The 111,334-nt window shown below is 37.6% G+C and overlaps 1 protein-coding gene and 1 pseudogene across 8 annotated transcripts; both read left to right on the top strand.

Moving 5' to 3' along the window:
• The first annotated feature begins 6,302 nt into the window (after nt 1–6,302).
• PPA2 (inorganic pyrophosphatase 2) lies at nt 6,303–91,434 on the top strand. 8 transcript variants are annotated; one of them, XM_033427818.2, is made up of 13 exons: nt 6,378–6,517; nt 7,316–7,506; nt 22,630–22,694; nt 26,628–26,672; nt 30,951–31,004; nt 32,454–32,573; nt 39,972–40,058; nt 47,242–47,368; nt 67,296–67,423; nt 69,035–69,120; nt 76,844–76,913; nt 90,119–90,155; nt 91,223–91,434. In XM_033427818.2, exons 2-13 carry the CDS (start codon nt 7,380–7,382, stop codon nt 91,249–91,251), a joined length of 975 nt encoding a protein of 324 aa, XP_033283709.1. In that variant the 5' UTR covers nt 6,378–6,517; nt 7,316–7,379; the 3' UTR covers nt 91,252–91,434. The 8 variants fall into 8 exon arrangements, with proteins under 8 accessions (XP_012388428.2, XP_033283708.1, XP_049565459.1 ...); XM_012532974.3 differs by lacking the exon at nt 7,316–7,506 and having other exon boundaries at nt 6,303–6,517; XM_033427819.2 differs by lacking the exon at nt 26,628–26,672.
• On the top strand, nt 11,931–16,287 carry LOC101272344 (26S proteasome regulatory subunit 8-like; annotated as a pseudogene).
• Nucleotides 91,435–111,334: the final 19,900 nt, after the last annotated feature.

Raw genomic sequence — 111,334 nt, 5'->3', positions numbered from 1 at the left:
CGGAGCCTGTGCTCCACAACGGGAGAGGCCACAACAGTGAGAGGCCCACGTACCGCAAATAATAATAATAATAATTAAAAAAATAAAAAAATAAAAATAGGATTAAAAGTTTATCATCATCACTCTTGTCCAGTGTCTGAGGAAAGACTCAAGCTTCCTTTCTAAGATGGGGAAATTTGAATTTTACTGGTGATCAGTTTAAAAAAAAAAGCCAATAGGAATTAAGTGAAATAATTGTATTTGCAGGTAAGGACCAGCTGTAGATTTCCAAAAGTTACATAAAAAGCACCTTAGTTCAGTCACCTCTATATTCATCTTCTTAAGGTTAAATTACCTTGCTATTCTTACTTATATGTGTTTTTTTCTTTTTGTAATCTTGGTGATAATGAATGGGAAGTTATTTTTAAGTATTACTTCTGAAGGTTTTTTTTTTTTACTTATAAAAAGCAAATTGTTTCTCAGTCACTAAAGCAAAAATAATTAATAAGAAGGAAAATTATTTCAGCAAATAGGGCTAATCAGTTACCGGCAGTTTTTTTCTTAAAGACATATGGTAGTAGTTGGCTTTCTCTAAGGAAACCTTATTTATCCATGATTAAAGTAGATAGCACTGTGCCATTAAAGTCAGCAAAGAAAAGTCTGAGCAGACTACTTAGGTAATTTTGGTATTATTTTCACTTAGGGTAAAGTTTAAAAAAAATGTTCTGAGAGAGAAAATGTAAAAGAAAAAGATTTTAAAATAAAATTATATATAATAAATATTATTCTATATGTTATATATATTTTATAATAGTATAGATATATTTTATAAGCATACATAATAAAATTAGGTGAAAGCTTTTAAAAGTATATATACTAGGATCATGCACTGGATTAACAGTCTAGCTGATTGCGTACGGTCCTAAAAAGATCACCAAAGAACATTGCATGCTCATTTCTTCTCAAACCTGAAAGGTAGTGAAGAGCTATCAGAGATTTTTTGGTGGCTTATAGTCTTCCTGACTTTATGGGAAAGACCTCCACTTAAGTTCAGTTACCCACTCCCCTTTGCCCTCTTTCAGATGAGGCCAAACTCAGTCCTAAACAGTTCAGACAGCCCACAGGCCATTTTTGACTGAGCCACTGGCTGGTCCAGAAGACAAGGAGGATATTTTTGACATTAGCCTGAAAGAAAGTTATAAGCCCTGATTGGTCTTATTTGAGAAGGGCTGGGGAACACAGGACCCACGAATGGCTCTGATAAATGATGCTGGTTTCCATAGCATGAATAGGATGTATAATTGCTGCTGCCTTGTTCCAGGTCCTTAGAGAGTACAGATGCTAAACTCAAGTAGATCTCTCCTTGAGGGGCTTCTAATGTGAGACACAGATGGGGCTGCAGAGAGTAATTTATTCCACAAAATTTATAACTCTGATTGTCTTTTAATTTAATGAAGCCATTCTTTGTGTTAGAGGTATTAGTATTTATCTTGTTTGCAATGGAAAAGTCCCTTATCTTAAAGAATACAATATTGTCTCTATGAGAAGAAAAATTTTTTGAAGTAGCTTAGAAGGCAAGTCAAGAAAGATACAATAAACTAGCTTCAGAAGTATCTTCCTCAACCACAAAGTCTGTTCAAATGTGCTGCATCACACCAAGCACCACTGAGCAGATGTTACACAACTTTGATATTTTGTAACAAAAGAGATACTTTTTCAATAACAGGAAAATAACTGAAACCTGCTTAAACATAGCAGCAGATATTGGTTTTCCTAATTAAAAGTTAAAGAGATATAACATTTAGTTTTTTAAAAAAGTACACAATCATTTTAATTTTTTATTAATTGGTGCTCAAAGATATAGATCACTACTGTTTTATGGCCTCCAAATTATAGCCCCACTCATTTTCCTAACTTTTTTTCCCATGTTACATTTTGCCTCATTCTTCCTCAGCTGCACAGTTCTTAGTTCCTTTCTTCCCCTCCATGTCCAGTCATCTTTGTCCTTCTTTCTCTCAGACTCTCCTGTCTTTCTGTGTGCTGGATTTGTTCTTTCTCCTCCACTCTGGAAATCTTTTCCTATTTCAGCTTCTCTACCTTTCCTAGAGGAAAAGGACCACAGGAGAGCCTTGTGTTTTCCACCATTTTTGCTGCCATTCCCACTGTTCCCATTGTTTCTTGCTTGGATTCTTCCGTTGGCCTCCTAATCAGACCCCTAGATGCTATACTTGCACCCCTCTAGTTGATTGGCCACACTCCAACCAAGGTGATAGCTATAAAACAAATTGAATCACGGCATCCCCTGCTTAAAACACCTCATTGGGTTCCCACTGTATTTAAGATAAATTCCAAAATCTTTAAAATGACCCGTAAGGCTCTTCATGCCAGGACGATCTGGGTCCTTATCACCTGATATTTGCGTCATTGTCAATATCTAGACACACCTTGTCTTTTACTTCCTTTTCTGGTTCCTCCTGCGTGCTATTCTAAACATTTTCCTAAACCATCAGTTTATAGAATCAATCCTCTATTCAAGAACCTCTGGCGTGTTTTATCAATATAAACTCTGGAAATGTTATTTAATGGTTTCGTGTGTATTTGTCTTTACTCTCCAACTTGTAAACTCCTAGAATTGAGACTTGCTGCCTGACAATAGCAGGGGATGTCAATGATGCAAGCCCATCATTGGGCTAAATTAGAAATAATTAAATATTATGTAATAAATATTACCTTCAGAAGTGCATATTGAAAATCTTTAAAGAACTTTAACCTGGTTTACCTATTATTTCTTCTTATTGCTATAACACACTCTTAATTCTGATTCTTAAATACTTCAGTAAATTGTAGGGAATGAAAGATGAGGATTTAAATGATTAACAATAAGTGAAAACTTATTTAATAAAATTCCTTACTTACTTTTCTGAATGCAAGATAAACTAGGTAACACTCTAAAATGTAATTTACAAAATAACGAGTGTCAATATTTCATTTTGAGTAAACATTTCATATTCTAAAAATGCTTAATACGTTTGCCGGTTTTCTCAAATCAGGATGCACATAACTTGTTGGCAGTTATGAATAAATCTGTTGCCAGAGTTAAGGAAAGCCATTGGCAAGAGGGCCCTTAGAACTATATGCTGGATTCTCCCAATGGGTAACTACAAGTATTAGGAAACTTTATGGTGTTAATTTGAGGAAGAATTCTCTGGGGAAAATTCTTCTCTTCATCATTTTCTAAAGAAAGCCATCGTTTAACACTACTCAGCCATAAAAAAGAATGACATTTTGCCATGTGCAACAACATGGATGGACTTGGAGGGCATTACACTAAGTGAACTAAGTCAGACAGAGAAAGACAAATACTGTATGATATCACTTATACGTGGAGTCTAAAATATACAACAAACTAGTGAATATAGCAAAAAAGAAACTCACAGATCTAGAAAACAAATTTGTCGTTACCAGCGGGAAGGGGGAAGGTGGGAAGGGCATGATAGGGGTAGGGGATTAGGCGATGCAAACTACTATGTATAAAGTAAATAAGCTACAAGGATGTATTGTACAACACAGGGACTATAGCCAATAGTTCATAGTAACTACAAATGGACTATATCCTTTAAAGATTGTGAGTCACTATGTTGTACAACTGAAAATTATATAATATTGTACATCAACTATACCTCAATTTTTTTTTTTTTTAAAGAAGAAAGTCATTGTGTTTAATGTTATGGAGCAATAATATGTCTAAGAATCAGACACCTGGAATGTTTGGTCTCATTCTAGGAATATGTAGATCATTAGAAATTAGCCCACAACTTTATCTTAATAGGATTTTTTCTTGTTGAAACATCTGAATTTCAAAGGTTAAAAGAACAATTAAGCTTTTTTTCTACGTCAGGAAACAATAAAATGATACGACCATCATGGTATATGCACAAAAGAAATTTCCCTCTTTTTTATGGGAGAGTCTGCCTTATAGTTTGTAGCCTAATCAGGTTGACACATTACAAAGCCACGACTGTTGACAAAAACATCTTAGGATCTACGATCTAAGGCGGGAGTCTAACTAACTAGTGATGATATGTCCTAGAGATCTTTTTGGGAACTTGGGTAGACCAGTCTCCTAATTTTAACTGTCATGAAATAATTGGAGATGCTGAAAGAACTCAGGTGCTCAAGAATGTGAACCTTGTTCACAACTGGAGTAGAAATATGTAAACCTTTCACCGACATTTCCAGGGAAGTTGGATATAGGAAAAGAAAATGACATTTATGGCAGACTGCTGGTTATTCTCCAATATTCAGTTTCCATTTTTTCTGTAGTAGTATGGCTCTTAATTTTCATCTGGGCTTATGACCACCCTGAAAAAAGACTGCTAGTTGATAGTTAGTGATGGACAGTCAACTAAGTGCTGCTCAATGGGATGCAAGTATATGTGGTGTATGCAATTTCTGGGATGTGTTGTTAAGAGAAGGATACATCCTTCTTTTATTTCTTCTTTCTTGCTAGGTAGATTGAAGATGCCATGCTTGGAGCTGTAGCAGTCACTTTGAACTGTGAAGGTTACCTCAGCAATGGAGATCGAATACATCAGAGCAACAGGATAGAAATAAGGTGGCTCCCTCATATAGGAAAGCCCTGTATCGCTTACCTCCAGACATTGGTGTTGATCAAAATCCTGACCACTGCCTAGGTAGATGTAAGTACTATCCTCTCTAAATAAAGTTACATGGTGACTATAGAGTCATCTTGGTAAGATTTCTGCTTTCAGATTTTTGTGAGTAAAAGCTTGTTTCCACCAATTGTTAAAAATCTTGTCTATCTTGTTAACATTAATAACCAGAGGATGTTGTTTGTAGCCATGGAACAGAGAGAGGTTAACTAGTTTGAATTGGATCAGATCTTGTAACTGTGACTTAATTACTATAAATTAATTGACATAATTTACATAAAGATGTTTGTCTTCTCTTGCAAGAGCCAGAATTTTAAGTTAGAATTACATTTTTCATGAATTTGTGTATTCATTGTGCTTATTAACATTTCATTTATTAGTTAATTTTTATTACCGTAGTTTATTGTTTTAGAAATGGCTTCTCTTTTAATTAAAACTCTTTCACTTAGTTTTTGCAAAGATCATAAGTGAACTTTTTTGCCACTTCTTGTAAAATTGCTACTCTTCTCTTTTTATTTTTCAATCTATTTTTAATTAAAACATGTATTGAGGTATTGTTTCAGGTGTACAACATAAAATTACTACTCTTCTTGCTTGAACTTTTACAGATGAAACAACTGAAATATTGGATTTTCTTTAAAAGTTTTAATTTCTAATTAAAAAGTGTCTTATTTAATGCTGTCTTCTGGATTCTCTCATTCTGATTTGTTATGAGAATTGACCTTCATATTTGACAAGGAGGTCATTGATAACCCTGTGAAGGTGGAAGAAGCCGTTTGGAGTGAGATGAGGGAAGAATATGAAAAAGTGGAGATAGTGCCTGTAGAAGATGTTTTCGTAAGTGTTTCGGAAAAGCCGATAAGTAGAATTTCATATGCTCATGAGAAAGATCTGGTAGAGAAGGAGTTCCAGGAACAATTTAACTCAACACAAAGGAGCCATTATCTATGCAAGACATGATGGATGTTCCATTCTTCAAAAATGCTAAATCTCAAGCGCTTGGCACGTAGACAATCCAGTGGGCCGGTCAGGGTGAAATGGGGAATAAGATAAGCTCACAAACATATAGGCACGGTACCCAGTGCCATTGTAGGAATGAAAATGTAAGAAAAAGGAAGGATAAATCACCTTTACTTGGGTTAAAAAGAAAAAGGCTTCATGGAGGAGAAGGCATTTGAGGAAGTTACCGTTTTTTGGCTCTATAAGTCACGTCAAGGTCAATTCCTCACAAGGAGGCCTGATCACTATGTCTCAAAGTGATGTTTTTACGTGCGTGCATGCTTTTCTCCTACATTGGACAGGATCTAGAGCAGTGCTTGGGACAGAGTAACCATTCAATATTAAATCACTATAATAAAAACAATATTATGATAGTAAATACTGTCTGGATGAGTAAAGGAGTGAATGCATGTATGCATTAATAAGTGGCAGTGAGCTCCTCAGGGGCGGTGGACCTTGTTTTGATTATCTCTGAACCCCGATCTCGCTGCGTGTACCGTGTGTATTACTGGCAGTTCACCGGGCGCTCTAATTTCAAAGAGCAGTCTGCAGGGCCAGCCTGGCTGGGGCGGGTTCCAAGCCCCGGGCCGGGAGCGACGACTCCGGGCGGTAGGGGGAGCCGGCGTGCGGCTGGGCCGGTCCCCCGGCACCACCCGCGCGAAACCGGACCCGGGTCTACGCCATGCGCGTGCGGCTACCACTGCTGCGCACCAGCTGGGCCTGGCGCTTGGGCGCCCCGGCTGCCGCTGCCGCCGCCCGCCTGCCGCGGGGAGCGAGCGCAGGGCCCGGGCCGCGCCGCGCCATGGCTTTTTACCGCACAGAGGAGCGCGGCCAGCCCCACTCTCCCGGTTACCGCCTCTTTTTCAGTAAGTAGCTCGAGGGGGTCCCACCGCGCGCCGCGCCGGAGGCTCGGGATGGGAGCGCGGCCTCCATCCCTCCCTCTTTCGGGCCCGCCGCGATCGCCGCGCGGTTCTGATCACTTTCCCGCACGCGGGGGCCAGCGCCGAGCCATGGGAGCTGCCAGAGATGGGGGCGGCGGACTAAGTCCCCAAACGCGGAGCGCGGAGACGCAGGGCGGCCGGCTGGGCCGCGCCCGGGTCACCCTGGGCGCGGCCAACCGCCCTCCCCGAGCCGCGGGCGGAGCGCGCGTGGGAGTGCGCCCGGTCACCTAGCCGGGCCGGCAGCCGTTAGCCCAGCCGCGTCACTGTTCTGGGTTCGCGTTAGCTCCCAACGCGAGGAGCAGAGTCCACTGGTTAGCCGACCTTCCTTACCCTCCCCCCTTACCCTCCCCCTTACCCTCCCCTCCCCTCCCCTCCCCTCCCCTCCCCTCCTTTCCCCTCCTTTCCCCTCCCCTCCCCTCCTTTCCCCTCCCCTCCCCTCCTTTCCCCTCCCCTCCCCTCCTTTCCCCTCCCCTCCCCTCCTTTCCCCTCCCCTCCCCTCCCCTCCCCTCCTTTCCCCTCCCCTCCCCTCCCCTCCCCTCCTTTCCCCTCCCCTCCCCTCCCCTCCCCTCCTTTCCCCTCCCCTCCCCTCCCCTCCCCTCCCCTCCTTTCCCCTCCCCTCCCCTCCTTTCCCCTCCCCCTCCCAGTGGATGTAACAAAACTCCTGCTGAGGGCCGCCCATGAGGCGGGACTTCGGAGATGACAGGTCCAGTGGTTCTTTTTCAGGGCAGGGACTCTGATGAAGGGCCTCCCAGCAGCGTGAATTTATACTCACGAGTTTGCACCTTGAATGCGATCCACGATCAAGAGCCTCGCTGGTTGCAAAGTAGCTCATTCAACTCCGCAAATTGAGCAAACCCAGAGGGCGAAGCGACTTGGGGCACTGACCTGGCCGACTAAGATGGGAAAACACCCAGGTCTCCATTATTCTCATTTTTCTTTGCATCCCGATATTTCACTGTGTAGGTTAGCTATGATGTGAAATAGCCAGGTTGGTTGAGTTGCTTTCATGCCTCACTGATTTCAGAGCCCCGAGGGGAGTAGTACCTTTTTTTCTGTAAAGTCGACCTTGCCTTATCACCCACCTATTAGGAACACCAGCTCTAGAGAATTTCAGATCTCAGCTCGAATCCTGGATTCTTTAGCTCTTAGCTCTGGGACCCTGGACGAGTTTCCTAACTTGCTGAGCCTTAGTTCTTCTCATCTGTAAAATAGGGCTGTAAGACTTACATGGCATAGTGTATGCAAATGATTAGTCACCAGGTCTAGAATATAAATTCTATTGTTAATAATACTTGTGATCATTATTGATACCTGTAATTTATAAAATGTTTATACGTATGCTATCTGAGCTTAGGGTCGAGGAGTATTTTATGGAAGAGAAAGCTGAATTTGAATAGTTTTGTGGTTATAATGCAGTTGATACTAAAATTCCCATTTTCTTCAGAATTGACTCCATATTCTTTTCCATCCTAATTTGGTCAAGACTGATCAGGTAGAAGGGGACCATTAACAAGAAGACCCAAATTTCTGAACGGATTGTTCCAAAAGGTTACAAAGCAATGGTTTGAGGAACAACTTTCCATAGAAACAGTGTTACAAAATGGCAGTTAGGTTTTTACGTAGATAAAAGCTGTCTAACTCATAAAATGGTGAAAGTAATACAGTAATAAATGATTGACCAAAAAGTCAATAAATATTTATAAAATGTGCTGGACACTGTTAGATGTGGCACTGAGGAAATTTTAGTTATGGGCCCTGACCTCAAGAGATTGGTAATTAATTAAGGAAAGTATAAAAACACTAAAAAATTCAAATAAAATTATTTGAATGTTGGCTGAGAAAAAATAGTCTTGAGGATCCTAGAGCATATGGTGTAACCCACTGAGCACTGACTTTGGCATGGGGAGTCCTAGGCCTTGGTTCTCGCTCTGCTGTAACTCACTGTGTGCTGATTGGCCAGGTGATGGCTTCATTTCTTACATGTTCAGTTTCTTTAGCTGTAAAATGAAGCAGTTGACCTACCAGTGATCTTAAAGGTCCTTCTTAGTGCTGATAGTCCTTGGAGACATTGGATGAATAATAGATACTCTTAACATTATGTATTGGGGCCGGGCCTCTATGAGGTATTTTTGAGGCTATATTGGCCTCTCGCTGTGGTTTGTTTCTTTAGCTGCAAGTGTATTTCAGACTCACGATTTTCTTTAACTGGAATGCCACAAATAAAATACATATATATTTTTTTCACTCAGTTGGAACAAATGACAGAAAAGAAGAAAAAAGGTTTTACTGAGGTAAATGGGCAAAAATTGGAAGAAAGGAGAATGTGGTTTGGGGGAGGGGCCAGGTGGTGAGATAGTCATTGGAAGGTATTGTTGGGTTGAACAATTCCTGAACTAAACGCCAGATGGCATCCTTGGCCCAAGACTGTTTACTGCCTGCTGGAAGGGGTAGGACAAAGTGAAAGGAAACCCCTTTAGGATTAAGGGGTAAGGGGTAACAATGAACAATTTGCTCTTTATAAAGATGGTCACAAATTGTATATTTTATACTCTGGCAGTATCTATGTGCAGTAGTATGGTGCAGTTCGCTCCCTTCAAAGAAGAACATGAATATAGCACCACTTGGCTGAAAAGTATTATTTAACGTTATTACAGTGGAATCATTTCCCACATTTCCAAATATATCCCAAGCCTCTGAAATATGAGTGCAGTTGGGAGGTAGACTTTTTGGCATTTCATTTCTGTAAATGGTTCTCTTTACCATCATTCAGGAGAATTAGAATAAATGAAGATGCAGTACTTTTCTTTTCCTTTTAATTGGTGTTGAACTTTGTGGGAACAGTATTGAAGTGAGACAGGGTGACAGAGGAGAAAAAACATCCTGGTGGGAATCATGAGGCCTCCTGGCCCTGTAATGAACTTTTTGTGTGGCGTTGCATGAGTAATTGAACCTCTCTGTACCTCATTTTATTAAACCATGGAAAGAGGAGATTGGACTTGATCATTTCCAAACTGCTTAGTTGAGCACAAACATCCCATGGTATGTTACTAGGCTTTCTTTAAAGGAAGAGCTTCATGGTTTAATAAATTAGCAAAACACTTCTCATTTTATCACCTTGGGGAGTCACAATGTGCATATTAAAGTTGTTGGAAATTCTTATGTAAAGTAACTTGTCCCAAACTTTTGAATCCAAGAGCCCCTGTTTCTCAGAACATTTGTTGACATCTAAGTAACTCTAGAGTTTGATGGAATTCTATTTGAGAAGCATTGGGTTCTACACTAATAGTCAAAACACTTAGGTTGTAGCCCTGGCTTGACTATTTTAGGCATCGCTTGACATCCCCTAGCTCTGTTTCTCCATCTGTAAAACGGGGATAGCACTGATGATTTTATAGAATTGCTGTGGCAGTTAAATGAGACCATGTTTGTAAAGACTATCACTGTCTCACACATGGCACATGGTTAATGTTTAATATGAATTATTTCTTTTTCCCTTTTGACTTTAAGACCAAAATTCTTGTTACGTTTTGTGAAGGATGATAACAATGGGATATGGATAGAATTGCATACTTTGAGTAAGTCCTGATTTATTAACTCCAAGTCTTACAGTTTTCATGGGTACCAACTTGCAGTCTTTTGAATTAGTTGTGAAATCATAACGAAGTAAGACTTGTTCATATGGGACCAAAGACACAGCACTGCATGCCAATATTCTTTGGTAGTCTACATGTTTTTGTTTTGTTAATAACTTGAAAATTCATTATTTTAGATTTTTTAACTTTTCCTAAAGGATGAGGAGAAGCTACACTTTTCATAGTTTGGATTTTTTTTTTTTACTATGGGATAGGTGACTGGTTCACTTAGAGAAATAGTGCTGTAGATAATTCAGATTGCTTTTATTTAGTGTGAGAACGAATCATGCAGTTCTTTAACAATGAATTTATCATTTTAGTAAGACTATGCTTATGTTGAAATTACTATATGTTTTGTTTTTTAAGTATGTCATTTGAATAGTGGGAGGAATCTGCCATTGAATGTACCACACATTTGGACTTAATAAAATTTACTGAATTACATGAAACGTGTGTTTGAGTCTTAAATATGAGTTCCTGTAACTTTTTTTTTTTTATTTGGCCCATATCATAAAACTTGAATTGACACAGTAGATGATAATGGTTATTGTGTGGATATAGAAATGTTAGTTATATTTACTTGGTTTTTGTCATTGCTACAGCTTCCAATAAGAATCTCTATAAATGCTTTTAGTAATGATACGTAATAGTATGTTGATACTTAGCATACATGTAACTATTTGATGTGTATAACATATATAATCAGGTATAAGTTTTGCAGTCCATTCAGTTTCCTCACTTGCTAATACAAGTAATAAACTTTCATCCTGATACAACTTGCTGTTATAAGAGAAAAACATATAGATTACTTACAAAATGATAGAATAAAATCTCATTTCAGTCCAGTCGAAGGGAAAGTTTTGACACTGTTTGGCAATGTCTAATGTATATTGATGGGCCTGATAGAATTCATTAGCTTATGCCCAGTAGGTGTGTAGTCTTATTTTTGACAAAGTGAAATACCAAAACAAGATGGTAGGGTGACTACAGTTGTTTGTCTTATCTCCCTCCTCATAAATATCCTATTAAAGTGATAGTAGGTGGATAAAAAAGGATAACCCTGAAACAACAAATAAGAAGGAGCCATCAGAGCTGGTGATTTCAAGATATTTATAAAGGAAGAAAAGCAGATGGAGATGTGGTTATTGATGAAGCGGCACGGAGGCAGTCCCAGCTGAAGTCTGTGTGCTGAGGGGGCTGTAGTTTCGGAAGAAGCTGAACTGCTTTGCAGAACCTTAGAGAGTTTGTGGACATGTTGATGTCAGATTGGAGAGAGAGTAAGAGACATGTGGAGCCTGACACAAGGAGGAGCAGTTTAAGTTTTATCATGGAATAGCACACAGATGTTTACCATGCAGGCCTGGGGCTTAGGCGATGTGCTGGTTCCTTCTGCAGAAATTGAAGAAGGTGTTTGGAGGTCAGTAGCCCAACCTGATGGTGTCGCTGCTCAGCGGAGCTCTGGGCTCTGTGACATTTAGGGAACGCCCCAGTGTCACAGCCAGCTTCTTACCCACACATCTCCGAGGGAAGCTGGCCGTTCAACAAGCCTCGCTGCATGCACATCAGTCTTTTCTAGCCTCTTATTAAACATAAGCCAAATTGTCAGGGATCACTTTCAGCCAGGGTTTCATCCTCTGTCTGCCAAACTGCTTTGCCAAAAGGTGTCCTCGGCCTGGTGCCATGGCGGCTCTGATGCCCGCGGTCTCCGCGGAAGAGGGAAGATGGCGCTTGATGGACCAGAACAGATGGAGCTGGAGAGGGGAAGGCAGGCAGTGGACTCCGCCAATATTATCTGTCCAAGATTGAAGAACTCCAGCTGATTGTGAATGATAAGAGCCAAAATCTCTGGAGGCTGCAGGCACAGAGGAATGAGATTAATGCAAAAGTTCGCCTGTTGCAGGAAGAGCTACAGCTGCTGCAGGAAAAGGGCTCCTATGGGGGGGAGGTAGTCGGGACCATGGATAAGAAGAAAGTGTTGGTTCAGGTACATCCTGAGGGCAAGTTTGTCGTCGACATGGACAAGAACATTGACATCAGTGATGTGACACCCAGTTGCTGGGTGGCTCTCAGAAATGACAGCTACACTCTGCACAAGATCCTACCCAACAAGGTAGACCCACTGGTGTCACTGATGATGGTGGAAAAGGTGCCAGATTCAACTTAAGAGATGATTGGTGGACAAGCAGATCAAGGAGATCAAAGAAGTGATCGAGCTGCCCGTTAAGCATCCTGAACTCTTTGAAATGCCGGGCATCGCGCAGCCCAAGGGAGTGCTGCCGTAGGGACCCGCAGGCACTGGGAAGACACTGTTGGCCCGGGCTGTGACTCATCATACAGACTATACCTTCATTCGTGTCTCTGGCTGTGAATTGGTATGGAAATTCATTGCGGAAGGAGCAAGAATGGTGAGGGAGCTGTTTGTTATGGCCCGAGAACATGCTCCATCTATCACCTTCATGGATGAAATTGACTCCATCGGCTCCTCACGGCTGGAGGGAGGCTCCAGAGAGGACAGTGAAGTCCAGCGCACGAAGCTGGAGCTGCTCAACCAGCTGGATGGCTTCGAGGCCACCAAGAATATCAAGGTCATCATGGCGACTAATAGGATTGATATCCTGGGCTCGGCACTGCAACGCCCAGGGTGCATCTACAGAAAAATTGAATTCCCACCCCCAACGAGGAGGCCCGGCTGGATATTTTGAAGATCCATTCTTGGAAAATGAACCTGACCCGGGGGATCAACCTGAGAAAAATTGCTGAGCTCATGCCAGGAGCGTCAGGGGCTGAAGTGAAGGGTGTGTGCACTGAAGCCAGCTTGTACTCACTACGGGAGTGGTGAGTCCATGTCACCCAGGAGGACTTTGAGATGGCAGTGGCCAAGGTCATGCAGAAGGAGAGTGAGCAAAGCATGTCCATCAAGAAGCTATGGAAGTGAGGCAGATATCCTTTGTGTGGATCCCTCAAAGCTCTGTAGGACAGGAAAAGAAAAAAAAAGGTGACCTCCATGTGGCAAGTTTAATGATCAATTTAAAATTCTCATCTCATGTGAATTCTCAACAGTATTTTCACAATGAAGCCCTCTTTCTTCCTTGAAATGTTTTCTTTTTCCTTCTGGGACGGTGCTTTTATCTTCTTTTGATGGCTTCTCCTTCAGCAGTCTCCCTTGCTGGATCCTCTGATCTGAACTCTAACCTTTGAAACGGCTCAGGACTCAGTTCTTAGCCCACTTATCTATCTGTTCTCTCTCTAGAGCAGGGGTTGGCAAGCCCTTTCTGAAAAGGGCCAGATAGTAAATAGTTTAGGCTTTGCAAAACCTGTGGTTTCTTACAACTACTTATCTCTGCGTTGCAGGGCAAAAGCAACCAGAGAGTAAAAGTATGGGTATGGCTTTTGTTCCAACAAAAGGTTATTTATAAAAATAACAACAGGCCATGTGCTGGCTTTGGCCCATGGTCTGGAGTTTCTGTTGTTGCTTTTGCTGTAGATGATCCCATCCAGTCCTGTAGCTTGAGATAGCATCTATGCCTCCCAGATGTGTAACATTAGCCCTAGTCTCTTCTTGAGCTCAAGATTTACAGATGCAGTAAATGTACTCTGTATTTCCACTGAAACGTCTAAGAAGCATCTAAAGGTTAACGTATACAAAACAGAGCTCCTGGTCCCCTACCCCCACCCAACTATTTCTTTCTGTCTTCTCACCTATAAGCAGTAACTTAGGAATCACTCTTGTGGCCACCACTACTCTTAGCCCATATCTAGTTCATTAGTTTCTCCCTTCAGTCCAGCTTTTTTTTTTTTTTTGCGATATGTGGGCCTCTCACTGTCGTGGCCTCTCCCGTTGCGGAGCACAGGCTCCGGATGCGCAGGCCCAGTGGCCATGGCTCACGGGCCCAGCCGCTGAGCGGCACATGGGATCTTCCCAGACTGGGGCACGAACCCATGTCCCCTGCATCGGCAGGCGGACTCTCAACCACTGCGCCACCAGGGAAGCCCCAGTCCAGCTTTTGAAATGTATGCAGAAGACAATTCTCTCCACTCCCACCCTTGCCACTATATCCATGTCACCATTGTCTTTCACTTGACCAGTTGCAGTAGCCTCCTGATTCTTCACCTTGCCTCCACCATTGTCCCCTGAAGTCTGCTTTCCACCAGAAGTCATCTTGATTCTTTAAGATGTACATCTGATCATGCCAGGTTCTGCTCCTCGTATACAAGTTCCTGTGTGGCCTGATACTGGGCTTCCCCTCTGAATTCATTGCTTACCACTCTTCCTTTTGATCACTGTGCTCCAGCCATCCTGGCCTCCTGGCTGTTTCTCAGACACGCCATGCATATTCTTGCCTCTGAGCTTGCTCTGCATGCAGTGTTCCTGTCTAGATGTCTGCTTGACTCACGTCCTCACTTCATTCAGCTCTGTGCTGGAGTGTTACCTATCAGAGAGATCTTCCCTGGCATTTCCATATTTCTCTTTTTCCCTCCTTTCTTGCCCTGTACCTGCTAGAGTTAAAAACATCTTCATTGCTCCTATGCATCGCCTCCCCCACCAGAGTATAAGTTCCGTAAAAGCAAGGAATTTGTATACCTAGTACCTAAAACAGTGCTTGGGATACTGTATGTGTTCAGTAAATATTTACTGAATGAATGATTTTAAGAAAACCTCATAAGCTAAATGGGAAAAAAAGAAAGTAGAAAGAGAACTTGAATTTTTCAAAGTCGCATGAGTGTCCTCTGAGATTTCAGAAGCGATGGCGTCCATTAAGAAGGAAGAGGAGGCTGTGAAGAAAAGGCAATCAAAGAACAAGAACTCTTGGAAATTAAAATCGTGATTGTTAAGACAAAGAAGTCAGTGGACGGTGTAGTGGGTTGAATGGTGTGCTGTTGTTTTAAGCCACCAGGTGTGTGCTAATTTGGTATAGCAGTCCTAGAAGGCGGATACAGAGAAGTTAGAACATAAGGTAAATAAATCTACCAGAAAGTAAACAAAATGTCTGAGACAGCAAAAAGATGAGGAAGAAAGAAGAGACATAGAGATTTAATCTAGGAAGCCTAACATTTGGCTAATATGAGTTCCAGGAAAAAAAGAACAGACAAAACGAAGAAGAATTTTCCAAGGAATAGTGGAAGAGATCTAAGAATTTAAGTACCCAAGTGTTCTGAGTCCCAGACACTTTCTTGTGAAATCTCTGAAAACTGAAGCTTTTATAAAGAAGACGCTAAAAGTCCCTGGGGTTGGGGTTAGGGATGGGGAGGGAGAACAGGTCACCTGCAGAGGACTGAGAATCAAACTGGTATCTGACTGACCCAGCAGCGCTGAAAGCTCAGCAACTGGAGTAATGCCTTTGAAGTTCTGAGAAAATGATTTTCCTCCTAGAATTTACCCAGGCAACCATTAATCTAGGGTAAAGACTGAATCAAGACGTTTCAGACGTTTAAGGACTTGGGAAATTTACCTCCCATGCATCCTTTCTTACACAACACAAGTTAGGGATATGCTTCTGCAGAACATGTAAGTAAACCAAAAAAGGTGAATGCATGGGATCCAGAAAACAGATCTAAGCTGGAAACCAACAAAGCAGAGTCTAAGGGTGCCAAGAAAGCTTCCAATCCAGATTGCAACAGGAAGAATGAGATTTCCAAAGGGAGACGCTTGGGTAGAGAGAGAATTCCATAGTTTTTATGGAAGCTGTGAGACATTTGAATAATTGATAGATATGATTATGACTGACAATGGAAGGAAGAAAATTAGAAGCACAAGTCATAGAAGCTGAACAAGAAAGGAAATTTATTTATGACATTCTACCTGGCCAAAAATCAACACACAGACAGTGTTTCTTAAACTTGCCTGACTATATGAATTATTTGGGGGTGCTTGCTAATAATACAGATATCCAGATTTCTCTCCTTAAGATTCTGATTAGATATGGGGGTCCAGCGATCTGTTTAACAAGTAATTCAGATTTTTCTTAATCTTAGGAAATATACTAACAGGAAAAGCATAGAAAACTCAGTGTGATTATAGAACATTTTATGAGCCTTGAAAAAATAAAAGTGCAGAAGATAAAATTAGAAGAGAGAAGGATGAAGAAAGAGGTAAAAAGCCAGTTAGCTGAGTCAAGAAATACTGTATATGTTTGGTGGAGCAAGGAGTAAAGCTGTGAAGTATTAAGATTGGCCAATAGAGAATTTAAAGGGAAAGGTTGGGGTCAAATAAACTAAACTTACCTCTCAGAGCTGAAATCAGTAGACAATATTCTAAAATTGTAAATTAAAAACTAACCATATAAATATATTATTTAGGGAGATGAAGATAACATCTAGATCTAAAGTAAGTTAAGGAGGCCTAGGTGGGTTGCTCTAGAGTGGAGCTGGGTTGGAGAGAGGTGGGGACTTTTTTTAACCATGCACATGCATTGCTTTGTTTAAACAACAACAAAATAGATATTTATAAAAGTAAATTGGTAACGACTTGGTTTCAGTTGTAAAGAAGCAACCAGTCTGAGCTATAGATAATGAAGTTCAAACTTAAGATTTATTGCTAGTTTTCTCTGAGGCTCTAAGAAAGGGCTATTTCTAATCTGTTGCTTCAGTTGTATCTTTACAAGGTGATTACCACAGTGCTTGCTGCGTGTACCGTGTCTCTCTGTCTATGCCTCATAGGTATAATATGGATTACCCTGTTCATTTTATAGTTGATCAGGATAGGTAGTACAGGTTTCTCCACTATCCAGAAAGGGAGCAGTCCTGTGAAACCATTCGTAAGCCGAAATGACATAAAGCAAAGAAGCAATACCTTAGGATACATCTTGGTAATGAATACACAAAATAAATGGAGAGAAAGCACAGGCGCTCACAGACACAGTTCAAAGCTATGGCAGCTTGCTGCTGAGATGATGAGTGTATAGTTCCCAGGGAAGGAGCTTGGCTGGCCACTCTCACTGCTCAGGGGTGCTCGCTGCCTCTATAAGAGCTGCTGAAAAACACACCGAATGCTGTTTTCGATTTTTGCCTTTTTTTGTAAAAGTGAAAATCCTCTTAGGATTTCTTTCTGTTAGCAAAAACAGGTACTAATGTAGGTCTTTTGTAAAAGTGAAGTGGCGTAGAGCAAACTTCAAAAAGCAGGGGATACCTGTACGTATCTTTAAATCCACCTTTAGAGAATCTTAATACCCTTTAAGTGGAGCCTAATAGCATACTTATATCACTGACTCTAGAAAACTTTTAATGGGTTCTCAGCCTTCCTTTGTGTGTTAGGTCAATGGTTAGCTCTCTAATTGTGCCAAGAGGACTCCTTTATTTTTTAAATTTACAGGATGATGCTGATCCTGATAACATGTAGTACTCGCCCTGTCTTATCTGTGGGCATTGCTCACATTTTAGCACTTTTGTATCCTGGCATCTAGTATGTTGCCTTTTACATAGTACTAAATCGTATCTTGCTTAATTGAAGAAAATTGAGAAAATTAAGTTTCAGAGAAATCGAGTGACTTAATCAAGCTCAGCAAATAACATGGCAGATTCTTGGCCTCTGTGTTCGTTGCTCCTGTGCAAATTTATTGGCATGTTGCTCATCAAAGCATTATGATTATCAGATATCTAAGGCCCTATTTTATTTTCCCAGAAATTATTCTTTTTTTTCTTTATTATTATGTTTTTATTTAAACTATTTCATGATCCAAATGGCTTCTAGTAGGTTTGGTTATCTGAGTCAGACCATTCACTTACATTTATATATTTTTTACCTTCCAAAATGGCAGTTAGAAAACAATTTTAACGTATATATTGGCATTACCTTAGTGTCTGAATGTATTTAGATCCCAATTTAAAGAAAGAGATATCTAAGCATGCTTCTCACAGATCTTTAGATTTTAGTGATCACAGCCTAGTCTAGTCCTGTTTTTCCTCATACTTGAGTAGCATGTGCTCCTCTTAACATCTTAATAAGTTTGTTGGGGCTTGTCCCCAGTTAACGAGAGCTTTAGGGAAACTTAACACAAAATCAGTGTGCCAAAGGTATCATTTACCCTTAATTACAAAGGCAGCCTAGCTATTCTGTCAAGTTTCCTGTACTTCATTAATTTTAATAACAAACTTTCCTGGTTTGTACAACTTCCTGAATTCTTAGAGCTGAGATTATTGTTAATTTCCGTCACAATGATAGGTTCCAAATGTAACAACTGAAGTCATATGCTAAAGATTACATCTTTCTTCTCTTCAAAATTCTTCCTTATCTTTGTGACTTAAAGTGGAGAAAAGGATCACAGATGGTTGATTGTTATTTGGAATAAGTGTTTCTATTTATATGTTAATATACTATATTTTTCTTAATTGCCATCTTTTTTTAATTTGCTCCATATATACTTATTTTAAAAATTACATAGGATAAAATTCACTCTTCTTTTTGGTGAACAGTTCTGAGTTTTAGTAGAAATATAGATTCGTTTAAATATCATCACAATCATGATACAGAACAGTCTATCACTCCGCAAAATTTCCTGTGGCCCCTCTTTCAAGGCAACTCCAGCCTCTGCCCTCATCCTCTGGCAGCCACTGGTCTGGTCCTTATCCCTATGGTTTTGCCTTTTCCAGATGTCGTCTAAATGGAATTGTTTGAGTCTGGCTTCTTTCACTTAGCACATTACATTTTTTCATTTTCTTGTGTGTATCAATAGTTCACTCCTTTTTATTATGGACTAATATACTATTCTGTAAAGTGCCATTGTGTGGGTGTAACAGTTTGTTTATCCATTTACCAGTTGGACATTGGGGTTACTTCCAGTTTTTGTGGTTATTGAGTAAAGCCACTATAAACATACACTTAGAAGATTTTGTGCAAACATAAGTTTTCATTTTTTCCTGGTTAAGTACTTAATAGTAGGATTTCTGGGTCATATGTTTAACTTTATAAGAAACTGCCAAACTCTTTTCCAAAGTTGCTGTACCATTTTCATTTCCTGCCACTACATTTTATTTTAATAAAAAATATGTAAATGTGACCCACTTAAGTACCCTTGTTATTTATAGAAAAGTAAATAATCAAGCAGCAAACTGATAATTTTGTTCTTTCTGTTCTTGTGTTGCTCATAGAAGACTTTAAAATCAGGCACAGAATTTGAAATTTGATGTGGTATGCAAAAGAGAAGATTTTTTTTTTCGAGATGCATCCTTTTTAACTGATGCAAAAGAGCTTTACAGATCATAGTGAGTTTTATACCCTTTGCCACTTGTGTGCTTTTTCTCATCTTTATCCTACTTTGTGCACCGGGGTCCTTCATGAGTTACCTTGTTGCTAGGGTGGGAAGAGAAAAATTACATTAACAGCTTGTACAGAAAAATGAAATAGTAATAGAGGTATTTGCTCAGCAAATATTTACTGAATGCCTACTAAGTGCTGGAAACTTTTCTGGATGCTGGGGATCCAGTAGAGAGCATAACAGAGCAAACAGCAACAAACAACAACAACAAAAATCTTCAAGTACTTGAGTCTATTGATAAGTGCTAAGGAAAACTCACACAGCATGAGAAGAGGAAATAAAATTTTGGTGGAGTGGAGGCCATTATTAAGTTATATACTTCTGATTTTATTGGACTGAAGCCATGGCTTCTTTTTCGTTTGTTTATTTAAATAAACTTTATTTTGGAATAGCTTTACATCTGGCAAGGTTGCAACAGTAGCACAGAATTCCAGTATATCTCTTACCACGTTTTCCCTAATGTTAACATCTTTCATTACCACTGTACATTTGTCAAAGCTAAGAAACCAACATTGGTACATACTATTAACTCAACTCCACGTTTTATTTGGGTGTCACTGGTTTTTCCACTAATGTCATTTTTCTGTCCCATGATCCAATTCAGGGTACCACATTGCATTTAGTCATTATATTTCCTTAGTCTCCTCTAATCTGACAACTTCTCAGTCGTTCCTTGCTTTTTGTTTTCTAATGACCTTGAAATTTATGAACAGTATTGGTTAGGTATTTTGTAGAATGTCCCTCAGTTTGGGTGTGTCTGATGTCTTTCTCACGATGAGACTGGAGTTCTGGGTTTGGGGGAAGTGTACGACAGAAGTGAAGTACCCTTCTCATCATGGCATATCAGGAGGTACATGCTATGAACATGACTGGTGATATTAACCTTGATCACTTGGTTAAGGGTACTGCTTGTCAAGCGTTCTCCACTGAAATGTTTTTCCCCTTCCATACTCTATTCTTTGGAAGTGAGCCACTAAGTCCAGTCCACAATTGGGGGGACAGGGTAAGCTTTACTTCTTGGAGGGGAGGACATCTACATATATTGTTTAGAATTTTTCTGAAAGTAAGATTTGTCTCTTACCCCTCATTTATTTATCGATACAATCATTTATTTGTATTACTGTGGACTCATGTATATTTATTGTATACTTTGGGTTATGATTCAATACAGGCATACCTTATTTTATTGCACTTTGTTGTACTTCAAAGATATTGTGTTATTTACAGATAGTTTTGTGGCAACACTGTGTTGTACAAGTCTGTTGGTGCCAATTCCCAGCGGCATTTGCTCATTCGGTGTCTCTGTGTCACATTTTCATAGTTCTTGCAATATTTGTTATGGTGATATGTGATCAATGATCTTTGGTTTTACCAGTACGACTCACTGAAGGCTCAGATGATGGTTGGTGTTTTTTTAGCAATAAACTATTTTTTAATTAAGGTATATATATTGTTTTTTAAGATATAATATTGTTGCACACTTAGAAGACTACAGTGTAATGTAAGCATAACTTTTATATGCACTGTGAAATCAAAAATTTGTGTGACTTGCCTCATTGTGATATTCACTTTATTACAGTGGTCTGAAACCAGGCCCACAGTATCTCCAAGGTTTGCCCATACCCATTATTTATTTTGTCACTCAACTTGTTCCAGCTTTGGCCTTTGGGAACTCTTTCAGGTTGGCTCCATTTCCCTTTGACATACCTCCAGCCTTTTGTTTTGAGCACTTGGTTGGTTTCTGGTAGTACAGGATATTCCAGGCTCATCTTGTATATTCTTTGCCCCAGCCTTAGAATCAGCCCATTCTTCAAGAAGCCCTAGTTCTTTTCATTGGAGAATGGTATTTAGAAGCCAAGATTTGGGTGCTAGGTATACTCATTGGTACTGGAGTGTCAGCCAGTCCTCATTTTATTTATTAAGATATTTTTAAAGTCTGAATTTGAAAATTATACCAAAGAAGTAGCAGGCCAGAAGTAGAACATACCCTGACTTAAGAAATTGCAAAGTGAAAATTTTCTATGGCTGTGTTAAGCCCAGCTTTTAGAAACATTCATTCCAGCAAAAGTATGCATTGGATTATTGTATATTGTTTAAATAATATATACTTTTAAAGGTATTTTATATATACATTTCAGTATGCAATGAGGATAAAATAGTTTCTGTTATTGAAATTTTTGTTTTAAGCTTACCTTAATATTAGCATCCTTATCACTTTGAGTGGAACAAATGATTCGTTTCTTTTAATTTGGTAGGACCTTTAATCCTTTGTTCATGTAAATTGTAGGTGGAAATTAGGAATTCTATTGCTAGGTTTCTCTTGGGAAAATTGACATCAGTTTTAGTCCATTTCACTTATTAATCAGTCTCTTTTCGAAAGTAAGATTTATCATATTTGGGGTTTTCGTCTAATTTAGACATATTTTGCTTTGGATGTTTAAGCCACAGGACTAAGTAAATGGTTTCAGCAACTCAAATATGGTTGATTTGGTGTGTACAGCAGTCCCACTTGTCTGTGGTTTTGCTTTTCACAGTTTCAATTACCCTTGGTCATATGTGGTCTGAAAATATTAAATGGAAAATTCCAGAAGTAAATATTTCATTAGTTTTAAATTGTGTGCCACACTATTCTGAGTAGTGTGATGAAATCTGGTGCTGTTCTGTTTTGTCCTGCCTTGTCCCTGTCCTGGGCATGAGTCATACCTTTGTCCAGCCTCAGTAGATATCTCGGTTGTCAGACCCACTGCCCAGGCACCACAGAGCTTGTGTTCAGGTAACCCTTATTTTCCTTAATAATGGCTCCAAAGCGCAAGAGTAGTGATGCTGGCAATTCGGATATTCTCTTACTGTGCCTAATTTATAAATTAAACTTTATCATAGGTGTGTGTGTATAGGAAAAAAAAAAAAACATATGTAGGGTTACTATCCACAGCTTCAGGCATCCATTGGGGTCTTGGAATGTATCCCCCGAAGATAAGGGGGGACTACTGTTTTTCTCTTTCGTCATCATCTTTAAATTGGGAGTTAAAGTTAATTTTGAAAAAAAACATTAAAAACGTGTTTAAAATTTAAAAGTGGGTAAGAGTATAATTGCTCTAAAGAACAAGATAGTCCATTGCTCTAATTCTGTGTTTTTGTTTATTTTCCTTTGCAGAGAATGTAGCTGGTCACTACATTTCCCCCTTTCATGATATTCCTCTGAAGGCGGACTCTGAAGAGGTATTGTTTTAACTTGTTTGGGGCATGAAAATATGTACTTCTCGTATCACCATAAAATGCTTTTTGGAAGCATCTTGAAAGGAAAGAATGTGGTCGGAAGCTGAGAAGGGCAACAGAGTTATCATAACAGGATTATAAGCCTCCTTCGTGAATCAGAATTTGGATAAGAATAGGATTCTTCCAGGAGGGCTTGAGGAGAAAGAGATGTTAGTAGTCGATAAAGCTTAGAATTTGGTCAGAAATAAAGATTTAAGGTATAGAATTTAAGAGGTTAACAAGAGGCTTATTTTAAGTAGTAGTAACAGTAGTAGTAGAAGTAATAACATTTGTGAATTATTTTGTTTGCTAGCCACCATGTGAACATATGACATTTTATTTAATCCTTATGAGTTGCTATTATCATCTCTAAGGACACCGGAGCCGAAGGCATGTTATTGACTTGTCTAAGGTCACGCAGCTGGTAAGTGCCAGAACCAGGTTTTGAACTAGCATTTCTGACCACAGAGTTCATGCTCTTTAACTACTCTATGAGACAGATGCTAGAAAGATAGTTGGGAAGATTGTAGTCTTTGAATAGTTATTCTTTTAGAACCTAAAATTACTTGACAGGTGTGAGGGTGGAAGGGATGTAAGTCAGGTCAGAGGGAGATCTGCTGCTGAAGGTGGAACTAAGAGGGGCTCGGAATATTGGAGCCTTCCAAGGACTCTCCTGACTAGCTGGCGAGATGGCATAATTGGCAGTGGATGTTAGTAGTCACCATGACGTTGGAAGTTCTTTTCTTGAAGTCTGAGTAGTTACAACAATTGGCTGACTTCATCTGTTAAGTAAGTTAACCAGGACTATGTTCCTGGTTGAGATTATATGGGACTAGTTAGTGGGGTGGGGTTTTCTAGAACTGTGGGGAGATGAGTGTGAGGGCAGAGGCCAGTGAAGAAGTGGGAAGCTGCTTCAGATGCAAGGCTGGTTTGACCTTTCTGGTGTTACCTCAGGGGCTGAATTTCAGGTATCATCCAAAGGTTCTGTAACTCTGGAGTAGGACTTATGCTGCCTTGCAGCCCTTCACAGGGCTGGACTGTCCATAACAGTGGCAGCGGGGAGAATAATAGCAAAGATTTATTGAGTGTTGCAAGCACTGTGCCCAGAGCTTGACTTGCATTATTTCAAAATGTGCCGGGCTACTATTATCATCCTTATTTTGTTAATGAGGTTTAAGTACCTTGCTCATGGTCACAAATCTAGTTTGCTGTGGAGGTGAGATTTGAACTTAGGTGCTCTAACTCCACAGACTGTATCTTTTTTTTTTTTTTTAAACATTTCTTCAGGCTTTATTTTAAATGATAGCAGGTTTGAGGTCAAGAAGACAATAGGTGATGGTGACTTGATATAGTAAAAAAAAAAAAAAGCAAAAGGAAAGGTATTTTATTCTAAACTATTATTTACAAACACATTTAAAACTATAGTCATTTCCTATAATGTCTGTAGAATTTTCTATAAATAATTTTCCCAGAAAGAGCGAGGAAAAGGATGCTCGGCAACAGGGGTACCCTTTTCTACAAAGCCTGTATCTTAACTGCTCTTGTGTAATTCTTCTAGCTCATTACTTCCGAGGAGTATTCAGCTACAGGACAAGGAGTCATGTAATCTGGAGAGAGAAAGAAACCAATGAGAGGGCAGAAAGAACTCCACAGTACTGTGTGTGTGTGTGAATGTGTGTATGTGTCTGTGTGTGTGTCCATGTGTTTTGTTTTGTCGTGGCCAGTGAGCTGTCCAACCTAGATATCTCACGTCTCCCAAAAATTCTCTTTGATTTTGGCCAAAAGTGCGTGCATTCATCTATTTATTTATTCATAGACTTATTCATTCAGTAAACAGTTATTGCATGCTTATTAGGAGCCTGACAGTATTCCAAGCACTAGAGTTGCAGTGGTAAATAAGGTGAATATAGTTCCCACTCAGCCGGAGGAGACTAACAACGTGAAAATAAACAAGTCAATCCGATAATGTTATGTGCTCGAAAACTACAATAGGGTAAGGAGGGTAGGAGTGACTGGTGGGTGCTGCTTCAGGTGTACTGTGACAAAATCTTTATACCTGATCACAGTAACAATGATAATAATAATATTTGGAGGAATCATGTGGTAGGTAGGGGTGGAGGTGGAACAAAGAGTGGGCTTTAAACATCCCAGTGGGCATAATATTCTGCCTAAGGAGGATGGGTTTTGGGGAACATGAGATTTGGGGTTATGAAAAATTGAGGATAGGGCAGGACAAAGTATAACAGGCTATACTGGTGAATTCTGGGCCTTTTGGAGACTGGTACACACAGTGGTTATGTAAATAGGTTTCCCTGGTTCCCAGTCCTAATGGGTAGAATGGTTGCACCTTATACTTTGGGTGGTGGTATTTTAGGAACAGGAATAATGTTTCCGGGCCGGCTTGGAATAATTGTTTTTCTGTTAGTTTTTGTTTCCTCCACTAGTTGTTTTGGTGTGTAAAAGTTACATATAATGTGTGAGCATTTGTGAATGGCATAATTTTTCTTCTCAACCCACCATACACTCTTAATTTAAAAGTGCTTGATGGAGGCATAGTAATCACACCTCGGTGGAAATCACAGGCAGGAGGTGCAGCCGAGTACTTTCATGGCTTGTTAGTCATACTCCCTGAAGTTTCATTCCAATAATGAAATGACTGTTTTAAGCATAGTCACTGGAAACTGCCAGTCTTTCCTTAAAGACTGAACAGAGCCTTTGCTTGTTTTATAAAAACTAGGAAAATATACTTGAAAGAGATGTAGCTTTTCTGATAATTTGTTTTGTGAAACACTTTGATGCTCATGCACTGGGGATGCAAATGCTGAGAGAAAGATGAAGTGGGCATTTGGTGGATTCTCTGTTGAATCAGGTTCCTGGAAGCCTCTGTAGTGGAGTATTTATTCAATAGGCATGTTTTCATTGCTCTGCAGTCAATGCAACTGTATTCTTTCATGAAATATCACAATCATAAATACTTTCTTTTTTAAATTGAAGTATAGTTAATTTACAGTGATTCAGGTGTACAGCAAAGTGATTCAGTTTTATATGTATACACACACACACACAAACACACAATATATATATATTCTTTTTCAGATTCTGTTCCATTATAGGTTATTACAAGATATTGAATATAGTTCCCTGTGCTATAGAGTAGGTCCTTGTTGTTTATCTATTTTATGTATAGTAGTGTGTATCTGTTAATCCCAAATTCCCAATTTATCCCTCCTCCTCTTTCCCTTTTGGTAACCATAAGTTTGTTTTCTACCATAAGTTTGTTTTCTATCATGAGTTTCTATTTCTATCTATGAGTCTACTTCTGTTTTGTAAATAAGTTCTTTTGTATCATTTTTTTAGATGTCACATGTAAGTGATACCATATGGTATTTGTCTCTCTCTGTCTGTCTTCACTTAGTATCATGATCTCTAGTTCCATCCATGCTGCTGCAAATGGTATTATTTCATTCTTTTTTATGGCTGAGTAACATTCCATTATATGTATATACCACATCTTCTTTATCCATTCATCTGTTGATGAACATTTAGGTTGCTTCCATGTCTTGGCTATTGTAAATAGTGCCGCTATGAACATTGGGGTGCATGTATCTTTTTGAATTAGAGTTTTTGTCTTTTCCGTATATATGCCCAGGAATAGGATTGCTGGATCGTATGGCAGCTCTATTTTTAGTTTTTTAAGGCACCTCCATACTGTCCTCCATATTGGCTGTATCAATTTACATTCCCACCAACAGTGTAGGAGGGTTCCCATTTTTCCACACTCTCTCTAGCATTTATTATTTGTAGGCTTTATGATGATGGCCATTCTGACCAGTGTGAGGTGGTACCTCATTGTATTTTTGAATTGAATTTCTCTGATAACCATCTTTTCTTTTATAGGAAAATGGCATTCCTACAAAGAGAGCACGAAATGATGAATATGAGGTATATCTAAAGGTTTTTATTTGTGTGTCTCACTTACATTGTCTTTTAAAGACCTTGATGATAGTTTGCATTTGTAAAATGATTCTGAATTATTCTCCCTTGCAAAACTTTTGTGTGCATTCTGATGTTTTTCTGCTTCTAGTAACTCTTTAAGGCAGCTAGGGACAATATTACCATTTTACTTTTTTTCCCTTGTGGTAAAATATACATAACATAACACTTAGCATTTTGTTTATTGTACACTTTTTAAGTATACTTTAAGTGACATGAAGTACTTTAGCATGTTGTGCAACCATCACCACCATCCATCTCCAGAACTTTTTCATCTTCCCAGACTGAAACTCTGTACCCATTACGCAAAAACTCTCCATTCCCGCTTCCATGCAGCCCCTAACCACTATTCTACTTTCTGTTTATGAATCTGACTATTCTAGGATCCAGGAACAACTCTTTTGGGGGTAGAGAAGAAAAAAAAAAAGTTATACCAACTATATGCTAAAATAAATACATTGTAAATCAATCTTTCAAGTATGTGACTGTCAAGCTTTTAATATTTCTTGACTTACGATCATCCCATTTCTTGCTGTTGATACCTTTTTATCTTGCTGTTTCCAGGCAGCTTTTCCTGCCACTTCCTTAGCCTTCTTTTCCCTTTCCAACCTTACTGCTATCTAGTCTCTCATCTGGCTGAAACTTATGACCCCAGCCTTTGAATCTACTTCCAAACATAGCTGTGGGGCTGTTTAATTCTTGTCACCTTTGCCTGCCCTCCATCTTGTATTTTCCTAAACTGGCATTTGTCAAAATGGTCCTAAGCCATCTGCATTGGAACTGCTTAGGGCCCTTGTTAAAATTTCTGATTCCTGGTGCATTCCATATCTACTAAATGAGAATCTCTGCTTGCTGGGGACTGGCTAGTCTACATGTTTAACAGGTGTTCCAGGGCATCCTATACACCTGAAGTTTGAGAACCATTGCTCTAGATGTTGAGTGAATAGACATTCAGGGGCTCAAGTCTTTATAGGTTCCTAGAGACTTCAAATGTTAAACTGGAAACAGTTGTTTCAGTGGGAGAAATGTATTCTGAGTACACACAGCCAACTTAACATTTAATTCTTAGTTACATAGTTTGTGTGTCAGAGACTACCTGATTTGAGGGTTTTTTTGTATTTTGTTTTTTTAAATTCTCTCCTATTTCCCCCACCCCCTAGGCCCTGGCAACCACTTTTCTACTCTCTTTATATGAATTCGACTTTTTAAAATTTTTAAGATCCCACATATAAGTGATGCCATGCAGTATTTGTCTTTCTCCTCTGGCTTATTTCAGTGAGCATAATACCTTCCAGGTTCATCCATCCTGTCACAAAGGGCGAGATTTCCTTCTCATGGTTGAATAATATTCCCTTGTAGGTATACAACATCTTTATTCATTCATTTGTTGACAGGCACTTAGGTTGTTTCCGTGTCTTGACTATTGTGAATAATGCTGTAATGGGCACAGGAGTGTAAATAGCTGCTCAGTATCCTGTTTTCATTTTTTTTGGATATATATCCCAAAGTGGGATTTCTGGGTTATATGGTAGTTCTATTTTCAATTTTTTGAGGAACCTCCATACTGTTTTCCATTGAGGCTGCACCAATTTACATTCCCACCAACAGTGCACAAGGGTTCCCTTTTCTCCACATCCTTGCCAATACTTGTTATTTCTTGTCTTTTTGATGATAGTCATTCTAACAGGCAATGAGCATCTATCTCATAGTGGTTTTGATTTGCATTTCCCTGATGGTTAGTGATGCTGGCCATCTGTATGTCTTCTTTGGAAAAGTGCCTATTCAAGACCTGTGCCCATTTTTTAATTGGATTGGTTTTTTGCTGTTGAGTTACATGATTTCTTTATGTATTTTGTATATTAACCCCTTAACAGATTTATGACTTATTTTCTTCCATTCCATTGGTTGCCTTTTCATTTTGTTGATGGTTTTCTTTGCTGTGCAGGATTTTTAGTTTAATGTATTCCCATTTATTTATTTTTGCTTTTGTTGCCTTTGCTTTTAGTGTCAAATCCAAAGTTTATTTGATATTTTAAGAGAAAGAAGATAGAAGGGTGATTTCATCTCATTTTTTTCCCCAAGTATATAAAATCTACTGACTGCTTTTTCATCTTTTTTTTTTTCCCCTGCAATAAAAATAGAAGGGAATAATAGAAAGAAAAGAACTGAAGGAGGAAGTAAATGCCCCTGACGCATACTCAACTTTCTGAATTTGAAATGTGTCCCCTTGTATCTTTGTGATTTTCTAATAAATTGCAGCAGGCCATTTTTGGTTTGTAATTAACACTAATCCTAGGATAACCAGACTAACATTGGCTTTAAAAAATTGCAGGTCGTATGCATTTTAGCCAGAGAGAAGAAAAACAGGCTGGAAATACACTCCTAGTGATCAGAAACAAATGATGAGGGAGAGTGTAGTTTGCAGGCTTAAAATTCAAACCTGCTCCATTGTTCTTTTGGTGTAATTCAAGTCTCCGTGAGTGCTTTTGGTAGGTGTCCTTGTGTAAAAGGATTGTCACTAGCTTTGTCTTCTCTGTCACCTCTGAGTATTCATCTGCATGCATTTGTTCTCTTATAGCCAGACTTTCAGGGATGAATAAATTATGTGAACATCTGTCATTTCCTTAGGTTTTTCTTTTTAACAGCTACTTCAGACATATTTAAACAGGTGCTGGGGTACCTCATGAAAGAGCATAGAAAATGAAACATAACAGCAGGCCTGTGTATAAGGTTGCTAAGATAGGTATGAGACATACTTCTAAGGAGCAATTGTTGAGAATTCATTCTCAGCTTTGTTCCTTATCTCGTTATGAGTATGCAGTTTTGTCACTGGTAAACTTTAGTCTTATCTAGAAGAACTTAAAAACCATCATTATTTTTGTGGCTTGATTTATATTTAATTGTATAAATGGCATTCTTTGAATTAATAGCATTCATGTTTCACTAAGAAAGCTCCAGATATTGTTTACCAGTGCTTTAAACCAGAGGTTCTCAACTCTGGCTGCATATGAAAATTGCTTGGAATGCTTTTAAAAATAAGCAGTGCCCTGGCTCCACCTGCGAACCATTGAATTCAAATATGTAGGAGATGGGGCTCTAAAAATCTTTTTCTTTTTTTTTACTCGGTTACAGCTCTCCAGGTGATTTTGCTGTGTGACACAGTTGAGAATAAGTATATTTAATCACTGCTTCTCAAATGATCTGTGGTGAAGGACAGTTTTTTTGTTTATTTCTAATCTGTTGTGAACTGATACTTTAAAAAAATACAATCAAAATGAATTATTAGAAAAGTGTAATTCAAGTGCCAAATTTTTATTATGAGGTTCAACAGTCATAAAAAGTACTCTGTCAGATTGTTATAAATGTTTCTAAATGAACCAGTAACAGTCAGATTACAGATTAGCCCTGGTCCATGACCACACTTGGAGTAGGACTGTTTTAAACCATTGCTTTGATAAGTTGTTGGTTACTGATATCAGAATGGCATACAAGTCAACTTTACCTGTAAGACTTTCTCTTTGTGAGGCCGTTACCGTAGGAAATTATTTTTACCCATCACTGATGTAGAGTCTCCTTTGTTTTAAGTACTCTGCAAAGTTCAGAAATGCTAAAAAGAAGCAGTGGTCCTTTTATAACTTTAGGGAACCAGAGATCACTAGATATGCAAGCTAAGCTTTAAAACTCTTTGTAAGCTTTATAACTACCTATACCAGTAGCCTTAATTTTATATTATATCATAATAACTTGGATTTAAATATTGTTTTATAATTTTAAAAATACTTCATAATTGTCTGTATTTTCATTTAAAATATGTAATTCATCTTCACAACAACCTTGTGTGGGGTGAGGAAGGAGATTATCACACTTACTTTGTAGACTGGAAAAGTGACACATTCAGCTCTCACTCCTATTTTAGCTGGAAAATAAAAGTTTCCTGGCTCCATTCTGGTTCTTTCACTACCCTGCAAAGGTATTTCCAGAAATGTAGCAACTCCTAACACTGTACAGTAGTGGGCAAGTGACACGATCAGGTTTAAATTCTGTTGTGTTTTAAACAACTTCTATAATTTTTTAGAAGGAATTTAAGGCATAGGCAGACATATGATGCAGACGCTTGACATTTTTTGTGGGAGAAAGACTAAAGCATTCTCATGCAGGAGATAAGTGAAAAGATAAAGGAAGGCAAAATTTTAAATGTTTTTTCTTTGTTGTTTTTTTAAATTGCAGAATTTGTTTAATATGGTTGTAGAAGTACCTCGGTGGACAAATGCTAAAATGGAGGTATGGATATATCCTATTAATATCAAATGGAAATGATAATAATGATATAAAAACTTGGTTTCAAGTTGTTTGCCATAATATTTTGAAATTGGGATGGTTGACAAACTTCTTTATAATTAAAGCAATGGAAAACATTCTTGTGAACTTATTTTGAATCTAATTTCAAAAAGGAAAATATTATTCAAAGCTGAATTTATACTTTAAAGAAAATGTTTTCCATTTTTGCCTCCCTAGTTTGTTATACACGTATTTATTTAATTTTCCTTGACTCCTCTGTCTTTGAAAATGACAAATATTTTCAAGATTTTCTTAAATAGATTCTGAGATGTATTTTGTTCATAGACACAACTGAAACATATTATCTGGGGCTGATGATAATTTTGGTTTCTAAGGACTTAATTTTCCTTTAGATTTTATTTTAGTCTACTAGGAATGAAAGCATTTTGCTGGCCAACTTGATTTCTGAGCACTTTCTAAGAGCATCTGCTGTTCCCCTGGTTAGCTTTTTTTTTTTTTTTTTTTTTAAGTTTTTCCATGAGACATGAACCTATCAAGAACTTCCCTTTTGCTTTTCAGAATTTTATGATTTCATCTTCAGTTAGGTAAGATCCCTTATAGTTCCGAATGAAATTTAATTTATGGTACTTAGTTTGTTTAGTTATTTAAGCCTTCTCCTACAACTTTGGATGTGATGGCAAGTATTATTTCAAGTGTTTAAGGATTGTTACGTCAGTATATATTTCTGAGATTTTATATTTGGAGGATTGTCAGTAACTTCACCAAGTCCTGGTAGTATTTTGTTGTTGTTGTTAATATTTTAATAGGAAAAAGTAAAGATATTAGATTCTTCTTTTGTTCTTGCTTTAAATACAATGTTTTATCATTCTGGCTACTCTCTACCTCACTTGGGTATAGGATCAAGATTCTGTGAGATTCTGCCTAATTTAAGCAGTGTTTATTCATTCAAACATGGCTTCAGTTATTTTTTATTTACTTTATAGGATAGTTTTTTTTTTCTTTTTGCATGGCAATTTGGATATGTTTGATTGAAAGGTAACTTTGAAATGAAATCACTTGGTGAAAATCTTTAAGTTAACTTTATTATAAGATTGATGGTAGAAAGTCCGAGATTAGTAACAAAGAGGAAGTTGATTAATCCTTATCCTCTTGCCGTTTCAATAAGCTTTCTTATTTGTGTTAGAAATAATGTGTTCATAAGTAATAGAGTGCCTAAAAATATAGTCTGATGTTTCTTTTCCAGACAGTTTTTTTTAATACAGAACAGTAAATTAGAAACAAGAACTGGCTTAATTTATTTTAAAGTGTCTTTGATCAGTAAGTTGGATTATGAATACTTAGTCTGATAATGGCAGATTTAAAAAATACTATTTGAATATAGGATTAATCGTTTCTTATTCCCCACCCCTCTTTTTTCCATGACCTGCTTAGATTGCCACGGAGGAGCCATTGAATCCCATTAAACAAGATGTAAAGGATGGCAAGCTTCGCTACGTGGCAAACATCTTTCCTCACAAGGGTTATATATGGAATTACGGTGCCCTCCCTCAGGTAACATTTTTGTTATAATGGTAAAACTTCTCTGTCTTCTGAAAAAATTGCCTTGTAAATCCTGTGAACTACTTGAATTTAAATTGGTTCTGAGGACATGTCAGTGTGAGAGATTTGTGAATATAAATTTTTTTAATGTGGAGTTTTGTTGTATCAGTAAATTTTTTTTTCAAAGTATATATATGTCTGTACTCAAGTTCTTAGAGTTAGGTATATAGAACAATCACATTTGGCATTTTGAATGTTATTTCTTTTTCTGGGCTTGGCTATTAAGAGTTGTGAAAAATGTTTTATCTCCTTTATCTGCAGTCATTTCTTTGGATATGACAAGTTATGCTTTTATATGCATTCATATATGACAGCATGAATTTTGTTTTTTAAATTTTAACAGATGAACCTTTTAAATTGTTGCCTCTTTCAGAACTCATTGTGAATTGAGTAAAGCAACTTAATTATATACTATTATGAATTTATAATTTTTAAGTGGGAAGCAATGGAAACAATGACTAAGTAATGGTAAAGCAGCATTCCTATTAGAGAGTAACACTATTTGCTTTTCTTCCTTTCTTCTCCCTTTTTGTTTTCTTATGTTTCCTCACTCCTGGGAAGTGGTAACTCCTTCCAGATAATTTAGTGAGTAAAACTCAGAATATGCAGATTCAGAAGTCTAGGTTTGGGGACACAGAGAAGCATCTGCCTTTATGTTTATAAAAGCCATTAGAGCATCTGTCTATCTGAATATTTAATTTTGATTATTTAAATTTTATTTATTAATTTTAATATTTTGCATGAAATTCCAAGATGCTTTTTGGAAATTATCTGAGAAAAGGAGGTCTTGCTTTATCCAACTCAGAAAAACAGCTGCCCATGTAGAATAAACATTCACAGGAAAAGAAAAAAGAAAAATGTTTTCTAAAGAGTCAGGCTGTCTTTGATGCAGTTAGACCACCCAAGTAGATACATTCTTGGTTAAAACAGGCATTTCTAACATGGTGTGCTAAGAATGAGGATGTCTGTTGAAACCAAGAAGGCAGGTTTTCTGACTCCCCAGGTGCCTAAGTAGAGACCCTGTTTGACCTAGCAGTGAAAGAGCAAGAATATTTTTGTTAAGCTTGGGGGATAGGTCTGTACGAGAAGACATAGATGAGGGGAAGGCCAAAGAAGCCGTTGAATTAAAGAAAGACAAAAACAGAGCCATAAAAAGTATGTATTTGTTTATTTCATTAAACATTTATTAAGGATTTATGTGCTATGCTGTGTATTAGGTGTTGGGAAAACAAAGAAAAATGAGAGATACGTATAAGGTCAAGGCAGCATAATCGGTGACTAAGAATGTTGATTTTGGAGCCAGCTTGCCACTTCCTAGTAATGTGACCTTGGGCAAGTTCCTTTGTCTTTCGGTACCTCACCCTCTTTATATGTAAAATAGAGATGATAAAGTACCTACTGCACATGGTCCTGTTGAGGGTAAATGAGTTATTGCACGTTTATGTTAGAATAGCGCCTAATAGATAGTGATCCCATTATTATTACTGTTGGTACTTTTATTATTATATGGTCTTTATATAGACTCTTGGGGGTGGGGTGATCATCAACCAACTAGTGGTTACAGTGGAGCATAATAGATGCTACTAACTCATCTTTTGTAGTTTATCTATTTAAAGTCCTGACAAATTTTTGTGCTCCTCTGCATGTGTTTGAATGTGCAAGATGCTCTTGCTGCTATTATATTGGTCTGTTAGGTGCAGTGGTTCTTATATTAGAGCAGAGTTCGACTGCCGCTGGCTCTTTGCCCCCTGCCTTCACCACTGCCTACCAAGATTTCATACTCCACCTAGTATCCAAAATACCATTTTGCCCATAAGAGAACCTTTTAATGGTCTCTTGTTGCTAAAAGGATAAAATAAAAAGTTCCTAATATGGCTCCCCAACCCTTCATGATGTGGCCCTGCTTCTCCAGCCTCGTTTTGCAGCCTTCGTCTTTCCTCACTTCCATCCCACCACAGCAGCTTCTTCAGTGTTTCGAGTGTCCCTTGGCGTTTCCACACCAGCCCTTCCTTCACAGAGCTGTTTATTCATTCTGTACACATTTTTTGAGTATCTAACGTTTGCCAGGCCATGTTCTAAGTACTGGAGGTAAAGCAGTGATAAAAGGGACAAAAATTCTTCTGGGACTTGTATTCTGGGCAGAGAGACAGACAAAAAAAAAAAGTAAAAATGTACAGTACATCAGATAGTGGTAAGCGTGTTAGAGAAAAATAAATCAGGGAATGGGGCTGGGGTGCGTTGGGATTGTTGCGGTTTACACGGGGAGAAGGCCTCAGTGAGGTGGTATTATCTGGGGGGAGACCTGAAGAAAATGGGAAGGTGTTTATCTTAGTAAAGACCTGAGGAAGTGAGGGCCATCTAGGGGAATTCATCAAGAAACAAGTATAAAGGCCCCGAGGTAGAAGGAGGCTTCTAGTGCCTGAGTAACAGAAAGGAGGCCAGTGTGGCTAGAATGGAAGTGAGGAAGAGGAAATCGATCTGTATTCTCTCTGCTGTTTTCAACCAGAGATCTTTAGTATCTTTTTACACCCAAACTGACGTTGTAGCGTGTGTGTGTGTATGTGTGTGAGAGTCTTCAGCAGAAGAATGTACTATAGACTGCGTAGAGGTGAAACACCAAACAAAAATAGCTACATAGATTCATGTTTATAAAAAGTTGAAATTAGGCCAGTTGATGGGCAAGGTACCGTACCCAGTATCTCTTTGCTTCAGGTTGATGTTAAGACAGAGTGAGGCTGTTAAAATGCAAGCCAGCCCCCGGTTCCATTTATGTTTTTGGTCTCGTGTCTAGCTTCTCTTCCTGCTCTCTCACCTCCACACTGGCCTTCTCACGACTGCTCTACGCTCCAGGCACACTCCTGCCTCAGGCCATCACACTTACTGTGTCCTCCAGCCCAGGACACTCTCTCCCAGTGGTCACATGTCCTGCCTTCTTAAATGTTTGCTGGTCGGTTACCTCCTTCACGGTGTCTGCCCAGAACATCCTTTACAGCTTTAACCCATGTACTCCCATTCCTCCTTCCATACTTGTTTTTTTTTCCCTTTTCCATTACAGCTACCAACTTCTGACATGCTACATAATTTAGTTATTATGTTTATTTTTAATATCTTTTAGCTAGAATGCAGTCTCCATAAGGGCAGGGATTCTGTCTGTTTTGTTCACTGATGTCTTCCAACTGCCCAGCTTAGTGTCTGGCACCAAGTAGGTGATCAGTAAATATTTGGGGATGAATGAATCCATGAATGCACGGTGTATGTTGCATTTGCTTCGTAGGCATGTGTGGGTAATTGGATTTTGCTGTTCTCTTACGATTTGTCTTGTAACAGCAGGAAGTTTGTCCAGAGCGGTTACCAAGCCAACCACGCTTGGAAGAACATTTAAGCAGCAGAATACTGTTGAAGTAGCAGCCTCTCCATTTAGCTTGTAATCCATCTGTGTGCCCTCATTTCAGACCTTCATCTGCCTAGACTGTTTAACCTTAATAACTTCCCTTGCAACAGCAATAATGCCTTCCTCAGAGTTTGAGTTTGGACTGGGCAAGAATCATCTTTGTCTTCCCCCTGATTGTGCATATTTCCCACATATTATTCAAGTGTAATAACTTTCTGTGTAAATATTTAGAGGACCTGTCTGAATAATGTTAAAGGACTAGAATCACTAACTTCAAGATTTCTTCAGTCTTAATGTAATATCATTGTATTTATTACTTTGAACTTCATTATAAATTTGGTTCAGTGACCCCAAGTTTCATTTAGTACCGCTTCTTAGCTTTATAACCTGGGACCAGTGACTAAATGTCTCTAGGCCTATTTGTTCATCTGTATCATCCTGCCACTTACCCCACAAGGTTATTGTGGATATTGAATGAGATGACCAAAGCAAGTTTAGCCCCGTAGTGAATGTTCAATAATATTATCTCGATGATGACACTGTTGCCACTGATTGATATTAGCAGCTAATAGTAAATAACTTTTGCTCCAGATTGAAGCTGGTGAACTTCAGGTAGCAGTTGAGTAGATCTTACTTCCTTTGACTTGATTATAGGAATTCTGATTGATCAGGAAGTAGTTCTCAAGAAGCATCTGTATACCCAGCTCTGTACCATTCAGTGATTTTTTTGAAGAGACTGAAGTACAAGATCATGGTGATTATAGATGTATTGGTTAATATTTATAAGATTGTAAGGTAATGATCTCAAAACCTTTGTGAGGGTGAGTAAGGTTTGTTTTAGGCTAGATCAATAATCTATGTATTCTGATTTTTTTCATAGCTTTATAGCCACCCTTTATATGAGTTTAGCATTATTTGTATTCTTCTTGATAGGTTTTTAAATTCTTTTTAAAGCTTTTCGTGGGTCCCTGCTAAAATTTTTCTATATACTTAACATATATACGTATATACTACTAAGTATATGCCTATGAGTCAGATTGCTAAGTTCTGAGTTACATACCTACTTACTGTACTAGGTATTCACAAATTGTTTACAAAAGAACTTGTAATAATATATACTCCTACCAGTAGTAGTAGGGTTCCAGGTTTCTTACATCATTACCAGTATTTAGCATTATCAGATTTTTAAGTTTTTGAAATAGTATCTCATTTTGGTTTTAATTTGTATTTCTCTGATCAGACTGGGTATCTTTTCATATATTTGTAAGTCATTCACGTTTCCTCTTTGAATTACCTGTTCCTGTCTTTGACCCATTTTGTATTGCGTTGCTCTTTTTCTTATTTAACTGTAGAAGTTATTTCTAAATTCTGGATCTAATCTTTTGTCACTTTTGTGAAACAATTATTAAGATTTGGAATTTCCTCTTCTGGATATTTCTTTTCTAGCCTGACTGTGCTTTTCTAGTTGTTTCTCTGCCTAGTTAGATACTTAAAGCTACACTCGAGGGCATAAAGTTTTAAATTTGTCAAGATTTCCTCTCCTAGTGATTGTTTGAAATTATACTGTATTTTCAAGTTAAGTTAGAAGTCATTTAGTATGACTCTCTTTTTGTAGTAAAAAACTGAGCCCTGAAGGTATAGAGTGTTAAAGGCAGGACTAGAGGTAGAAAGAACTCGTATGGTCTTTTTTTCTGGTGAGGGAAATCATGAACCACTCACTCGCCCTAAAATTGACAGCATTGTTATAGCTTAAGAATTTTGCCTGTATGTACTTACTTTCTCAAGAGAAGGAACTAAATTGATAGGTAATGTTGAAAGTGGAATTTCTGAAGGGAATGTAGACCAATGAACCAATCAACAAACAGAAACACTCACAGAAACCAAATGGAATACCACTTATATGAAGACAGTTTTTGTGTCAGTACCAGAAAGGACTTTTGTAAATATTAAATCCGACCAAAATGGGCTAAGTTATCTCATGAATTTGTGAGCTTCCTGTTCACTGGTAGTATTTATGTAGATTATGAATGACCACTAACAACCATAGAATTCAGGGCTGGGATGTATCTAGCAATTGTCTTATTTAAGCCATTCTTTTTGTAGGTGAGGAAACTGAGGTCTGGATGTTTTGGCCAAGGTAGTTTGTGGCTAAAGTAGGACTAGAATCTAGGTATCTTCCTTCAGGCCGGAGTGGCTTCTAGCTTATCACATTTGTTCCCTTCTGAGAGTGGGAGTGAGGTTAAGGAAGGTTCAAGAAAGGATTTCTGCATTAGGAAGGAAGAACCTCTCAGATATTTTCTGATTCTGCCTCTGGGTTTTCTAATTCCACTTATACTTCACTTCCATCTTGGCTTCTCCAGCACATTAAGATTAATTTTGTAGCATTTGTGACAAATGCTACACCATTTATCAGCATGGTGTTCTTCAGGGTGTTGACTGTGTCCTGTTGGTTTCTGTTCCTAACTCCTGGTCAAGAGTAGGTAATCAATAAATATTAACTCAATGAATGGATGCCTGGTAATAGAAAACAAGAAGCAGTAAGGTCAACCGTAGGAAAATATACTTAGGAGATTCTGAGAGTAAGAGAACTTAAAAGAAGAGAATCATGAATAAGGTTATATCTGAAAGTAATTGCCATTCAATTACCAAATATTTGTTATCAAAATCTGGGCATCATATCATAATTTTTAATAGCATGTGTTCTAATCTCATTGCCACCATTTAGAATCTGAGCTTGGCAAGTTTAAACTCTGTGCTGCAGTTTACTTATCTGTACAATGGGGTTAATAGTGGTACATTCTTCATGGGATACATGTATGTATATGTGTGTGTATATCACTGGGAAGGTATCTCTCACCTATAACCAATATGTAAGGGTAACAGTTATTTTTATTATCCTTATATTTTATTAGTAATGCTAGTATTAGGGGTAGTGAAATGTTAGTTGTGGTTTACTGATTTTGCTTTCTGGTAAGGATGGGTCAGTTTATTCCTGAATATGCTATAATTATGATCAGAAGGGAAATACTAGAGTTTATCTAGGGTTTAGCTGTAAATAGCGTCATTTTAAATTATCTATATAAAATTAGAGGAGCCAATCTTGGATAATCTGAAGTTCTAGGTAACATTCTTGAGATGACACATCTTATAAATCTGAGAGAAATAATTTTAGGGAACTTCCACAGTTCCACTTAGAATCAGCTAATTATGGAGCTTTTGGGGAAGGATAGTGCCTAAGGGATATTGAAGCTTGATAACAAATTTCCGTTATGCTGTTCATTTATAAAAATACTCAATGTATATAGTTTATAGCCAACAGGGTATAATCTTTTCAGTAAACTAAAGAGTTGACACCTTTTCATGGTTTTGTCAAATTTTCGAGATTTGATGACAAATGTAGAGGATTTTTAAAATGGAATGAAATGGGACAAAAATGGGTTTTTCTTTCGTAGATACTTGTTCTTTGGTTTATGAAGGGAAAACTGGGTTTGTTCTAGTAGAAGTTACTTAGAGTATAGGAAGTTTATTTTCAAACCTGGAAAGCCAGACCCAATGCTGTTCCATGTCAAAGGAAGCAGTGAGTAGTGGAAGCAGCAGTCCAGACAGTGGAAACAAGGGCACAGACAATGGGAACACCTGAACTGAAGCTCTAAATAAAAGTGAGCATGATTTTAGACACTGACTAAACTTGGAAGAAGAGTGTATTTGTAAATACCACCCACTTTCAGATGTGATTATACAGACAAATGAAAGACAGAAGGGAGGAAATAGTATGAATCTGTTTTAATTATTATGATGCTTAGGGATGTACTGGCATGTTGGCATTGAGCCTACTTAATTTCTGAGAATTTTCCCCTCCGATTATGGCTATCTGTAAAACTTCATGGACATGTGGAAAGATTAAGATACATTATAGAGAGTATTAACCCATATTCCACCCCCGCCCTTCTGTTTTTTAGACTTGGGAAGATCCCCATCGAAAAGATAAGAGCACAGACTGCTGTGGAGATAATGATCCTATTGATGTTTGTGAAATAGGCTCAAAGGTTTGTTGCATAGACTGTTATTCTAACATATGTTCAACTTTATTCATGCCATAAAATTTCAGTTCTCTTTGGAAGGCACCGATTCTTCAACTCTTCAAAGTTCTAGCCTATTCATCCCTCTGATATCAGTGTTTTTTTGTATCTTTACTTCCTTCTCTTAAACTAGGGGTTGGTAAACTACAGCTGGTGGCCGGTCAGATCCAGCTCGCCACTTGTTTTTATAAATGACACAGCTCCAGCCGTTCATTTACATATGGTCTACGGCTGCTTTTGCACCACAGCAGCAGTTGAGGAGTGTAGCAGAGACCGTACAGTCTGCGATGTCTAAATATTTGCTATCTGACCTTTTACAGAATAAGTTTGCTGAGTCCTGTCTTCATCGTCCTTGCCCATTATCCAGACAGGAAGTTCAACACTGATGAAAGCCAGCTGGTACTCTTTTTTTTTTGTGCCTGTTTCCAGGGTGCAGCGTCCCACTGGGGACAAACAAAACCTGAGCTTTCATAGGTTACTGCTACCCATAGAATACTGTGTGTCTTTGCGCACATTCTTCCTTTCTCCTATTTTCTACTGCATTTATTGCCAATATTTATTGTTCTCTGCAGACGTTAAACTCCTTGTACTTTGTTCTCACTCCCAGCAGAACATGTTGTCTTTAATTTTGTAGAGCTCGTAGAAACCAGCATGTAGGAACCCCCTAACTTTCCCCGTTAGAGTACCAGACACCTGTGCCTGCAGACACTCCTTCTTCCCTTCCTTCTGTTACTCTGAGACCAGGGCTTCCCCCTGTGCTCTAGATCATGTCCCTTCTTGCCTCTTGAGTGACACTATTTTCTTAGCTCTTCTCTGTCCTGTATTTACAACTTCTCTTTCTTTATTGGCTTCCTCCCATATGCCTCCTCTCTTTTTCCTTTTCATAGGAAGACTTGTAAAAAGAGTCAACACTGACCTCTATCTCCTCCTTCCCGCTTAATCTTCAACCTATTTCAAAATTGTTTCCGTCCCCCCATTATTTCAGTGAAACTGCTCTTACTAAGGTTACTGGTAACTTTCTTTTAGCCAAATCCAACTGGCCTGTTTCACAGGTGTTGTCTAACTTGAATTTACCTTAGTATTTTATACCTTTAACCTCATCTTCCTTCTTCAAACAGTCTCTTTGCTTGGCTTTGATTATATCATAGTATCTTGGATAGCCTCTAGTTCTCATTCCTCGTGGGTTTCTTTTGCAAGCTCCTTTCTTCTGCCTGCTCCTTAAGCATTGCTTCGCTTGAGGGTTGTGCCCTGGTTCACCTCTTCTTCACTTGGTGTGGCGACTCCCTTGGTGATCCAGTCCCAAGCATTCATGGTTTTGCTCTCAAATTAATGTCCAGCTCAGACCTACGTTCTCAACTACTACACCTACACTTGAGTGTCTCCCAGGCGCCTCAAACTCATTGTGTCCGAAACTGAACTCATTGTTTCCTCCTGTCCACATGAAGGACGTCTCTCCTCCTTCCCTCCTCACCTCCAGGTTCTTGAGCCAGAAACTGACGGGACATCCTTGATCGTCCTTTGCTTCTCTTTATCCTATTAGTCATGAAATACTGATTCTATTGTTCTAAATGGCCTTTAAATCTCTTTCTTTCCGTTATCACTGCAGCCAGCTTTGTCTAGTCCTTAATTATATTGCACTTGAATTATTCCTACTACTGACCAGTTTCCTTGCCGAGTCTTATTTTCCCTCCCGATTCCAGATTCTTTTCCGGCTCTACTCTTTTTGAGTCCCTGTCCCCTCCTTTTCTGACTTCCTCTCCTGCCACTGTTCGTCTGCAGCTGTACCGAACTTCCAGTTCCTATAATGTATCTGCCGTCACTCGTGTACAGGCCTTCACACAAGCTGTTCCCTTTAGGTAGAATGGAATATTCTCTTCCTTCACTTTATTTGACTTCCCCCTTCTTTTCAGTTTACCTCCCCCGGCTCATCCTTCGGATCTCAGCTGTAATATCACTTCCTCTCAGAAGTCTCCCTTTGCCCTCTGTACACTAACATACTTGCTCTCTGGTCTGTGCTTCCTCAGTACCAATAGTGCTGTGTTTTTGGTCTAATTGTCTCCTCCGAGATGGCAGTGAGCTCTGTGAGGATGGGACTCACCGTTACAGCATGTAACTCAGTGCCTGGCACAGGGCGTATGCTTAATGTAAGATGTTCCAAATGCAATCATTACTTGAGTCATATTCTCCTAGCTGAGGTTAAATCGGTTTTCTCTGGAAACTCATATTAGCACTTTTAGGCTTCCAGAATGTTATTCAGTGAATAGTGTCCTCTGATTCTTTGTCACTTTGTTTATTTACTGTGTTCTTCTGTTACTCTTCTTTTTTCTTTCTCGTCTTCTTCCTCATTCTCCTTTCTTATTCCTCCTCCTTTCCTCCTCTTCTTCATCCTCTTCTTTGACTTTCTATTCCTTCTCTTTTTGCTTTTTCTCCTTCTATTCTTGTACTTCCTTCTTTTTTTCTTCCTTGTACTTTTATTCTCTTCCCCCACCCCGCCCTTCCCCCACCCCTCCCCCGGCTTCTTTTCCTTCCCTCTGTCTCTTACTCCTTTCCTGCAGGGGAGATTCCCATCCAACTTAGATTTCTAGTTTACACCCAGATAAGGACAAATAGGGGCTAGAGTTCATGCTTGTGTTACTCTATAATTCCTTTATCTCTCCAGCAGAAATATGGCCAAATTGTTTGCTTTATTTCAAATTTAAGCTATAGTTTACAAATTTATTTTTTGGCCTTTTTTCTCCAGAGGGGGTAGTGAAGTGTGTATAAAATGAATAGATTAGAAGGAAGAATATAAATATTTCAATGAGTACCTCCTTTGTTCCAGATGCTATGCTATATACTTTGGGTCAGTTTCCTATGTCTTATTTTATGATAAGAAGAGTCACTAAATTAAATAACATTACATCGATGGAAAGGTTATATAGTAGAAAACCCTAATTCTTTTTATTTTATTGAAGCATAGTTGATTTACAATATTTTGTGTTAATTTCTGCTGTACAGCAAAGTGATTCAGCTATACATATATATACATTCTTTTTCATATTCTTTTCCATTATGGTTTATCACATATATTGAATATAGTTCCCAATGCTATGCAGTAGGACCTTGTTGTTTATCCATTCTGTATATAATAGCTTACATCTGCTAATCCCCAAATCCCTATCCATCCCTCCCTACCACCCCTACCCCTTGGCAACCACAAGTATGTTCTCTGTGTCTGTGAGTCTGTTTCTGTTTCGTAGGTAAGTTCATTTGTGTCATATTTTAGATCCCACATATAACAGATCGTATGGTATTTGTCTTTCTCTTTCTGACTTACTTCATTTAGTATGATAATCTCTAAGTCCATCCATGTTGTTGCAAATGGCATTATTTTGTTCTTTTTTATGGCTGAGTAATATTCCATTGTATATATGTGCCACATCTTCTTTATCCATTCATCTGTCAGTAGACATTTTGGTTGCTTCCATGTCTTGGCTATTGTAAAGAGTGCTGCCATGAACATAAGGGTGCATGTATCTTTTGGAAATTAGTTTCGTCTGGGTACATGCCCAGGAGTGGGATTGCTGGATCATGTGGCAACTCTATTTTTAGCTTTTTGAGGAACCTGTGTACTGTTTTCCATAGTAGCTGCATCAACGAACATTCCCACCAACAATGTAGGAAGTTTCCTTAGAAAACTCTTACTCTGAAGGTGTAATGCTTGGGGCCACTCAGTTTATATTAAGTGCAGATTATTAAGTTAATTTAAATCCTTGTGCCAGATATTAAGTGTAAGCAAAAAGATTAAATGAAAGTATCTTATTTTCACTGATGTAAAAATTTGTCAGTGAGCACGTAATTAACGAGATTGGTAACTGGAAATCATGAAAATCTCAGTACCTGATAAACTGATTTGACTTAGTAACACTAAGTCATTATTGACAAAACAAGGAAATCTAAGAAAACTTGATATACAGGCTTTTAAATAAACGTTATCAAAGTTACTAAATATGTGGAATAAAATTAAAGGTTTTAAATGTAAGTGATTTGTAACAAGGTATATACATCATTAATCCTGAAAGCATACTTTTGTATGCAGAGAGCAGTCCCTGGTTGACAGCCAGCAAATTTAGGGGGACCTTAGTCCTACAATTGCAAAGAATTGCATTTAAATGGGTTCTTTCTTAGAACCTTCAGATCAGAGCCTAGCCTGGCCAACACCTTGATTTTGGCCTTGTCAGGCCATGAGCAGAGAATCTAGCTGTGTTGTGCCTAAACTCCTGACCCGTGGAAACTGTGAGATAATGTACACTATTTTACGCCTTTTGATTTATAATAACTTGTTACACTACAGTAAAAACCTAATACACAGGATAACAGGCTTTAAGCAGTTTTACTTTCCATAGTTTTTTATATTGATTGGGTCCAGTTGAAGTTTTACCCCTCATTCTTCAAATTCTAAATCAGCACAGAAGTTTTGTTGTAGACCACTATTACATTCTGCCCATTCCAGGTTCCCAGGAGTTAGCAGTTGACAAGTGTGAGCAGATAAGTACAGGCAGAGCCCAGAGAGAAAAAATACTAATATCTGTGGAAGACCTCTTGTGTTCTAGTTCATGCATCTGTTGTTTCCTTTGCTCTTTATCTTTACATCAAGGAGCAAGTCATGTGATCTCCATTTTACTGTGGAGAAACCAAGTCCTAAAATATTGTGTGAAGTAGTTGGCCTCAGTCACCTCTAGGAGTGGTGGAGGAAGAATTTGACCCCATATATTTGTGACTTAAAAATCCTGTCTTTTGAAGTATTTTTATAATAGCTAGAAAAGTCTGTAATAACCCTAGTCTGATTCTGCCTGAAATCTTTGAGGCATACCTACATTCTTGTTTCATAGTGTCGACTCATTTTTGAAACATGGTCAACTGTATGATTCCCAAGGAATTAGTAACAGAATCTTCTGTGTACATTAATTTCCTCGCAGGGTAGACTGAGAGTGTTATAATGGAACTGAGGCAATAGGATTTATCTTATATCCAAAGCAATTTATTCTTTTAGTTAATGAGGCCCGAAAAAATATTTAGTAAACATGAAGTAAGTACTTAAGTGCCATCTAAACAATAGGCCTTTGTTGGGACTACAGCTCCTTTATCTTGCTTTGGGCTATGCCTGGCTAGTCCTTAAATCATCTATAAGGAACGTCATAGAAGAAAGCCTCTTTTAACACCACATATGTAAATGGGCAAAGGAAAAGGAGCAGAGTCCTGGAAGTTGTTAATAGACTTAGAATCACAGATACAGAAATTTTTAAGTTAAGTTCTTTGAGAAGTGTTATTCATTTGGTATCTAACATTATGTGTTCTGCAAAATTTGTTGAATTGCTTTAGACTGAATTGAATTGTGGGTTATTCAGAAGAATTTTACCATCTGTTTTTAAGCATCTTATCCTGAGTTTTTGGTTTGATTGAGAGAATTTCCTTTCCAGTTTTTAAAGTGTTATTGCAAGGCAGTGGTTTGTCTAATCCCTTTCTGTTGCTTATGAGATCAGAGGGCATTTATCATTCTGATGAAACTTGGTAATTCCCAGACATGCTTCCTGCTTGCCCTTGTAACCATAAAAGTCTCAAATCTGCTCTTACGTTGTATGAAATTTCAAAGTAAATTAATTCCTGTGAATAAAAATAAAACAATTTAGAAGGTGCCTTTAAAAACTATATATGATTCCCAGTAATTCTGATAAACACCCCTGTCACCAAAGTCTGCTGCAGGCTCCTCAGCTTTGGCACTATTGACATTTTGGGTGGATGATACTGTAATAGGAGACTGTCCTGTGCAGCATCCCTGGCCTCTTCCCCGCTAATGTGCTAATAATACCCCCCCAGTTGTGACAACCCAAAATGTCCCCAGCGTTGCCACATGTCCTCTAGAGGGCAAAATTGCCTCTGGCTGAGAAGCAGGGATGCAGTTCATCACTGAGGTAACCAATGGAGCCACCTTTCATTGATGATTACGTGATAACTTTGAACATTTTTGTTTTATAAAGGACCTCCTGGCATGAGGTGTGTAAGTCTCCCCAACAAGATTGTAAACCTTTAAGAAAGGGGATGCTTTCTTTTTGTATACATAGTGTCTAATATAGTGCTGGGCACTAAATAGAGCCCAAACATGTGAGAGTCTGGCTAATATAATTGTGCATATTCTCCTAAAAGTGGTATTTCAGTTTAGTTTATACAGTCACATTAATCTGTTGGATAAACTAATTTCACTTTCATGCAGATTTCTATTAAGATTTCAGATTCATTTTGCAAATGTTCTGAAACGATTTATTTGACTTTTTGGTTTAAGATCTGTTTTTTTCTCTCAAATAATTTCAAGATACAACAGTGACTTTCCTTTGCATACCTTGATTTCCAGATGTAAAGCTGAATTTTGAAACATGAAGGAATTATTCTGAAGCATGTGTTCAGATTTCAGCTTACAGTGAAATTCTATAGCCGACTAAACCTTTAAAAATAAAAGGCTATAGAAAGAATGCATGCATATAAACTTGGCATTGGCAACTTGAGGGAACCACTGAAATAACTTTCTTTAGTACAAGGAACATCTGCTTCAACATCATGCTGTTTCTTGGTTTCACTTAAAATCTTTTTAAAGCATTTTATGAAACCTGCTTTGTCTCTGTCTTTAACATTTTAATAATTCTTTCATTGTCATTCATTATCTTAAGGCTGTATTCAGATATGATAAAAATTTACTTTTCACTAGTAACTGATAAATATAGTTTGTAAAAAAGGTACTATAAAGCAGTTTCAAAGGATTCTCATGTCTTTTTACCCCCAAGTTTCAAAGGATTCTCATGTCTTTTTACCCCCAAGCAGCAGAAGCCAGATTTATATTATAATATGATATACATGACTTTATTTTCTGCTTATTAGTATGAGTTTCTAGGCCTAGTACATTAAATTTTAAGATCTATAAATAATTTCAGTTTCCAGAAAGGGATCAAGACATCTGTTCTAAGAAGGATATCATAAAAGGCTTTAGGACTGTGTTTACAATAATTTTAATTATTAAGTTTCAGTCTATAGTGCTTTTAATCTTTCATATAGATTTTTATGATATATGAGTAAATTTCTCCAAAGCCTGGCAAATGCTGAATTTCTTTTCTCTTTAAAGGTTCTTTCTCGTGGAGATGTTGTTCATGTGAAGATCCTTGGAATTTTGGCTCTTATTGATCAGGGTGAAACAGATTGGAAATTAATTGCTATCAATGTGAATGATCCTGAAGCCTCGAAGTTTCATGGTAAGTCTGTAACTTTCCTGAAACAGAAGTAAATCAGTGTGTCATTGGAATTCTTAGAATTTAAAAGAGGCTCATGTAGAACACAGTGTATATTTTGGGAGTTAAACTTACACGTTTTGTTTTCTAATTCTCTCTCCATGGACTATAAAGGGCAATTCAATATGATTGTGTCTGAGTTATGTCGTACTGCTGGGAGGAGCAAGAGAACGAAAAGGAGTGCAGACAGACAGACGATACTTCAGATTAAGAAAGTACAGTCTATGGGTTCCCTTCCCCCTCACCTCCTTCCCTCCCGCCCTTCATTCTTTTCTTTCTTAAGTCTCTCTTTTATTCATTTGAGTAACAGGAAAAATAAAAAAACAAAAAGGGGAGTGTTCATCAAAGACATAAGCTGTCTTTGCGGTACGCGGGCCTCTCACTGTTGTGGCCTCTCCCCTTGCGGAGCACAGGCTCTGGACGTGCAGGTTCAGCCGCCATGGCTCACGGGCCCAGCCGCTCCGCGGCATGTGGGATCTTCCCGGACCGGGGCACGAACCCGTGTCCCCTGCATCGGCAGGCGGACTCTCAACCACTGCACCACCAGGGAAGCCCCATAAGCTGGTTTTATACCTAGTTTTTGTTCTGTCTTGTACAGGTGAAGGGAAAGATAACGGCCCTCTAACAAAATTTTGATGTCCCAGAAATTTAAGTTCCAGAAGTTTGGTATGATAAAGAGTTAACTTTCTTTGGTGTCGGACGGACTTCAGTTTGCGTTCTGGCTGTGCTACTTTCTACTTGAGTGACTTTGGATAGATCATTTAACCTTTCTGAATTTCAGTTTGCTCATCTAATAATGTAGGTAATTATACCTACTTGTGAGCTTGTTGGCAGTATAAGAGATGATTTACTTAAGCATCTGGCTGTCATATGAAGTGTTGGGTATATGGCCACTATTATTATTCTCTGACCAATTTTTTCCCCTAGTTTTCTAACCTTTTTCCTTTCAGTTTCATCCTTGTTTGGGATCCTGGTCTTTTCTAGACCTCAATTCTTATCTCAATTTGAAAATATACCATTTCTGAATTGACTGAAACTCGTTAACACTTACATTTTAAACTGTCTTAATTTATGTGCATTTAAAACCTTTTCTTCACCATGGAGCAGGAAGGAGAAGTACAGAGAGGGAAACTCCTGATGCAGAAAACATACTTTGCAGACTTTCTAGTTTTTACACAGAGCTGCACTAGCAAGAGGGATGTGTAAAAGCTGTTCTTAGGGATTTTTTTCCATTATAATTGTGCATGCTCAATTTAACATAAGCATTACCACTGATCAACATTGCTTTTTGAAATGCACCAAAATGTAAACATAGCTGCATTTAATAAAGGAAGTGTTTTCTTAAAAAAAACAAAAAACTTTTCTTGCACATGGAACAACAAGAGAGATTTATGCCATTCTTGCTTGTAATTGAGAAAGGGAGGGGTCTGATCGGGTGAAGTACATATAACCTCAAGGTCAAAACTAAAACATGAAAACTACAATTAAAATATGAGACTCAAGCCCATAAACCATATATTTTTCTTATCTATTTCATTATTTTGCACTGGATTTCTTTATTATTGTGTTTCTCACATATATATGTATGCGTGTATATATGTATACATATGTAACAAGAGTAAATCAATACCCAGTTTAAAAGTTTTTTAATACATAAGCTGCTCCTCAGATGAGAACTGATAATATAATGATACAACAGCCAGCAAAAGCAAACTGTTCAACTAATTCATTTGTGATGTGGCACACTAAAGTCACGAAACTCTACTGAGGGATGTCCTTTTAAACTGGAGAGGCTGAGAGTCTGGAAACTAGTCTTTAGCTCAGTACTGTTGGAGATGTGATTTAACACCTCAGATTCCCTAACATATGTCAAACACTGGTTGCTTGTCCTAGTACATATTATTATTCTTAATTTAGAAGAATCTCAAAGGATTTAAATAAATTGCCTAGGGACTTCCCTGGTGTCACAGTGGTTAAGAATCCACCTGCCAGTGCAGGGGACATGGGTTCGATCCCTGGTCCGGGAAGATCCCATGTGCCGCGGAGCAGCTAAGCCCGTGCGCCACAACTAACTGAGCCTGCGCTCTAGAGCCCGCGAGCCACGACTACTGAAGCCCGCGCGCCCAGAGCCTGTGCTCCGCAAGAAGAGAAGCCACCACCATGGGAAGCCCGCGTACCGCGAAGAAGAGTAGCCCCTGCTCGCCGCAACCAGAGAAAGCCTGTGCAGCAACGAAGACCCAACGCAGCCAAAAATAAATAAATTTTAAAATAAATAAATAAATAACTTGTCTAAGTTTGCACATTTAGTAAATAGTGGAACCATGATTTGAACTCATTTCAGTCTGATGAGAAAGTCCATTGTCCCATCTACCATGCTGTACTGCACAATTCATATTTGTGTAATTTACAGTATTTGTAACTAGCAGTATTGAAACCAGATTACACAGTATAAAGTACCTTACTCCTACAGTTTCCTAAGGGTTAGAATGAAAAAATATAACTGTATTTTCACTTTTTTTCTGTTTATACCCCAAATGGAGACGGCTTGCACTTTGGGCATCCTCTTCTAAATTCTTGTTGTGTATGCTTATACAGAGAGACATGCAGAAATACTGAAACCATGACATGCAGAAATATTGAAGCTTATTTTGGTTGAGATGAAATTATCAGACTAGAATAATTAAAATTATTGTTTTGAAAGGCAAAAAGTACTTTTTTTTCATTACACTAAAAGGGAACACATATATTATCTTCATCTTAAGAAATATAGCAGTGCTTCTTTATAATAACTTTTTTAAATCTTAAAAGACTAGATGAGTAATTATTGACATATTTTGCTCTGAAATGGTAGCTGACATTGTGCTTTGTGTTTATTTCCAGAATGAATAAGGTATACAGGGGAAAATGGATTATTTAAGGATATTTGCATATTATTTACACTGAGTAGTTCCAATACTTAAGTACTCTTATATATCTAGATTTTGTAAGATAAGTTCTGTAGTTTTAAGAGTTATAAGTGTTTTCTTTTGTGACTTCTCATTTCTTTTACCTCCACGTTACTGTACATACTCCACATATTCCACGTTTCTTCTCTCCTCTTTTATTCGATAGAGACCCAAGAAAAAGAATAGATGTAGGTGCAAATTGAAAGGCTGAAGAGTCTGCAGTATAAATTTTTTTTTTTAATCCTAAATCATGGAATACTAGGTAACCCTATGTAGCAGCTTTTATTTTTCATTGAAACTGAAGTTTGGTTTATATTTATCATATCTAACATCATCCAGCTCTCCTCTGAAACGATTTCAGACAAAAGACAGAGTTTCTGTTGTTCTGCTGCTCAAGCAAATATTAATGGACAGAAATCATTCCTAACCTTACTTTTTTTCTTCACTACTTAGCCTGGTGTGTTGTTTGTGTTTTCATTAGCGCCTGTAAAGGGGGGAATTGGAGGGGATGAGAACTGAAAGATGCTCACTAATCACAGGGGTTGAAAGCTTCCTAAATGTGTGAAGGAAATTTTACAAAATTAGTTTCTATGAAAAGTTTGGTGCTATTCTCTATCTACTATAAATCTTTAAAAATTAATCAACAGTATTTAATCTGAAACCAAGCAACTTTTAAACGTTTTATTGTGTCCCTCCCACGTGTACCTTCTGAAATCACAAACAGAAGACTTTGGATGGCATTTTTTTAATTATAAAAAATAGTCATATATTTGGAAATAAAAACTCAGAAGTATAAAAAGCATATATAAAATGAAAAGTAATGTTCTCCTTCCTACTTTTTCATCCCCAGCCCCCTAGTCTTACTTCTCATATCTTCTTCCCCATATGTTTTTAGTTCTCAAGTGGTTGCTTCTGTTCTGTAATCAGTGTGCTCACACCTCTGTTTCTTTTCCCTGTTAACTTAAGTTGCTGCTTTCAAAGATTAGGAATTTAATATCTTATACATCTCTCAATTTTGTTACCATATTTCTTCTTCTGTTATCTTAATAACTCTAGGTATTACACTTTGAGCTGTATTTATTGCTTCATTACTTTTGAACGGTAACTCGTGGCTGCCCAGTGTAAAAACCAGGGCATTCAGGTTTCTGTACTTCTTTCCTTCTCTGCCCCTTACAACCCAGCTTCCCTCAGCTACACTATGAGTTCTACAGTGTAAACATTTGTAATGCATAGGTTCTGTTCTTTAACCATAACTGTTTTTCATGTTTTGTCTCTTGAATCTGAAAGTTGAAAACTAATAAATAACATTTACAGTATTTATGTAACTATCATTCACTTCATTTATCATACTGTTTATCGAATGACTGGTTTTAGACAGGCTTTACCCTTGAGCCTGCTGCATAGCTATTATCATGGGGTTTCTTTTCATTGCCTTTCTGGGTTATTAGTTCATTGCCTTTCTGGGTTATTAGTTCTATTCTTTCTTAGATTCTTTGATGCCCTCTACTTTACTTTCCTTTTTCATTGTTGGCTGGTGTACACTTTCCAAAAATTTTTACAGAAAATGCATGGGAGATTGATTTCATACGTGTCAGAGTCCATACATGTCAGAAATGGTTTGTTTTGGTGGTCAACTTCTCCTTAAATAACTTTAAAATATCGAATGCAGTAACTTTAAATATAAATTACTGTATATCAGTTGAAATTTCTATCACAACGGAGTGATTTTTTAACAGTTTAAACATTTGTCATCTATACTTGACATTTTTATTCAATGGGAAGAAGAATTAAAAACATGTAGGGAAGGGTAACTATCTGGACATTCTTTAAAATTCTGTAGTTTTCTGAGGATGTGTGTAATACAGAAATTTATAGAGAAATTTTTTTATTATTTCCTATATATAATTGTTATTTAGACATTTAAAAAATAAGTCCCTCCTATTAATTTCTACTACCTTAAGAAAAAGAAGCTGTTTTTGACATGGTCAGTACCTGTTTCTTTTCTGAAAACAAAAAAGTGTGTTTTAATTTACAGACAGTATGTTTTATCTATCTATTTTTTGGTGTATTCAGACACATTTGTATTTCTGTAAGGAAGTTCTGGGGTTGTGGGGTTTTTTAAAGCAATTTTTATTACTCTTTAATTTTTATACATGTAGTTCTAGATGTATCATGCTTGAAGCGTGATACCAATATTTTAAAATTTATTTATTTAAATTTGGTTGTGTTGGGTCTTTGTTGCTGTGTGCAGGCTTTCTCTAGTTGCGTGAGCGGGGGCTACTCTTCCTTGCTGTGAGCGAGCTTCTCATTGCGGTGGCTTCTCTTGTTGCAGAGCACAGGCTCTAGGCACGCGGGCTCAGCAGTTGTGGCACGTGGGCTCAGTAGTTGTGGTGCGCGGGCTGTGGGGTACACGGGCTCAGTAGTTGTGGCTCGCGGGCTCTAGAGCGCAGGCTCACTAGTTGTGGTGCACGGGCTTAGTTGCTCCGTGGCATGTGGGATCTTCCTGCACCAGGGCTCGAACCCGTGTCCCCTGCATTGGCGGTTGGATTCTTAACCACTGCGCCACCAGGGAAGCCCTGTGGTGGTTTTATTTGTTAGGAAATAACTTCTTTGATCCTAATGAACATGTACAGACTTTGGTAGACTGTAATATCCTGTTTTAATGTTTATAGTTTTTTAAACTTTGACTTGACTGAACTCAAACTAGCCATTGCATCAGAGAATACATTTCAGTTGGAAGGAAACTGTGGTTCCTGGCTATATTTCTGTAATTTTAACATTATTATTTAAATATTCAAGTTTTGCCTTCTGAAAGTTGAGTAGCAACTTTGAAAATCTAAAAAATGTCTAAACAGCATTTGAAAACAAATTCCTCATACGCCCTGATAGAAAATTGGTCACTTTGGCTGGCTCATTAACACTTGGTGAGCACTAAGACCATTTAATGCACTGTAATTAGGTTCCAGCCCCTAATGCTCTTAATGGTACCTTAATGACCTGAAAGAGTTAATAAGACTCCCAGGGCACCTAAATTGTTACTAGAGAATGCCTTGGCTGTTAGGGATAATAGCGCTTGGTTCTGAAATAACCAAGTTCAGAGCTTTTTAAGAAGATGGAAATGCTAGGGCATATGTAATTTCTCTCTTGGTTAAACTAACCACCTTCTATAATATCGAGCTTCAGATATTCACCAAACAGATGTTTGAGCCTCTTCAGGACCACCAACGATGCCTAAGGCCCTTATGTCAGGAGAAGTAATGTCATGAGGTAATTTAAGCCTAGAAGCTATGTCAACTTGCAGAGCAATAAAGATTTCTTTTGATTGGTATTAAATAAATGAAAACTATTGTCTGATGTCCTGTAATAAATATTGCCTGTGCAGTGATGTTAAAGTTTTCAAAAATTGAAAATCAGAACAATTATATTGATGTAGATACATTCTGGGATGAATAAATTACATGAGTAATAAGGGAATTATTTTAAATGAGGCAGTTGGGACTTTTTCAAAGGCCAGCGTTGCACTTGTCCTGAAATTATCAGAATTTATATGTATTTCATATTTGTAGAATTTCAACTTACATTTAAAGAAATTTGAAAGTCAAATAAAACTATGTAGTTTCTTTTATTTTCTTTCAAGGCAGGAACAAACACATGGAAACCAAATCTATTTGACTTAAATTTTCATGTGCTAAATAAACAATTCTAGTGCCCCTGCAATAATTATTTTAAAAATAAGCCAAATTAATAAGGTATTTAATTTCCTTACTTCCTAAAACACAAGTTAACCTTATCATTTAGGGAAAAAATAGGGCACAGCATATTAATCTTAAGGGAAAATATTCACATTAACCTTTGTAACCGGAAAGAATGGTGTTCTCTTTGCTTTCCTTTGCGTGTATTCTTTGGCACAGAAAGGGGCCGGCATGTCACCCTTGTTGTCCTAAAAGCTGTAACATTTCTGGAACAATTACTGTATGTCGAGGAACTATGCTGAGTGCTTCTTTTGGAATATCTGTTGAATGTTTACCTAAGTTCAAGCAAGATGTGCTAGTGTTCCCTTTTTTGTTTCAGATTGGGAACCTGAGGCACTGGTGGTTGGGGGTGGGCATTGGTCAGTGACTTCCCTAAAGGCTGTGGGAGGCACTGCATCACATTGATGCTCGGAAAAGTGTTTGTGGCCTTGGACTGTCTTGCTTTCTGGGAGCGCTGACCACTTGCTCTTCAATAGTTGAGGCATCAGTGGGATAATTATGATTAGAAGTCCCAGTAAAAGATGGCTCTTTTGATCTTCATTCCTTTGATTTCATTAATAGGTATGGCTTAATAGGCGTGGGTGGGTAGGGATGGGATGTGGGAGGAGGCAGTTGAGGAACGGGGACAAATCAAGTAAAATGTACTATAATTAAGAATAGAATTAAATTACTGGGAATCATTTGCCTCTTTTTTTAAAAAAATTAATTAATTTATTTATGGCTGTGTTGGGTCTTCGTTTCTGTGCTTGGGCTTTCTCTAGTTGTGGCAAGCAGGGGCCACTCTTCATCACAGTGCGTGGGCCTCTCACTATCGCGGCCTCTGTTGTTGCGGAGCACAGGCTCCAGACGCGTAGGCTCAGTAATTGTGGCTCACGGGCCCAGTTGCTCCGCATCATGTGGGATCCTCCCGGACCAGGGCTCGAACCTGTGTCCCCTGCATTGGCAGGCAAGCTTTCAATCACCGCGCCACCAGGGAAGCCCCATTTGCCTCTTTTTTGAACCTTGACCTCTTCCAGTGTTTTTTCAGGCTTCAGTCATATTCCTATGATGTGAAGAGTAGGGGAGGCCTAAATTCTAAAATCCTCTCTTGTATGTATTAGTTATCTGACCTTGGGAAAGTCACGTAACCTCCTTTTTTTTTTTTTAATTTCCTTTTTCCCCTCCAGTACATGTTCCCAGTACACGAATAAGCTTTTTCTTTTTTTTTTTTACAAATGTATTTATTTTTTATTTTTTTATTATTTATTTATTTATTTTCGGCTGAGTTGGGTCTTTGTTACTGCACGTGGGCTGTCTCTAGTTGCTGCGCACGAGCTTCTCATTGTGGTGGCTTCTCTTGTTGCAGAGCACAGGCTCTAGGGCGTGCGGGCTTCAGTAGTTGTGGCTCGCGGGCTCAGTAGTTGTGGCTCGCAGGCTCTAGAGTGCAGGCTTAGTAGTTGTGGCTCACGGGCTTAATTGCTCCGCGGCATGTGGGATCATCCCGGACCAGGGATTGAACCTGTGTCCCCTGCATTGGCAGGCAGATTCTTAACCACTGCGCCACCAGGGAAGTCCCTCACATAACCTCTTGAAGCTTTCTTCATTTCTAAAGTTGTGGGATTGATCTTCTAATCAGTAAATGACCCCTAGAGCTTTTCTTCTCTAACTTTTGGTTGTTTTAGGAATATTTCAATCCATTATTTAGACAGGCTAAAGCCTGTCTTCTTCTAAAATAGAAAGACCTAAATTATCTTCAGAGTTAGTGCTGAAAGAAACGCAGTTTAAGTTAAAGATCATGAGATAGATTTCTTGGGGACATTGGCACATTTTTAGGTACTTTAGGGAAGCTGTTAAGTGGTGGAGCTGAAACTTCAGTGAAAGTCTGGCTGACCCAAAGCCTTAGCTTTTAGCTACTTGGTTATGTGGTTCTAGTTAAAATTAGATTAGAAAACCATTTGGATTTCTGTGTTACAAGGCACCTGGATGGTTTTCATTTTACTGGTCATGTAAAATTTCTTGTGAAATGGTAAAAAGTATTTATATTTTGGGAAAGAAATCTACCAAGTCTTTTCCAAGAAGTTTTTCTGATACAATACAAATAGGCTTCTATCTTTGTTTGGTTTTAACTTATTTTGAAGTATATTTCCATTTTTCATGATGTTAACATATATTTTTAGTATAGATGTTGATAAGAGTAGAATTTGTGGAAAAGGAGAATAGAGAAAGAAAAGGCAACTAAAATGAAGGATACTATTCATTAGTCTGTGTGCTATTAAGCATAGATATGCAGAACAGCGTGGAAAACATGAGAACCTTTTAGGGATCCCACGTAAGTGTAGCTATTAAAGCATTTCTCTGAGCTGGAACCTCTATTTGTGATGATACAGTAAATATTATGGAACAGAACTGTTACTTCTTGTGAATGTTTATAAAATGTCATTAAAAACGTATGTTCTCACTTCCCACAGACTTTGTTTGGAGGCCGGTCTTGCACACATTTAGCTCTGTGAGAGCGGCATCTACAGCACTGGAACGAGAGCTTTGTGCATTTATGTCACTTCCTTTGGTGGCATCCCTTAGAATTGGAAACTCCTTTTTTACTTTTTTTTTACTCTCTTTGGACAGAATTTCAAACATGAGCACATTTTCTAGTATCTTTTTTTTTCTTTTAAATAATATGGGCAAGGAGATATGGCACTACATTTGTGTTACTGTTTTTTATCTAAAAATAAAAACAGAAATCCTCAGCTGATTATATGCTTTCCTTACTTCCTGTTGTGGTCTGGTGGAGATAATGCCAGTGAAAACAGCATTTTCTTTTTTTTTTTTTTTTTTCCCTTTGGATCATTTTCATGGAAGTACAGGTGGTTCTCTATATGGGGATGTGGATAGGAAGTTAATGATGTGACTGTATATATAGTTTGATAAATATCCCTGGGTGACCCTGATGGGTTCCTCCAAGTTGAGAACCATTCTGTTAATCTATTCTTCTTTGCTGGTTGGATAATGCAGTCTTGGAACTAGAATAATTGATAACAATTTTGATATATGTTCAGTTAGGAGATGTAATCACCTAATCAAATTTGATGATGTTCTTCTCCCCACACATACCCCTGCCACCCCATATTTAAAGGTAGCGCAGGTGACCCTTGAACAACGCAGTGGTTAGGGGCACCAACCTGGCACAGTCAGAAATCCACATGTAACTTTACAGTTGGCCCTCCATATCTGCAGTGCAGGCATCCTCAGATTCAGCCATCCATGGATCACTAGTACTGCAGTACACACATTGAAACGAATCCACGTATAAGTGGACCTGCACAGTTCAAACCCACGTTGTTCAAGGGTCAACTCTACATTGAGGTTACTCTATTCCCTTTAAGATCTTGAGCCAATTACTTAACCTCATGGAGTCCCAGTTTCCTAATTTACATAAAGGAAATAAATAATGCCTAATTTACAGGTTTTGAAGCTTCAATGACATACTATTACTGAGCCTTTAAAAGGTTTTTTTTTTTTGCCAATCTAATAGATGAAAATGGTATTTTGTTTTAACTTTACATTTTTCTGCTTAATGCTTGGATGGAGCATCTTTTTCATATATTTATTGGCTAGTTGTATCTTCCCTTCTGTGAATTGCCTATGCGTGGTGCCCTCCATTTTTCTATTGAGTTGACATATTCTTTTGATATTTGGGAGTTGCTTAGATATTTTGGATATTCTTTATTATTTAGGTTGCAAATATTTTCTCCCTATCTTCAGAGAAGCTGTGTTGCCTTTTGTCTTACAGGCATTTTAAATTCTGACGTATTGCATTTTGTCAATCATTTTTATATGTGACTTTAGCATTTTGATTCTTATGTAAGGATTTCTTACCCCATAGACACAAAGTTGTTTTTCCTTATTTTTTTTTATTCTTTTATGTTTTAATTTTTTTACACTTGGATCTTTAATCCATGTGGAATTTATTTTTTCCATATAAATAATTTTTTCATCACCTCTTAACAGAAAAATCTTTTCTCTTCCCCCTTTTTTGAAATGTCTCCTTTATTGTATATTGCATTCTTATTTATACAGATAGTCTGCTTCTGGATTCTCTTTGGTGTCAGTGATCTATTTCTGTGCTAGTGCCGCATTATTTTAATTACAACAGCCTCATAATAAAACATATAGAAGGCAAATCCTCCTTTTGTTCTACATTTTCCAAGTTGTTTGGTTTTTTTCTAATGCATATATTCTTCTGGGCAAATTTTTGGAATTAATTGTCAGGGATTTCTGCTCTCCTTAAAATATTAACTTTTGCAATAATGAGCATGATATGTTTATATATTTCTCCAGTTATTCAGGTTTTCTTGTTTATCTTTTAGAAAATTGATGTAGATTTACTAATGAAGGTCTTACATTTTATGTTCGGTTTGTTTCTAGGTATTTAATGTTTCCACTACAAAAGCTTTGTTCAGTGTCTGGCATGTTATAGGTGCTTGGTAATTTTTTTTAAATTGATGAATAAATGAATGTATGCATATATATATTGATAAAAACTGAATGTTTTGAGCAAAGTTTGAAAATACCTTCAAAATAGTGCATTTTCACTTATTTTAAAGTGAGAAAACATTTGTACTTAAATTTTTGGCATTTTTAACAATTGTAGTTATGTTTCTTTGGAGTTACCTGTACATTGCTAAGGACAAGTATTTTTTGGTATTTGCAGTGCTGTAGGGATTCATGCATATTGTGTGTGATCAGTGTAGTTTGTTCTATTTTGTCGCTGAATAGTTTCCATTGTGTAGATACACTGCAGTTTATCCATCCACCTGTTGACAGAAATTTGGGTTTTGAGTTTGGGGCTAATACAATAAAGCTGCTATGAACATTCAAATATATAGGTCTTTGTGTGAACCTATGTTTTCATTTCTCTTGAGGAAATACCTGAGAATAGGTTATAGGTCAGTGGGTAATTATATGCTTAACATTGTAAGAAACTGTCAAACTTTACTAAAGTGACTTTATATACCATTTTGCATTTCCACCAGCAAGTTGTATGAGAGATCCAGTTGGTCCCAGAACCTCCATCCATTGTGCTTTGGTTTCATATTGTCTTAAACAATAAAATGCCTTTTAAAAAAATTAAGAGGAAAAACACACACACACATATGTATTCTATTATATTTACCCATGTTTTGCCATTTTTTTACCCATATATTTTATTACTTCCTGAAGATCTGTAGTTTCCATCTGGTGTTATTTCCCTTCAACTTTAGCATTTTTTGTAGTGCAGTTCTTTTGGCGATGAATTCTCTCCATTTTCATTGATCTGTCTTTTCTTGTCTTTTCTTGCCTTTGTTTTGGAAGTATACTTTCACTGGATATAGAATTTTGAGTTACAGGGTTTTTTTGTAAAGATTTTCCATTTTCTTTTGGCCTGCATTGTTTTTGATAAGTCAACAGTGTGTTGTTAACTTAGTGTATAATATATTGTTTTTATTAGACTGTTTTAAAGGTTTTCTCCTCATTTTTGGATTTCAGCAATTTTTCTGTGATATGCTAAGGTGGTCTTTCCTTTATATTTATTTGTCCTCCTTAGGATATCCTGAACTTTGCAGATCTGTAAGTTCATGTTTTTGCCACATTTGGGAAATTATTTACCATTATATTTTCACATTGTTTTCAGGCCATATTTTCTACCTTCATTCTGAGACTCATAACATATTTTAGACCACTTTAAAAATTATTATTATATAAATTTCAGGTGTACATCATTATAATTTGACATCTGTATTCACTACAAAGTGATCACCATGACAAGTCCAGTTGCCATCCACCACCAAACCATTGACCCTCTTCACCCACTTCAGTCACCCCTCAACCCCTTCCCCTCTGGTAACCGTTAACCTAATCTCTGTATCTATGAGTTTGTTTTTGTTTTATTTGTTTGTTTTGTTTTGTTTTGTTTAGATTCCACATGTCAGTGAAATTGTACAGTATTTGTCTTTCTCCCTCTGACTTATTTACTTAGCATAATACCTTTGAGGTCCATCCATGTTGTTGCAAATGGCAGGATTTCATTCATTTTTATTTCCAAGTAGTATTATGTTTATGTTTATGTATGACATCTTTATCCATTCATCTGTTGATGGACACTTGAGTTGTTTCCATATCTTGGCTATTGTAAATAATGCTGCAGTGAACGTAGGGGTGTATATGTCTCTTCAAATTAGTGTTTTCATATTTTTTGGGTAAATACCCATAAGTGGATTAGCTAGATCATATGGCTTTTCTATTCTTAATTTTTTCAGAACTCTCCATACTGTTTTCCATAGTGCCTACACCAAATTACAGTCCTACCAACAGTGCACAAGGGCTCCCTTTTCTCTACATTCTCTCCAACATTTGTTATTTCTTGTCTTTTTGAGAATAGCCATTCTAACAGGTGTGAGGTGATATCTCATTGTGGCTTTGATTTGCATTTCCCTGATAATTAGTGATGTTGAACATGTTTTCATGTGCCTGTTGACCATCTGTATGTCTTCTTTGGGAAAATGTCTATTCAGATCCTCTGTCCAGTTTTGAATTGGGTTTGTTGTTGTTGTTGAGTTTTATGAGTTCTTGATATATTTTGGATATTAGCCCATTATCAGATGTATGACTAGCAAATATCTTCTTCCATTCATTAGGTTGCCTTTTCATTTTGATGATGGTTTCCTTTGCTGCACAAAAAAGCTTTTTAGTTTGATGTAGTCCCATTTATTTATTTTTGCTTTTGTTTCCCTTGCCTTTGGAGTTAAATCCACAAAAATATCATTAAGGCTGATGTCAGTGAGGTTACAGCCTATGTTTTCCTCTAGGAAGTTTAAGATTTCAGATGTTATATTCAAGTATTTAATCCATTTCGAGTTAATTTTTGTGTATGCTGTATTTAGACCACTCTTAATTGTCTCACAGGTCACTGAAACTCTCATGTCTTTTCAGTCTTTCTTCCTTACTGTTCTTTAGACTCCATGATTTCTATTGATCTGACTTCTACTTACCTGATTTCTGCCATATCCAAGTTCTGCTATTAAATTCATGATTTTTCATTTCAGATACTCCCTCATTTGTTTTTTTTTGTTGTTGTTTTTGATAGTTTCATAGTTTTTATTCCTCAACTGAGATTTCCACATGTTCATGCATTGTGACCATATTTTCCTGAACGTCCTTGAACATATTCATAATAACTACTTTAAAATCCTTGTTTGTAGGGGTCCTCTCAGGATTGATTTCTTTTGATTTTCTTTTGTACCAAGAAGTTATTTATTAATAGGTAAGAGTGCGTTTTTCCTTTATTGTTTGTTTTTAATATCCAATATTTAATTATATCAAAAGTTGGGGGGACTTGGCATGGTTCTTTCTGGGTAGGCAAGAGAGTAATTTAAAATATTTAATATTAATTAATTAGAATATTAATATATATTATTAATATATAATATAATAATATCAATAAATATCTTAAAGGTATTTATTATAGAATGTGTTAAGATTTTCTCATGATTAAAATTTCTTATTTTTTTTTGTTTTTGGTAAATAATTACTTTTAAAGTTCATTGTGTCTTTGATAAGTCTCCAGAGTAAAAATATGTCATAGGTTAGATTTGTCTCTCTCTCTCTCTCTCTTTCTCTCTCATATTGTTCATGGGCTGTATGTATAAAATGAGCCTTATTAACTGAATTTTTTACCTCATTTACATCATTACTGTTTGCTTATTTGGCAAAAATAGAGTATTAAAGTGTGTTTAAGTCTGAAATCTGGGTAAAATGGAAGTCTTGACAAATACCTGTGATTAGAAGCTACTCCTGGCATAAGAGAATGTATTTTTTTATAATAAATATTAGAAAGAAAGTCAATTATCAAACCTTTTTTTTTTCTTAATAGATTACAGTTTGTGATATTCAGTTACGTTTTAGAAACAAGTGAATTGGTTTATACTGAAAAGAAACTTGATTACATGTTGAAAGGTATACAGTGTCTCTAAAGAAAGAAAAAGATAAGTCATAAAGATTGCTTTTAAAAAGTGAAAAGTGTTATGATCCTCTCACATCTACAGAGATAAAGTGGTAGGTTTTGACTAAGATATTTTAGCTTAATTTCTCTGCTTTTATAAATTTCTAAATCAAAATTAGTTAAGACAAACTAAATTAAAATGGAGAGCTCTGGATTTTGAAAAACCAAATTGAACTTTAAATTTTGTTATATTGCATCATTATTTTCTGTTTTGCTTTTTACCTAGCATTTAATAAAGAAATTTACAAAATTTCCAGTGGTTTTATATAGAACTATGGTTATTTATAAATCATGTATTTTTAGTTTTAATATAAAAATTCTCTTAAGGAGACTGTATATAATCTTTGTTAATTAAACTTTCAAATTTGGAAGCAGCTCTTTTATAAAGTAAATCATGGCTGTACACTATTTGTCAGAAGTTATGACACCTTTTATGAAACTAAAAAAATAGGGTAATATATATTAGGTGACTGCATTTAGTTGTATTATAATTTAAACTGCTACTTAATGTTACAGACTAGTCCTTTTTAGCTCTTTGATACTTTAAATTTTACGTAAGTCTGATCTTTACTGGGTTTTGTTGTTTTTAATTTTTTCTTTAACTGGTAATTCGTCTCAGTTCTGCTTTCTAATAATATCCAAAACTGACCATTTGTCACCACGTCCATACAACTACAATAATCAAAGCCCTCATCACATTTCGCCTCATATTGGATTTCCTGCTTCCACTTCTTCCTCTCCACGGTCTTTTCCCTACACGGCAGCTAGAATTCTTCATGCAACACATACTCTGCCCAGAATCCTGTAGTGGCTTCTCATCGCAAAGCCAAGTCCCTAGTCTGGCCCTTAGACTCCTATGTGACTGCTTCTATAATCTCATCTCCTAATACTCTTACTTCATCCTGCTCTAAACGCAGGGTTTTCTTGTCTTCCTCAAACGTTTGATGCACACTCGTACCTCAGAGTATTGATTGGCACAGTCTTCCTCCCAGAACTCCTCTTCTGCCTATGTGAATGAGCTGCTCCCACACTTCATCTAAGAATTTACTAAAATACTTTTTGTCAGAGGCTGTCCCTGATCTCTCATATCTAAAATCCTCTTCCCCACCTCATTTGCAGATCAATCGACATGTTTAATTGTAAATTTTTACATCTTTATCTCATCTTTAACTGACCCAGGCCTACTTTGACAGCAGATTTTTTTTTTTTTTTTTTTGCGGTACGCGGGCCTCTCACTGTTGTGGCCTCTCCCGTTGCGGAGCACAGGCTCCAGACGCGCAGGCTCAGTGGCCATGGCTCACGGGCCCAGCCGCTCCGTGGCATGTGGGATCTTCCCTGACTGGGGCACAAACCCGTGTCCCCTGCATCGGCAGGAGGACTCTTAACCACTGCGCAACCAGGGAAGCCCCGACAGCAGATATTTTTAGCAGTCTCTTTTATTGAATTCTTTTAAAAACATTCAAGTTACTTTCATAGAAACAAAATCTCATTTTTTTGTACTGATAAAGTCACTGCCTTATATAATTTTTATTAAATCTCATAATTATAACAACAGATGCAGTTGGCATGAATGTTTTGGGAATAAACATACCTGCTTGCTAAGGCTAAAACTTAACTGGTGGGAGCCAAGTGTGGGCTTCATTCTAGAGCTGTCTATAAGACTCAGCAGACAGACCACTGTGGACATCAGGCAGAATATTTACAGAAGTGGAGAGTGTTTGTTAATCGTCTGGCTAATTGATCAAGTAGATCTCGATTAAGAGAGTTTAATTGTAGTTAAAAACTGAAACTGAAATAAGCTTAGCTTGATTATATAAAAGAGCTCTTCTAGATTATTCTGACTTTTATTGTTGGATTAGTTCATCTTGAAAATAAATTATATAATTATCTCTAGTAGAAACTTTCGTATAAAATTAATTCCAAGAGTGGAAATAAATGACTACTAGAGAATCGCTGCTTTTCTTAAAATAACATATATTATAAAAAATATATCTAATGAAAAAATTCTGGAGTTAGGTAATAATGATGGTTGTGCAACATTGTGGAGGTACTTAATGCCCTTGAATCAAACACTTAAAAATGGTAAATTTTATGTTATGTATATTTTCCCGCAATAAAACCAAAATAAAAATACATCTACACATAAAAACTAATATAAATAAACCTGTGGCAAATTATTAATGTGCAATATAGAAGAAAAGTCAGAATTCATGGAATTAGAGGACTTGTATTTATATAATACTAGTTCTACCATGAATGAGTTGGCAACATTTTGACAAATCTTTTACATTTTCTTTTTTTAAAAATTAATTAATTTTTGGCTGCATTGGGTCTTCGTTGCTGCACATGGGCTTTCTCAAGTTGCGGCGAGCAGGGACTACTCTTCGTTGTGGTGTGCGGGCTTCTCATTGCAGTGGCTTCTCTTGTTGCGAAGCATGAGCTCTAGGTGCGCGGGCTTCAATTGTGGCACGCAGGCTCAGTAGTTGTGGCTCACAGGCTCTAGAGCGCAGGTCAGTAGTTGTGACTCACCGGCTTAGTTGCTCCGTGGCTTGTGGGATCTTCCTGGACCAGGGCTTAAACCCATGTCACCTGCATCGGCAGGTGGATTCTTAACCACTGCGCCACCAGGGAAGTCCCTTTTACCTTTCCTTAGCTGTAGTTTTCTTAAGTTTAATGTGAATTTACTTACTCCTCATAACTCTCAGGAGTTTTATGAGGAAGAAATGAGGTTATTTATATAAAAATCTTTTATGAACTGTGTAAGTCAGTTTATAGACTTCAGGTGGAATTTTTCATATTTTTGGTAATTCATTGAACTGACTGTTGGTATTGCATATAAGGTTTTGGCTTGAGGCATTTGCTACTGAGGTTTTAAAAATATTTAAATTGCGTATTTAAAATGTTTTTTTTTTGTGAAAATGCAGCTGTTTATTCCCCAGGGTTTAATTAATTGAGAATGGAAAAGTTTAGCTTATATTTGTAGAGTTACACTTCTTATTGGCATTGTTAAATGTTCAGGTTTTTTATTATTGATGTCTTTTCTTAACAGGTTCCCTTCATAACTTCTGAAGGGAAAACCTTGCCAGCTGAGGTAGATACTGGATAACTTAGTTTTTCCTTTCTTATTTGAAATCAGTGTGTTAAAAAGCAATTATCAAAAAAAAAAAAGGTTTATGCAGTGGAACAGGAAATGGTAGACTGGGCAAATATAATGATGTCATAAATCAGATTTAAGTAATAGAAAATTATTTATTTTGGACATTGATTAAAGTGCATTTCTGGTTGCTCACCTTCAGTGGACTAAGAGATATTTTTTTCCTCTGAGTAAGAAAACAGTGAATTGGATGAACTCAGTTAATTTCAGAGATTTATTTTTGTAAAAATGAGATAAGATGTCAGAAGATGGTCAATAGAAAGCTCACTTTAGAAGGAAGCTCTTTTTATAAGGTAAAGAGGAAAAATAATCAGAATTTAATTAGCTGAAATCTTTATTGAATGTTCCATTTGGGGCGTAACAAAGAACTCTGTACCGAGGATACAGTGTATAATATTAAAAAGATGTGAGCTTAATCTTTAGAATTCACTGTTTTGAACATCTTCCATCACTTACTTAACCTGTGTTCAGTTTCAAGTGATTCTTTTTTCTTAGTTAGTTGTAACATTTCTGCAGTTTGCTCCAGAATTACTTTAGATAGATGTGTGGCCCATTGACATATTTTAAAATTTTAGATTTGCGTGCCTTTAGGCCGCATACTCAGTCTTTTATTTGCCATAGTCTCTGCCATTTCTATGGTCTCTGCCTTACCACACTTATTTCACTTATGTGAAACACCTGGCCTTTGGAGACATCTGTCACTCTTGCTAAACCTTTACCTAACAGGCACAAGGCAAGGATAAAAAGGAAAAGGATAATTCCTGTCTGTTCAACCCATGACTGCAAAGTTCTTACCTTTTCCTGTCATGCCTAGTGAGTGGGGATTCCCACAAGGCTTGCATGAGCATGTCTGAAACCAAGTGATCTTTAAATTATCCCTATGCTTGGTGTCATCTCCTGGTTTTAGTTATAGCTTTCTAATGCTCCAAGTGGTGCTAAGTCTGTTTGTCATTTGCCGTAATATACTGTGAATAAAGGACTATGCTAAATTTCCCTTAAGCCACAGTCTAGTGGAGAGTAAAGACTTCTAGTTTTATCTAGTTATTTCTCATACTTTTTGAAATGATATTTTTGGAAATGATACATTCGTTGGGGACCTCTTTGGGGGGAGGGGCCTATTACTGATACAGTAGTATTTCCAATTATATTTAAATGAATGTCTTCAAAATGTAATGGTTAAGGTGTTTACGTGGTAATAGAACTTAAAAGTAAATCCTATAAATCATTACTAATTTGAAATGAAAAACTCTGAACCATCCAGTTAACACTGTTTAAAATTGCCCTGACCACATTCTCTGTCTTCCTTACTCTGATTTATTTTTCTTCATCAGACTTTTCACCGCTTAAATTGTGTATTTGTGTCTTTGTTTGTTGTCTGTCTCTTCCTACTATGTAAGCATGTGAGCAGGGACTTGTTTCTGATTCCTGTTCTATTTCACTGCTTACAACAGTGTCGGATACATAATGAGAAACTTACTAAATATTTGGTCTAGGAGTGCATGAAACCCTTCTCATCCACCTGTAGTATGTTCTCTTCTGGGTGCTGCCCTCTCCATTCTGTCAGCATCCTTTGGCTTAGTACATATAAAACACGGATCCTGATGCTGTAACTCTCCCTACTCGAAGCCCCCCATTGTCCTCAGAATGACATCAGTCCTTAAGTATATCTCACTTAATCTTCTCACTTCAATACAATTTGTTGTCTATCTGCCTGTTGTTTTGTATGTTTGTTTTTTTGATTAAACCTTTGAGCTCCTTGAGGAAAAGAACTTTGTTGTCTTCATCGACTCATCCCCTACTCCTTACATGGTATCTGAAGGTGCTCAAGAAATGTTTGTAGAATGGAGGAGTAACATTTTACATGGGGAAGAAAAGGCAAGTCCGGAGGTGATACGGTACATGCTGACGAGTATGCAGCTAGTGAGCAGCAGGGTTGGACTGACTCCCTCAGGCCAGTGCTCTACCACTAATAGGAGTAGATTTTGATTTTTAACAAAAAGTATTTTTGTTTCTTCACTTACAGATATTGAAGATGTTAAGAAGTACAAACCTGGTTACTTAGAAGCTACGCTTAATTGGTTTAGATTTTATAAGATACCAGAGGGAAAACCAGAAAACCAGTTTGCTTTTAATGGAGAATTCAAGAACAAGGTGAAGTTCATAATCTTTATTTTAAAATATGCCTGTGATACCTGTACAATATTTCTTTCACTTTGGGGGATTTCATATGTGAACATTTGTATATAGTATGATAACAAAAGTGCTTTTTACTGACTTTCATATTTAAGGACATTATCATTTTTGTTTTTAAAAAAGTTTTAGGAGATCTCTCTAAGTAAATCAGTAAGGCTGATAAATACCTATATGCATCTGTTTATCTGTCAATAAATCCTTCGTCTCAGAAAATGAAGGATTTCCATGATCAGTCTAAGTCTGCACATTGTATATGAAGAAAAGCCTTCCATTTACTTACTCCAGAGAAGGGAAAGTTACTTACCATTAATGCAGATCCAAAGGGGCTTCCCTCCTAAGTGTTCATCCTACCATGGCTGAATTAAGCTGCTTAACAATTAAGACAGCACTTGAATTCTCTTACTGTCAGAGGATTTTTCTATTAGAAAACCACAAAGTTACCAGAAAGTGGCTCTAATATGACACATATGGAGGAAATAGACCAAAGAGTTAAAGTCAAAAACATGGACTATGTCTTTTAAACTTACTGCCACTATATAAACTTCACATAATAAACCAACCTTTAAGTGGTACTAATAAATAAAGTATGTTTTGCAGGTAAAGTAAGCCATGGTCGTGAAAACTTTAAAATTATAATAAGTATTTTGTTATACAAGAGTTTATTGCTGAACCCAGTATTTTTTAAAAGTACATTAAAAGAACACTTAAGATCTTGAGGGCTTTGTCTAGGATTTTTAAATATAAAACTATTATTTTAGACTGTAATCTCTCACAAGGAAAATTAGGAACATTTGGGGGGAAAAATATAAAGAATTTTCTGCTTTGGAAAAATAAAGCAAGTTTTCCTTAGATGGTATTACTAGATCTATATCTATTGTTGATTTTGCATTTTTAGACGCTATATGAATTCATACTAAGAAAAAAAATTAGAAGATGTTGAGGTTTACTACCTTCAGACAGTGGATAATCTAAAACGACTATGCAGTTGGACTACTTACGCCTTTGATGAGGTGAAATTAATAGGTATATGCTTATTTACAAGCAAGATACTGATAGTAGGCTAACCGCTTTACATTCAACATCTTATTTATTCTTTCAACAACTCTATGATTTAAATCAGGGGTTGGCAAACTTTTTTGTGTAAAGGACCAGAAAGTAAATATTACAGACTTTGTAGGCCATATGGTCTCTGTCACAACTACTCAACTCTTCCATTGTAGCACTAACGCAGTCAGAGGCCATGCACAGATGAATGGGCATGACTGTGCTCAGTAAAAACTTTATTTACAAAAACACATGGTGAGCTGGATTTGGCCCACAGGCCCAAGTTTGCCAACCCTTGATTTAGATGATCTTCATTACATTTCATATTATAGATGAAGAAATTAATACAATGAGATGAAGTAATCTGCATAAAGTCACACAGCTGGTAAATAAGGATGTGAGAATTTATACTCAGGTTTGCCTGACTACAGAGCTCATGTTCTTAATAATTAACTGTCATACTATGACTAGTTCCATGTTAGTATAATGATGTGATTTCTGTGTCTGTTTTTGGTTTTTAACTAGGCTTTTGCTCTTGAAGTTATTAAATCTACTCATGAATGTTGGAAAGCATTGCTTATGGAGAAGTGTGCTGGAGGGGCTATAAATTGGTAAGGACTTGTCTTTTCTATGTAGAGTTATTTTATTTTATTACTAACTGGTACTAAAGAGCCATATGATACTGCTCAGATCTGATTTTTTTTTTAAGAGAATTGAAATGTTTTTTCATTTAAAAAATGTTTACAGAGCACCTATTTGGAAGACATTACCAAGTGCTGGGCACTATGAAATTAGGAATTGACATGACCCCTTTTCCCAAGGAATTTATAATTTAGTGCGGTATACTGTCAAGTAAAGAGGCATTTCATTATAATGCACTGTGAATATATGCAAAGGTGGATTTTCAGCGACTTTTCAACATGCAGACATATGATTAATTTATGTAATAAGTACCACATCATTTCTTGGTAAGAACCTTTAAAAGCCTTCTTATCCAACATGATCTGGGTCACCAGCAAATTGTTTAAGGGGAATCAAACAATAGTAATATATAACTCAAGCGTTTTAATTTTTACTTTAAAACATTTAAATGTACATTCATTTATCAATCTGTGGATATAGGGCTAAGACATTTTCTGTATAGATTACATATAGATTATATATAGCCTAACAATATATAACAGAAAGTAAAGATCAAATCCTGTAATCTTTAAACTCCTTACACTTAAAAACCCTTATAAATTTTTAGGGTTCTTTTTTTCTAACCTTTTACAGTTGTCTTACCACACCTAATTTGATACCAAGTTTTTATAGTGATTCACCTTTATGGAGGCTTTTTAGAGCCTCGATAGTGTGTACAGCCTCAGTGGTTTTAGAGCCTACTTGGTGTTCATAGAAACAGTTCTCTTTCCATACTCCCTTCATTGATGGGCATAATTACAGCTTTAATTATGAAATTGTAATACCAAAGACCACTGACATAAAAAAAGTTTGGAAACAAAAACAACTGACTTTTGGTAAGCCTAACTAGGAAGCAAAAGTACACAGTCTTTCTGGAGAGCAGAGTCCTACCCATCTTCATTGTCCTCTTTGAATCAGGAGAAAGTGGGAAGCCATTTACTCTTCAGCAAATACTGATTGAGGGTCTACTGCCAAGTACTGTGCTGATGGGACGGTTGCTGCCGTGAATACAATAAATAGAGTCCCTGTCCTTCTGGGGCATAAAGTCTGGGCATCAAGAGAGACATTAAAGAAATCATTAGAATAAAGTAATATGGAGTAAAGAATTAGGCAGTCTCAAGGAATATTTTATCCAAGTCATCAGAGGCTCATCTTGGAAATGCTTGGGCATTATAGCTTCCGATTCTGTTTCTCCTGAGTCTAGAGTAACACTGTGGACTCCATCTTCTCCTCCCATTTTTCTTACCTCTTATGTATTGATAGAATACTCTGTTTTTTCAGCATAGTCTTAAAATTTAGGTAATTGTTTCTAACATAAATAGTACAACTTACGAACAAGAAAACTGGGTGTAATGAAATGTCATCTAGCCCTCACTATCCTAGTAACTAATAGACTGAATTCTTTATGGTCAGATATTCTAAGTCAGATATTAATGTGGTGGGCTCCTCTAAAAAGAGGGGCCTCTGATTGTCCAAAGAGGTATTTGCTTGCTGTTTGCTTTCCTCTCCTTCCTAATGGTACTTTCAGAAAAGCTTTTGCCGTCTTTAACGGGACTTGTATGGTTCCCAGGTTTCCTGAGCTGCACAGCTAGAGAGCATCTCTGGTTAGATTTTCTATAGCTTGATAGCATTCCTTCTATGTTGATTCTAATTATCTTTACTGTGAAGGTAGCTTTATTTCTATGCTCTGTGGAGTCATTTTGCTGTAGCCTCCTAGGTAATGATAAGGATTACATTAGCAATAAGAATTGACATTTATTGAACTCTAGTAGTTTTCAGGTTCTAAGAGTTTTATATGTATTATCTAATTAATATTCACCAGAACCCTATAAGATGTGTATCATTACTATATCCATTTTACATATGAGGAAATTGAGGCCACGTAGAGATTGTGACCTATCGAAGGTCTCACTGTGTGATGGATTTAAGCCAGACTTCAAACCTACTCTCTCAACAGCTTTACTCTTCCTCTGTGTTTTCAAAGAATACAACAAAATTAATTTTTTTAGCTTGAAAATTTTTAGGATATAAGTTTCTGGTTATGAATTTTACACATCTAGATAATTTCAAGTCAAAATATTCCGAATTTTAACTCATTTTTGTCCATATTTTCTTTATTTTTTGTCACTACTTGACTTATAAAATATATTTATATTAATAAAATTTTTCTTTCCTTTGTCTTTACCTAATGAATTGCTTCTCTCTCTCAGTTCCTTACAGTGTACTCTGTTATTGATTACCAAACCATCCCCCCTTCCTTTTTAACCTGTTCTCCCCACGCAAATCAGTTTAGGTCTGACCTGAAGACATTATCACAGCAGTTCTCTCAAACAACGTATAGTACAGCACAATTACCCAGGGAAACCATTAGAAAATTCAAATGTGTTGTCCTTTTCTTTAAACCTGGCGAATTAGGATCTCTGAGGAGTAGGGTCTAAGCATCTGTATGTTTTAAAAGCTCCCTGGCTTCTGATGAGCTTCTCTGCTTAGAACCATTAAATCCAAACTTCTCTTAGAAGAACAAACAGGGCCTTCCAGGATTTGACACTTGCTACCCGTCCAGCCTCATTTTCCGTCACTTCTTGCCTCTTTTTTCATGTTCCAACAACTTAGAACCACTTGTCACTCCTCACAAACACCATGTTCTTATTGACCTCTGGGCCATACTCATTTTGTTTTCCTTTGCCATGATTTTCTTCTCACTTCTTGAAATGGATGACTTACTTATCTTTTAGGACTTGGTTTTGACTTTGCTTTCTCTAGGAAACTTTCCCTCATCCTAGCCTTGTGCTTGCTAAGGTGCCATTACACTCTATTCCTTGCCCCCCTGTGTAGTCCTATCACTGCATTTATTAATTAACTGCTTGTTTTATGAGTTTGTCTTCTCCTCTAGAGTATAAGTTCCTCAAAAGTAGATGAATAGGGCTTCCCTGGTGGTGCAGTGGTTGAGAGTCCGCCTGCCGATGCAGGGGACACGGGTTCGTGCCCCGGTCCGGGAAGATCCCGTGAGCCATGGCCGCTGAGCCTGCGCGTCCGGAGCCTGTGCTCGCAACGGGAGAGGCCACAACAGTCAGAGGCCAGTGTACCGCAAAAAAAAAAAAAAAAGATGAATAAAGATGTTGTGTTCATCTTTATATTCCTTATCCCTGACATGTAGTAGTCACTCAATAAATACTTTTTGGAGTAATTGCTGAATAATATTTTCAAGCCAACAAATAGATGTTTCTTTTTAAATAAATTTATTTATTTATTTATTTATTTTTTGACTGCCTTGGGTCTTTGTTGCCGCGCGCGGGCTTTCTCTAGTTGTGACGAGTGGGGGCTACTCTTTGTTGCAGTGTGCGGGCTTCTCATTACAGTGGCTTCTCTTGTTGCGGAGCACGGGCTCTAGGCGCACGGGTTTCAGTAGTTGTGGCACACGGGCTCGGTAGTTGTGGTGCACAGGCTTAGTTGCTCCGCGGTACGTGGAATCTTCCTGGACCAGGGCTCGAACCCATGTCCCCTTCATTGGCAGGCGGATTCTTAACTCCTACTGTGCCACCTGGCAAGTCCCTAGATGTTGTTTTTTAAATCCAGTAGTGACTCTACTGTTTCCAGGAACCCTGCATTTATTAAATTATTTAATTGATAATCCTCTTTATCACAATAAGTTTTGTCATTGTTATTTTTATTCCTTTTCCCCACTGCTTAATGTTTACTCTGGAAGCTACGTATTTTTTTTAGCAGGGATAATTTTGTTATTTCTGTTTTTACCAAAAACAACTTTAAATTCCTTGTAGGAAAAATACAACTTCAACTCCTCTTCAACTCCTCTCACCCTTTCTTCATCATGGTTTATTTCAAATATATATATATTTTTCCATATATATATTCTTCCAAACTGTTTATGTCTTGAAGTTGTTTCCTTTACCTTTCTAGAGGAAGGTGTATCTGATCCATATATGGATAGCTCCAGTTCTTTTAGCTTTGTATAGATTTACTTCAAAGTCAGTTTTCTTTGACAAACTCTGGAGGTTATGGACCCAAATCATCATTCTTACCTCTTTAAATTTTCTCTCTCCTTTTCTCTTGAGTACTTTGCTTTAGAATGAAAAGCCTTGAGCAATCTGAATCCTGAGCACTGTCTTTGAGGATTCTCATGAGTGTGGGCCTTTGTCTGATTTGAAATTGTCTTGAAGAAAATAATCTTCTCTTTACTAAAATTTCATATTGCTGGCCCTGTAACTTTCATCTTTTAGGTATATGTTTATTATTTGCAGGTAATTTTCTATTTCTGTTTCTTTTTTTTTTTTTGCGGTACGTGAGCCTCTCACTGTTGTGGCCTCTCCCGTTGCGGAGCACAGGCTCCGGACGCGCAGGCTCAGCGGCCATGGCTCACGGGCCCAGCCGCTCCGCGGCATGTGGGATCTTCCCGGACCGGGGCACGAACCCGTGTCCCCTGCATTGGCAGGCGGACTCTCAGCCACTGTGCCACCAGGGAAGCCCCTGTTTCTTTTTATTTAATCACTTATTTTGCTCTTTATATAGCTATTAATATATCTTTATTATTGGTAAATGAAATTTGGTTTGTTGTGCATAGAAATTTTGGTATTGTTGATCTTTTGTTCTAATGTCGTATCTGCTTATTTTGATCATCAAGATTGTGTGTAGGGTACACAATGTTTATAAATTTAGAACAAAATATTTAATATCTTATTATAAAAAGGAAAGCAGCACATTCTTCCCAGTCAGTATTTTTAATCTCATTTATAGTAGGCACCATCATCTTTAAGTGGTTATACTGCTTCTCCTTTTGTATGCTATAGTCATAGTTTGAAAGCTAGAAAGAACCCTAAATATTACAATGTTCATGGGGGCTCCATGGTTCAACATTGTATCCCCAGCATCTAGAAATGTCCCTAACACATGGCATAAGAATAATTTTTTTGAATCAATAAATAATATGAGTCAGTGCTATTTTTGTATAAGGGACAATTCAGATAAAATTAAAATGTTTCTTGATAACATGCCTTTTATTACACCTTCAAACATTCAAAGTAAAAATCACTTCCTTAAATCCTGAGGAAAGTATATTGCAACCCAGATTGCATTCTTTAATAACTAAAAGAATATTAGTGAGGAGGATGGCACTGTTTGTAGAAATAAAATGCTATAAAAAAGGGGGGGGCTACTGGAGAAATAGTAATAAGGGGTTTTGTAATCTCTCCTCTTTTATATTTTATATATCATTCAAGAATCTCCTAAGTCCATTTGTATATACCTTTCATTTAATTCTTGAAACAGCCATACTAATAATTTGTCCAAGGTGAAAAATGGTAGAGCTTGTTGGCTTCCTAGATTCTAGCTGGTTACTTGTCAAGATATTTTATTGGGGATATTTTAAAAGTTACTCAGTTTTTTTAAATTCACAGAATATTTTAAAAGTTATTAGTTTTTGAAATTTACAGTGCTGGCTTTAATATTTTCTTTCTTTTCTAATATTTCTGCTGATGGTTTTGCTTTGTTGTGGAAATAGAGGATTACTTTAGAGATAGTTTATTAGATTTAACAGGTAAAAATAGAGAACACCCCCTTAAATCTAAATTTCAGATTTTAATGTAAATGTCTCGTGGCACGTACTTATACTAAAAAAAATAGTTTGCTTGGGACATACTTATACTAAAAAATAATTTGCTGTTTATCTGAAGTTCAAATTTAACTGGGTGTTCTATGTTTTATCTGACAACCCTATTTACAGGACTCCCTGTTCTCTCATCACCATTTTCCTAGAATTCCCAAGGAATGTTTCACTTTGGTGTAGTTTTAATGTTAAAAACATTGTGTGTAGCAGGGGCCCCCAACCCCCAGGCCACGGACCAGTACCTGTCCGTGGCCAGTTAGGAACTGGGCCGCACAGCAGGAGGTGAGCGGTGGGCGAGTGAGCGAAGCTTCATCTGTATTTACAGCCACTCCCCATCGCTCGCATTACTGTCTGAGCTCCGCCTCCTGTCAGCATTATGGTGAGTTGTATAATTATTTCATTATATATTACAAAGTAATAATAATAGAAATAAAGTGCACAATAAATGTAATGTGCTTGAATCATCCCCAAACCATCCACCCCCACCCCCCAACTCCAGTCCATGGAAAGATTGTCTTCCACAAAACTGGTCCCTGGTGCCAAACAAGGTTGGGGACCGCTGGTGTATAGCATATTTAGTATTATACACCATGTTTTCTTCAGAAGAGTAGCACTTAAGACTTTTCAGTATCTGTTTTTTTGCCTTGTTCCTTTTAAATTTAGTTTTGACTTTCTTTAGAGAAACATCTAACTTATAAAGCCTTACCTTTTTCAGTTTTTAGCTTACTTAAACGTGGAGTATGAAGAAGAGAGTATAACATAGTTTAGTCTTAAAGATGATAATGCCACCTTTCATCAAACATCATCACTTATGCCAAGAATGAAAACAAATTCCACATTTTGAGTCTGGATAGAGAGCAAAATGACCACTTTCATAATGCTATGTACCCAGTGTCTAATTACGGGCAGATGTAGCTGAAAAGATAAATAAATAACTACAGATCTTTTTATCATATATATCCCAGCATATTTCACAAAGCCATTGCCAAAATAAATTTGTTAATGTACATCCCTTAGAACCACTTGGAGAGCACACATGCGTGTGTGTGGGTGTGTGTGTGCATGTGTGTGTTTCATCTATTAATTATCTCCTTTAGAGATCTGCTAATCAATTATTTCTTCAATTCTGAAAAATTAATTTGGCTTTAATGCCCTTCTCTACTACCTTTTTCTATATCCATTTTAATCTGATTTCTTTGATGAAATTTTTAAAAATCAGACTTAATACATTTGAGGGGAATGATGCATTTGCTTTCATCTAGGAGGTAAGAAATACGTGGTGGGCAGCATGTTTGTGGAGATAGCATGCTAGTTCCCACTGTGTGGGAAGACTTTGGACTTTATAGAGCCTTTACTGTTCATGGGAGGAGCTGCTATCTATGCCTTGCTAAACTTCCTTAGTTGTACAAAAACTGAGCTTTCATGTTCCTGTGGTTTCCTCTCACCACTGTTAGCTTAGTGTTCCATACCTGTCTGAGAAAGATTCTACAGCATCTTTCAGCAGCCAATTACAGTGTTTATCACCTCACTTGGAGGAAAATTCTTCCTCGTGGTCGTTGTTCTATGGGTCAAATTTGTTTTTTCTTTTCTTCAGTAAAGGTGAAGAGTAGTGGAATAGCCTTTTGTGTACCAGGAGATTATTTAAATTTGTATACTATCATTTGATTTTTTTTTTTTTATTTCTGGAGGGTGCAATGCTATGGAGCACTTTATATTTATAACTTTGCCTGAAAGAATGTACAAGACCCCAGTTGTCCTAATTTATGTTCATCCAGGTCCTTTTTCAGGGTATCTTAATCACATTTCTGCAGTGCTCTAGCATTCTGCATTAGAAGGTCTCTTGTCTCCTTTTGAGTGAGTGAGTGAGAGAGAGAGAGTGTGTGTATGTGTTATTATCCACTGAGATCCAAAGACTCAGCAACTGTTGGCTGGGATCATACACTCAAATGTAAAGCATTTGAGAGCTGGTTTTCTTTTTGGTAATTGCTCCTTTTTTATCCTGTTTAATAATAATGTTCTCTTTTCCTTTCCAGCACAAATGTGCAGGTATGTGATAGCCCTTTCCATTGCTCTCAAGAGGAAGCAAGATCATTAGTTGAATCGGTAAGGAACAAATGTCCAAGGCATCCTTTATTCTTATAAATGTCATGGGGAAGTCTAGCAGAAATTCTGAAAAATCTAGCAGTGAAATGTATCAAGACTTTTGGGGAGCATAAAGTTTAAAAACAACATTAAAATTATTTTTTCATGCAGGGAATTTAGATTAAAAACCTTAAAACCTTTTAGTTGTATTTCTGTTTTCTAAAGTACATTAACCACTTAACTTGATTTCATATGACACTATTTTTCACCAGTTTATTGTTGTGTGAATGCATTTGCCCTCCTCTGTACTGACCTGTTCCTATGAGTTATACACAATCCAGTGTCTAAATTGTGACTGGCTGCTGGCACAGGTGCATTTCGGCTCAAAAAAAATGAAATAAATACATCTCTTTTCCTTTTTTTTTTTTTTTCCATTTAGTTTGGTTACCTCACAAGCTTTCCTTCTCTTAACTAAGAAGATACCCTCAGATTTTTACATGTCTTAGTGATAATACTGCCTGGAGGCAACTGAATTTATCAGCAAAGTAATGCTTGATTTGGAAACCACTAAATAAGGAAATTCACGTTCAGATAATCAAGTAATGCTGCTGTGTAAAGTGTGTTCAGGAGTGATCTTAGGCTAGAAATCCCATTTATAAATTGAGGGGTTTGGGTTTTTTTTTTCTCTTAATTATCGGATAGAAACTAGTGAATTTAGATCTTAAGGAACAACAAAAATGTTTGCTCACAATGGCTGCTTTGAATTTTTTTCCATTAATTAATCAGTTATTTAATTATTGCCTGCTGCGTGTGGTTAGAATCTAGGTGCTGGGGATGCAGTATTAAAAGACACAAAAACCTCTTTCCTCGTATAGCTAACATTCTAGTTGGGGTGATGGATAATAAATACACAAGTGAAATATATAGTGTTTGTGAATGCGATAAATGCTATGATGAAAAATGAATGAGGGAAGAGGGGATAAAGTGCCAGGAGTGGGATGGGAGTTGTAGTGATTGAAAAGTAGTAGGGAACAGCCCCACTGAGGGGAGAACGGACCTGAGTCAAGATTTGTAGAAGGTAAGGGACTGAGCCAAGTGACTTGTAAAGGAAGAGAATTCCATGCTGCAGCCCAAAGGCCATGAGGCAAGTGGGTACCTGACATGTTCAAGAAATAACCGAGGAGCCACAGTGGCTGGTGGAGTAGAAAGAGTCTAAGGGAGAAAGGAGGAGATGAGATCAGAAATGCATGGATCTGGGGGTGAAAATGGAGGCAAATTATTATGAAAGACACTGTAAAATACCCTTAGAGACTATTTTAAGAATTTCATTTCTTATTCTGAATAAGAAGGAACCACTGAGGGAGTGATATGATCTGACTTAGATTTTAACAAGATCATTCTGGCTGCGTTGGTGAGAACGGGCTAGGGAAGCAAGGGAAGATGCAGGGGAGCCATGACAGTAATGCAGGCTACAATATCGGTGTATTTTCTTCAAGTTTTCAGTTTTATATCTGTGTCATTACATTCTGAACTTAGTTCTCATCAATATTTATTATTAATTCTTTAAGAAAAAAATTAAGGAAAACAAATTAAAAACTTTATTCACGTAGTCTCCCACTAATCTCAGATTAAGACTATTTCATTCATTTTAGTTTGGGTTTTATAAATGATAGATATAATAGATACTTGTCTTAAAATTAGCTGTAAGAATAAAGTTTCAATCTTACATCTTTTTTAAAAAGTTTTTTTCCTAGCATATTAGTAGGAAAAGTCCTCTTGGAAAAAAATAATAATTGGAGAACATGGATATGATCTGGATAGTTTGATTTGGGAAACAAGATTAGAATTCAGAAACATTAACATCCAGCTTTAATTACATGGTTTGGTAGCTTTGTTGTGTTTCGTAATAATGAAGAAGGTGCTATACTAATTTTTCACTGAGGAAACTATGGTAGAAAATCAAAATGCAGAGAAAGCAGTCCCTCATCATCAGCTCTAGTGGAACTTACTGTATATGGGATTTCACCATTAAAAATTTGTAAATCAAAGAATTGCTCTATTAGCAGCCTCATTAGTGATTCAGAAGCTCAGATTAGGTAACAATTTCTCCTGAAAATTTTATCAACTTGTAATAATGAAATTCTTTGTAGTCAGAGCATTTTGACTTGGCATTTTATCTCTTCACAACCACATTGAGATGTTTGAATCAGCATTACTTAGGTTATATATTCCCAGATCTCTCTATTTTGCTATATATTGAATGTTGCACTGACTTCAAAGTACTGTCAGCTTTCGTTTGTCCTTTGCTTGCTCAGAATAACTTAAGACATTAAAGTCATCTATCAAACTTGATCATATTCAGACCACATCAATCCTGGGCCTGTATGGAAACAAATTATAACCCCAAGGTTTATTAGTGGACTTAGAATAAGTGAACTCATTCTAACAAGTTAATCAACTTAGGTAATATTATCTTAAGACAGATGTGTAGATGTTAAATGAATCTGGGGACTTCCCTGTGGTCCAGTGGTTAAGACTTTGCCTTCCAGTGCAGTGGGTGTGGGTTCGATCCCTGATCGGGGAGCTAAGATCCCACATGCCTCGTGGCCAAAAAACCCAAAAAAGTAAATAAAACAGAAGCAATATTGTATCAAATTCAATAAAGACTTTAAAAATGGTCCACATCAAAAAAATCTTTAAAAAATAAAAAAAAATAGATAAATAAATGAGCCCGAAGTTCTGCTTAAAACACGGCCAGATAGTAAAACAGGTTTTCACTTTCTAGATGTGTATTCACAGAATATGCAGAACGATCGTTAATTAGGTGAGATTTTAGGATCAAGTAATTGGTTTTGGTGAACATATACTTTTAAAGTATACAAAGAAAAGAAATGGACTAAACTCTTGAGGGATAAGGAGAACTGTTGCAGGAAGCATATACTGGTGAACGTATATTGATCAAAATACAATTAAGTGTAGTAGCATTGAGGCCTCCCCCCAAAATCATTAAGTGGTCACCCAACAATATGCACAGATCAATTAAATTAGGAAAAATAGTGTCACCATAACCAAGAAAAAATAAAAGCCAACACCCTGATGACTATTATTTGGATGCATTTTAGAAACAAAAGAGAAAATATCTACAGAAGTAATTTATCAGACATAGGTTAGAGATCTTCAGAAGGATAGCTGATCTGAGGAGGATAAGGAGAACTGAAATGGTCAGAAAGGTTATTGGATTTTGTTTATAAATACAGATGTTTGAATTATATGCAACCATGAAAGGCATGGCTGTGTCAAAAACAAGGTTTGCTACTTAGATCTGAACACACTAGGGATCCACAGAGGCAGTTGGTTACTCTGGGCTACAGTGTGTGGCCACCAGCAACAGGAGTAACTCTCAGTGGTAGTTCAACCACAGGACCACCCAATTACATTTTTTTGGGTAGTGTGTCTTTTTTATAGCCAAAAAGGTAGGACTCTTTCCCAGTTTTTGAAGACTGTATGACCAGAAGTTGGAGCTTTATTTCAGGGAACAAGGTTCAGAGCCTTTATAGGGAACAAGGAATGTATGTTTGTGTATGTGTGTGCACACATGAGTGTGCGTGTGTGCACACACATGTAGTTTTCCTTTCAGATCTAATATCAGTTGATATTTAATGACAATTGATTCTGGGATTTAAGATGCTAGTTTTAGGATCCTTTACTGTATATAAAGTGTTATTTGGAAAATACATTGAGAAGATGGGAGCAAAATTTACAAGCTTTATCAATATATATAATTAGAGAATACATTGTTTTTTCTAGTACATGTGGACACTTCCTAAAATTGAGTATATGTTAGGCCACAAAGAGTTGGAAAACAAATACCAAAGAGTTGAGGTAATGCAGACCACTTTCTTTGTCAACAGTATAACAAGGTTGCTAATCAGCTATAAAAATATTAAAAGAAAAAAACCCCAAATCTGTGTTGTTTGGAAACTAAAAATACATCTCAAGTCATGCCTCAAAAAAATGAATTATGAAAAATTATAAAATATTTAAAATTGAGTGACAACTAAATCACTCTATGTCAAAACTTGCATGATGCAGCAAAAATAATTTTTGAGAGAAATTAACTGTACAGCAGAAATGAAGAAAGAAAATTGAGATGCTGAACATTCAACTCAACAAGCACTCTGTTTTTTTCTATCTTTTTACATTATAAGAGAGAAAATTATAAAGAGTAGAGCAAATATTTAATGAAATGGAAAACAAGGAGATAATGAAAAGGATCAATTAAAATAAAAGCTGGCCAATCCAAAAATGGGCAGAAGACCTATATAGACATTTCTCCAAAGAAGATATACAGACTGCCAACAAACACATGAAAGAATGCTCAACATCATTAATCATTAGAGAAATGCAAATCAAAACTACAATGAGATATCATCTCACACCAGTCAGAATGGCCATCATCAAAAAATCTAGAAACAATAAATGCTGGAGAGGGTGTGGAGAAAAGGGAACACTCTTGCACTGCTGGTGGGAATGTGAATTGGTTCAGCCACTATGGAGAACAGTATGGAGGTTCCTTAAAAAGCTACAAATAGAACTACCATATGACCCAGCAATCCCACTACTGGGCATATACCCTGAGAAAACCAAAATTCAAAAAGAGTCATGTACCAAAATGTTCATTGCAGCTCTATTTACAATAGCCCAGAGATGGAAACAACCTAAGTGCCCATCATCGGATGAATGGATAAAGAAGATGTGGCACATATATACAATGGAATATTATTCAGCCATAAAAAGAAACGAAATTGAGCTATTTGTAATGAGGTGGATAGACCTAGAGTCTGTCATACAGAGTGAAGTAAGTCAGAAAGAAAAAGACAAATACCGTATGCTAACACATATATATGGAATTTAAGAAAAAAAATGTCATGAAAAACCTAGGGGTAAAGCAGGAATAAAGACGCAGACCTACTGGAGAACGGACTTGAGGTTATGGGGAGGGGGAAGGGTGAGCTGTGACAGGGCGAGAGAGAGTCATGGGCATATACACACTAAAAAACGTAGTAAGGTAGATAGCTAGTTGGAAGCAGCCGCATGGCACAGGGAGATTGGCTTGGTGCTTTGTGACAGCCTGGAGGGGTGGGATAGGGAGGGTGGGAGGGAGGGAGACGCAAGAGGGAAGACATATGGGAACATATGTTTATGTATGACTGATTCACTTTGTTATAAAGCAGAAACTAACACACCATTGTAAAGCAATGATACCCCAATAAAGATGTTAAAATAAAATAAAATAAAATAAAATAAAAGCTGGGTTTTCTTCTTTTAAGGCTAATAATATAGACAAACTTATTACAGGAAAGACAGTGAAATAGAGAAGCCATAAATAAAAATATCAAAAATTAAAATTAAGACATTATTACAGACACAGGAGATATATACGTAATCAGAAAGGAATACTCGGGACTTCCCTGGTAGTCCAGTGGTTAAGACTCCATGCTTCCACTACAGGGGGGACAGGGGGCATGGGTTCGATCCCTTTTCAGGAACTAAGATCCCACGTGCCACGCGGTGTGGCCAAAAAAAAAAAGAGAAAGGAACATTCTAAATTGCTTTTGGCAATACCTTTCTAAACATAGATGAATTGACAATTTTTTAAAAATATAAATTACAATGTCAAATCAAGAATAAACAGAAAACCCAAATAGACTTATCAACAGTTTAAAGGAATACTTAATTATGAAAATGACAATTTCTCCCATATTAAGTAATGAAGTCAATCTATTTTTAATCAGAATTTCAATAGGGTTTTCACTGAACTTGGTAAGATAATCCTAAAATGTATATGGAATATTAAAGGGCCAGGAATAACCTAGAAAAGACTGACAAATTTAAAGTTTTTTTTTCAAGCTGTAAACAATTAAAGATACCACAAAATAAGTCAAAAGATAAGCCATTGATTGGGAGAAGGTACTTGCATATAAGTGACAAAAGGATTAACAACTTATTCAAATCAACAAGAAAAAAATAACCAGTAGGAAAAAAAATGGGCAAAAGTATGAATGGGCAACTCACAAGAGAGAATATTTAAATTGCCAGTAAATATGTGAAAATCTGCTGTATTTCCCCAGTGATCAATGAAATCGAATTAAGACATAGTACAATTTCATAGTTATCAGATAGGCAAACGTTTACAAGTGTTTTTAAGCAAGTGGAGAAGGGAGACCACTCGTACTTGTTGATATGCTTTATAGGAGTATAAATTAGTACAGCTACCTTGAATAGCAATTACGTGATTTCTAGTATAGTTGAAGATGCATATAACCCAGTACTCTGAAGTTACCTTTCTAGATGTACATTCTACAGAGACACTAATACATAGTTTTTATGATCAGACATGGGAAAGTTGGAAACTGGACAAGTGTCTGTCAATAGAAAACTGGGTAAATAAACTGTAGTATATTTGTACAGTGGAATACGATACCACAGGTAAAATATGTGAATTAGAACTATATGACTCTACATGGATAAAACCTGAAAGTGCAGTATTGGGTGAAAAAAGCATTTGCAGCAGGATATAGTATGCATCATTGAAGTAAATTTTAAAACACCCAAAGCAGCACCATATATTTTTAATGAATACAAACAGATACGTTGCTCACATTTTAGAAACATAAATAAGAACAATAAACACCAGTTTCAGCATAGTGGTTAGGAGAAGTTACTTCTGAGAGGGAATAAAAATAAATAAGGTCTTTATTTTTGATGAGTTGGGAGAAAAAGAGACTTCACTTGTAACTTTTCTGAAATAACAATGTTAACTCTAAAAAAATCTAGAGAGTAGATATTTGTTATAATGGTCTCTTCATTTTCTGTGTGTTTGAAGTATTGATATTTCATAATTAAGAGAATTTGTATGCCCAGAAAAACAACACAGAAAATTAATGAAACCAAAAATTGACTCTTTGAGACCAGCAAAACTGATAAACCCTTTAGCCAGAATGTTCAGGAAAGAAAAGAGAGAAGACAGATCTTTAATGTCAGGAATGAGACAAGTGGCATCACTACTGTTTTAGGAGCTATTAGGAGAACAATAGAGAAATATTGTGAAAAAACTGTATACCAGTTAATTTCACAAGTTGGATGAAATGGGCAGATTCCTTGAAATACATAAACTACCAAAACTCACTGAAGAAGAAATAGACATAAACAACTTAAATTTGCACTTAAAAACCTTTCTGTAAATACAACTCTACAACTCTAGACCTCGTATCCCACTGCTTTTATTAAGCATTGTACTGAAGCTTCTAGCCGTGCAGGAAGGCATTAAAAAGACGGAAAAGGCATCCAGGTTATAAAGGAAGATGGCATGAATGTCTATATTAAATATTCCATAAAATCTAAAGATACTAGAATAAGTGATTTTAGCAAGGTTGCAAGATATAAGCTCAATATACAATTAGCAATTGTATTTTTATAAGGAACAAAAATTAATGAAAAATAAATACATTATTTATAATTGCTTCGAAAATATGAAACACTTAGGAATAAATCTGGAAAAAAAAATGTGAAGAACCTGTACCCTGAAAACTGTAAAACATTGCCCATAGATATCAGAGAACTAAATAAATGGGAAGATGTATCATGTTCGTGGGTTGGAAGACTCAATATTGTTATGATGTCAATTCTCAAATTGATCTGTAGATCAATTAGATCAATTAGAATACCAACTTTGTTCTTTACAGACGTTTTATACAGCTACAGTAATCAAAATAGTATAGTAATGGTATAAAACTAGAGAAAGATCAGTTAAAACAAATCCAGAAATAGACCTACATATATGTGGACAACTGATTTTCAAAGTAATAAGTTTTCAACAAATAGCGCCTGAACAGTTGGTTATTCCGTACGGGGGCAGTTAACATCAGTATATACTGTGGCCACCTCTTTCATCCCTAAACTTTACCAGCAATCTCATAAACGCATGTTGGCGTTTACATAACCAGGCGAAGGACTTTAGGTGAATCCATCATCAAAAGTGTCTGATGTGAGTCTGAGGCATTGTTATCGCTTAAAAGCAATAGCACTTAAAAAAGTTCACACCAAAGCCATATTAACATTTTTTTAGAGGCCCACAACAAAGATAATCAATAAAGCAGCTAGTTTAGAAGTGCACACTTTGGGGTTCTGTGCTCTAATGGGAAACTACCAACTAATGAATATTTTTAAATAGTTTCAAATATGAAAAGTAATGACCAGAAGAATAATGTTACAGCTCATTATAGTTGTTGGATAGGACTTTTAACAGCATGCTTCTCAGATCATTTCCTTTGGGCATGTACTTCATCTCTGCTTAAAGCTATTGATGACATCAAGAATAGTTTCCTTGCACATCTCAGAACAAGATGACAGTCCTTGGCTTCTGGTTTTTTAAATCAAGCCAACTCAAAACTAAGTTCTGAAATCACTCTGTCTGGGATGCCGTCTTATTACCAGGGTTGCTTGGACCTCTTGGACTGCCTAGGCAAGAGACCCTTCCCTCTGTGGGCACTCACTTTACATCTCCATCAAAGAGGACTGTGTTTCCCTTTAGAGTGGAACCTTTCTGTGGATGTGATTTTTCTAATGAGGTCATGCTACAATATTTATGCCATACAGATTTGTTTTATTTGTGACTCTGAAAATGAACATCTTTGTGGCAGTTTACTATTAAAAAATTTAAATAATGTATTTTCTTGGTAAATCAGGATCTGATTCTAGTATATCTCCCTCTTCCTTTCCCTTTCTTTCCTCTTAAAAGCTTCACTGCATTACCACTCAAAGATGAACAAAGGAGATGAAAGTAAAATAATTTTTTTCAGCTACTAGCCAATTGTATACATTCTTGAAGAGGAAGTAGATTAAATTAACATAAACCTAAAATACTCTTACAGGGACTTCCCTGGTGGTCCAGTGGTTAAGACTTCACACTCCCAGAGCAGGGGGCTGGGGTTCAGCCCCTGGTCGGGGAACTAGATCCCGTGTGCCGCAACGAAGACCCAGTGCAGCCAAATAAATAAACAAAAAAATGTTAAAAAAAAAACCTCTTACATTTTGTTTATGGATAACTAAGAATTGGTCACGTTTTGTTGATTTATAAAGCAGAAATCAGAAAAGAAATGTGAAAATAAAATGAATATAGATGAGGGAGATTAAGAGGTACAAACTTCGTTACAAAATAGATGAATCATGGGGATGAAGTGTACAGCAAGGGGAATGTAGTCAATAATACTCTAAAATCTTTGTATGGTGACAGATGGTAACTAGATTAATCATGGTGATTATTTTGTAACGCATAGAAATACCGAATCACTGTATTGTGCACCAGGAACTAACCTAGTGTGGTAGGTCATTTATACTGCAACAAACAAACACACTCAGAAAAAGAGATCAGATTTGCTGTTACCAGAGCGCTGGGTGGGGGGAGGAAGAATTGAATGAAGGCAGTCAAAAGGTGCAAACTCCCAGTCATAAGATAAGTAACTACTAGAGATACACGGTAGAGTAGGATAAATAGCATTCATGCCACTGTATGTTACATGTGAGAGTTGTTAAGAGAGTAAAGCCTGAGTGCTCATCACAAGGAAAAATGTGTTTTCTGTTTCTTTAATTTTGTATCTATATGAGATGATGGCTGTTCACTAAACATATTGAGGTCATCATTTCATGATGTAAGTTAAATCATTATGCTGTACACCCTAAACTTATACAGTGCTGTATGTCAATTATATCTCAGTAAAACTGGAAGAAGAAGAAAAATGAATATAGAGTAACTGCCTTATGAACCATGGAAACATAATGTAGGGAGAGAATACCCAAGGTAATTTAATTCAACTAAAACCCTACTGCACCTGAATGAAAAATCAGGAACTTTTTTCTCTTAAATTTTGAATCCTTATAATAAAGTAAAAGAACATCAATCTTCATATCATGTAGTAAAGCAAGCTTTTATGTTGGTTGAGTGTGTCATGTTTGTTAATTAATTTGAACACATGTAACCTACAGGTGAAAATGCTTATAGGGACCTGGTGGGGTTATCTGAAGGAGTACAAAACAGTTGTTTAATAGTTCATATTCATATAAAATACAGTTTATACATGAGTAGGGACAGAAAAGAGTAAGCCTTCTTTGGTTGATAAAAGAAGAATACTTTGGTAATAAGAACACTAAATTTGTTTGAAAGAAATTAAAGATATGTATTTTTGGAGTGGGAGAGGAAAGGAGATAGCATTTTTAGAATGAGAGTATAAAGTAATACAATTTCCTGGAGAATTTATCTTAGATGAGTAGAGGGTGCCCACATTCATCCCCTACTGAGAAATTAGGAGAAGTAAGTAACTGAAAATCCTTCTGTTTCTTACAAGGAAAATGTAATGATGGTGACTTCTGAGAGTGAGGGTTGGGATTAGGTCACTTTAAAATGCTGCTCTGTGCATTTCTTTGTTCTTCTATTTTCTGTAAGCAAGTGTAATGTTTAAGAATCAGGAAGTCATTGACAGTAGGTGAAGAGTTAAATAGCTGATGTGTATCATGAACCCATTGTTGTTTTCAAATTTAAATGTTGGTCTCTTTTGACATATGTTAATATGGAAAAGTGTAAAAAACAAAAAAAAACTTCCAGACTTTCATAGTTATTTTATCTCTGTTAGATTTACCTGTGATGTTTGTTTTCTTTTATATGAGGCTTTGTACAGTCTGAATATATTCTACCAACCAAGAAATAGATTTTAGGAATAAAGAAATAAAGCATTCTGGGAATTATTTTTAAAATAAAATGTAATGATAAATGTTTTAGCTAGAGTAGTTAGTCCATTTCTTTTCTGTAATGCTTTTTAGGTTAATGAGAAGCTGCTCGATTATTCTATTTCATATATCACACATTTTCTTCCCCTGAAATGTTTGACAGCTCCAGCAAGAAGCAGCTGCTAATTTTAAGCAGGAAACCTAAACAGCTACCTTTCCAACAAACTCTGTAATAGGCGTCCTGCACAATTTAAAGAGCATAAGAATTTCAAAGAATAAGCAAGTTACTCTGTTTTATAGTCTATATAGAAAAACAGAGCCATTAAATCCCAAAGGCCTAATCTCAGTTTTTATGTTGTAGTGTTACTTTCACACCCAGAATGATTTAAGTTCTGCCATCCTCAAAACCAACCATGGTTAAGCATTTTCTCTGTGCTAGGAAGCTGAATAGAATTTTCTTTCGGTTTTTTTTTTTTTTTGAAAGTACTTGGAAAAATCTCAAGGATGTTTTACATAAAATTTGTACAGAGGTGTTCTTTATTTACATTGTTATATCATCATTTTGTATGATAGAAAATAAAACAAAGCATATTTGATTAACCTTTTTCTTAAAGAGTAGAAGGAAAACTAACTTTAACCCATTTATGATTCAGGGGAATGTATTAGCCAGTGTTTTTTTCAGAGAAACAATCAATAAGAGATACATATGAAGAAATTGTTAAGGCTTAGTGATTCCAAAATCTGCAGAAGGGGATGGCCGGCTGGAGACCCAGGAAAGCCAGGGATTCAGATGAAGTCCAAAGGCAGTCTGCTGGAGAATTCCCTCATGCTTGGGGAGGCTGGTCTTTTTGTTCTGTTCAGGCCTTCAGCTGATTGAATGGGGCCCACTCACATTATGGAGGGCAGTCTACTTTACCCAGAGTTCATCAGTTTAAAAGTTAATCTCAGCCAAAACCAACCTCCAAGTTGGCACATTAACTATCATAGAGAATCTTTTAATATTGCTGACATTTATATTTTCCTGCTGAGTTGTTCTTCAGGACTGTCCTTAGACCTAAGGAGGGCCCTGCTTTGGGTCCTTTCTTTTAGAGGGTCCTGCTTTGGCCCTCATCCAATCACGTCCCTCCTCACAGGGCAAGACCGAGGGACCAAAGTTGTGCGTTCACCAGGAGCCCAAGCCCCCATTCTAGACCACCTTTTAGTTACTCAAGTCCCTGGAATTCCTTACCCAGATAGCTGCAAGCCTGTTTCCAGGGCCTACGTGGGCATCTCCCCCCAAGTGTACGTTCGTGACTGTGTGGACTCCGCTCACCATTACTTCTACAGCGGCCTGTGGGTGGCTGTTAGGAGGCAGGGGATACCTAGATGTGTGAGCTACCCTTGTGCACGTGAGGCCCTCAACACAGAATGGAGCCTGGGGTAGCAGAAGCGGGGTGGGATGAAGGCCATGTGCCTCTTTTCCGTACTTTGCCATGTTCAGGCAGTCTCTAAGGTGTCCAGAATGCTAAACGAGAGCTTCCAAGCCAGTGCAAAGGTATATTTATCAAGATAGTAGGATGCAACAGTTTTTATAGTCACTTTGTTAGCTTGATTTATAACCTTTAAATACTCAGGTGTATGATATATGGGTCTCCATTTGTACATTTGCCCCAGACCTCAAATATCAGAGGCAGATCTTTCCCACTAAGGCTGAGCAAATTCAGAGAATTAGAAGTTGATTATTAAATTTGAAATCTGAAAAGTGTGTTATAAAATCAGGGTGGTGGTTATACCTCAGGGAGAAGAGGTTATGATTGGGGAAGTGCCTGGCATGTTCCATTTCTCGACTTGGGTGTTGGTTACATAGATGCTTATTCTGGTTATCTTGGGCTTTGTGCATTCTCTGTGGAGAATGGATCTCTCTTTAAATTTCTTTTTAAACCTTTAAAAATGTATTGTTCTTAATTAGGAAGAAATCTTATATCTCAGAAAAACTTTTCAATCTTGTCTACCACAGGTTATGTCTGTTCTAGGAATCTTGGCCCAGTCATCAAAATAGAAAAATTAATTTAAACACTTTAGAAGACAGCTAAATACATTATATAATGTCTCTCTGTGTGTTGTACCTACGTCCATGTGTGTGCATGTATCTATGAATATGTGTTTTGGATTTTTGTTCTCAAGGTCTCAGCCAAAGAAGAAACTGAAAGAAAACCCCTCTCCTCTCTTCACATTCTCAGTAGTTCCCATGGGTTAATGACAGAAAATTTTTTCAAGAATGTTTTTTTTTCTTATTTGACTCTTAAGTCTGTGGTTTGTTTATCTGAAAGAACAGGCAATAACAATAAAAGGCAAAGACGAGTATTCCCTTTGTTCTATAATTTCATGTTAAAAGAAAACCATTCTGGATATAGTTTCCACATCTAAACGTTCATTATAACAGAGACTCTATTCTTATCTTTCAGGTGTCATTTTCACTGAATAAAGGAAGTAATGAAGAAGGTATGGTATATGCTGGTTCTTGAGGAGCTAGATATGTAAATGTATTCATTTACAGTAGTGGAGACCCCAAAAAATACAATAGATTAATTTAAAAATTATATAAACTAAGTAAAGTACTTTTTTAGTCATTATAATTTTCAGATGAAATCAATTATTTCCTAATTTCAGAAAATAAGGAACATGTTTATTACTTTTAGGCTAGAAAGTAGTTTGATTGTGCAGTGACGGTTGGTGAAGTACTGAGGTTCCAGCTAGTCCTGATAAATTTTAAGCCTCCAAATGTCTGCATTTAGGAGACTTTATTTATTATCTATCATCATTTTAATGAATCACTCATTTTAACTAAAGATCTTAAAATCAAAATTTGTAGTAGGATTAAAAATAGCATTTTTTTAAATTACCATTATTTGAAGCTGTTTTGAGAAACAAGTAAAAATGTTCTGTAGTAAAAATTTCAAAATACAAGCATGTGCATGTATCATTTGCCTTTTAAAATATTGCAAGGCTTTTTTGCCTTTTTGTTTTAATATGAAACTTTAGAAGAATATTCAACTTGCAAGTTTGGAGGAAAAATGAGAACTATTTACTATGAATCGAGTTGTAAGATGTTTAGAAAGGAGCAAATGTATAGACATGATTTTGTGGGAAAGCAAACGATATTCCTTATATGGGAAACTAACAGATTGTTTCTTTGCAATACTATCCCATTTGGGGTATTTGACAGACAGTCAGATTTTACAGTACAGGGTTTTCCTAGACCTTTCATGCCGTAGCTAGGACACTAGCTTCAGTACTATTTGATAAAGACTAAAGTGACCCAGTAAGATGTAGGAAATAAGGTGGGAAGGCTCTAGAATATAAGACCTTAGCCAAATGAGAGAACTTAGGCTGAGAGTTTAAAGGTGAGTGGCTTTAAATATAGAAATGTGTCATACTGAGTTCTGATTGTTTTTATCTGCCTAAATCTTTCCGAAAGGTCTAAATTAAATTTGTCTTATCCTCCTTTCCTCCCCACCTCCCTCTCCACCCCTTCCCTAACACCCTGCTTCCCCCATTTTTAAACACAGATCAAGTATGGCACTTCCTTGGCAAGTGATGAGAACATTTGAAGTTCTGCCATCAGGATTCCAGTCTCTAAAAACTCCAAGACTCCATCTCCCCCAAGTGCTAGAAACAAGCAGATCTATGAGAATTTGCTAACTTCCTTTTGAAACTTCTTTTTTTTTTTTTCAAACTTTTTGAGATATGCAAAGTGTAAATAAACATTGAAATTTTTGAATTAGTCTCCTTTGGATATTTATTGATGTGGAAAGATGTTGTTGAATTTCATAGCAAAAATTTAGAAGCATTGAGTTTCACCAGTTGCAATTTGCATGCCTGAAGGAACCCAATGATTTTATTAACTTTTTTTTTTTTTTTTTTTTTTTTTTGCGGTACGCGGGCCTCTCACTGTTGTGGCCTCTCGTGTTGCGGAGCACAGGCTCCGGACGCACAGGCTCAGCGGCCATGGCTCACAGGCCCAGCCGCTCCGCGGCATGTGGGATCTTCCCGGACCGGGTCACGAACCCGCGTCCCCTGCATCGGCAGGCGGACTCTCAACCACTGCGCCACCAGGGAAGCCCTATTAACTTTTATTTCTGTGAGTTAATATAAAAATGATAAATTTAGTAAGTTAATACGATTTTTATAGATATTATTGCTCTCATTTTCGTACCATATTATGTTTTTTGCGTCCATTGCTGGTGGAGACTTCATTTAGCCAACCTTTGTCCTCTTAATAGTCCTGTGTAAATGTGTTTACATTTATTCAGGCTCTTTCCTACCATTTATTTTGTACGTCCTAAACTCCATTTGATTCTCATCAGGTCCTCTTAGTTTTACTTCTCATCTCTATGGTGATCACTCCCAAGTCTACATAAGAAGCCCAGGTCTCTCTCCTGGGGTCTGTCTAGCGGACATCTCTTTAAATGCCTTGAATCCGTCTTGTCCAGAACTGAACTCATCATCTTCCCTTTTTCTTGAACAGCGGAATTAACATTCTCCTAGTTCCCCTGTCAGACCCTTGAAGCCATATTGAATCTCCCTTCTCCTCTCTTTACTCATGAAGGTCATCTAAATGTTTCTTTGCCCCCTCCATTCCTTTGCACCCTTACTATGCAGGTTTTCCCCCTTATTTCTCCCAGACTCTTGTAACAGCCTCCTAGCTCTTCTCCATGCCTCCAGATCCCTCCCTCTGCCTCGTTCCCATTGCTCCAGCCCAATTTCATGCCCTCTTGCCTCCTAACCAAGTTGATATCCTACCTCTGGCTTTCCTTCCTGCACATCATCTTCCACATTTCCAAATAGTTATGTTCCTAAAGCATGGATAGTGCCGTGTTAGATTTTTCTCAAAATGCCTTCAATGGCTTTTCATATTCTTGAGAACAGAAATCAGGAATGCCGTCTTTCAGCCATATCATGTTACCCCTTCTCCAAGCACATCTTGTGTTTTTCCCATTCCTAGTACTGTGCTTCTGTGGCCAGTGCTGCTCATATATTTTTTCTCCCCTTTTCCTTCTATTATCATAATGAACACATTGCATCTGCATAATATGTTTTGTGGTTTACAAAGCACTGCTGTAATAGCATTTCTTGAGCGTCTATTGCATGTTGCGCAGTGTTTTAGACGTCGTGCATGCATATACCCTATAAGGTGGAAATTGCCCACTTCACGTTGAGGCTTTGAGAAGTTTAGTAACTTGCCAGAGGTCACAGAGATAGTAAGTTTCAGAGCCAGAATTAGGACTCATGACTACATGGCTCTAAATGCTATGGTTTGTTCACCCTGCTCTGCATGCTGCTTCCCTCCTCCAGCCACCTTGTGATGTGGGCAAAGCTCAGAGCATGCCTATTTTACAGATGAGGAAACAGGCACAGAGTTTGTCATTAGCCCAAGTGAAATAGTAATGTTCACTTGAGATGTCTTTGGGAATGTGTGAACCTCTTTGAGGGACATCAAAGAATGTAAGGAGAGAATCTATTTTTAATTTTATATATTGATAGCTTAAGCTGTGAAAACAATAAAACGTATAGCAAGATATGAAATAGAGAACAACTATTATTTCAATTCCGTTGGCCCTTGAACAACGTGGGTTTGAACTGTGTGGGTCCATTTATATGCAGGCTTTTGTCAATGATAAATACTGCAGCACTGCACGATCTGCTCTGCTACTTGGTTTAATGCGTGGATGCGAACCACAGGTACGGAGGAACCGCATATACAGAGGATGAACTGTAAGTCATACACACATTTTCGACTTTGGGGAGGGTCTGCACTAAACAATAAGCAAATTATCAAAGGATGGCTTAACGGTTTATGGCATGTGGCATATTAATCTCCTGTGAGTTGGAGAAGAAGCCATGTCTGGTGGGCCTCGTGTGGGGTAACTCACACCTCGTAGATGGCTCCCCTCCTCCTAGCAGTCAGTGATACTTAGATGCTACCTAGTTAGTGAGCCTTGCTCACTACGGTACAGTTAGTCACAGTTGTCTTCATAGTATATGATTTTACATAGTTATAATCTTAAATACATCATTTTGAATTTTAACTCATAAGCATCTTTCTACATTGCTACGTAGTCATCAGTATTATTATGGTGACAATTATATTTCAGGGCTTCCCTGGTGGCTCAGTGGTTGAGAGTCCGCCTGCCGATGCAGGGGACACAGGTTCGTTCCCCGGTCCGGGAAGATCCCACATGCCACGGAGCGGCTGGGCCCGTGAGCCATGGCCGCTGAGCCTGTGCGTCCGGAGCCTGTGCTCCGCAACGGGAGAGGCCACAGCAGTGAGAGGCCCGCGTATCGCAAAACAAAAACAAAAACAATTGTATTTCAGCATCTATTTCATAATTGTTTCAGAATGTCTTCCAGACTAGCTAATCTGATCTTTGCTAGCTCATTCCCATGGAACAATTAACTGGAACACATACTTACAAAGGAAAAATCCTGCGAAAGAATAAAAATGAATCTTTGTTAAAAATCGCCTAAAACAAATTAGGAAACCAAAAGTGATCCATGGATGGGATTTTAGGTAACACCCACAGCTAGGTCCCATGGATATGAAAAATCAAAGGGGTAGACTGTCCAAGATTTATTTTTTCTCAAATGTCCTGTCTGAAATTTTTGTGAGCTTTTCTATATTTTTCACATACAGACCAAATCATTTCTTACATGATACATTTAGTATCACTCCGTTGTTCTGCAGAAGAAACACACTGAATTTCATAAAATGCAGTTCTCCATCAAGGACTACATGCATTTTTAGCAGTTTGTGTACTCACTAATAGCAACATTTGATGATTTATTCCCAGGAGGGGGTTCACTGCCTTGTCATGACTAAAGATGTTTCTTGTGACCGCTGCTTAATCTTTATTACTTACTGCTTGATTATACAGTGGATCACATCTTTAAGTTCTGGGTCAGGTATGTTCTTTTCATCCTTCTTTCTATATTCTGTCCAAGGTGATATCAGTGTTTGCCGGTGGGGTCTATGAAACACCTGCTCCAGAATCACTTAGAATGCTTCTTAACATACAGATTTCTGGCATTCCCTAAAATCTACTAACTCAGAGTTTCCGGGGTTGGGGCCATAAACTTGTTTTCCTCCCACCCCCATAAAGTTTTAAAACCATTGGTTTAGATAGTTGAGGGGTAGATCCTATTGAGAATTTCTTCATGTTAATATTCTGTTTGCGGTTATCTTCCCCCTTAAAAGAGAAGAAAGAAAACCAGATGTCTGCCTTTGTAGTGGACTTGTATATAATATTATCACTACTTCCTGTTAGAAAAAAAATGAAAGGCAATAAAAGTTATATGAAGTTTAGTGTTAAATATTAAAACTGTTCTTCTGCATTTCAAATCAGAGAAAAATGTACACCTGATGAGAATCACTTGTGATTTCTAAGTTATCAAACGTACTAGGTAAAGTGAGCCCATAATAATTGGTCACCCCCGCAGACCCACCCCTGGCTTCTGTCTTCCTAAGGCACCTTGAGAGAGAAGTGGCTGCTTCTCACGCGACAGCCTCGAGGTGTCGAAACAATGAAGAGATGGCTCTACTCCGACGGGGTGGGGAAGACAGCAGTGAAAGCAGAAGATGGAAGAGCTCTGAGGAACGTGTGAGCCCTTGTCACGCACAGGCCAGGGTCTCTGTGGCTGACCTGACCTTTACCCTACTTAGATCACCTGTTGGGAACAAACTCCACTTCACAGATCATTCCCCACCTAAAAAGGAGCCAGGAACCCAGTGCAGCCAGGACAGAGGCATAAGCTCTTCTTTCCTTCAGTCAAAAAATATTCATTGAGCTCTCTTATGTCAGGCCAAACAATGCAGCTGTCAGTCCTTTCCTGAAGACCACGACTCTCAAGGTATCCTGGTACCCCAAGAGGGAAGCTGCCGGTGCTTCATCTTCTCTGTTCAGATTCCCCAATGCAGAGAGGGGTCTTTCCCCTTTTTAAAGTACCTGGTTGCAAAGGGTTGAATCACGCAGAAAGATTAAGAGGTTTGACTACATCAGTCTAGAATGCATTCCATTACCATGATTTTAATCAGCCAACCCTCTGTTTTTAGACATGCTTCCTCCTTTTTGCTATTTTAAACTTCATTCATTCAACAGTTATTTACTGACTGCCTGTGTGTAAGTGCCAGGTACTAGTCCAAGTTTTTAGGATACATCAGTGCAAAACTGACAAAAATCCCTGCCCTTGTGGACCTCGTATTTTGTGTGGGGAAGACAGATCATAGACATTGTAAGTAATTTCTGTAGTACGTAGAAGAGAGAGCAGGGAAAGGGGAAATCAGCAATCCCGCTTTTATTCAGGGGTAGGAATGTGAATTGGAGTTTTAAACTGCGTAGGTCAAGACAGGCCTCTTGGGAAGATGACAGCTGGGCAAAAGGTTGAGAGAAGCAGAGTGGGACCTCGTGGGTCTCTGGGGGAAGAGAACTGAGGCAAAGGAAATACTCAGAACAAAGGCCCTAAGGTAGGAGTATGACCAGTTTGGAGGAACAGCAAGGAGCCTGTGTGGCTGGAGGGGAAAGAGCGAAAGAAGCATGACAGAGATGAGGTCCCAGAGGCAGAAGGGAGGGCATAGGTGGCCTTGTCAGCCAACCTAAGGCTTGGCCTTATACCTTGGTCAAGTGAGGGTATAAGGGAGGGTGCTGAGCAGAGGGCTGCGGTGATGAAAATAGATTGTGCTGGGGCTGAGTGTGCGGGGGGGGACCGTGTAGGGCAAGGATGGAAACAGGAAGATTCCTTATGAGGTTTCCACAGTCATCAGATAAACTGTCAGAGTTTTTCCTTCTTTGAGATCATTTTCTCAGTACAAATTCCATAAGAGGGCATCACAGAATAAGAACATTTTATGGCCAAATAAATTCCAATTATATTGCCACCCGTAATATGTGAGACTTAGTTTCTTCTTTCCTATCCTTCCTAGGATAGGATATTTTGTTGTTATTACTATAATAGTTAATTATATATATACATAACAGTTAATTGTATTATTAACTGTTTCCCTACGTTTTTACTAGTTATAGTATCTTTTATGAATGTTCTCTTTATTTTCTTTGCCTATTTATCTACTGGATCTTGATGTTTTTATTAATTTATATAATATCCTTATTTTCAGATGCAAAATTTGGATCCTGGAGGCTGGATCCAAGTTTAAAGAGATTAGCCCACATTCAAAACTCGAAACCTGGGCCCTGAAAATATTCACGCAGAGCTAACCAGGGATGCATGGGGTAGCTCTACTAATTTTCCTGGTTTGAGGCAGGACTAGCTATAGGACTATCCTTGTTATGCTCCCTTATTACTGCTTCCTGTTCTCTGTTAAAAGTAGAAAATGAAAGATACATTTTTTAAAGTTAACACCTTAAATGAAAAATGGATAAAATAGTACAACCAGTACAGTTTTAAAAGAAATCATGGAAGAATGCCAAACAATGAGTTTATCCAATTAAAGCGGCTAAAACTGGATGGTAGATGTGCGTCTGTGGTCCTTGACTAGGAGGATTTAGCAGTTGGCAAGATCAGGGATTACCATCCTAAAGCAAGGGTTCTCACCATCCGGGGAGTAGAACATGAATACTAGGATTCAGGCCAGAAGAGCACTGCTATGCACGGGTGGACAAAAACAGCTCAGCCCCCAGTGGAATCTGCAAGTAGACTTTGCTGTTCTTTCCTGCCTAAACAAACAGCAAGGCAGGCAGAGCCCCGTGCTCGGGGCCCTCCTCGTGCCGGAGATGCCTGCAGGCTTGCAGTGAGTGATGCAGGCAGGTGTGGAGCAGAACTCGGGCTGTCGGCTCCAAGACTGATGCCCTTTCCACTGTATCTCATTGCTTCTTGCACTCTTTCTTATCCTCCAAGTTCAGCTCAAATGCTGCCTTGTCTGTGAAACCTTTCCCACTCTTCACGTTGAAATCAATCATTTTCTCCTCGGGGAGAGGGTATAGCACTATTGATTTATTCCTCCATTACAGAATTTCGGTCACTACAACTTATATTAGAATTGTTCATATTGCCTCTACTACTGGATTATAAACTCACTGAGAGCGGAGACCGTGTCATGACAATTTTAGCATTATTGTTTTACACATTAACAATTCATGTTGGTTGTAGTAAATTGATACTACATCCTGTGAGGAAGACAGATATTCTTTGTATTTTACTTATTACATTAACTGAAGTTTAGAGGTTCCTGGAAATCGCAGGACTTCTGCATCTGAAGACAGTGTCCTATCACTGCATGGGAAGCATTTTGAGGGTATCTCTGCTCTATTCCAAAGCCATGTAAGATCTTTGAAAGATAAGAATCTATTCCTTTTAGGGATATCCAAAAGAGGAGTTTTAACATATCTAGCCTACATACCAGTGCTTTTAATTTAACTTACTTAATTTTTAATGTGTATGGACCTGATCACTGTACTCAGAAAACTCCTCATAAATCTTAAGGAATAAAATTAAGTATTAAATGTCTTTTTTTCTTTTTTTCTTTTTTTGCAAGCTGCGTAATTCTTGCTTCCTAAAATTCTACTCATCGTTGATACTTTTCTTGAAAACCCTTCTATTTTACTGGGTTGTTTTTTGTTTGTTTGCTGTGGAGCCCTCAAATGGATATAGTGAACATCTCTCTAGTGTAAAAAAACGAAACAAAACAACAAAAAACTGAAACTTCACTTGTTATGAATTCCATATACTTTTTAATGTAGCCTAGAATATTTTGTGCTTTCCAAAGAAATGATTAGTGTTACCCATTTTTATGTTCCCAAGTGAATCTAAAGGATATCCAGGAAGTAAGATTCTCTGGGAAGGATATTATCTATTATTTGTATTTAAGGCATCTTGAGAGTTCTTACATGAGATTCCTCTGATGTCCCAGGGGAAAAAAGTTCAACTTATATAAAAAACAATACCTTAATTGTGAAAATACTAAGGCTGATCATCACATGTTTACTGCTGCTCTTTTATGGAGTACGAGGCAAAAATAAACGTGGAATAGTTCAAAATAAAAATAGACTCAGTGCTCGAAGGCCAAAATTCTTGTCCCACAGTGGCTTCTTCATGGGTTTTTGGTTTAATCATTGATAATAACTTCCATGTTTGAAACTTGATCTTCTGAACTTGAAAGTAGACATAACATATTTTGGTTTTCAGATTAGGAACACCACAAGAAGCACCAGGATAGAAAACCTGAATAATCTCAAGAGTGGTAGAACAAATAAGATTAGTATGCAGTGAGAAAGGAGAAAAATGTAATCCATGTTGATCTAATATAAATAGTTCAGTTGATAAACTCATTGAAAAAAAAAAAAACCCTAAAACTCCACTTACTCTAAAATACTGTATTTCAGGGAATATTTTCTCACAGAAAAGTTAGCTTTTCCTACTCTTCCCACAATATCAAATGTCACTCCTCTTGATTTCTCCTTTTATTTCATTTTTAAGAACAATTTGAAGATTTTAGAAGTTCTTGGTAGGCTTTCAAACTATAATTTGATTTTTACCAGTATCCACCCCAGCCTCGATCCTTCTGCCCCTTAAAAGTCCTATAAATATAATTTACAGTAGTATTCGTATTATCTATAGAATATACCTAACCACTTACAAATAGATTTTCTGTAATTCAGAAATCAACCAAAAGCACAATAGGTATAGACTGTAGGTTGCTTTTCTGAATCTGAAGGGGGATTTAGAATATAGAACGTTTTGAACTGGAAAGAACCTTGCATGTAAGTTGAGGCAAGGAGGGCCCAGAGAGGTTAACTGCTAAAGCCACGCAGCTACTGAGTAAGGGAGACTGACCTGAAACTAGATCTTCTGAATCCAAACTTGTTGTTTTGTTTTTGCTTTTGTTTTTTGTCATGCTTTCCTGTGTACTTTGTGGTCTTTAGAGTAGAAAGGTAATTTTTGCCCCCTTTCTGTGGTATGCATTGGAAAATAATTGTGTGACTGTGGAAATGAAGATACTGTCAACTGAAAAAAAACAAAAAGCTCAATGTGAGAGTTGTGAGTTAAGTTTTGTCTGGAGCAAAATGAGGACTATAGCCCAAGAGACAGCATTTCAGATGGCTCTGGGAAATTGCTCCAAAGAGGCAGGGGGGAAGGTCAGCATTATCTATGATTTTAGTGAAGGGGAGGGTATGTGCAGTCAAGCACACATGTTGGCAGAGCCTTGCTGCTAGCCGCGAGGAGCAGATGTCACCGTTAATGATTTTGCTGCTTTTCTAGATACGAGGAGATGCAAGAACTGGGCTTATAAAATCTTCTCCTGAAACTACCTAACTCTCTGAAGACCTGTTCTGCCAGTTCTTCCCAGAGCACAGAAGGCCTCATTCCTGATCTCCACCCTGAACTCCTCTCAGGGGGTGTTGAAGGTCAGTGGCTGCAGCAGCTCATAATTTGATCCTTGTAGAGGTAGATGGCAGATGCCAATTTGTAGTTGGCAATATGCATCATTGTGCAACACTTTGGTGTAAATTTTTCCCCAACTATTAGCTCTTTAAAATGTTTATGGTTATAATACAAAACAGTATTCTTTATATGGAGATTTCCTTTTTGTAATAGAACTTCTTGGCAGGCTCTCCATCCACAATTTGATATTTACCACTGCCCAACCTGGTAATATTTCTTGTAAGTATAACTATGAATTAAAGATCAAATGTAAGTCCTAGAATACAGTGTATGGCTTAACATTTTACTTGTGATTGACTTACAACAACTTTTTTGGGCAAAATTGTGTTTAACTTTTGTGTGTGGGTCTGACAATATACTTTTTGCTCATCTTTGGCGTGTTTCAATGCTGCGGCTCTCAGCATCCCATGCTGGGAACAGGAAGGAGATGAATGCAAATCTGTGGCTGTCTTCCCCTTAATGCTTATGTTAGACAATGAAAATGTGGATCAATCTTAAGTTTTTCATGACTTGTTAGTATGTTGAGCAAGTGGGAAGAACACAAACCATCTATGCTATTAAAAATACTGTCTTTGTATTTGCTAGCATCTGTTTGGGTGGATGTTTTCGCCGTGGTGGAAAACAAAAAGTGCAACAAATTAGGTTTGCCACTCCTTAGTGCTTTTTTCCAATGTGCACTGAATGAAAGATTTAAAACAGAGACAGAATTCCAGATAAAACAGGTGGTGTGAGAGCTGGACTTGATGTTGGCCAAATCCTCTGTGGCAGGGATTCACCCTCTCTAAGCAACTGTCCATCCCATGAAAGCTTTTTGCAATTGATTACAAGGAACATATTATGTGAGGAGTGTTGAGAGTTGGCCTCTGGGTTGGACACTTGGGAGGACTGTGACAAAGGATTATGTGCTGATACCTACGTGTACATGAAAAATTATCCATTTTATAATGTAATTTCAAGTTAGATTAGGACTTATTTCTTGGGAAAAGGAGGTACTGTTTATACTCAGATGGCATTTGGCTTTCTACCTTCTTTTCTCCCCTTGGAGGGACGATCTAACTGGCAAACATGATTATACTTGACTGTGTGTGTGCATCCATGAGTAGGGTTTAGGCAGTGCCTCTTGGAGAAAAAAGGGAGAAAAAATGAGTCTTTGTTTATGGTCTTCACAAGCGGAAATTTGGCAATTGCTTTACATAGGACATAAATCTTTGATGATAGGATCAGTGTAAAAATTCTGTTCCCAAGAAAATAGTTCACAAAAACAATTATCTTGGCTTCCCTGGTGGCGCAGTGGTTGAGAGTCCGCCTGCCGATGCAGGGGACACGGGTTCGTGCCCCGGTCCGGGAAGATCCCACATAACGCGGAGCGGCTGGGCCCGTGAGCCATGGCCGCTGAGCCTGCGCGTCCGGAGCCTGTGCTCCGTAACGGGAGAGGCCACAACAGTGAGAGGCCCACGTACCACAAAAAAACAAGCAAACAAAAAAAAACATCTTCCTGTAATTTGTGAAAATAGGAGTAAAACAACTTCACATACAAAGAAATAAGGTTATCATCAGGTGATGGGTGCCCCTGTGGCTTTGTACTGTCACAGAGAATATGGTCAGTTTCTTGCTGGCTATTGGCATGGGGCCTCTCCAACATGGCAGCCTGCTTCATCAAAGTGCCCAAGCCAAGAAGGAAATAGAGTCTCCCAGCAAGATGGCAGTCACAATATTCCATGAGCTAATCATGGGAGTGACATTGCATCATCATGCTGTATTCTGTTGGTTAGAAGTAAGTCACCAGGTTTAGCCTACACGTGAGGGAAGGGACTAAACATAAGAGTGGATACCAGGAGGCAAGGATTATTAGCTACCATTTTAAAGTCTGCCTACCATAAGTAGTGGAAATTCAACATTGGACAATAGAAGGTTGTGTGTGAAGGGAGATCAATATTGCCTGTTCCAAGGGAAATGGACTTGCACAAGATTTGTGAGGTTTACCTGAGTCACATTTCCAGAAAAGTGGTGTTCTAGAAAATTGAGGCACAGTATGGGGAAAACTTTCCCCTAGAAATAGTAACAGAAGTCTTAAGGTGAGGGACATCCAGTCAAGGAGAAGGTGACATCCATAGCTTAGGCCAACGATCAGTAGTTAGTTATGTCCATCAGAAGCATTTTATGCTTTGGAATTTTTGTAGGTGTCTAGTGAGTCATGAAAAACACAGAAGATACAAAGGAATGCATGATTTAAAGGGAAAATAAAACAAGCTAATACACTTAACTGCTAAAAAACAAAACAAACTGAACAACTACAGAGATTTTAAAATACAGCTGTCAAGGAACGTAACCCTGGAAGCGCTGATAGTGTGGGTTTCTCACACGTGACTCCAGCTTCCCAGGGGAGTTTCAGAACCCTGGGCAGCTGAAGGGGAAGGGAAGTGCCAGGGCTGTTCGTGTGGATGCACAAAGTGACTGGAGAGGAATTTGCAGGATATGAGGTATCAGGGATATTAAGTAACAAACATGTTTCAGAAGCAATCAGATAGTATGGTCTGGTTGTTAAAAGCTCTGAAATCAAACAGAAACTTGCTTCCTAGGGCCATTACTTGGTTTGCTGTGTGAACTTGGGCAAGTTACTTAATTTTTTTGAGCCTCTGTCTCCTTTTCCTATGAAATGGTTTTATCCATAGCATCTACCTCATGGGTTTGAGAATTAAATGCAATAATGTAGATGCCATTTAGTGGCACACAGTAAATGCCCACTAAATACTAACTATTACTATTATATAAATTGATGACTGCACACAGAAGAGAAAGAGTTGAGAAAGGATGATACAAGGTTTCGGCTAAGGATGCTGAAAGAATGCTGGTACCATGCACTCACCCAGAGTAAAGGTTGAGGTGAGGGTGTCGTATCATTTGGGTGGGGTATGATGAGTTTGGGGCTTGTTAAATTTGAGGTGGCAGCATGTGACGATATTGAGCAAATCTTTATGTGCTCAGGTAAGAGGTTAAGTCTGGAGGTGACGATTAGAGCTAACATGTTCTTACGACCACTTAGTCATAGTCGATCAACCCTAGGTGAGCACTTGACCCTTTCCCTTGACTGGACCCACAGTCAAAATTGATTTATTCAAGACCCAAGCCTAAGCTGAGCCAAGCAAGATCCTTTCTTAGAGATTTGGGACTGAGACCGAGACATTACAGCCCAGTCTTCCTGGTCTCTGCAATGAAAGAGATGTAAATTCAATCTGCACAAAGGAAAATGAGATAGAAAAAAAAAAAGAAAACAAAATAGGCAAAAGAAACAAAAAAGCCACATGTTTTGAGTCCCTAATACCAGGTGTTCCTGAGGCTCAGCTTCATTATTGCCTGGGATCCTTAAATATATTTTACATTTTTATGCTAGTTCAAGTTAGGTGTCTAATATTTGCTACTCCCACCAATCCCAAGAAGCCACATGTAGGTGATAATTGCAGGTATTTATAGTGAATGAACTCCTGAGGAAATGAGAAGAAACCATGAAGGGAACAGTAAAGGTGCAGTGCAAGAAATGAGTGCAAAGCTAACCTAGAATTGTGGTAGCCACAGGAACCAGGGCAGGGATGGGGAGGGATAGATGGACAGCCTCATCAAAGGCTACAGAGTGGTCAAGGAGAATGAGATTGGAGGAGTGGTCACTGACCTTAGTTTTTTTTTTTTTTTTTTTTTTTAATTTTTATTTTATTTATTTATTTTTGGCTGTGTTGGATCTTCATTTCTGTGCGAGGGCTTTCTCTAGTTGTGGCAAGCGAGGGCCACTCTTCATCGCGGTGCGCGGGCCTCTCACTGTCGTGGCCTCTCTTGTTGCAGAGCACAGGCTCCAGATGCGCAGGCTCAGTAGTTGTGGCTCACGGGCCTAGTTGCTCCGCGGCATGTGGGATCTTCCCAGACCAGGGCTCGAACCCGTGTCCCCTGCATTGGCAGGCAGATTCTCAACCACTGCGCCACCAGGGAAGCCCTGACCTTAGTTTTTAATTTTAAGTTTTTAATTAAAATTTAATTTTTTTGAGTTACCACTGGTAACTTTAAAGATGTCTACCATTCTCAACAGATTATCTATAATGAAATCTCTAAGTTCAAACCTTTTTGAAGCTCGGCAAATAATGTTTCCTCCTTTATAAATCTTCTTAGCACACATGTTGAGTATGTCCGTATTTAATTTAGAATTGTTGGGTAAATGGATTGACTGAATTAAATCTACGTTGGTTATGGTTCAAAATGATCTGATCTTTAATGGCAAGGTTACTGATTAGGGCTGAGTTACTTAGTCTTGAGCTTAGGAATCAGCTCAGAAACAGCTGACAGTGACATTACTGTGGCCACTATAAAAGGCAGGAGAAGAGGGGTATTTCAGCCTGCTTCAGGATGGAGAGCTTCACGGAAGGGAGCAGTCCCCAGGTGGAAGAAATTATGACCCAGAAGAGTGGAGCTGATCAGAGACAGGCTTCTCTGAGAATCAAGAAAGACCCAGCACAGGTGCATTGAGTACACTGGCGCTTTTGGCAACTGAGTAACCGAGGAGCAAATTTTCTTCCTTTTTAAACACTGAGACTTGACTTAAAATAAGTGTGAATCCCCTTATACACGTAAGGCCAAGGGATGATCAGCTTAAGCACATTGAGAAACATAGGATACCTCTTTTTTTCCTCCTTTTGTTTTTCGTGCTATTATGTGGTTCTATGTCTGTGTGTTTGACCAGGAGGTTAACTGATTTGTTTTGAAAAGTGTGTGTGTGTGTGTGTGTGTGTGTGTGTGAGTGTGTTAGGATCATTAGTAGGGCTTTGCTTGCCCATATTTACATTTCTACAGGCCTAAATCACTGTGTTTTTTCCACTAGCCGAAAGAGGCACACAAGCCTTCTAGCAACACTGAGTGATGGTCTAGATGAGAAAAATCCAAGGATGTCCACTAATAGTTCCAGAGGTATCTCAGATCTCTCTGAGTCTTAGCTGTGGGCAGAAGGGAGAAAGCTCCATCTTAGATTTCTCTGTAACACATCTGGGACCTATCTGGACAGAAGACAGGGGCACACAACTTTAAGTGCACATGGAAATTATGAGTTACCATTGGAACTGCATGTCTCCTACTGACCTGCATTGCCCTCGGGACAAAAGGCCTCATTGCCTTCATCCCCAGCTTCTTTATCTGTTGTTTTGGGACCCTAAAGTAAGTATGAAGAAAACTCCCAAAATCCTTTGCCAAGGAAGTGATGGGTGCATATTTACCCCCTACCAGGCAAATGAAAAGCTGATAATATCCTGGAATCGGCTCTCCTGCTTTCAGTTGGGTTTTTGCTTGCATATGGTCAGTGCTTGTCAGCACTCATGTTAAGGGGGGTGACCCTGAGCTTGTCACCTAAAAGCTAAGTAGTTACCAGATTGAGAATTGTTTAAAGAAGTAACTGAAAAAACTAAAAGTTTTTACCATCTAACACAGGTGATGTGGCCTCTCAAATGATAGTTTTACAAATTAGCAGTACAGAAAAGTGCTTCCTGACAAGTTAGGTGAAGGGAAACTAAATACAAAGTAGCATCTGTTATGATTAAAACTAGGTAAAAAGTATCCATGTGTACAAACAGAACACATTTTTTGTACTTTTTTTTTTTTTTACGTAGACAAACTGAGGAGGGTGATTTACTAGAGTGGTGGGCATCTGGATGATTTTTTAAAATTCTTGTTGACGTTATAATATTATGAGTGTAACAAATTTAAAGTAACCAAATTTGATGGATTTGTAGCAAGTGATGGTTTTCTGCTTGAACAACAATAAAAACCTCTTAACCTAAACCATGCACGTAATCACTGAATCAAAGAGTGGCAGAAATCCAGATTCTTGCGAGCCAAGCAGTTATATGGGGTGATAGAGTGGGGAGGCCTCTCAGCCCAGGAAGGGAGCAGAGGGAGCTCAGACAGGGTTATAGGATCCCTTAAGTGAGATTTCTTTCTCCATAAAGGAGGGCTAATAGCTAAACTCTGAAGCCGGGCTGTGCAGAAGTTACACAAGTAACTCTGGGTTCATGGCTAGTTAAGAAGAGAAAAAATACATGTCAATGTCTTCTGGGGAATAGTCCACGAAGCTAAACAATAAGGATGTCTAGTGGTGATAAATTGTGCATAGAAAATTGACCAGACCAGAAAACGAAACCTTTTCTTGAGAAGAGATGGGTCTAACTTACTGGAGATATATATGTTCTGCAAAAGCAATTAGAATTAGAGTGCTTGAGAGATGGCCAATTCAGCTAGAAAGCAGGAAGTTTCACTTCCCTTGACTTAATGATGTAGATGAAAATATGGGCCCTCTATGCCTGTCCGTCTCCAATGAGCATTTGTTTTTGCATATTAAACTTTAAGAAGACACAGCAATAACTCCTGAAATCACAAAGATTCTAGCTTAGTAGATTCAGATTCAGTCCACAATGTATGCTGAAATGGTTAGATCTAAATTAATCTAGTGGTGAAAAGCACAAACTTTGGAGTCACATGGACTTAGGCTTGAATTCCACTTTTTACTATCTGTATCATCATGGGCAACATCTTGCTTAAACTCTCTGAGTCTCAACAAAATGGGGATAAGAATACTCTCTTAGAGACCCCTGTGTTGCATGGAATGAAATCTACTCAAGGTAATTTAAGAAAGGAGAAATAATTGTAAGGATCCAGGCTGTCTCATGAACCAAAGACAGGACAGGAAGTATGGCGGACCTCATAAGCAAATGAATCCAGGAACTGAAACATAGCCAGGCACCACGGGAGTTCTGAGTCAGTCAGTCTCTCTCAAGACCAAACAGTCTTCATCTGCATCATTCTTCATTCTCCCCAAAGACTTGCAAATGGATCCAGCATGGCCTCTCCATCAGACATTTGTCTGTTCCAATGTTCAACAGAGACCAACCTCGTTTATCTATATCCAACTGCAAATTTCTAACAGTATGAATTAGATTGGCACAGTCTACCTACTGTCAGGTGTTGGGCTCTGGTCTAGTCCAGTGTGACCTAGTGGATCAGGATCTTGTCATATGAAAACCAACCCCTTCCTGAAATGTGATGATAAGTGTGTAGGAGTAAAGAGAAAATGATAGACATCTCTAGAAATGAAACTTGAGGATCAAATGAGATAATGTATGTGAAGGATATAGAACAGTGCCTGACAAGTAGCTCAATAAATGGAGTCTGTGAAATAAACACAGCTGATAGGCAAGGGCCGTAAAATCTCCTCCACTTAATCTTTGAAATCGTATTTTGCTGCACCTGTCATCAGAGAAGGAAGCTCACAGAATCATTAATTATGTGAGATCTATGAAAAGTTTCTTTCTTGACCAAAGTGGCCACTATGAGAAAGAGCTGCCCGAGCAGCTGGTGTTATTGTGATCAAGTTCTTCCAGCCTGGTGAATGTTCACATCCCACCTCCCATCTCTGTGGTCTCATTTGAGTTTCCCATATATGTTTACTAGAAGTATATGGCTACTTAAAAGCTACCTGGCAGAATGACTAAATCTTTCCTTGAGTTTATGTAAAAGACATGTAGCCACTGACTAAATTTTTTGTTAAATTGTTTTCTCCTCCCACATTGATTTTGATGAAATTATAGAGCATCTGAGGCAAGACATTGGGCCCAAATGAAAGCTCCTTGCTTTAACACTGAAATGGTATTTACCTTTCACAAGCACCTCTTCTCTGACTCTGAGAAAAGTATCCCCCATGCAGAAACAAGCATTCAGTCTCCCAGATAGCCAAGCTCAGCTGAAACACAAGCTCCTACCTGAGATGTGCTATTTCATTCCTGCTAAAATCAGGTTGCCTCTTTTTAGAATTTAAATAACCCCTTCAGTTAAAGAAACATTATGAAATGGGTATGAATGCACTTTTTCTTCTGCACCTGCAGCAGTTGTTTTGTCCAGAGGTGGTGCTATTTATAAAAGAAAAATTATCCCAATAAACTTGAGTTCTGTACTTGATATTGTATATCAGGGAACTTTTTGAAAAATTCAAAACCCAAACACACTGAATAGTTTCTCTTTGAAATGATTTGAATTTATTATTGTACCAAATTAAAGCAATGCCTTTCCTTGCAGGTTTTAGAAACCAAAAAATATAATTAAATGAAGAAAAAAGTTAACTTCTCTCTGAAAGATATTTTAATGATTTCATACTCGTGGAAGACATTACTTAATACATTTCCTCCTTTTCTCACTAGCAGCTTTCACACTTTACCTTTCAGGGCTAAATTCTGCTTTAGTCTAAGGTCGGTATTTATTTCAGAAACAAGGGTACCAGTGCAGTTGTCAGGAAATGTCTCAAAGAAAACCATGATGCACAAGTTATGAGAAATGTACATCTTGCACATGTCAGTGAAGTGGCTGTGGCCACCTCTGGTTTTAGGCTGCAGAATCTCGGCGGGGGAGAAGTCCAGTCTTCAACCTAGTTTAGGCTCACATCAGGAACCTGTATTTGTCCTGCCTGGATCCAGTCTACACTGGTGCAGACTTCCTAAAATTGCCCCAGGTAGCTTTCATAAGATGGACTTAGAGGTCCCTCCACTGCTGAGGAGTAAAGATAATATGGTTTCATGGTGGATACATCACATCTCACTGACATGTTCAGGATTACACAAACATTGTGTAGGATATCAGAGGTCACCCTGGTTATTAAATGGATAGCATTGGATAGAGATAGAGTGAAGGTACCAGACCTTAATCCTGATGCTGGAGGATACTGCCCTGGGCCTTGCCTAAGTGGCCCACTACCTTATCAACTCACACTTTTTTCCTGAGCCTGACTTGTGTATCCAGCTCCCTCTGAGACATCTCCAACTGGAAAAAGCACAAAGCCCCGCATGTCCAGAAATTGAACACATGTTTTTTTTCTTCCAAAACCATACATCTTCCATTGGTGAACAGGTTCCAGCCTCCATCCACTTGCCCAAGCTAGAAATCCAGGGGCTACTCTTTGAAATTCCTCTCCACTCACCTCCATAACTAGTTTCACTCAGTCATGTCAACTCTGCCTCCCAGTAAGTCTTTGATTTTGTGGTTTGTACTACTCTTGGGTTCCTTTTAAAGTCCATCAATTACAGTATTTTCTTCTCAATTGAAGTGATGATTACTTTCCTAAAAGTGGGCCATTAAAAAAAATACAAATGAATTTTTTGTAAGAAAAACAACAGCATCAGAATTATATATTCAAGTCATTAAGATAGAATAGTTATGCTGGAGTAATATGAATAATAAAAACAATTTATAGAAAAATGAATATATAAAGTGTTTTTTCATGAAAAAGAACGTTAATGACAATGACCAAACAAAATTAACTGATTTAAGCTCAGTCCTCCTCAAAGGCTAATGTGCTTACAAATCACCTGGTGATCTTGTTAAAATGCAGATTCTGATTCAGTTGGTCTGGGGTAGGGCCTGAGATTCTGTGTCTTACAAGCTCCAAAATGATGCTGCTGCTGCTGTTCAGAAGCCCATATTTTCAGTAGCAAGACCTTAGCTGTACCACTCTCAGTTATGTTCATTTGTATCTTAAGGAATTCTTGCCCCAAATCATCTCTGTCTTACTGAGGGCTGTTTCAAACTTGGCTTTTAAATATTAACAACATTGTTCTGATGCTTTTCCTCTGGTGAAGCAGCTCCTCAGAGAGATGACCCATTCACATTTTTTCATTGTATGTGATAACCTCTATTTTTATACCAGGTGTAAAGGCTTCAATTTGCATGAATCCCAGTGACATTAAATGTCATTTGACAGACACATAAACTCTTAAAAGATTACAAAATAAGAAACAAGACCAGCATTAGATAAATACATGTGTTTATAGAACATGGACCTAAAAACACCTCAATAGCAACTGAGAAATCACTTCACATCATCCTTAGCCACTCTCAGCATGAGAACTTGTATTGCCAGCAAAAGTCTCCAAAAATGTTGTAGGGCAATATAAACCATGTTATCTTGAAAATAACACATGAGTATTTTGCCTAAAACAATTTTGAACTTTTTCATCACTTTATTCTGAAAATGTAAGGAGATATTTTAGGAGTTGCAAAATTTGATATTTTCTGGAGACAAAATTTTTATATTTTTTTACACAAATAAGATCATGCTATATATTCAATTCACTTTCTCCACTTAACAATGATCTTGGGCATCCTTATTTACTGGTACACTATATTATTTTTAACATATGCTTTTTGATGCCGGTGTATCAAAACCCTTATTTTTGTTCATTTGCATGTATTCTGAAATTGAATTTAAAATCTGTCTGGCCTGAGGTAGAGGTTCATACCCATTAACTGAAAAAAATTAATTAGTTGCATGACTTTAGATTAAATTGTTTTTCTAAACACTTTCTGAATGCTTCCTCTGTCCCAGATACTGTACCAACTGCTTTACAAGCATTATTTCATTACATCCTGGGGCAAAATTTAATGGAAGGTGTTGTGAACCTAATATGTAGATGTGAGTCACTGCTCCTATCCCCAAACCTATTCTGCTTTCATCCTCAGCTTCGTGATTTCTTATTTGTCCTAGCAGATGCAGTAACAAAAACAAAACTTTATTTTTTATGAAATATGATTCTGTAAGAACTTTATACTTACTAGTTATTGCTAATGAGTAGATAGAGGTGAAGAAAAAGAGAAAATAGTCTAAGAAAATCATTTGGATAAAGAGTAGAATGTCATATTTGGCAGCAGTTCAGATAAACTAACTATCATTGTGAAAGGATTGCTATGGGCATTCCAGTTGGAGTGCAGAAACTGCTCAACTGGAAGGGAAAGATTCAATAAAAAATTAAAAGTCATTATGGTATTTAGACTGGCACAGGACAAGAATCTTGAAATGGAAATGGAAAGTTATTTGGGAGAAAGCCAGGCACTTCTGTAGACACCGCCATATTCATTCATTGGGAATTTGCAGGGACAATTTCTTTGTGACTGTCAAAGACCTGCTGTAGTGAATCTTTTGAATTGGCCTATTTCTCTCTGTCCCCTTGAGTGCTAACCTAGTTCAAAGCCTTTGTGATTCCTCATCTGGACTGTTGCAGTAGACTCCGATTTGGTCTCACTGCCTCCAATCTTGCTGCTCACCCCTGCCCCAGCCCAACTAGTTTTCCACACTGGCAACAGAATCACCTTTGTAAAATGCAGATCTGACTCTGTCATTCCTCTCCAAACCCTTCAGTGATCCTCCATCAAGTACAAGG

Source organism: Orcinus orca, chromosome 4 (assembly GCF_937001465.1).
Source record: "Orcinus orca chromosome 4, mOrcOrc1.1, whole genome shotgun sequence".
Taxonomy (NCBI): domain Eukaryota; kingdom Metazoa; phylum Chordata; class Mammalia; order Artiodactyla; family Delphinidae; genus Orcinus; species Orcinus orca.
The sequence above is the reverse complement of the archived record's forward strand: the minus strand, read 5'-3'. Positions and strand labels throughout refer to the sequence as shown.

What these genes read in the sequence shown, in the direction of transcription:
- PPA2 (XM_012532974.3), top strand. Translation starts at nt 6,334, where the DNA reads ATGCGCGTGCGGCTACCACTGCTGCGCACCAGCTGGGCCTGGCGCTTG. An exon ending in CACGAAATGATGAATATGAG is followed by an intron (nt 26,673 to 30,950) that starts GTATATCTAAAG and finishes TTTAAATTGCAG; the next exon opens with AATTTGTTTAATATGGTTGT. An exon ending in ATTACGGTGCCCTCCCTCAG is followed by an intron (nt 32,574 to 39,971) that starts GTAACATTTTTG and finishes TCTGTTTTTTAG; the next exon opens with ACTTGGGAAGATCCCCATCG.